Consider the following 144,179-nt stretch of genomic DNA (forward strand, 5'->3'; position numbering starts at 1 on the left):
CAAATCAGAATGTTTCTGTAACTTGGTAATACTATACACTTTGAAAACAGTCTGAAATATAGATCTAAGCTCATATCTGTTAGTTTCGACTTTTTTCTGGCCTATATTAACGGCTCATAGCTGGACTGTGCAAGGAATGTACTATAAACAGTTAGCCATGATATTCCGCTATATGCAGCGATGATGTATGCACAATTCTACAGAAGATTTGGTGCCTCTATTTTTGTAAAGGAATATATTTGGTTTTCTAGGATGATTATGATCAACGCCCATACATATGCTCGCATACATACCAGGCCAAGGTACAATCTGCTTCAGTGTTAGACACGAGTACACTTCATAAGCCTCAACTGCTGGCGATTGCAGTTGAGTTGCTGCATTATCTGGTACATATTGTGGAGTAGTTTTCTACTGTTTAGAAGATACCTTTGAGTCGATGCACAGGACATACAAGCTGTATTCAGTCAGCGAGATGAGGTAGTGATGAATTTAATAAATAAGATTACACAAATACTTCTTGTTGACCATTCCGTCTCAGATATGAAAGGTGTCAATAGCTAATACAGTTGGTGCACTAATCTGCTACAGAGGGGAAGCATACCAGAATTTTACTCATCGGTGAGAAAACGTTTAGAAGATCAAGAAATTCAAATCCTCCAATAAGCTTAAAAAGATTGTGCAATATGCCCTCTGCAGTGCAAGATGAACCGTGCGAGTCAGAAAGACTTTAAGGTTTTATAGCCTGATGATTAGTGTGATACATACGTAGCGTTATCAATATAGCAACTTGATGAAGTTAGTTATGTTTACAAAAGAAGCCTTGAAATTTTTTATAGACGCAAGTTAACTTTCTCCCTTGTCGGTTGTACTGCATGCAAACTGATATCTACGATTGTAATACCATTAATTCTGCGGAAAGCCACAGTCGGCAGCCTTGTAGATATGCCATATGAAAGTAATATTTCAACAGATATTAGTCTATTACGGAGTGTAAGTTGCAATTGAAAAATCCTATTCTGACTACGCTTCCTTTCATATATTACAATGATCGGTTAGTTGTAGTGCATGCTAACTACTTGCATTCGTTTTCAAAAGAGAACAACACGTATCTCGACATATTATTTTAGTAAAATATCTGTATGTTTTTGCAACATGGTAATACAATATTTTCTGAAAACAGTGTGAAGTATAGATCTAAGCTCATATCTGTATGTTTCGACTTTCTTCTGGCCAATATTAACGGCTCTTAGCTGGACTGTGAAAGGAATGTATGTACTCTAAGCAGTTTGCAATGCTATTCCGCTATATGCAGCGTTCATCTATGCAGAATTCTATAGACGATTTGGTGCCTCTATTTTTGTACAGGAATTTACTTGTAATTCTAGGATGGCTCTGGACAACGGCCATAGATATTCTCGCATACATACGAGCCCAGTGGACAGTCTGGTTCAATGTTAAAGATCAGTACACTTTTTGACCCTTAACTGTCGGCGAAATATCTGGTTCATTTTGTGGAGTAGCTTTCTGCTTTTGAAAAGATACCTCTGAGTCGATGGACAGGACACGCAAGATCTATTCAAGTCAGAGAGATAATAACTGTTAATTTAATAATTAAGATTAAAGAAATTCTTCTTGTTGATCATTCCGTCTCAGATATAAAAGGTGTCATAAAGCTAATTCAGTTGGTGCACTAATCTGGTCCAGAGAGGAACTTAGCAGAACTTTACTCTTCGGTGAGAAAATGTGTAGAAGATCGAGAAATTCAGTTCCTCCATTAAGCTCATTAAGATTGTGCGATATTCCCTCAGTAGTGCAAAATAAACCGTGCGAGTCAGAAAGACTTTAAGGTTCTATAGCCTGAAGATTAGTGTGATAGATACGTAGCCTTATAAATATAGCATCTTGATGAAGTGAGTTAAGTTTGCAAAAAACGCCTTGAAATTTTTTATAGACGCAAGTTAACTTTCAGGGTAATAGAAAGTTAATAGAAGTATCTATTACTTTATTTGGGCACCGACACTAGCAAGTACTCGAACACTATTACTAAGGGAGAATATTTAGGGCATCTGCTCCAAGATGTGGGAAGTGAGCCTAGGAAGATTTAAATATCTTAGGTGCTCTTAACTGAAAATCTGCTAACGTAACCTGAGTACAATAAATTTTGTCAATTGATAATTTTAGATGACTCTAATCTAAACCTGTTCTACCGGGCCTGTTTAACTATTTAGTATCGCAAAACAGTTTTTTAAACCGCTAGATTTACAAGTTCATCGGTCGGAACTGTCTCACAGGCCAAGAGAAGTGGGCCTGGTTCTACAAATAAACACGTTTCTAATTAACTAAATATCATGTATTAGAGTTTTAGGCAAATAACCTGCATTTGAATCCTTTACTAGTTTAGGACCATATGTGTAAAGGATTATTGTTAAGCTTCGTGGTTTTCTGAGTGAAAAGCAGTTCGGTACACTCGCAAAGGAACAAGGTGCTTAGGAGTAAGCATTGACTGTCCTTATGTCGTATAAGACCTAAAGCAATAACTTAAAACCAACAGGAATCGATGTCTAGTAGAGCTTATATTCCTTCGCCTCTCTTGGATAAAAATGTACATGGTGTCTTTCCATGTATCACTTATCGAAACATCGTTCTATATTACGAGAGTTAAACTTTGCTTTTTTTTAGGGGATTCGAAAAGTAAACGGTAGTTACACAATGATTAGTGTCCTTGCAGATGGCAGAATCCATGGAGTCTGTCATCTGCTGTTTAACATCTTAACATATAAACAATCAAACACTAATAAATTTTTTAAACGTACAATTAAATGAAATTCTAGTACACGAATGTTATATCTAAATGAATTGGTTTTTGATCGTTAACTTAAATAGGTCCAGCTACTGTTTCATTTTTTCTTCGGGTAACAAAGCAGCTCGTGTTAATTGATTCCGAAATATGTAAACAGAACATTAAACCACCTTCATGTTTTATACCTTGTCCATACATCTTCATTTAAAGTTTCATCGAGATCGTCTTCATGTTCATTTTGCTAGGTCTATAAGGATGGGACGGTATTACAAAATAATAATCATACGAGATTGGATCATTATTTAAGCCGTTGTAAAAGAAATATTGGTTTTCAACAGCTGTTGTTTGTCATCATCTAAATCAGATTGTCTTCCGATCTGCCATTTGTAAATGAACTCTCTTGGCACAATGCAGACTTCCTTGAATATTTCATAACGGCACTTTTACACTTACATTGGTCTCGAACACAATCCTACCTTGCAATCACTTTTTATCTATAGTTAAGTAAGCTTATCCGGCTGAAGGCAATGGTAGTAGTGCGGATGCTGGATTTCGCATATCCTCATAAGGCAGATTTGACTGGCCATTTTTAGTCCATACCATTGCGTGTAGAAGGATTCATCCTTCTACCTGTGGGTTATAAACACAAGACAAGAGAGAGACTGCCGTATTCAGCGCAGTGAAATTGACATTCTTGGGCATTGACACATTATAACACAAGGAAGGTGGCATTATCTCATACTGTAGCTCTGATGATAAGATGATGTTCACAAAAGTACTGTAGAACTTTTTTTCATAGTAACAGTATTTAAATGAAGGATTAATTTTGCTAACGTTGTGTCTCATATTGAGTTAATCCTCCAGAAAAATTGTGGCTATCGTTAAGCAGTTCGATTATTATATCACTTGGAACTTTGCTCAAAAACTCGTCTTTTTCTGCTATACGTGAGTATTCCTTGTGTTCTTAATTTCTTATAATCTTCACATACCTTTCAGTCAAAATTAACGGTTCTAAAAATGTCACTGTCCTAATTTTGATATTTCCTAATATGGTTTTTGTCATGCAGTTTCATTTGGGTGTAAATGTTGCATAGAGATTTCCTCATCCATTCGTTGCTGAATAAGATCGCAGATCCTAGATTTTTTCAACTCCTCCGACGGTTTTAAGTGTCTTCATAACACTATGTAGAGGTCCCGGAGCAAAGTCTAGATAGAGTTCTCAATGATCTTGATATGGCATGGCTATTCATCATTTTTCTAATGTTGTCATAGTTTACAAAATACCCCAAATTTCTCCTATGCCATTTCCTGAGATAATGTATCCAATCCTGCCTAGAAATTACTTAACTGGAAGCCTCCTAAAGGCGGTACAACTTTGGACGGTTAAGAAATTTCATTAGCTGCAGGTCCGATTTGAACACCTTTCCAGTATAATGGCTGGTCTAATGTCATAACTCATCTGCTTTGTTCTCTTTTCTTGCACTTATTTACTGTATGCGGAAGAGTAGAATATATAGTATTGTACTTGATGTTGAAATATTGAAGAAATAAAGAGGCAATACACTGCTTATATAAAAAGGAGATGTGTGTATCTCAGCATTACACAATTGTTGTGGCGAAGCTTTCACAAGATGAATAGCTATACAAACGTTGTTTGAGAAAAGGAAATCAAGACGTGAGATGCGAGTGAGTATTTGATTAATCTTCCGAGTAAAACAGCATTGACTCGTCAAGAAAATGAGTGTATTCCATTAAAGGAAAAAGGATGTCAGAATGACGAAATGTGATACAATATTCTTATCAAGACAATCCTACCGTGATATCAGATCACCTTTTCAATCAAGAAATTGGATATGAAAGTTTTCAAGAGACTTTTAAAATAAATGACTTTTTGTGATCTATCACATGTGTTGCACTAAGTTAGTAATCAAAGCATACAGTGAGATTATATGGGAAGATTATTGGTTAGCCCACTGTTTGGTTGCTTCGTGATGATCAGTGTTACTAAGTTAGTGGCGAACACCGGGCTAAGTATACCGTAAATATTTTCCACCTAACCATCTAAGGGAAATTCTCAAAAAAAAAACCTAAAATCGATTCTATATTTGTCTCATCGATTAGATCACCGGTCGCAGACCCAAAGTAAGGCTGCTATGGAAGTTAGATATTGTTTGTTGGAAGTTAGATTTGTTGAAAGCAGTGTAGTCCCTCTGTATTTCTTCAATATTTCAACATCTTGTACTAATACTGTCTATTCTACTCTCTGCATACATTAAATAAGTGCATAAAAAGTGAATAAAGCATACGCGTTATGACATTAGATCAGCCATTATACTGGAAAGGTGTTCAAATCGTACCTCAGCTGAAGAAATTTGTGAACAGTCGAAAGTTGTATCGCCTTTAGGAGGTTAGCACTTAACTAATTTCTAGGCACGATTTCATACATTATGTCAGGAAATGGTATAGAAGAACTTTGGTGTATCCTCTACACTATGACAAATTTAGTGAAAATGCTGAATGGAAATGCCTAGTCAAGATCGTTTAGAACTCACTTCTAGACTTTGCTCGGGGACCTCTACATTTGGTAATGAAAACATTTGCAACCGTAGGAGGAGATGACAAAATCTAGGATATACGATCTTTTTAACAACGTCAAAATCACTATTCAACATTTAGAAGAAAATGTAATTGCATGACAAAAACCATATTAATTAAGACGGTGACATTTTGCGAACTGTTAACTTTGGCTGCAATATATAGAGAAGGTCATAACCGTATTGAATTCTTCCAAAAGGACTAAATTGAACAGGGGACTAGAACCTTCATTTGATGGTAATTAAAGTAATGCTTCCGTTTTCTCACGCAGCTGGTCTATTCTATGAAAAATTTGAACATCACTATACTCAACAGATGGAAGCCCTCAAGGAAAATAAGGTGTCAGACGATTACAAGAAATTAACAACTCAAGGAACTTTCTCAAGGAACAATTAGCAGAAAAACACGACTTCTTGAACGAAGTTCCAAATGATATTATTTTCGAACAGTTTTTAATGAAGGCCACGAAATTTTCTCGTTAGCAAGTGCAAAAAGAGAAAAAAGAGCTCTCGGGGTTTCTCTACACGATCCAATTTTATTCTGCCATTGAAGCCACGACTATTCAATCACAGTTCTTCAGAAATATTAGACAGCTTCAAATGATGCAAATAGAGACAAAAGATATAAGTAGCTCTGTATACACAAGAGTAATGGAAGAAACTTCAAAAGGGAAATCTGTAGCTGTTTATGGGACTGATTCAGATCTTTTAAGATTCCTACTAGAAAACTTCATAAGCAGTTGTGTACCTAGGTTTAAAAACAAAGTAGTAATGCTTTCAAAGCTGCTTTACTCATATTATGCAATGACGTACCATTTATAAACCGTGGATTTTCTACTTCCTATAATAAGACGAAGGTATCACAGTCATACAGCATTGAGATAATACAGCGGTTTTAGGTGGGCCCTTGAGATTAAAAATGTTGTGTACCAAATGTAATAATCATAAGTATTAATTTATCAATGATTATCAAGCAATTGCTATACTTCCTGTTTATATGCAACTACAATACTATTTGAGAGTTCTTTCTGCTGAAGAAATCTACCTAGCACGCATAACGCTCTCACCTTGTTCTTGATCGTTAGCCTAATAGAAACTCCAAACAGTTGTGTTCTTACGGATACAATATTTATAGAAATTCTCCCGTGTTAAAACTCGAGCCTATTAAGTATGCATTTAATTAGCGTCCTTGCTGCTTACTAGTTCTTACATACAGAATTGTGTAGTATTCACTAGGTTTCGGTCTTTCATTAATAATATTTTCACGATTGCATAATGATATAAACTTTATATAGAACCCATTATATTCTAACTTCCATAGCAGCCTTACTTTGGGTCTGAGACCGGTGATCTAATCGATGAGACAAATATAGAATCGATTTTAGGTTTTTTTTGAGAATTTCCCTTAGATGGTTAGGTGGAAAATATTTACTGTATAGTCAGTCCGGTGTTCGCCACTAACTTAGTAACACTGATCATCACGAAGCAACCAAAGAGAGGGCTAACCAATAATCTTCCCATATAATCTCACTGTATGCTTTGATTACTAACATAGTGCAACATATGTGATAGATCACAAAAAGTCATTTATTTTAAAAGTCTCTTGAAAACTTTCATATCCAATTTCTTGATTGAAAAGGTGATCTGATATCACGGTAGGATTGTCTTGATAAGAATATTGTATCACATTTCTTCATTCTGACATCCTTTTTCCTTTAATGGAATACACTCATTTTCTTGACGAGTCAATGCTGTTTTACTAGGAAGATTAATCAAATACTCACTCGCATCTCACGTCTTGATTTCCTTTTCTCAAACAACGTTTGTATAGCTATTCATCTTGTGAAAGCTTCGCCACAACAATTGTGTAATGCTGAGATACACACATTTCCTTTTCATATAAGCAGTGTATTGCCTCTTTATTTCTTCAATATTTCAACATCAAGTACAATACTATATATTCTACTCTTCCGCATACAGTAAATAAGTGCAAGAAAAGAGAACAAAGCAGATGAGTTATGACATTAGACCAGCCATTATACTGGAAAGGTGTTCAAATCGGACCTGCAGCTAATGAAATTTCTTAACCGTCCAAAGTTGAACCGCCTTTAGGGGGCTTCCAGTTAAGTAATTTCTAGGCAGGATTGGATACATTATCTCAGGAAATGGCATAGGAGAAATTTGGGGTATCCTGTAAACTATGACAACATTAGAAAAATGATGAATAGCCATGCCGTATCAAGATCATTGAGAACTCTATCTAGACTTTGCTCCGGGTCCCCTACAAGGGGTTATGCAGACACTTACAACCGTCGGAGGAGATGAAAAAATCTAAGATCTGCGATCTTATTCGGCAACGTCTGGATGAGGAAATCTCTATGCAACATTTACAACCAAATGAAACTGCATGAGAAAAACCATATTAGGAAATATCAAAATTAAGACAGACATTTTTAGAACTGCTGTATAAAGGTATTATTATAAGAAATTAAGAACACAAGGAACATTGATGTTTAGCAGAAAAAGAGGAGTTTTGGAGCAACGTTCCAAGTGATATAATAATCGAACTGCTTAACGATAGCCACAATTTTTCAATAATTGTAAATGTTTAAGTTCAGTAATTCACCATGAATAGAGTCAACTACAAGTGTTTTTGTAACGAAGAAAAAACATGAACTGTGGAATATCTTTCAACAAACTGTCGAGGGTTGATTACCTGTACCGCGGTAGCCAGAATTAGCCCAGGGTAGGGGACTTATATTAAGAAAATTAGAATATCAGGTAAATGCATAAGTTTTTTAGTCTTGTAGCTCTTAGTTCGTATGAAAGTACTAATAGAAATATGGCCAATGAATTATGACTATTTTGTAGAACATTCTATTTTAATATCATAGGAAATTCATCTTCCGGCTTGCTTGGTTGTGAAAAGTTATAGAGAGTATTGGTGTACTGTGTAAAGTATGTGTACTGTCGCTGATTTGTGATAACAATCACAAACAGAAGTAAAAGGTAAATTACAGTAATAGTTTTCTCTTAATAGTTTTGTAGTGAAGGGGAAACGGAAAACCTACTTTTATCTTAACATTTTCTTTCTTAAAATTTCTATTCCGGTTCACGTTTTTCCCCCTAAAGATTGAATACGGAAATGGCGCATTTATTTAGAATTTGATTGTTGTTTCAATATATTTCAAGCATCACTTCTCGGACATAGGCCTGTGTTATGTCGATAACGCTATCGTCGATATCTATATTATAATATATTAACATTCGTTATCGCAAATATATGGACATGAATATATCATTCTACATTTTCCATATCGATATTTGGGGGGGACGACGAGATATAAGGAGCCCCTAAGACTTGATGAAGGAGCCCCCAGGAAAAGAAATTAAAGATACTTTTTACAATCATTATATCTTTACTAGCACAAATTGCAATGTAAATACATCCACTTGGAAATTTACAATATTATATGATATATTTTCTTAGACGCTAGAACGTTTCTGTTCCCTGAAAAAAGAAACAAATCATCACGTCCAAGAGCAAGTACTACGAACTTTGAACTAGAATTTACCATAAAAAGTTTTTTATTTCTCTCTTATCTGCAGTTACCCACACTGATATATTTCTTACAAAATTGAGGTTTAGTTAAACGCTTTTCGAAGTTGCAACCAACCCAACCGCCGATTTGTTTCGGTTGCCTGCTATTTTAGGAAAAGCAGAATTGTAGGTGGTAATAAACACAAATTTCAAGAGCAGAAAAAGTAATTTATTTCACCTCTCTTTTTGAAAATTCTCCATATCCAAGAGCTTGAATAAAAAAGTAATCTTATTTCACAGTAGCATTGTCTTGACAAGAATATCGTACCTCATTTCTTCATTCTGTCATCCACTTTCTCTCTAATGCTATACACTCATTTTCTTAGTGTGTCAATGCTGTCCTCATCCTTACTCGCAACTCGCGTCTCGATTTCATACTCTCAAACAACGTTTGAATAGCTATTCATCTTGTGAGAGGTTCGCCAGAACGATTGTGTAATGCTGAGTTACACACCTCTCTTTTTCATATAAGCAGTGTATTGCCCCTTTATTTCTTCATTATTTCAACATCAAGTACTAATACTATATATTCTACTCTTCCGCATACAGCAAATAAGTGCAAGAAAAGTGAACAAAGCACTTGTGTAATCACAATAGATCAGCCATTGTAGTGGAAACGTCTCAAATCATACCTGCAGCTCAAGAAATTTCTTAACTGTCATAAGTTGTATGCTTAAGTAGTTTCTAGGCATGACTGGATTCATTATGTCAGGAAATGGTATAGATGAACTTTCTGGTATCCTGACCACTATGACAGCATTAGTGAAAATTTTGAATTTCCATGCCTACTCAAAATCATTGACAACTAACTTCTAGACTTTCCTCGCGAGCCTTACATGTGTTTGTGAAAACATTTACAACCGTCGGAGGAGATTACTAAATCTAGGATCTTGGATCCTATTGAACATTGTCTGGATGAGGAAATCAATATGCAACATTTACAAGAAAATGAAATTGCATGGCAAAAACGCTATTAGGAAATCTGAAGATCAAGACGGTGACCTTATCCCAACGGTAAACTTTGGCTGCAGTATATAGAGAAGGTCATAATCGTTTTGCAATTCGTCCAAAGGGGACTCACTAGATTGAACAGGGGACTCACAAGCCAAGAGAAGCGGGCCTGTGTCTACAAGGTAATCACGTACATAATATCCTAAAAATCTCTTAATAAAATATCAAACCAATAATCTGCCTCTTAATCCTTTACAATCTACGACCATAAGTGTAATATAAGTGTTACGGAAATTGTTAAGCTTTCTAGGCCTTCTGTATGAAAAGCAGCTCGGTACAGTCGCAAAGGAACAAGGTGCTTAGCAGTAAGCATTGATTGTCCTTATGTCGTATAAGACCTAGAACAATAACTTAAAACCAACAGGAATCGACGTCTAGTAGAGCTTACATTCCTTCGCCCCTCTTGGATAAAAATGTACATGGTGTCTTTCCATGTATCACTTATCGAAACATCGTTCTATATTACGAGAGTTAAACTTTGCTTCTTTTTAGGGAATTCGAAAAGTAAGCGGTAGTTACACAATGATTAGTGTCCTTGCAGATGGCAGAATCCATGGAGTCTGTCATCTGCTGTTGAACACCTTAACATATAAACAATCAAACAATAATAAATTTTATAAACGTACAATTAAATGATATTCTAGTACACGAATGTTATATTTAAATGAATTGGTTTTTGATCGTTAACTTAAATAAGTCCAGCTACTGTTTCATTTTTTCTTCGGGTTACAAAGCAGCTCGTGTTAATTGATTCCGAAATATGTAAACAGAACAATAAACCACCTTCATGTTTTATACCTTGTCCATACACCTTCATTTAAAGTTTCATCAAGATCGTCTTCATGTTCATTTTGCTAGGTCTATAAGGATGGGACGGTATTACAAAATAATAATCATACGAGATTGGATCATTATTTAAGCCGTTGTAAAAGAAATATTGGTTTTCTACAGCTGTTGTTTGTCATCATCTAAATCAGATTGTCTAACGATGTGCCATTTGTAAATGAACTCTCTTGGCACAATGCAGACTACCTTGAATATTTCATAACGGCACTTTTACACTTACATGGGTCTCGAACACAATCCTACCTTGCAATCACTTTTTATCTACAGTTAAGTAAGCTTATCCGGCTGAAGGCAATGGTAGTAGTGCGGATGCTGGATTTCGCATATCCTCTTAAGGCAGATTTGACTGGCCATTTTTAGTCCATACCATTGCGTGTAGAAGAATTCATTCTTCTACCTGTGGGTTATAAACACAAGACAAGAGAGAGACTGCAGTATTCAGCGCAGTGAAATTGACATTCTTGGGCATTGACACATTATAACACAAGGAAGGTGGCATTATCTCATACTGTAGCTCTGATGATAAGATGATGTTCACAAAAGTACTGTAGAACTTTTTTTCATAGTAACAGTATATAAATGAAGGATTAATTTTGCTAATGTTGTGTCTCATATTGAGTTAATCCTCCAGAAAAATTGTGGCTATCGTTAAGCAGTTCGATTATTATATCACTTGGAACTTTGCTCAAAAACGCGTCTTTTTCTGCTAAACGTGAATATTCCTTGTGTTCTTAATTTCTTATAATCTTCACATACCCTTATACAGCAGTCAAAATTAACGGTTCTAAAAATGTCACTGTCCTAATTTTGATATTTCCTAATATGGTTTTTGTCATGCAGTTTCATTTGGTTGTAAATGTTGCATAGAGATTTCCTCATCCAGACGTTGCTGAATAAGATCGCAGATCCTAGATTTTTTCAACTCCTCCGACGGTTTTAAGTGTCTTCATAACCCCATGTAGAGGTCCCGGAGCAAAGTCTAGATAGAGTTCTCAATGATCTTGATATGGCATGTCTATTCATCATTTTTCTAATGTTGTCATAGTTTACAGGATACCCCAAATTTCTCCTATGCCATTTCCTGAGATAATGTATCCAATCCTGCCTAGAAATTACTTAACTGGAAGCCCCCTAAAGGCGGTTCAACTTTGGACGGTTAAGAAATTTCATTAGCTGCAGGTCCGATTTGAACACCTTTCCAGTATAATGGCTGGTCTAATGTCATAACTCATCTGCTTTGTTCTCTTTTCTTGCACTTATTTACTGTATGCGGAAGAGTAGAATATATAGTATTGTACTTGATGTTGAAATATTGAAGAAATAAAGAGGCAATACACTGCTTATATGAAAAGGAAATGTGTGTATCTCAGCATTACACAATTGTTGTGGCGAAGCTTTCACAAGATGAATAGCTATACAAACGTTGTTTGAGAAAAGGAAATCAAGACGTGAGATGCGAGTGAGTATTTGATTAATCTTCCTAGTAAAACAGCATTGACTCGTCAAGAAAATGAGTGTATTCCATTAAAGGAAAAAGGATGTCAGAATGAAGAAATGTGATACAATATTCTTATCAAGACAATCCTACCGTGATATCAGATCACCTTTTCAATCAAGAAATTGGATATGAAAGTTTTCAAGAGACTTTTAAAATAAATGACTTTTTGTGATCTATCACATATGTTGCACTATGTTAGTAATCAAAGCATACAGTGAGATTATATGGGAAGATTATTGGTTAGCCCTCTCTTTGGTTGCTTCGTGATGATCAGTGTTACTAAGTTAGTGGCGAACACCGGACTGACTATACAGTAAATATTTTCCACCTAACCATCTAAGGGAAATTCTCAAAAAAAACCTAAAATCGATTCTATATTTGTCTCATCGATTAGATCACCGGTCTCAGACCCAAAGTAAGGCTGCTATGGAAGTTAGAATATAATGGGTTCTATATAAAGTTTATATCATTATGCAATCGTGAAAATATTATTAATGAAAGACCGAAACCTAGTGAATACTACACAATTCTGTATGTAAGAACTAGTAAGCAGCAAGGACGCTAATTAAATGCATACTTAATAGGCTCGAGTTTTAACACGGGAGAATTTCTATAAATATTGTATCCGTAAGAACACAACTGTTTGGAGTTTCTATTAGGCTAACGATCAAGAACAAGGTGAGAGCGTTATGCGTGCTAGGTAGATTTCTTCAGCAGAAAGAACTCTCAAATAGTATTGTAGTTGCATATAAACAGGAAGTATAGCAATTGCTTGATAATCATTGATAAATTAATACTTATGATTATTACATTTGGTACACAACATTTTTAATCTCAAGGGCCCACCTAAAACCGCTGTATTATCTCAATGCTGTATGACTGTGATACCTTCGTCTTATTATAGGAAGTAGAAAATCCACGGTTTATAAATGGTACGTCATTGCATAATATGAGTAAAGCAGCTTTGAAAGCATTACTACTTTGTTTTTAAACCTAGGTACACAACACAAAATACTGCGGCCTCCGATTAATTGTTGAATTTTTTTTACTAGCTCTAAACCCATAGGAATTAAGGAATACATGCCAATGTCCACTGATAATTTCTAAATTACACAGCATTGTAAAAAGGAGTTAATCCGGCATAAGCCGTTTAGCCTTACCAAACACCTCGAAATAGAACTCTCGAATTATTGGCACACCTGTTGCATTCTAAACCATAAATCAAAATCGAACTTCTCCGTCCATCCTCAAAATTATTTCTTTAATAACCGCATCACTTAAAGATCGAATAATATTTGTCTTCAGACATTGTAAAATCATATCATAATGAAGTCACGTATCATCTCTGATTCAATTTGTATCTCTGCTAATGTACATGTAATTTTAAGGGGATTTCTATTGTTGTGGATGCAGATTACAAAAAGCTTCACAATCTCGGGGATGCCTGTCCTTTCGCAAGTGACCTATCAACTTGTCCATCAAATAATGCGCTTTCTCTTTACTATACCTTATGAGCTCACCTCGATATTCATTCATTCTCGGCTAAATACTTCTTGTTCCGCACGTTTCAAGTTTAAACTCGAATATTTCCAATTTGCAAGTCCTAACGATTATATGACCTTCCATACTTTTCCCATTTCACCCGCCCGTTCTCGTCGGTTGTACAGCATGGAAACTGATTCGACCTTTGGACCGATTAGAAATTTCACCTTTCAAGTATAAACTTGAAACACCTTTCAAGTATAAACTTCTTTCTATAAAAAATTCCATGCGTCTTTTGCAACCTTGACTCACTTCATCAAGTTGCTATATTGATAACATATCTATCACACTAATCTTCAAGCTATAAAACCTTGATCTAACTAGTAGAAGTCTTTTTCACTAACTCGGTTCCTCTTGTACTACAGACTGCCATATCGCACAGTCATACTAAACTTATTGGAGCATTTGAAATTCTCAATATTCTCAACGTTTTCTCACCGGTAAGTAAAGTTCTAGTAAGCGTTCCCTCTGTAGCAGATTAGTGCACCAACTCTATTAGCTTTTAGACACCTTTCATATTCGAGACGGATTGATCAACAAGAAGAATATCTCTAGTCTTATTTATTAAATTAAACACTACCTTATCTCGCTGACGTGTCTTTCCACATACTCAAAGGTATCTTCTAAAGAGCAGAAAGCAACTACACAAAATGTACCCGATTAATCACCAGCAGTTGAGTCTTACGAAGTGTACTCATATCTAACACTGAACCTGACTGTAATTTAGCCTGGTATGTATGCGAGCATATCCATGGCCGTTGACCAGAGCCATCCTAGATCACCAAGTAAATTCATTTACGAAAATATAACCACCAAATCGTCTGTAGAATTCTGCATAGATGAACGCTGCATATAGCGGAATAACATGGCAAACTGCCTAGAGTACATTTCTTGCACAGTCCAGCTAAGAGCCGTTAACAGAGCAAGAAGAAAGTTGAAAAACCCTTATATGTGCTTATATCGAAACTTTAGACTGTTTTCACAAAATATTGCATTACCAAGTTACGGACAAATTCAGATATATTATTAAGAGATGTCGAGATAGGTGTTGTTCTCTTATCAGAACTAATGCAAGCAGTTAGCATGCACATAAACTTCGAAAGATTCCTTTCACTCTGCTCAATCTGATAACTTTTATTATTAAATATCAGACAATGGCAAGAAAACTAAAGTGACCAGAATATTGCTGATTTATTAGATGAAATTTATATTGATTCTTGATCAGAAGGGGAGTTGGAATTTGAGGATGGCCATGACGATGCAGAACTTGATCCTGACTTAGTACCTGATCCTGACTTTGAGCCTTGGTGTTCCTGGGAAAGGAACACAATGGCTGTTGGAACGTTTATGGCAAATAGAAAGGACGTGCGTAAAACTACAGTTATTCAAAAGAACTGAAAAAAGGTGATATAATGTTTCAGCTTAAAGATCATCTTTTTTGTGTTTGAAGTGGAAAGATACAAGGTACGTCTTGATGCTTTCAAATAAATATCAAGCTACATCCACTGAAATTACAGAGAAATCAAAGAACGGACCTGTAGGGATGACAAAACCGAACGTAGTGTTAGACTACGCTATATACAAAGTTGGTGTGGACAAAAGTGATCAATTAGTGGCGTATTACTCCTTCAATCAGAAGCAACTGAAGTAGTGGACACTTGTTCAATATGTCATGGATACTATACAAGAAAACTAGAAGTAGACAAGAGAAGAACAATGTGCATTTAGTTGACTTTCGGCAGCTTGAGTGAAAAAGCATCTATCGAAGCTCAAAACGTTCCTGAAACTTCAACTTGAACCTACAGATTGACCAAAAGACATTTTGCAAAGAAGGTTCCCGCTACTGAAAAGAAAGAGAGACGTACTAGACATTGTAAGGTCTGTTCTAATGTAGGAAAGGTATATGATGGTAAACGGAACCGAAAGAACACAACTTGGATGTGTCCTGATTGTGATCTGGGTCTATGCATGCCAGAATGTTTCCGTGTTTATCATACCAAGGCTAGGTACACTTAAGAACTCAAAGTATAGCCTTTTTCCTATATCGAAAATCATATCCAAGATAATCAATTATAGCTCCCCTTATGACGCATGTATGCTTGTAATGTTTGTTTGCGAATGTAGAGAAAGCACTGACCTTTCATGTGGTGTAATAAACACACATATTAACATATAGAATATTTTTTTAATTCTTTTTATAAAAACACCAAAAATGGCTGGTCCTCTGAGTATTTTTTAAAAACATCCACAACGGCTTTCAAACTGTTAAGGTTATTGGAGGATTTGAATTTCTCGATCTAAACGGTTTCTCACCGGTGAGTAAAGTTCTGGTAAGTTTCCCTCTGTAGCAGATTAGTTCAACTATACAAGCTTTCTGACACCTTTCATTTCTGAGACGGAATGATCAATAACAAAAATTTCTGTAATCTTATTTATTAAATTCTACACTACCTCATCTCGCTGACCTGAATAGAGCTTGCGTGTCCTCCCACCGAATGAAAGTTTTCTTCTCAAGAGCAGAATATTACTCCACAAAATGTACATGATTAATTGCCAGCATTTGAGGCTCACGAAGTGTATTCATCTCTAACACTGAACCAGACTGTCATTTGGCCTGGTGTGCATGCGAGCATTCCTTGGGCATTGACCAGATTCATCCTAGATCACCAAATAAATTCCTTTACAAAAATAGAAGTACCAAATCGTCTGTAGGTTTCTGCTTAGGTCTCTGCTGCATAAAGCCGAATACCATGGGAATCTGCCTAGAGTACATTCCTACGTAGAACTTTTAACATTGGCAAGAAGAAAGTCGAAATACACAGATATGTGCTTAGATCTATACTTCAGACTGTTTTTAGAAAAAATAGTAATTCTAAGATACCGAAACGTTTAGATAATATTTTCCAAAGAGGACTTGTCGAGATTCGTGTGTTCTCTTATCAAAACGCATGCAAGCAGTTAGCATGCACTACAACCAACCAGACAAAATAATATTTCATAAGAAGCGTAGTGAGATTAGGTTTTTTCAATTGCAACTCAACCGTTGTATCAGAATTATCTGTTGAATTATAACATTCATATGGCAGAAGAAATAAGATTTATCTACAAGGCTGCCGAACATGGCTTTCTGCAGAAATAATGGTAATACTAATTGTGGATATAAGGATACATTAGATAAAAAGATAATATCAGTAGATGTCGAGATCCGGCATGAAACTTGCATTAGAACGAGTGGAATCAGTTTGCCTACAGTACAACCGACGAGAGAGGGTGGGTTCAAATGGGAAAAGTACTTTAACACATTGTCCTTAGGACTTGCAAATTCGCAATAATGGATTTTAAAACCAGTGACGTGCGGAACAAGTAGTCTTTAGCTGAGAAACATTGAATATCACGGTGAGCTCATAAGGTATAGTAAAGAGAAAGTGCGTTATAATGATGGACAAGTTGATGGGTCACTTGCGATAGGGCAGGCATCTCCGAGCTTGTCAAGCTTTTTGTTATATGCATCTGCACCACCAGAAATCACCGTAAAATGAGAACATTAGCAGAGATGTCACGTGACTTCATTGTAATAGTATTCTACAATATATTAAAAAAGAAAAAAATAAAAGATTAAAACGATCTTTAAATGATCCGGTGATTACAGAAAAATTTAGAAGATAGTCGGGGATTTTGGATTTTTAATTAGTGGTTTAGGGTGCTAATGGCGTGCCAATAATTCAGGGTTCCATTTCAAGGTGTCCGCAAGAGCTAAAGGGCTTATGGCGGCTTATGTCTATATAAAAATTGTGTGAAATTTAGAAATCAGCGGTGGACGTCGCCATGTATTCTTTAATTTCCATTGGGTTAGAGCTAGTATAGATATTCAACAATGAACCGGAGGCCGGAGTTTCTTGCTTTGTGTACCTAGGTCATAAGTACAAAGCAGTAGTGCTTTTATAACTACTTAACTCACATTATACATTGCGTACTATTTAAGAAAACGTGGATTTACTTTTCTTTTTACTAAGACGAGGGTTCACAGTCATATAGCTTTGGTAACGACCTGCTCTTTGTATTAGCTGAGCCCTTGGGATTGAAAATGTTGTGATACCAAATTTAAAAATTATAAGTAATAATTTATCAATGATAATCAAACAATTGATTTACTTCCCCTTTCTAAGCAACTACAATACTATTTGATAGTGGTTCCTGCTGAAGAAATCTACTTAACACCCATCACGTTCTCACCTTTTCTTGATCGTTTAATCCAAAGAGTTGTTTTCTTACGGATATATTATTTAAAGAAAGTCTCCTGTGTGTTAACACTCGAGACTATCAAATATGCATTTAATTAGCGTCCTTGCTGCTCACTAGTCCTTACATAGAGAGATGTGTAGGATTCACTAGGTTCCGGTCTATCATTAATAATATGGAACCTATTATATTCTAAGCACATTATATTCAAAACTCCGAAGCAGTTTTACTTTTGTTTTGAGACCGGTGATCTGATCCATTAGACAAATAAACAATCATATCATGTACTTTTATTATCTTCCCTTGGTTAGTTAGAAAATATATATGGTATAGTCAGTCCTGTGTTCACTACAAACTCAGTAAAACTGGTCATCACAAAGCAACCAAACTGAGGGCTAATTATAATTAAAGTTCCATATAAGTCACTGTATGCTTTAATTAGTAACTAAGTGCCACACATTTCATAGAGCAAAAAAGTCATTTTTTTTCAAATGTCTATTGATCAAAATACTCCATATCCAAGTAAATAAATGAAAAAGTAAACACATATCACGGTAGCCTTCTCTTGATAAGAATATCTTTTCACATTTCTTCATTCTGATATCCACTCTCCCTCTAATGTTTTTGGTTTGTCAATGCTGTCTTCCTCGGGAGTTTCAAACCTTCACTCGCATCACGCGTCTGGACTTCCTATTCTCAAACAACCTTTGGATAGATGTTCATATTGAGAAACCTTCGCCACAACGCTTCTGTAATGATAATATACAGACCTCTCCTTTTGTTGAAAGCAGTGTAGTCCCTCTGTATTTCTTCAATATTTCAACATCATGTACTAATACTGTCTATTCTACTCTCTGCATACATTAAATAAGTGCATAAAAAGGGAATAAAGCATACGCGTTATGACATTAGATCAGCCATTATACTGGAAAGGTGTTCAAATCGTACCTCAGCTGAAGAAATTTGTGAACAGTCGAAAGTTGTATCGCGTTTAGGAGGTTAGCACTTAACTAATTTCTAGGCACGATTTCATACATTATGTCAGGAAATGGTATAGAAGAACTTTGGTGTATCCTCTACACTATGACAAATTTAGTGAAAATGCTGAATGGCCATGACTACTCAAGATCATTGAGAACTCACTTCTAGACTTTGCTCGGGGACCTCTACATTTGGTTATGAAAACATTTGCAACCGTAGGAGGAGATGACAAAATCTAGGATATACGATCTTTTTAACAACGTCTGGATGAGGAAATCACTATTCAACATTTAGAAGAAAATGAAATTGCATGACAAAAACCATATTAATTAATCTGAAAATTAAGACGGTGACATTTTGCGAACTGTTAACTTTGGCTGCAATATATAGAGAAGGTCATAACCGCATTGAATTCTTCCAAAAGTACTAAATTGAACAGGGGACTAGAACCTTCATTTGATGGTAATTAAAGTAATGCTTCCGTTTTCTCACGCAGCTGGTCTATTCTATGAAAAATTTGAACATCACTATACTGAACAGATGGAAGCCCTCAAGGAAAATAAGGTGTCAGACGATTACAAGAAATTAACAACTCAAGGAACTTTCTCAAGGAACAATTAGCAGAAAAAATCGACTTCTTGAACGAAGTTCCAAATGATATTATTTTCGAACAATTTTTAATGAAGGCCACGAAATTTTCTCGTTAGCAAGTGCAAAAAGAGAAAAAAGAGCTCTCGGGGTTTCTCTACACGATCCAATTTTATTCTGCCATTGAAGCCACGACTATTCAATTACAGTTCTTGAGAAATATTAGACAGCTTCAAATGATGCAAATAGACACAAAAGATATAAGTAGCTCTGTATACACACAAAAGGGAAATCTGTAGCTGTTTATGGGACTGATTCAGATCTTTTAAGATTCCTACTAGAAAACTTCATAAGCAGTTGCTGATTCTTTTAAGGTTACTAGAAGCACTACTGAAAAGAAATGCTACGAAATTACTAAATTTAAAGAAACTTTGGCGTTATTAAATGATTGCTTTCACTTTTTTCATGATGCAACAGGCTGTGACACGACCTCAGCTATTGTCAGCAGTGAATACTTGGCAGCCTACAAGATCCTTCAAAAAGAAGAATTGTGAAACTTAAAATGTTCATGATTACACATTTCTTATTTGCCCGTATGGAGAAGGATACATGTCCTCGCTGTATAAAACATTTCAGGTATAACAAGGGAGGAATATTACATAGCTTCACTATGGCCACCTTTCCCCCTAATAACACAGCAGCTGTTCCGAATTCAATTCGGAAGTACCTCCAACTTCTCGAGCAAAGTTGTCTAATCATGTACCCAATCGAAAAAGTTTGGTGTGTGAAAGAGGATATGCGAATTCCAGGACCCACACAGTCACCATCGGCTCCAGCCGGATAAGCTTACCTATCTGTAGATAGAATGTGATTGCAAGATAGGTTTGTCATGAACCGCATGTTAGTGTAAAAGGGTCAATATGAAGTATTCAAGGTAGAATTGACAGATCGGAAGACAATCTGATATAGATGAAATCAAACAACAGCTGTAAAAAACGGATATGTCTTTGATAACGCCTTAATTGTTGATCCAATCAGTTATGATTAATATTTTGTTATATCGTTTCCGCCTTGTAGACCTAAAAAAAGTGACATGAAGACGATCTTTACTAAACGTTAATGAAGGTATAAAACATGAAGGTGGTTTAATGTTCTGTTATATATTTTGGAATCCTTTAACACGAACTGCTTTGGTACCCGTAGAGAAAACGAAACCGAAGCAGTACACGCTTAAGTTAACGAGCAAAACCAATTCATTTAGATATTACATTCGCGTGCTACAGTATCATTCAATCGTACGTTTATAAAAATTGTTTATTTTTTGATTGTTTATATATTAAGATGTTCAACAGGATATGATTGACTTCGAGGATTCTGCCATTATCAAGAACACTTAAAATTCTGTAACTGCCATTAAGATTTTGAACCTTTAACAAGGAAATAATGTTTAACACTGTTAATAAAGAACGATCATTGGATATTCCATACATGCAAAGACTCCATGTACATTTTTATCCAAACAAGGTAGCAAGAATGAAAGCTCTACTCACGTCCATCGCAGTTGGTTCCGACTTATTGCCCTAGGTGTTATACGACATAAAGATAATCATTGCTTATTGCTCAGTACCTTGTTCCTTTGCCACTTTTCCAAGCCACTCAATCGATTGGGTTCATGCTCAGACCATTTCGCTCCTTGACTTGGAGAGACTTCCGAAGTGAATGCTGAACATCTCTAAATTTAATAAATTCGTAGCATTTCCTTTCAGATCAACAACATCTAATGAAGTCATTTAGTAAGATTCTTTAAAGAGCCAACTAGACCCCATCAACAGCTACAGATCTCTAGTTTGTAGTTTCTTGCATAATTCCTCTCAATATACATCTACCTTTACTCCTTAGAAAACTGATTCCATCACTTGAAGCCGTCTTGTATTGATCTCCAAGTTTCTCAAGAAGTGTGATATAATTGTCGTGGCCTCAATAGCAGATCTATATTCGATCGTAGCCGATATTTCCCGAAAGACCTTCATCTCTTTCGGCACTTTTCCTGTCTAATTGTATTTTATATCCATAAAATATAAGGTGAAAATAGCGATTAACATATTTTATAAACGTACTTAATGTACTTAATTTCGAGGTTTTGTAATATGGTTTCTGTCATGCAATTTCGTTTTGTTTTAAAAGTTGCATATTGATTTCCTCATCCAGTCGTAGTTGAATAAGATCGCAGATCGTAGTTTTTGTCATCTCCTCCGACGGTTGTAAATGTCTTGATAAGCACATGTAGAGGTCCCCGAGCAAAGTCTAGAAGTGAGTTCCCAATGATCTTGAATAAGCATTTCCATTCAGCATTTTCACTAAAGTTTAAAAATTGTACAGGATACACCAAATATCTTCTATACCATTTCCTGACATAATATATACAATCGTGCCTCTTATCTCAAACTTCTAACCTCTTAAAAGCGGTACAACTTGGGCCGTTCAGAAATTTCTTCAGCTCCAGGTACGATTTGAACACCGTTGCAGTATATTGGCTGATCTAATGTCATGACGCTACAGCTTTGTTCACTTTTCTTGCACTCATTTACTGTATGCATACGAGTTGAATATTAGTATTTGATATTAATATACTGAAGAATTACAGAGTGACTACACTGCTTATTACGAAAGGGTAGGTGTGTAACTCACCATTACACAATCATTGTGGCGAAACTTTCACAAGATGAATAGCAATCCATGGTTGTTTGAGAAAAGGAAATCAAGACGCGAGACGTTATAGGAACGACTTGATTATATGTTTGGAGTAACACAGCATTGACACATCCTTAACATGAGTGTATAGTATTAGAGGGAAAGAGGATGTCACAATGAATAAATGGGATACGATGTTCTTATTAATACAATGCTACTGTAGTATCAAACAAAAACTTGGATATGAAGAATTTTCATCAACAGAATTCTGAAATAAATGACTTTTTTGTTATATGAAATGTGTGGCACTAAGTTATTAATCAAAGCATACAGTGAGCTCACTTGATCCCACACTTTGGTTGTATTGTGAAGACTCAGGACTGAGGATTTATTATACCGTATGTATTTTCCACACAACCGTGTAGGAAAAGATCTCAAAAAAAACTTGAAATCTGTTCTTTATTGTCTCATTTATCAGATCACCGCTCGCTGGTCCAAAGTTAGGCTGCTTTGGAGGTTAGAATATAATTGGTTTCATAGCAAGTTTTACAGTATACAAATGCGAAAATATTATTAATGATAGACCGGAACCTAGTGAATGCTACACAACTCTATATGTAAGTTTTAGTACGCAGCAAGTACACTAATGAAACGCATATTTCATAGGCTCGAGTGTTAATACACAGGATCCTTTCTTTAAATTATATATATCCGTAAGATCACAACTCTTTGGATTAAAAGGTTCAATCAGGCTAACAATTAAAAAAAATGTGATTGCGTTATGACTCTTAAATATATTTCTTCAGCAGGAAGCATTCTCAAATAATATTGTAGTTTCTTATAAAGGGGAAATACAGCAACTGCTTAATTATCATGGATAAATTAATACTTGAGTTTTTTACATTTGGTATCACAAAATTTTCAATCCCAAGGGCCCACCTAAAACAAACCGCGGTTAATTCCCGAAGCTATACGTCTGTGATAACCTCGTCTTATTAAAGGGAGAAGTAAATCCACGGTTGTTTAAATGGTACGACATTGTATAATGTGAGTTACGGAGCTCTAAAAGCACTACTGCTTCGTCTTTTTAGACCTAGGTACACAACAAAATATCCTACGGCATCGTAATCAATGTACAATTGCTTTACTAGCTCTAAGCCAATAGGAATTAAGAAATAGATGCTGATGTCCACTGCTGACTTCTAAATTTCACAGCATGTAAGAAGGACGTAAGCCGGCATGAACCATTTAACCTTAGCGGACATCTCGAATTAGCACCCTGGAATTATTGGCACACCTTTTGCAATCTAAACAAAAATTAAAAATCGAACATCTCTGTCATTCCTGAAAAACATTTCTTTAATTACCGCAACACTCAGTGATCTCTTATTAATATGTCTTTTCAGACAGTGTAGAATATTATTACATTAAAGTCAGTGAAATCTCTGGTAATGTTCTCATCTTAATGCGTTTTCTGTCGTCGTGGATGCATATTACATAAAGGTTAACAAGCTCGGTAATGCCTATCCTGTTGCAAATGACCCATCAACTTGTCCAACATTTTAATGCGCTTTTCTTTACTATACCGTATGAGCTCACCGCGATATACAATCTTTATCAGCTAAAGACTTCTTGTTCCGCATGTCACTGGGTTTAAACTCGAATAATTCGAATTTCAAAGTCCTAAGAACAATATGAGCTGCTTTACATTTCCCATTTCAAACCGCACGCTCAAGTAGGTTGTACTGCATTCAAACTAATTCCGCACGTTCTTATGCAAGTATCATGGCGGATCTCGACATCTGCTGTCATTATCTTTTTATCTAAATACATCCTGATATCTACAATTAGTAATACCATTATTTCTGCAGAACACCACATTCGGTAGCCTTGTAGGTAAATCTTAAATCTTTTGCAACTGAAAGTAATTTTTCAAAAGATTTTTGAGTATTATAGCGTGTGTTTCAATTGAAAAATCCTAATCTCACTATGCTTTTTATCATATATTATTTTTTCTGGTTGGTTGTATTGCATTATAACTGCCCGCATTCGTATTTGATAAGAAAACAACACGTATATGGAAATCTACTCTTAGATAATATCTGGATGTTTTTTTCAACTAGGTAATACAATGTTCTCTTAAAACAGTCTGAAGTATTGATCTAGGCACATATCTGTGTGTTTCGACTTTCTTCTTGCTAAAGTTAACGGCTCTTAGCTGGACTGTGTACGGAATGTACTCTAGGCAGTTTGCCATGATATTCCGCTATATGCAGCGATCATCTATGCAGAATTCTACATAAGATGTGCTGCTTCTATTTTTGTAAAGGTATTACTTATGTGTGTCCTGCTACGGTTTCATTTTCTATTCATGTTGAAAAGCAGTTAGTGTTAAAGGATTCCAAAATGTTTAACAGAACAATAAACCACCTACATGTTTTATACCTTTCCTTACATCTTCATATAAAGTTTCATCAAGATCGTCTTTATGTCCATTTTGTTAGGTCTATAAGGCGGGGACGATATCACAATATAATAATCATAACTGATTGGATCAACAATTAAGCCGTTGACAAAGTCATATCTGTTTTTGCAGCTGTTGTTCGTTAACATCTGTATCAGTTTGTCTTCCCTTCTGCCATTTCTACATGAACTCTTTGGCAGAATGCACAGATCCTTGAAAACTTCATATCAGCTTTTTTACACTATCATGTGGTTCGTTGACAATCCTATCTTGCAATCACTTTTTATTGACATGTAAGTAAGATTATGAGGAAGCTGTTGGTAGCTGTGTGGGTTCTCGTAATACGCATATCCTCTTTCACACACCAAATTCTTTCGATTGGGTACATGCTTCGATCTTTCGCTCGTGGAGTTGGAAGTACTTCCGTATTGAATGCTGAACAGCTGCCGTGTTAGTAGGGGCAAAAGTGGCCATTTTGAAGCTTTGTAATACTGCTCCCTTTTTTTACGTGATATGGCTTATACCAGGGAGGACATGTGACCTTCTCCATACGGACAATTAAGAAATGTGTAATCATGACCATTTTGTCAGGATTGAATTTTGCTTGGTTGAAGACTCTAACTTTCACAATTCTTTTTCTTTTTGTAGGATCTTCTAGTCTGCCAACTATTCACTGCTGACAATAGCTGAGGTCGTGTCAAAGCTTGTTGCATCATGAAAAAAGTGAAAGCATATTACGAAAAGCTTGACAAGCTCCGGGATGCCTGCCCTATCGCAAGTGAGTGACCCATCTACTTGTCCATCATTATAACGCGCTTTCTCTTTACTATACCTTATGAGCTCATCGTGATATTCAGTCTTTCTCAGCTAAAGACTTCTTGTTCCGCAAGTCACTGGTTTTAACCGAATATTTTGAATTTGCAAGTCCTAGGGACAATATGTGCTGAAGTACTTTTCCCATTTGAACCTACCGTCTTTGTTGGTTGTACTTGCGTGTAAAAAAAAATTCGAGGTTTATTTTGCATGCTTGACTCACTTCATCAAGATGCTATATTGATAACGCTACGTATCTATCACACTAATCTTCAGCCTATAGAACCATAAAGTCTTTCTGACTCGCACGGTTCATCCTGCACTACAGACTGCCATATTGCATATTCTTTTAATAAGGATGATTATAAGCTTATTGGAGGATTTGAGTTTCTTAATTTTGTAAACCTTTTCTCACCGGTTAGTAAAGTTCTGGTAAGCTTACTGTCTGTAGCAGATTAGTGCACCAACTGTATTAGCTCTTTGACACCTTTCGTATCTGAGACGGAATGATCAACAGGAAGAATTTCTGTAATCTTATTTATTAAATTCAAGACTACCTCATTTCGCTGACACTTGCGTGTAAGTAGTATTTGATAAGAAGCGTAGTGAGATTAGGATTTTTCAATTGCAACTCATACGTTGTAATAGACTAATATCAGTTGAATTACACGTATAACATTCATATGGCAGAAGAAATAAGATTTATCTACAAGGCTGCCGAATGTGGCTTTCTGCAGAAATAATGATTATACTAATTGTAGATATTAGAATGCTTTTAAATAAAAAGATAATATCAGTAGATGTCGAGATCCAGCTTGATAATTGCATTAGAACGAGTGGAATCAATTTGCATGTAGTACAACCAACAAAGACGATGGGTTCAATGGGAAAAGTACTTCAGCACATATTCACCTTAGGACTTGAAAATTCGAAATATTCGGTTAAAACCAGTGACGTGCGGGACAAGAAGTCTTTAGGTGAGAAAGACTGAATATCACGGTGAGCTCATAAGGTATAGTAATGAGAAAGCGCGATATAATGATGGACAAGTAGATGGGTCGCTTGCGATAGGGCAGGCATCCCAGAGCTTGTCAAACTTTTTGTAATATGGTTCCAATTTTTCCATGATGAACAGGCTGTGACTTGACCTCAGATTTTCTCAGGAGTGAATAGTTGGCAGACTACAAGATCCTTCAAAAAGAAGAAGAATAGTGAATGTTAGTTAGAGTCTTCAATTTGATCCTGAGAAAGTTGTCATAATTACACATTTCTTAATTGTCCATATGCAGAAAAATACATGTCCTCTCTGGTATAAGCCATATCACGTATCACAAGGGAGGAGTATTACTAAGCTTCAATATGGCAACTTTTCCCTCTAATACCACGGCAGCTGTTCAGCATTCAGTTCGGAAGTACCTCCAACTCCATGAGCGAAAGGTCGAACCCAATCGAAAGAATTTGATGTGCGAAAGAGGGTATGCTTATTACAAGAACCTACACAGCTACCAACAGCTACCTTATTTACCTGTCGATAAAAAGTCATTGAAGGTAGGATTGTCAACGAACCACATGATAGTGTAAAAAAGCTGATATGAAGGTTTCAAGGTTTTGTGCATTCTGTCAGAGAGTTCATGTAGAAATGGCAAATCGGAAGACAATCTGATATAGATGATAATGAACAACTGCTGTAAAAAACAGACATGTCTTTGACAACGGCTTAATTGATGATCCAATCAGTTATGATTATTATATTGTGATATCGTCCCCGCCTTATAGACCTAAAAAAATGGACATAAAGACGATCTTGATGAAACTTTATATGAAGGTGTATGGAAAAGGTATAAAACATGAAGATTGTTTATTGCTGTGTTATATTTTTGGAAGCCTTTAACACTAACTGCTTTTCTACCCGAAGATAAAACGAAACAGTAGCAGGACATACATAAGTTAGCTAGCAAAACCAATTGATTTAGATATCACATTCGCGGACCATTCAATTGTACGTTTAAAATAATTGTTTATTTTTTGATTGTTTATATGTTAAAATTTTCAACAGCATATGACTTCGAGGATTCTGCCATTTGGAAGGACACTTAAAATTGTGTAACTGCAATTTAGTTTTTTTCCCTTTAACAAGGAAGAAAAGTTTAACACTCATAATAAAGAACGATCTTTTGATATTCCATACGTGCCAAGACACCATGTACATTTTTATCCAAAACCGTGTTGAAAAAATGAACGTCCAACGCAGTTGGTTTCGACTTATTGCCCTAGGTTTTATAAGACATAAGGATAGTCAATGCTAATTGCTCAGCACCTTGTTCCTTTGCGACTTTTCCAAGCTACTTTTCAGATAGAATACCACTAAACTTAGATATTTTCTTTAAGAGTTATATTAGACTTATGTTCGTAATCTTGTAAAGGATTCACATTCAGGTTATTGGCCGGAATATCTATTAGGAGATCCTTAGGTAATTACGTACGTGTATACTTTGTAGAACCAGGCCCTCTTCTCTTGGCCTCTAACTGGTTCAATTGCCACATCTGGCTTAACAAAATTCATACCAAAAGAAAACACAGCAGAGCACGTACTCAGAGCGACACGAATCGGTAAGCAGTCACATATCCTCACTGGAAGATCTATTGTTGTGTTCAGTAGTATGATTAGCTGAAATGTATTATTGACACGTAGGAGGAATTTGTAACAATAGACGTATTTCTTCGGGAAGATGTTCACTGTGTTTGAGTGTGAATTTGCTAAGGTTTTTTATGTAGGGATCCGGCGTGCTTAACAACATGTGCATTAAATCTTTTATGTAGTCGCGACGAGAACTTTTTTTGGCATGATGTTCGCGGAACCGTCGAATATAATTACTCCGAGCTTCTTGTGCCTCTTCGGGAAGCTGTCCAATAGGAACCAGCGAAGAAACGACGATGTCCCATGTATCAATAATATATGCCCAGTTGCCGGCATGTAATATCAGTTATACTTGTCCACATATAATCGTGCAGTTTTCAGAGAATACATACCAAATATCTCACAGTTAATTGCACAACCACTAGCAATGGTATGTAAGAGAACTGCAAATCGTTTAATCAACTCTACATTGATAACAGTAATGGACGCTGATAATGATGGATTCAGAAAAACTTGCGGGCAATATTGCCTCATTGCTTGTTCCGTAGCCTCGATTCGGTACATATGTCAGGAAACCTATTTCTTCACGAAATCCCTTCTGTAGAAATTTCTTTCGTTGATCAACATTTGGTTGATCCCTCTTTCTCACTTGTCAGGTATGATGTCCAATCTATATACAATGTGCAGCAGGAATGCAGACTTGGCAACCCGAATTCAAACGTTGTTGTGTAAGGCGGTAGTGCTGTAGTTTTGTGTTGATCGGTCATTTGCTTTGATGTAGCACCGCAGATGTAAAATCGTTAATATTATTGTTTGTGATATCACTACAGACCTTCACATCTACAATTGTCAGCATTAATCTGTGTTTCACTACTATTCGATGATCATTGTAAGGGATAGTTGTTGGTGAGAGACCTTGTAGTTGCTGTTGTATCTTAGTTGCTTCTGAACGTCTTAAATCTGCTGTTTCTTTCATGAACAGTAGCCTGATTGGCGGACAATAGCGTATTGGCAATCGCCGTGGATTATGCCAGAGTGTCTCTCAACCATATTGTAATTTTAGACACAGGAACGAAATAGAAAACAAATATGTAAATTCATATATATCGTCTTCTGTATCTGAACTATACCATTGTTTGTAGGCGCTCTGACCTGACGCGCCATCACGAACACCATTTCAACTTCCTGATTGATCTCTCGCAGTATAGTACTGTTTCTGGTGATCAACCGCTCGATAGTATGATCAAGTAACGCTTGCCGCTGCACTTCCGCATATACATCTGTGATAATATCGGCTGGGTAGCAAGCTTTCTTTGCCTCTAACAGTTTATAGTATCTCGAATAGATATTTGCACTGTGTACTTTAGCCCGGTTACAAACTAACTAGTGTTGTTTCTTTGTCAATTTCTTGTCAACATATAATGCTAATGCCTCATCGTTTGTAATCTTAATTGGTACTGTCGTCACTGGACTCTTGTACGCCTTTTTGATTCGGGATGCCTCGTGGGTGTCACATCAATCTCTTTCACATTATAAGAAGCATCACGTTTTTCTTTTGCACGTAAACCCATGTGGGCTGCATACACTAACTCTTCAGTTGTCGATGTTGTACTAAAGACTGCAACCGTCTTCTCTTTCCTTTCTCACTTGCTTCTTAAAAAGTTCTCTTAGACGCCCTACAGGTGTTCTCGGTGTCACATCTATACTAAATGATCTTGGTCGTCGTAATGTCACTGCATTCCATACGTTTGCAGAAAACTCCACTGTACTGTCAAGCCACTTACCATATTTGATTACAAAGTTATTCATTGCACGATGACAATTTTGCCATTTCTCTTTGACATGTATACAAAAACTATCTGTAACCTTTCTGACGCACTCTGCTAGATCCTCATCACAGTTTTGTAACCTTTATTTGTCCATTACACAGGTATAAAAATATTGGTTCTCTTGCAGCTATTGGGTTCACCTCTCCAGGCGTCGAAGAAGACTCGTTGTGTCAGCGTATACTCCATTTTTGAAAGTACAAGAAGCAACAATTATGCAAACATTTGCACATCATAGTTATTATGCACACACTACAATCATTACTCTACACATCTATAGTCATTAGAACCTGGAAACTGGTGGAGTATTGCTTTTACGCGTCAGTTTATTATAACTATTCCTAAGTACAGTATACGTTCTTGTTCCCTAGTGTTTCCCATCCCGACATAGCTCAACCAAAAACCCACGTCACACCTCATTCATGTCAGATGCATGTCATACCTTCATCTAAAGATGTTACTCTATATTTCTGGCATTGACCAAAAGCTGTCTCTGTTATATGCTGCAGACGTAAGTTCTAGCACGAAAACTGTCGATCAGCTGATTCCACTTTGCGTACAATTAATCTCGTTCGTCGTATCCGGCATAGTTCCCCATTTGTAATTTGGCACCTTAGTGGTCTTTTTCCAGTACTTGGGAACTTGCCGCAAGAATTCCCATCGTTTGCTCACTACTTCTCACAACTCGGATTTTTACATTTTGTCCGGCTAGAGGTGGCAATCGGACCACTGCGGGGCTATGAGACAAGTCCGGCCGATGAATTACTATAGCTAGCGGTGTAAAGCACAGATTCGCGATAGAAAGATGTTATGCAAGTCTGGTAGAACAGAGACAGCAACAAAATAATTGACCGGTTTTTTTGTTTTTTTTTTACTTATTTTATATTGGGAAATTTTCAGTTAAGTACACCTGAAAGATATCTACCTAGATTCACTTCCCAAACTTGGACCAGAAGCCCTGAAATTCCCCACTTGCGAATAGTGTCCGAGAATTTGATCTTCTCGCTGCCCAAACAAAGTAATAGATTCTGCTGTTAACTTTCGCTTAGCCAGAAAGTTAAACTTGTGTCTATAAATAATTTCGAGGCGTCTTTTGCAACCTTGACTCACTTCATCATGATGCTATATTGATAACGCTACATATCTATCACACTAATCTTCAGGCTATAGATGACTCGCGCGGTTCATCTTGCAGTCCAGGCTGCCATATCGCACACTCTTTTAATAAGGAGGATTTGAGCTTATTGGAGGATTTGAGTTTCTCGAATTCTCCCCGGTGAGTAAAGTTCTGGTAAGCTTCCGCTCTGTAGCTGATTAGTGCACCAACTGTATTAGCTTTTTGACACCATTCTTATCTGAGACGGAATTATCAACAGTAAGTATTTCTGTAATCTCATTTATTAAATTCAACACTACCTCATTTTGCTGACGTGAATAGAGCTTGCGTGTAAGGTTTCTTCTCAAGAGCAGAAAGCTACTCCACAAAATATACCAGATTAATCGCCAGCAATTTACGCTTACAAAATGTACTCACCCTAACACTGAATCAGACTGTCATTTTTCCTGGTATGTTTGCGAGCAAATCCATGGCCGTTTACCAGAGCCCTCCTACATCACCAAGTAATACCTTTACAAAAATAGAAGCAGCACATCTTATGTAGAATTCTGCATAGATGATCGCTGCATATAGCGGAATATCATGGCAAACTGCCTAGAGTACATTCCGTACACAGTCCAGCTAAGAGCCGTTAACTTTAGCAAGAAGAAAGTCGAAACACACAGATATGTGCCTAGATCAATACTTCAGACTGTTTTAAGAGAACATTGTATTACCTAGTTGAAAAAAACATCCAGATATTATCTAAGAGTAGATTTCCATATACGTGTTGTTTTCTTATCAAATACGAATGCGGGCAGTTATAATGCAATACAACCAACCAGAAAAAATAATATATGATAAAAAGCATAGTGAGATTAGGATTTTTCAATTGAAACACACGCTATAATACTCAAAAATCTTTTGAAAAATTACTTTCAGTTGCAAAAGATTTAAGATTTACCTACAAGGCTACCGAATGTGGTGTTCTGCAGAAATAATGGTATTACTAATTGTAGATATCAGGATGTATTTAGATAAAAAGATAATGACAGCAGATGTCGAGATCCGCCATGATACTTGCATAAGAACGTGCGGAATTAGTTTGAATGCAGTACAACCTACTTGAGCGTGCGGTTTGAAATGGGAAATGTAAAGCAGCTCATATTGTTCTTAGGACTTTGAAATTCGAATTATTCGAGTTTAAACCCAGTGACATGCGGAACAAGAAGTCTTTAGCTGATAAAGATTGTATATCGCGGTGAGCTCATACGGTATAGTAAAGAAAAGCGCATTAAAATGTTGGACAAGTTGATGGGTCATTTGCAACAGGATAGGCATTACCGAGCTTGTTAACCTTTATGTAATATGCATCCACGACGACAGAAAACGCATTAAGATGAGAACATTACCAGAGATTTCACTGACTTTAATGTAATAATATTCTACACTGTCTGAAAAGACATATTAATAAGAGATCACTGAGTGTTGCGGTAATTAAAGAAATGTTTTTCAGGAATGACAGAGATGTTCGATTTTTAATTTTTGTTTAGATTGCAAAAGGTGTGCCAATAATTCCAGGGTGCTAATTCGAGATGTCCGCTAAGGTTAAATGGTTCATGCCGGCTTACGTCCTTCTTACATGCTGTGAAATTTAGAAGTCAGCAGTGGACATCAGCATCTATTTCTTAATTCCTATTGGCTTAGAGCTAGTAAAGCAATTGTACATTGATTACGATGCCGTAGGATATTTTGTTGTGTACCTAGGTCTAAAAAGACGAAGCAGTAGTGCTTTTAGAGCTCCGTAACTCACATTATACAATGTCGTACCATTTAAACAACCGTGGATTTACTTCTCCCTTTAATAAGACGAGGTTATCACAGACGTATAGCTTCGGGAATTAACCGCGGTTTGTTTTAGGTGGGCCCTTGGGATTGAAAATTTTGTGATACCAAATGTAAAAAACTCAAGTATTAATTTATCCATGATAATTAAGCAGTTGCTGTATTTCCCCTTTATAAGAAACTACAATATTATTTGAGAATGCTTCCTGCTGAAGAAATATATTTAAGAGTCATAACGCAATCACATTTTTTTTAATTGTTAGCCTGATTGAACCTTTTAATCCAAAGAGTTGTGATCTTACGGATATATATAATTTAAAGAAAGGATCCTGTGTATTAACACTCGAGCCTATGAAATATGCGTTTCATTAGTGTACTTGCTGCGTACTAAAACTTACATATAGAGTTGTGTAGCATTCACTAGGTTCCGGTCTATCATTAATAATATTTTCGCATTTGTATACTGTAAAACTTGCTATGAAACCAATTATATTCTAACCTCCAAAGCAGCCTAACTTTGGACCAGCGAGCGGTGATCTGATAAATGAGACAATAAAGAACAGATTTCAAGTTTTTTTTGAGATCTTTTCCTACACGGTTGTGTGGAAAATACATACGGTATAATAAATCCTCAGTCCTGAGTCTTCACAATACAACCAAAGTGTGGGATCAAGTGAGCTCACTGTATGCTTTGATTAATAACTTAGTGCCACACATTTCATATAACAAAAAAGTCATTTATTTCAGAATTCTGTTGATGAAAATTCTTCATATCCAAGTTTTTGTTTGATACTACAGTAGCATTGTATTAATAAGAACATCGTATCCCATTTATTCATTGTGACATCCTCTTTCCCTCTAATACTATACACTCATGTTAAGGATGTGTCAATGCTGTGTTACTCCAAACATATAATCAAGTCGTTCCTATAACGTCTCGCGTCTTGATTTCCTTTTCTCAAACAACCATGGATTGCTATTCATCTTGTGAAAGTTTCGCCACAATGATTGTGTAATGGTGAGTTACACACCTACCCTTTCGTAATAAGCAGTGTAGTCACTCTGTAATTCTTCAGTATATTAATATCAAATACTAATATTCAACTCGTATGCATACAGTAAATGAGTGCAAGAAAAGTGAACAAAGCTGTAGCGTCATGACATTAGATCAGCCAATATACTGCAACGGTGTTCAAATCGTACCTGGAGCTGAAGAAATTTCTGAACGGCCCAAGTTGTACCGCTTTTAAGAGGTTAGAAGTTTGAGATAAGAGGCACGATTGTATATATTATGTCAGGAAATGGTATAGAAGATATTTGGTGTATCCTGTACAATTTTTAAACTTTAGTGAAAATGCTGAATGGAAATGCTTATTCAAGATCATTGGGAACTCACTTCTAGACTTTGCTCGGGGACCTCTACATGTGCTTATCAAGACATTTACAACCGTCGGAGGAGATGACAAAAACTACGATCTGCGATCTTATTCAACTACGACTGGATGAGGAAATCAATATGCAACTTTTAAAACAAAACGAAATTGCATGACAGAAACCATATTACAAAACCTCGAAATTAAGTACATTAAGTACGTTTATAAAATATGTTAATCGCTATTTTCACCTTATATTTTATGGATATAAAATACAATTAGACAGGAAAAGTGCCGAAAGAGATGAAGGTCTTTCGGGAAATATCGGCTACGATCGAATATAGATCTGCTATTGAGGCCACGACAATTATATCACACTTCTTGAGAAACTTGGAGATCAATACAAGACGGCTTCAAGTGATGGAATCAGTTTTCTAAGGAGTAAAGGTAGATGTATATTGAGAGGAATTATGCAAGAAACTACAAACTAGAGATCTGTAGCTGTTGATGGGGTCTAGTTGGCTCTTTAAAGAATCTTACTAAATGACTTCATTAGATGTTGTTGATCTGAAAGGAAATGCTACGAATTTATTAAATTTAGAGATGTTCAGCATTCACTTCGGAAGTCTCTCCAAGTCAAGGAGCGAAATGGTCTGAGCATGAACCCAATCGATTGAGTGGCTTGGAAAAGTGGCAAAGGAACAAGGTACTGAGCAATAAGCAATGATTATCTTTATGTCGTATAACACCTAGGGCAATAAGTCGGAACCAACTGCGATGGACGTGAGTAGAGCTTTCATTCTTGCTACCTTGTTTGGATAAAAATGTACATGGAGTCTTTGCATGTATGGAATATCCAATGATCGTTCTTTATTAACAGTGTTAAACATTATTTCCTTGTTAAAGGTTCAAAATCTTAATGGCAGTTACAGAATTTTAAGTGTTCTTGATAATGGCAGAATCCTCGAAGTCAATCATATCCTGTTGAACATCTTAATATATAAACAATCAAAAAATAAACAATTTTTATAAACGTACGATTGAATGATACTGTAGCACGCGAATGTAATATCTAAATGAATTGGTTTTGCTCGTTAACTTAAGCGTGTACTGCTTCGGTTTCGTTTTCTCTACGGGTACCAAAGCAGTTCGTGTTAAAGGATTCCAAAATATATAACAGAACATTAAACCACCTTCATGTTTTATACCTTCATTAACGTTTAGTAAAGATCGTCTTCATGTCACTTTTTTTAGGTCTACAAGGCGGAAACGATATAACAAAATATTAATCATAACTGATTGGATCAACAATTAAGGCGTTATCAAAGACATATCCGTTTTTTACAGCTGTTGTTTGATTTCATCTATATCAGATTGTCTTCCGATCTGTCAATTCTACCTTGAATACTTCATATTGACCCTTTTACACTAACATGCGGTTCATGACAAACCTATCTTGCAATCACATTCTATCTACAGATAGGTAAGCTTATCCGGCTGGAGCCGATGGTGACTGTGTGGGTCCTGGAATTCGCATATCCTCTTTCACACACCAAACTTTTTCGATTGGGTACATGATTAGACAACTTTGCTCGAGAAGTTGGAGGTACTTCCGAATTGAATTCGGAACAGCTGCTGTGTTATTAGGGGGAAAGGTGGCCATAGTGAAGCTATGTAATATTCCTCCCTTGTTATACCTGAAATGTTTTATACAGCGAGGACATGTATCCTTCTCCATACGGGCAAATAAGAAATGTGTAATCATGAACATTTTAAGTTTCACAATTCTTCTTTTTGAAGGATCTTGTAGGCTGCCAAGTATTCACTGCTGACAATAGCTGAGGTCGTGTCACAGCCTGTTGCATCATGAAAAAAGTGAAAGCAATCATTTAATAACGCCAAAGTTTCTTTAAATTTAGTAATTTCGTAGCATTTCTTTTCAGTAGTGCTTCTAGTAACCTTAAAAGAATCAGCAACTGCTTATGAAGTTTTCTAGTAGGAATCTTAAAAGATCTGAATCAGTCCCATAAACAGCTACAGATTTCCCTTTTGTTGTTTCTTCCATTACTCTTGTGTATACAGAGCTACTTATATCTTTTGTCTCTATTTGCATCATTTGGAGCTGTCTAATATTTCTCAAGAATTGTGATTGAATAGTCGTGGCTTCAAAGGCAGAATAAAATTGGATCGTGTAGAGAAACCCCGAGAACTCTTTTTTCTCTTTTTGCACTTGCTAACGAGAAATTTCGTGGCTTTCACTAAAAACTGTTCGAAAATAATATCATTTGGAGCTTCGTTCAAGAAGTCGTGTTTTTCTGCTAACTGTTCCTTGAGAAAGTTCCTTGAGTTGTTAATTTTTTGTAATCGTCTGACACCTTATTTTCCTTGAGGGCTTCCATTTGTTGAGTATAGTGATGTTCAAATTTTTCATAGAAAAGACCAGCTGCGTGAAAAAACGGAAGCATTACTTTAATTACCATCAAATGAAGGTTCTAGTCCCCTGTTCAATTTAGTCCTTTTGGAAGAATTCAATACGGTTATGACCTTCTCTATATATTGCAGCCAAAGTTAACAGTTCGCAAAATGTCACCGTCTTAATTTTCAGATTAATTAATATGTTTTTTGTCATGCAATTTCATTTTCTTCTAAATGTTGAATAGTGATTTCCTCATCCAGACGTTGTTAAAAAGATCGTATATCCTAGATTTTGTCATCTCCTCCTACGGTTGCAAATGTTTTCATAACCAAATGTAGAGGTCCCCGAGCAAAGTCTAGAAGTGAGTTCTCAATGATCTTGAGTAGGCATGGCCATTCAGCATTTTCACTAAAGTTGTCATAGTTAGAGGATACACCAAAGTTCTTCTATACCATTTCCTGACATAATGTATGAATTCGTGCCTAGAAATTAGTTAAGTGCTAACCTCCTAAACGCGATACAACTATCGACTGTTCACAAATTTCTTCATCTGAGGTACGATTTGAACACCTTTCCATTATAATGGCTGATCTAATGTCATAAAGCGTATGCTTTATTCCCTTTTTATGCACTTATTTAATGTATGCAGAGAGTAGAATAGACAGTATTAGTACATGATGTTGAAATATTGAAGAAATACAGAGGGACTACACTGCTTTCAACAAAAGGAGAAGTCTCTATATTATCATTACAGAAGCGTTGTGGCGAAGGTTTCTCAAGATGAACATCTATCCAAAGGTTGTTTGAGAATAGGAAATCCAGACGCGAGATGCGAGTGAAGTTTTGAAACTCCAGAGGAAGACAGCATTGACAAACCAAAAACATTAGAGGGAGAGTGGATATCAGAGTGAAGAAATGTGAAAAGATATTCTTATCAAGACAAGGCTATCGTGATATGTGTTTACTTTTTCATTTATTTACTTGGATATGGAGTATTTTGATCAATAGACATCTGAAAAAAAATGACTTTTTTGCTCTATGAAATGTGTGGCACTTAGTTACTAATTAAAGCATACAGTGAGCTTATATGGAAACTGTAATTATAATTAGCCCTCAGTTTGGTTGCTTTGTGATGACCAGTTTAACTGAGTTTGTAGTGAACACAGGACTGACTATACCATAAATATTTTCTAACTAACCAAGGGAAGATAATAAAAGAACCTGATATGATTGTTTATTTGTCTAATGGATCAGATCACCGGTCTCAGAACAAAAGTAAAACTGCTTCGGAGTTTTGAATATAATGTGCTTAGAATATAATAGGTTCCATATTATTAATAATAGACCGGAACCTAGTGAATCCTACACATCTCTCTATGTAAGCACTAGTGAGCAGCAAGGACGCTAATTAAATGCATATTTGATAGTCTCGAGTGTTAACACATAGGAGACTTTCTTTAAATAATATATCCGTAAGAAAACAACTCTTTGGATTAAACGATCAAGAAAAGGTGAGAACGTGATGGGTGTTAAGTAGATTTCTTCAGCAGGAACCACTCTCAAATAGTATTGTAGTTGCTTAGAAACGGGAAGTAAATCAATTGTTTGATTATCATTGATAAATTATTACTTATGTTTTTAAATTTGGTATCACAACATTTTTCAATCCCAAGGGCTCACCTAATACAAAGAGCAGGTCGTTACCAAAGCTATATGACTGTGAACCCTCGTCTTAGTAAAAAGAAAAGTAAATCCACGTTTTCTTACATAGTACGCAATGTATAATGTGAGTTAAGTAGCTATAAAAGCACTACTGCTTCGTACTTAAGACCTAGGTACACAACGCAAGAAACTCCGGCCTCCGGTTCATTGTTGAATTTCTATACTAGCTCTAACCCAATAGAAATTAAATAATACATGGCGACGTCCACTGCTGATTTCTAAATTTCACACAATTTTTAAATAGACATAAGCCGCCATAAGCTCTTTAGCTCTTGCGGAGACCTTGAAATGGAACCCTGAATTATTGGCACGCCATTAGCACCCTAAACCACTAATTAAAAATCCAAAATCCCCGTCTATCTTCTAAATTTTTCTGTAATCACCGGATCATTTAAAGATCGTTTTAATCTTTTATTTTTTTCTTTTTTAATATATTGTAGAATACTATTACAATGAAGTCACGTGACATCTCTGCTAATGTTCTCATTTTACGGTGATTTCTGGTGGTGCAGATGCATATAACAAAAAGCTTGACAAGCTCGGAGATGCCTGCCCTATCGCAAGTGACCCATCAACTTGTCCATCATTATAACGCACTTTCTCTTTACTATACCTTATGAGCTCACCGTGATATTCAGTCTTTCTCAGCTAAAGACTACTTGTTCCGCACGTCACTGGTTTTAAAATCCATTATTTCGAATTTGCAAGTCCTAAGGACAATGTGTTAAAGTACTTTTCCCATTTGAACCCACCCTCTCTCGTCGGTTGTACTGTAGGCAAACTGATTCCACTCGTTCTAATGCAAGTTTCATGCCGGATCTCGACATCTACTGATATTATCTTTTTATCTAAATGCATCCTTATATCCACAATTAGTATTATCATTATTTCTGCAGAAAGCCATGTTCGGCAGCCTTGTAGATAAATCTTATTTCTTCTGCCATATGAATGTTATAATTCAACAGATAATTCTGATACAACGGTTGAGTTGCAATTGAAAAAACCTAATCTCACTACGCTTCTTATGAAATATTATTTTGTCTGGTTGGTTGTAGTTCAGGCTAACTGCTTGCATGCGTTTTGATAAGAGAACACGCGAATCTCGACAAGTCCTCTTGGGAAAATGTTATCTAAACGTTTCGGTATCTTAGAATTACTATTTTTTCTGAAAACAGTCTGAAGTAATGATCTAAGCACATATCTGTGTATTTCGACTTTCTTCTTGCCAATGTTAACAGTTCTACGTAGGAATGTACTCTAGGCAGATTCCCATGGTATTCGGCTTTATGCAGCGAAGACTTAAGCAGAAACCTACAGACGATTTGGTACTTCTATTTTTGTAAAGGAATTTATTTGGTGATCTAGGATGACTGGTCAACGCCCAAGGAATGCTCGCATACACACCAGGCCAAATGACAGTCTGGTTCAGTGTTAGAGATGAATACACTTCGTGAGCCTCAAATGCTGGCAATTAATCATGTACATTTTGTGGAGTAACTTTCTGCTCTTGAGAAGAAAACTTTCATTCGGTGGGAGGACACGCAAACTCTATTCAGGTCAGCGAGATGAGGTAGTGTAGAATTTAATAAATAAGATTACAGAAATTCTTGTTATTGATCATTCCGTCTCAGAAATGAAAGGTGTCAAAAAGCTTGTATAGTTGGTGAACTAATCTGCTACAGAGGGAAACTTACCAGAACTTTACTCACCGGTGAGAAACCTTTAGATCGAGAAATTCAAATCCTCCAATAACCTTAACAGTTTGAAAACCGTCGTGGATGTTTTTAAAAAATACTCAGAAGACCAGCCATTTTTGGTGTTTTTATAAAAAGAATTAAAAAATATTCTATATGTTAATATGTGTGTTTATTACACCACATGAAAGGTCAGTGCTTTCTCTACATTCGCAAACAAACATTACAAGCATACATGCGTCATAAGGGGAGCTATAATTGATTATCTTGGATATGATTTTCGGTATAGGAAAAAGGCTATACATTCTGGCATGCATAGACCCACATCACAATCAGGACACATCCAAGTTATCAAGACAATGCTACCGTGATATATTATTACTTATTCATTCAAAAAGTTGGATATGAAGAATTTTCATTAAGGGACATCTGAAATAAATGACTTTTTCTTTTCTATGAAATGTGTAACATTTTTTAACTAATCAAAGCATACAGTGTGATTATATGAAAAGATTAATTTATTAACCCACAGTTTGGTTCCTTTGTGATGACCAGTGTTACCAAGTTGGGTATCGAATGAGGTTGGTGTGTGAAAGAGGATATGCGAAATCCAGGACCCTCACAGCTACCATGGGCTCCAGCCGGATAAGCTTACTCATCTGTAGATGAAAAGTGATTGCTAGATAGGATTGTGAACGAGCGACGTGTAAGTGTAAGGTTACACATCTTTAGATAAAAAGTATTCAAGGTTTTTCACAGCTAAGGGTCTTCAATTACAAATGGAAGATCGGAAGACAATCTGATTTAGATGATGACGAACTAGAGCTGTAGAAAACCAATATGTCATTGACAACGGCTTAATTGTGGGTCCAATCAATTATGTTTATTAGTTTGTAATAACGTTCCAGCTTTATAGATCTAATAAAATGGTAATGAAGACGATCTGGATGAAACTTTAAAAGAAGGTGTAAGGACAAGGTATATAACATGAAGGTGGTTTATTGTTGTAGTTACATATTTTGGAATCATTTAACACTAGCTGCTAAGGAACCCGAAGAGAAATGAAACCGTAGCAGGACACATTTTAGATAACGACCAAAAAAAAAATCATTTAGATATCACATTCGCGTACTACAGTATCATTCAATTTTACGTTTATAACAATTGTTTATTGTTTGATTGTTTATATGTTAAGATATTCAACAGCAGATGATTCACTCCAAGGATTCTGCCATCTACCACGACACTTATGATTATGTAACTGCCGTTTAATTTACGACTCTCCTGAAGGGAAGTAAAGTTTAACTCTCTTAAAAAAGAACGATGTTTCGATATGCGGTACATGCAAAGACTCCATGTACATTTTTATCCAAGAGAGGGCGTAAAAATGAAATTTCTACTACACGTCGATCCCTGTTTGTTTCAACTTATTTCCCAAGGTTTTATACTACATAAGGACAATCAATGCTTACTGCTCAGCAGGGACTGTACCAAGCTGCTTTTCTGACTCGCACGGTTCATCTTGCACTACAGTCTGCCATATGGCACACTCTTATAGCACGAGCACGGCATTTTGGCTAAGCAGGCCATGCACTTGCTATGGTCTTGCAAGCAAATATTATTATATAGGATTCCTTTATGCATGCCAGAGACGTGCAAGATGATTTTGAAGAATCTGTAAGGATACCTATGGATGCTGTTACACCATGGTGGGCAAAAAATGGAGTCTGTTGTAGAGAGGGAGGGAGAACAATAAGTAGTCGCATTTGAGCTCGTAGCATGTTGCAGAGAGATATTTGAAGGTGTTCTTCCGTCAGTTTTTTTCCCCTTTCAAACTGAATGAACACGAATGGCAAGAAAACTAAGTGACCAGAATATTGCTGATTTATTAGATGAAATTTATATTGATTCTTGATCAGAAGGGGAGTTGGAATTTAAGAACTCAAAGTATAGCCTTTTTCCTATATCGAAAATCATATCCAAGATAATCAATTATAGCTCCCCTTATGACGCATGTATGCTTGTAATGTTTGTTTGCGAATGTAGAGAAAGCACTGACCTTTCATGTGGTGTAATAAACACACATATTAACATATAGAATATTTTTTAATTCTTTTTATAAAAACACCAAAATAGTCCAGGCAATTTACAGTTGGACCTGGGCAAAATTGCAATAGAAGCTTTTTAAACAGTTTTTGATTCAGGAATCATTACTGAATAACATATTCATAATCCGACAAAATCGGACCACGGGAACACCCCCAAAAACGTTTTTCAAAATGGCGGACCATGGTTAAAGAATCTTGCGTCTATCTTGCAATTTTCTTCTGTATCTCGGGTTCATCTTATCCGATTTTTACGGTTTTGTTTATCATGACGTCTGAAGATGGTTCCTACAGTTTAATGTGGGATCGGAACCTCATGACCCCACCGGGAATCGAACCCGGGACCTCCTCACCACAAGGCGACGAGCGTAACCACTCATCCATCGGGGACATTATATAACTACATAAGGTTTCCTAAATCATAAGGGGAAAAATATAACCCTCCCAAAAATAGTATAAATTTATTCCAAATGTTCTAATATACAGGGTGACCCAAAAGTAGGCATACAGTTCTGTACTGATCTCCTGTATTTCATATCATTTCTTATTGTTATCACCTAGCTTCTTTATTATTTGTACTTAATGTATTTGTACTTATACCTTAAGCCCGGAACAGCCGCAGCAAATAAACCCATAAGCTAGAATGTTATACTTGATCAATGCAGGGGTGTATACCTACGTTTGGGCCACCTTGTATTTCTAAATAATGTTTAATTTGTGTATGTTAGTTACCTGTTTTCTTAATTTGTTTTCATTATTATTTTTTTTTTTTTTACGGTTTTAATATTTTAAAAAGTAACTATTTATAATTTGCTTTTTTTCTGTTTTGTTTTCAAATTAAATTACACATTTGAAAATGGAGATGTCTGAATATTGTGTGATATGTAAGGAAAAATTGGATAGTAGGCAAGAGGTAGTTAAAATTAAACAGAAAGGAGCAGAAGGCATAAATGAAGCAAGCCACAGGCGTGGAAGTGATGTTGTTGCTTTTCCTGGTATTACTGTCCATGTTTCATGTCGGAAGCCATTTACAGATTCAAAGGATATTGGTGTCAATAAACGGCATACTAGTGATGAACAAAACCAAGAAAAAGTGCACGTTTAAATGAAGACCCAATTCGTAGTGCCACTCATTGCTTGTTTTGCGATACATTTGTGGAATTTTCTTCGAAGCATAAACCGTCATCGGAGCATGTAAAAGTACGTATGTCAGAATTTGTTGAAAGTATTTTAAAAAAATGTTGTGAAAATCGTTGTGATGAATGGTCTCTTAAGGTACGAGGACGTTTAGAAAACTATCCTGGTGACCTTCATGCAGCGGACTGCGTCTACCATAACACTTGTAGTGTCAATTTTGGAACTGGTAAGAACATTCCCGTGAATACTCTTCCTCCAATAAAGTACATAAAGAGAGGTCGGCTAAGTAATGAAAAATAGTATCTTGCATTCCTTCAGATATGTTCGTACTTGGAAAATAATGATGAAGAACAGCTGCTGATGGGAGACCTGATTTCAAAAATGGAAGAATATCTTGAAGGGAGTCGAAGTTGTGCCTATGATCGCAGATATATGAAGAGGAAACTTTTGAAGTATTATGGGGAGAAAATTATTATTTCTGGTGGAAGTGGAAAGGCAGATGTAGTCACTTTACTTGATACAGCCACTGAAATTCTTCAAAGTTATCACCAAAAGTCAAAAGAAGTGATATTGAATTACAGAAGATATACTTAATAGAAGCAGCAGCCAAAATAACCAGAACTGAGGTGAAATCCCTCAACGTTTCTAATGTGGATGTGTACCCATCTCCAAGTGACCTTACTGAAGAAAGTACTTTGCAATACGTACCTAAGAGTTCGAAATTACTGTTGTCAAATCTATTTGTGGGAAAGGATCCATCTATAAAAATTGGTTCAGTTGGTCAGAGCATTATGCAAGGTATACGTCCTGGAGTATTACTATATCCATTGCAGATTGGTTTAGCTATCCAGCTGCACCACAACTTTAGATCAAGGTACCTTGTTGATTTGCTTCACAGTCTTGGTTATTGTTCAACATATTCCGAAGTAATTAGATTTGAAAGAAATGCTGCAGTATCAGGTAGCCATATCTCGTTAAATACTGCCAACAACACTGCAATTCTTCTAGCAGCTGATAATGTACTTTGGATGGAAAGAACACCTTTCATGGGATGGGTATGATTGCAGCTACAATCCCAAAGAACAGGATCCATCCAATTATTCAATGCTGTAAGATTGCTGAAAATAACATTAAAAATGTTGCAACAGTTGATATTGTGGAATACAGACATTCAAGAATCATGCTCAGGGAGATTTCATTCAGCAAACTTCCAATATTGCCCATTTCCTCTATAAGTAGGTTAAATCTTCTGTGGCAAATATGTGCAGCCGAAAGATCAGGTCCAAGTTGGTCAGGAGTTTTGTAAACAATTCATTCTGGAACAAATGTTTCACATCCTGGTGTGGCATCAATCACATTTCTTCCTATCATTGATATGGCAGCTAGTGACATGACGTGTATACTCTCAACATTGCAATACCTGAACAAGTTAGCACATGATCAAGTATCCCTTGTATCCATTACTTTTGATCAACCTTCATTTTGGAAAGCTTCCCAAATTATCCAAGAGCAACAAGATCTCAAAGATATTGTTTTAATGATGGGAACATTTCATACTCTGATCAACTTTTTGGGTTCAATTGACACTTTGATGAATGGTTCAGGATTATCCGAAGTACTTCAAGAAATCTATGGACCAAATGCTGTGCTGCATATGATGTCTGGAAAAGCTGTTTCTCGAGCAATGTGAAGGCATATGATAGTAGATGTAGCTCTTAGTACCTTATTGCTTTCAGATGTTTTCCCTCGCAATGAAGATGGATCCCCTCATCATCTAGTTAAATAAGCTTGTAACTTACTTGATAACGTCATAAATGGCAAACAACATGTTGAGGACATGGAGCTGTCTGGAGCATTATCTCAAATCAGTACCTCAAATCATTATTGGGTTATGATATATGCGAGTTCTTGGTATTTGTGCATGCTTTCACAGGCTGTGACAACGTCCCGAATTTTTTTAATTGGAAAGTCCTCAGCATTTAACAAGCTGCTCAAGAATAGTGACCTTAGTTCAGTTGCAAATCTATTTTGTTCTGACTCCTGTCAACAGTCTGAAATCGAGGCTGCTGGAAGAAAAGCAATACTTCTGTTATATGACTTCAGGTCATTGGAATACACAAATGTACTACGCCATCGAATGTTACTTGAGAAGGTAGTTGCAGCTACATCATTTGTTACACCTGAACGTTTACCACCTACTGATTCGTCTACAAAGTACCATAGCTTTCGTACATACTTTCAAATAAGAATCTGGAAATCTACAGAAGTGGCAATTACGGCTGAAGAGTGGGGTTGGTATATAAAGGATAATTTCTAATATCCCATACTTTGTGATATGCCACCAGCTCCAGAGCATATATTTAACATGATACGGTGTTCTTGTAGAAGTAGATGCGCAAATTTTCGATGTGGATGCAGGCATAAAGGATTGCCATGTTCAGCTGCTTGTGGAGACTGCCAAGTCACTGGTTGTGATAATATTGAAACTCGTGCTGATAATGAATATTACAATCAAGAGGATGATTCACATGAAAGTGTTTGTATTTTACGAACTTCAATTTTTTAACGCAAACATACATAATTGGAAGTAAATTTATTTAATTTTAAATTTGATATGTGAACTCTGTTAATCATTGTTACCTGAAACGCAGTTGCTGTAGAATAGTGTTGATATATGTAGTTTTATTTAAAATACTATTGGGTATAAACGAAACCTGGATTAAGTTTAAAAGTTTTACTTTATGCATACAAAAGGATAAGCACAAACGAGTTACACGATCTTTTAAATTAATTACAATGTTAGCATTCTCACATATAAAACACAGTGAAGTGGCAATAATGTTTTAATTTATTGAGCTTTATCAAATGATTAAATAAATAAATAAAAAATACGTTGATTGTAAATTAATAGTTTTTTTTACACGAAACGGTGTAAGATAAGAGAAAAGTGTTGTTATTAAAAACTTTAGCATTTATATGTAGCTTTTATTTAAAAAATGTTTCATGTAAATCCAATTGCAGATTCCCGAGATATAGACAATTATTTAAGGTGTATATGTAAGATATTATGATTTTTGAAATTAAATGTTGTTTTTCACAAGAAACTGTACGAGATAGGATATCAATGCTCCTAATAAAAAATATAGTACTTAAAACGACCTTTGATTTAATAAAATAATCGTCAAAATCGGATTACAGGAAACTGAGATACAGAAAAAAATTGCAAGATAGACGAAAGGTTTTTGAATCATGGTCCGCCATTTTGAAAACCGTTTTTGGGAGTGTTCCCGTGGTCCGATTTTGTCGGATTTTGAATATGTTATTCAGTAATGATTCCTGAATCAAAAACTGTTTTAAAAGCTTCTAATGCAATTTTGCCCAGGTTAAGGGTATAATTGCTCTAGATTTCCTGGACTAAAAATGGCTGGTCTTCTGAGTATTTTTTAAAAACAACCACGACGGCTTTCAAACTGTTAAGGTTATTGGAGGATTTGAATTTCTCGATCTAAACGGTTTCTCAAAGGTGAGTAAAGTTCTGGTAAGTTTCCCTCTGTAGCAGATTAGTTCACCAACTATACAAGCTTTTTGACACCTTTCATTTCTGAGACGGAATGATCAATAACAAGAATTTCTGTAATCTTATTTATTAAATTCTACACTACCTCATCTCGCTGACCTGAATAGAGCTTGCGTGTCCTCCCACCGAATGAAAGTTTTCTTCTCAAGAGCAGAAAGTTACTCCACAAAATGTACATGATTAATTGCCAGCATTTGAGGCTCACGAAGTGTATTCATCTCTAACACTGAACCAGACTGTCATTTGGCCTGGTGTGTATGCGAGCATTCCTTGGGCGTTGACCAGAGTCATCCTAGATCACCAAATAAATTCCTTTACAAAAATAGAAGTACCAAATCGTCTGTAGATTTCTGCTTAGGTCTCCGCTGCATAAAGCCGAATACCATGGGAATCTACCTAGAGTACATTCCTACGTAGAACTGTTAACATTGGCAAGAAGAAAGTCGAAATACACAGATATGTGCTTGGATCTATACTTCAGACTGTTTTCAGAAAAAATAGTAATTCTAAGATACCGAAACGTTTAGATAATATTTTCCCAAGAGGACTTGTCGAGATTCGCGTGTTCTCTTATCAAAACGCATGCAAGCAGTTAGCATGCACTACAACCAACCAGACAAAATAATATTTCATAAGAAGCGTAGTGAGATTAGGTTTTTTCAATTGCAACTCAACCGTTGTATCAGAATTATCTGTTGAATTATAACATACATATGGCAGGATAAATAAGATTTATCTACAAGGCTGCCGAACATGGCTTTCTGCAGAAATAATGATAATACTAATTGTGGATAAAAGGATGCATTTAGATAAAAAGATAATATCAGTAGATGTCGAGATCCGGCATGAAACTTGCATTAGAACGAGTGGAATCAGTTTGCCTACAGTACAACCGACGAGAGAGGGTGGGTTCAAATGGGAAAAGTACTTTAACACATTGTCCTTAGGACTTGCAAATTCGAAATAATGGATTTTAAAGCCAGTGACGTGCGGAACAAATAGTCTTTAGCTGAGAAAGACTGAATATCACGGTGAGCTCATAAGGTATAGTAAAGAGAAAGTGCGTTATAATGATGGACAAGTTGATGGGTCACTTGCGATAGGGCAGGCATCTCCGAGCTTGTCAAGCTTTTTGTTATATGCATCTGCACCACCAGAAATCACCGTAAAATGAGAACATTAGCAGAGATGTCACGTGACTTCATTGGAATAGTATTCTACAATATATTAAAAAAGATAAAAATAAAAGATTAAAACGATCTTTAAATGATCCGGTGATTACAGAAAAATTTAGAAGATAGACGGGGATTTTGGATTTTTAATTAGTGGTTTAGGGTGCTAATGGTGTGCCAATAATTCAGGGTTCCATTTCAAGGTGTCTGCGAGAGCTAAAGGGCTTATGGCGGCTTATGTCTATTTAAAAATTGTGTGAAATTTAGAAATCAGCAGTGGACGTCGCCATGTATTATTTAATTTCTATTGGGTTAGAGCTAGTATAGATATTCAACAATGAACCGGAGACCGGAATTTCTTGCGTTGTGTACCTAGGTCTTAAGTACGAAGCAGTAGTGCTTTTATAGCTACTTAACTCACATTATACATTGCGTACTATTTAAGAAAAGGTGGATTTACTTTTCTTTTTACTAAGACGAGGGTTCACAGTCATATAGCTTTGGTAACGACCTGCTCTTTGTATTAGGTGAGCCCTTGGGATTGAAAAATGTTGTGATACCAAATTTAAAAACATAAGTAATAATTTATCAATGATAATCAAACAATTGATTTACTTCCCGTTTCTAAGCAACTACAATACTATTAGATATTGTCCTTAGGACTTGCAAATTCGAAATATTCGAGTTTAAACAATGTGACGTGCGGAACAAGAAATCTTTAGCTGAGAAAGAATGAATATCAAGGTGAGCATAAGGTATAGTAAAGAGAAAGCGCGTTAAATGATGGACAAGTTGATGGGTATTTGCGATAGAATAAGCATCCCCGAGCTTGTGAAGCATTTTGTAATATCCATCCACTACGTGAGAAATCGTCTTATAATGACAACATTAGCTGAGACGTCACTTGACTTCATTGTAATAGTATTCTACATTGTCTGAAAAGAGATATTAATAAAAGATTTTATCAATATCGAAGTGATGCGGTGATTAAAGAAATAATTTTGAAGATGCAAGGGGATGTTCGATTTTTAATTAGTGGTTTAGAGTGCAACAAGTGCGCCAATAATTCAAGGGTTACCGGTAAGGCTAAACGGACCTTACAACGCTGTGAAATTTAGAGGTCAGCAGTGGACATCGGAATCTATTCCTTAATTCCTAATGGCTTAAAGCTAGTAAAGGAACAACAATGAAACCGAAGCCGTAAGATCTTGTTCTGTACCTAGGTCTTAAGATAATGCAAGAGTGATTTTATAGTTATTTAATTCACATTATACAATGGCGTAACCTTCGAAGGAGCCTTACTTTGGGTCTGAGACCGCTCATCTGATCGATGAAACAAGTAAAGAATCGATTTTAGAATATTTTGAGGTCTTAATATAATAATCTTTCCATATAAGCTCAGTGGGCTAATATAATAATCTTTCCATATAAGCTCACAGTATGCTTTGATTAGTAACTAAGTACAACTAATTTCATAGAGCAGAAAAAGTCATTTATTTCACATGTCTCTTTTAGAAAATTATCCATATCCAAGTTCTTGAATGAAAAAGTAATCTTATTTCACGGTAGCTTTGTCTTGATAAGAATATCGTATCTCGTTTCTTCATTCTGACATCCACTTTCCCTCTAATGCTATACATTCATTTTCTTGGTGTGTCAATGCTGTCCTCATCCTCACTCGTATCTCGCGTCTTGATCTCCTATTCTCAAACAACGTTTGGATAGCTATTCATCTTGTGAGAGCTTCGACACAACGATTGTGTAATGCTGAGATACACACCTCTCCTTTTCATACAAGCAGTGTATTGCCCCTTTATTTCTTCATTATTTCAACACCAAGTACTAATACTATATATTCTACTCTTCCGCATACAGCAAATAAGTGCAAGAAAGGTGAACAAAGCACTTGTGTAATCACAATAGATCAGCCATTGTACTGGAAAGGTCTCAAATCGTACCTGCAGCTCAAGAAATTTCTGAACTGTCCAAAGTTGTACCTTTAGGAGGTGTCTACTTAAGTAATTTCCAGGCATCATTGGATATATTACGTCAGGAAATGGTATAGAAGAACTTTCGGGTATCCTGTACACTATTTCAACATTAGTGAAAAAATTGAATTTCCATGCCTACTCAACATCATTGAAAACTAACTTCTAGACTTTGCTCGAGACCCTTACAAACGATTATGAAAACATTTACAACCCTCGGAGGTGATGACTAAATCTAGGATCTTGGATCTTATTGAATTCCCGACAAATTCAAAACAGCTAATGATATCTTTAATACAATCGTTAGTGCTTCGTGAGTTTTTCCTAAAGCAGTGACACTTAACACTAGTGTTGCAATAGTTTGAACACTAGAAGCAAATAAAAACTTTGAATACAAGCGTGAAGATAGGTCCCCAGGAAGCACTAACAATCAAACCTAGTGCAATTGATAGTACATTGTTGGTGGTCCTAGATAACACTAAGAGTGGAAGAGAATTTGATAATTAGTTTTTATTCACACATACTCTCTCTTCCACTCTTCTCCAAAACCCATTAACGAGTTTGGAGCTCTTAAAAGTAGCTCTAAGTCGGAGTATTAATAACCACCGAGCCCCAAGAAGTCCATCGTAGATCCGCCTCTTGAGAAGAGAATGTGTGAATAAACACTTATTATTCACATTCAGTTTGCACATCTCAACAAACATTATTTTCATTAACTTCCTACTACTACTGCATTCTACTGAACTGTAACGCCTTTTTATGTTTAAAAATAATTATTCATTTTTCAATAATTGTAAATGTTTAAGTTCAGTAATTCACCATGAATAGAGTCAACTACTAGTGTTTTTGTAACGAAGAAAAAACATGAACTGTGGAATATCTTTCAACAAACTGTCGAGGGTTGATTACCTGTACCGCGGTAGCCATAATTAGCCCAGGGTAAGGGACTTATATTAAGAAAATTAGAATATCAGGTAAATGCATAAGTTTTTTAGTCTTGTAGCTCTTAGTTCGTATGAAAGTACTAATAGAAATATGGCCAATGAATTATGACTATTTTGTAGAACATTCTATTTTAATATCATAGGAAATTCATCTTCCGGCTTGCTTAGTTGTGAAAAGTTATAAAGTGTATTGGTGTACTGTGTAAAGTATGTGTACTGTCGCTGATTTGTGATAACAATCACAAACAGAAGTAAAAGGTAAATTACAGTAATAGTTTTCTCTTAATAGTTTTGTATGGAAAACCTTCTTTTATCTGAACATTTATTTTCTTAAAATTTCTATTCGGGTTCACGTTTTTCCCCCTCAAGATTGAATACGGAAATGGCGCACTTATTTAGAATTTGATTGTTGTTTATAATATATTTCAAGCATCACTTCTCGGACATAGGCCTGTGTTATGTCGATAACGCTATCGTCGATATCTATATTATCATATATTAACATTCGATATCGCAAATATATGGACATGAATATATCATTCTACGTTTTCCATATCGATATTTGGGGGAGACGACGAGATATAAGGAGCCCCTAAGACTTGATGAAGGTGCCCCCAGGAAAAGAAATTAAAGATACTTTTTACAATCATTATATCTTTACTAGCACAAGTTGCAATGTAAATACATCCACTTGGAAATTTGCAATATTATACGATATATTTTCTTAGACGCCAGAACGTTTCTGTTCCCTGAGAAAAGAAACAAATCATCACGTCCAAGAGCAAGTGCTACGAACTTTGAACTAGAATTTACCATAAAAACTTTATTATTTCTCTCTTATTTGCAGTTACCCACACTGATATATTTCTGACAAAATTGAGGTTTAGTTAAACGCCTTTCGAAGTTGCAACCAACCCAACCGCCGACTTGTTTCGGTTGCCTGCTATTTTAGGAAAAGGAGAATTGCAGGTGGTACTATACGCAAATTTCAAGAGCAGAAAAAGTAATTTATTTCACATCTCTCTTTTTGAAAATTCTCCATATCCAATTGCTTGAATGAAAAAGTAATCTTATTTCACGGTAGCTTTGTCTTGATAAGAATATCGTACCTCATTTCTTCATTCTGTCATCCACTTTCTCTCTAATGCTATACACTCATTTTCTTAGTGTGTCAATGCTGTCCTCATCCTTACTCGCATCTCGCGTCTCGATTTCATACTCTCAAACAGCGTTTGAATAGCTATTCATCTTCTGAGAGGTTCGCCAGAACGATTGTGTAATGCTGAGTTACACACCTCTCTTTTTCATATAAGCAGTGTTTTGCCCCTTTATTTCTTCATTATTTCAACATCAAGTACTAATACTATATATTCTACTCTTCCGCATACAGCAAATAAGTGCAAGAAAAGTGAACAAAGCACTTGTGTAATCACAATAGATCAGCCATTGTAGTGGAAAGGTCTCAAATCATACCTGCAGCTCAAGAAATTTTTTAACTGTCATATGTTGTACGCTTAAGTAGTTTCTAGGCATGACTGGATTCATTGTCAGGAAATGGTATAGAAGAACTTTCTGGTATCCTGAACACTATGACAACATTAGTGAAAATTTTGAATTTCCATGCCTACTCAAAATCATTGAGAACTAACTTCTAGACTTTGCTCGCGAGGCTTACATGTGTTTGTGTAAACATTTACAACCGTCGGAGGAGATTACTAAATCTAAGATCTTGGATCCTATTGAACATTGTCTGGATGAGGAAATCAATATGCAACATTTACAAGAAAATGAAATTGCATGACAAAAACGCTATTAGGAAATCTGAAGATTAAGACGGTGACCTTATCCCAACGGTAAACTTTGGCTGCAGTATATAGAGAAGGTCATAATCGTTTTGCAATTCATCCAAAGGGGACTCTCTAGATTGAACAGGGGACTCATAAGCCAAGAGAAGCGGGCCTGTGTCTACAAGGTAATCACGTACATAATATCCTAAAAATCTCCTAATAGAGTATCAAACCAATAATCTGCCTCTTAGTCCTTTACAATCTACGACCATAAGTGTAATATAAGTGTTACGGAAATTGTTAAGCTTTCTAGGCCTTCTGTATGAAAAGCAGCTTGGAATAGTCGCAAATGAACAAGGTGCTGTGCAGTAAGGATTGTTTGTCCTTATGTCGTATAAAACCTAGGTCAATATGTTGAAACCAACTGGAATCGACGTGTAGTAGAGCTTTAATTCTTACGCCCTCTTGGATGAAAATGTAGCTGAGGTCGTGTTCTACATTATTATTTCACATCTCTCTTTTTGAAAATTCTCCATATCCAATTGCTTGAATGAAAAAGTAATCTTATTTCACGGTAGCTTTGTCTTGATAAGAATATCGTACCTCATTTCTTCATTCTGATATCCACCTTCCCTCTAATGCAATACACTCATGTTCTTGGTGTGTCAATGCTGTCTTACTTGGAAGATTTAGTCAAATCTTCAATCGTATCTCGCGTCTCCATTTCTTATTTTCAATCTTTTTTTGGATAGCTACTCATCTTTCGAAGCTTCGCCACAAAAATTGTGTAATGGTGGGTACACACCTCTCCTTTTGATATAAGCAGTATAGCCCTTATGTATTTTTTCAAAATTTCAACATCAATTACTAATACTAGTCGTCTGTAACAATGAACCAGACTGTCATTTTGCCTGGTATGTATGCGACCGTATCCATCTCCGTTACCAGAGCCATCCTGGATCACCATGTAAATTCTTTACAAGAATAAAAGACTCAAATCGTCTGTAGAATTCTGCATAGATACCACTGGATATAGTAGATTTACATGGCAAACTGCCTAGAACATTTTTTGGCAGTCCAGCTAAGAGCCGTTAACTTTGGTAAGAAGAAAGTCGAAGCACATAGATCTTTACTTCAGCCTTTTTTCAGGGAACATTGTATTACCAAATTGGAGAAACAATCAAATATTCTATTAAGAGGAGATGTAGAGATACGTGTTGTACTCTTATCAAAACGTATGCAATCAGTTAGCATGCAGTACAATCAACCAGACATACAAGCGTAGTGAGATTAGGATATTTCAATTGTAACTTACACGCTGTAATTGACTAAAATCTGATGAAAATTTACTTTCATATAGCAGAAGATTTTATGGTTTATCTACAAGGCTGTCGACTGTGGCTTTCTGCAGAAATGATGGTATTACTAATTGTAGATATCATAATGCATTTAAATAAAAAGATAATAAGAGTACGTGTCGAGATCCGCCATGATACTTGCATTAGGACGATTGGAAACGTTTTGCATGCATTACAACCAAAGTAAGCTTGCGTGTTAAAATTGGGAAAGTGCAGCAACTTATTATTTACAAATTCGAAATATTCGAGTTTAAACCCTGTGACGAGTGGAACAAGAATCTTTAGCTGAGGAAGAATGAATATCAAGGTGAGCATAAAGTATAGTAAAGAGAAAGCGCGTTTAATGTTCGATAAGTTGATGGGTAACTTGCGATAGGATAAGCATCCCCGAGCTTGTGTAGCTTTTTGTAATATGCATCCAGTACGTCGGAAAACATCCTCAAATAAGAACGATAAAGCTACCATTGGCTCCAGCCTGATAAGCTTATTTATCTGTATATAAAAATGATTGCATGGTAGGATTGTGAACGAGACACATGTAAATGTAAAAGATCCGATATGAAGTATTCAAAGTAGTCTGCATTCTGCCAAGGGAGTTTATTTACAAATGGCAAATCAGTAGACAATCTGATTTAAATGATGACGAACATCAGCTGTAAAAAACCAATATTTCTTTTACAACGGCTTAAATGATGATCCAATCTCTTATGATTATTATTTTGTAAAGCCGTCCCAGCCTTATAAACCTAACAAAATGAACTTGAAGACGATCTTAATGTAACTCTAAATAAAGGTGTGTGGACAAGGTGTAAAACATGAAGGTGGTTTATTGTTCAGTTTACATATTTCGGAATCCTTTAACACGAGCTGCTTTGTTACCCGAAAAAAAATGAAACTGTAGCTTGACTTATTTAAGTTAACGATCAAAAACCAATTCATTTAGATATCACATTCGTGTACTACAGTACCATTTAATTGTACGTCTATAAAATTTTTTATTGTTTGATTGTTTAAATGTTAAGATGTTCAACAGCAGATGACAAACTCCATATACTCTGCCATCTGCAAGAACACTAAACATTGTGTAACTACCGTTTAGTTTTCGAATCTCCTAAAAAGAAGCAAAGTTTAACTCTCTTAAAAACAGCAGATTTTCAGTTAAGTGCATCTAGAATATATAAAACTTTTTTGGCTCACTTCCCACTTCTTGGAGCGGAAGCCCTAAATTTTCTCCCTTAGTAATAATGTTCGAGTACTTACTAGTGTCGGTGTCCAAAGAAAGTAATAGATACTTCTATTAACTTTCGATTAGCCTGAAAGTTAACTTGCGTGCATAAAAAATTTCAAGGCGTCTTTTGCAACCATAACTCACTTCATCAAGATGCTATATTTATAACGCTACGTATCTATCACACTAATCTTCAGGCTATAGAACCTTAAAGTCTTTCTGACTCGCACGGTTTATTTTGCACTACAGAGGGAAAATCTCACAATCTTCATAAGCTTATTGGTGGCTTTGAATTTCTCGATCTTCTACACATTTTCTCACCGAAGAGTAAAGTTTTGCTTAGTTCCCCTCTGTAGCAGATTAGTGCACCAACTGAATTAGCTTTTTGACACCTTTAATATCTGAGACGGAATGATCAACAAGAAGTATTTCAGTAATCTTAATTATTTAATTAACACTAATTATCTCGCTGACTTGAATTGAGATTGCTTTGCTGTCCATCGACTCAAAGGTATCTTCTCACATGCAGAAAGCTACTCCACAAAATAAACCCGATTAATCGCCAGCAGTTGAGGCTTATGAAGTGTACTCGTCTCTAACACTGAAGCAAACTGTACATTGGCCTGGTTTGTATGCGAGAATATCTATGGCCGTTGACCAGAATCATCTTTAGAAAACCAAATATATTCCTTTACAAAAATAGAAGCACCAAATCTTCTATAGAATTCTGCATTCATGATCGATGCATATAGCGGAATAGCATGGCAAACTGTTTAGAGTACTTTCCTTGCACAGTCTAGCTAAGAGCCGATATTATTGCCCAGAAGAAAGTCGAAACACACAGATATGAGCTTAGATCTATACTACAGACTGTTTACAGAGAACATTGTATTACCAAGTTACAAAAACATTAAGATATTTTACTAAGAGATTATGTCGAGATATGTGTTCATCTATTTCAAACGAACGCAAGCAATTAGCATGCACTACAACTAACCAGTTATTGTAATATTTGAAAAGAAGAGTAGTCAGAATAGGATTTTTCAATTGCAACTTAAACTCTGTTGAAAAATTACTTTCATATGGCATATCTACAAGGCTGCCGACTGTGGGTTTCCGCAGAAATAATGGTATTACTAGTCGTAGACATCAGTTTGCATGCACTACAACCGACAAGAGAGTGTGAGTTGAAGTTGGAAAAATACGACAGCATATAGTTTCCTTAGGACTTGCAAATTGAAATATTCGAGTTTAAAACCAGTGACGTGCTGAACGGGAAGTCTTTAACTGAGAAAGACTGTATATCACGGTGAGCTCCTAAGGTATAGTGAAGAGAAAGCGAGTTAGGATGATGGACAAGTTGATGGGACACTTGCGATAGAACAAGCAACGACGAGCTTGTGAAGCTTTTTGTAATATGCATCCACTAGGTGAGAAATCGCCTTAAAAAGATAAGATTAGCAGAGATGTCATTTGACTTATTGTAATAGTATCCCACAATGTATGAAAAAACATAATAATATGAGATTAAATCGACCACTAATTGTTGCGCTGATTAAAGAAATGATTTTGAAGATGGAGGGGTATGTTTGACTTTTAATTAGCAGTTTAGGGTGCAACAGGTGTGCCAATAATTCGAGGTTTCTCTTTTGAGGCGTTCGGTAAAACTAAATTGCTTGTGACGGCTTATGTCTTTCTAAAATTATTTTGAAATTTAGAAAGCAGCGGACGTCGCCATGTATTCCATAAATCCTATTGGCTAACAGCTAGTAAGGAAATTCAATAATGAATTGGAAGCCGCAGTATCTTGTGTTGTATACCTAGGACTTAAAAACGAAGCAGTAGTGCTCTTAAAGGTACTTAACTCACATAATACAATTGCGAACCACTTAAAAAACCTTGGACTTCCTTCTCCCTTTAATGAGACGAGGATATCAATGTCATATATAGATTTGGGAACGTACAGCTTTTTTTTTTTTTTTTTTTTTTTGGCGCTTGGGACTGAATTATGTGTTGATTCCAAATGTAAAAAAAAATTATTAATTTTTCAATGATATTCAAACAATTGCTATACTTCGCTTTTATATGCAACTACAATACTATCTGAGATTGCTTCCTACTGAAAAATCTACTTAGCACCCATAACGCCACAGCTTGTTCTTTTTCGTTAGCTTGATAGTAATTGTTTACTGTAAGGAGTTGTGTTCTTACGGATATATTGTTTAAAGAAAGTATCCTGTGTGTTAACACTCGAGGCTATCAAATATGCATTTAATTATAGTCCTTGTTGCTCACTAAGGCGTACATACAGAGTAGTATAGTATTCACTAGGTTCGGGTGTATCATTACTAATATTTACACGATTGCATTCTGAAAAAATTTGTTATGGAAGCCATAACGTTCCAACCTCCGAAGGAGCGTTACTTTTAATCTGAGACTGGTGATCTGATCGTTGAGACAAATAAAGAATCGATTTTAGGTTCCTTTGAGATCTTCCCTAAGTCGGTCAGTTGGAAAACATTTACGGTATAGTCAGTCCTGGCTCTGGTCAACGGAGATGGATATGCTCGCATACATACCAGGCCAAATGACAGTCTGTTTCAGTGTTAGAGATGAGCACACTTCGTAAGCCTTAACTGCTGGCGATTAATCGGGTACATTTTGTGGTGTAGCTCTCTGCTCTTGAAAAGATTCCTTTCAGTCGATGCACAGGACACGCAAACTCTATTAAAGTCAGCTAAATGAGATAGTGTTGAATTTAATAGATGATAGAATTTTTTCTTGTTAATCATCCCGTCTCATATATGAAAGGTGTCAAAAAGCTAATACAATTGGTGAACTAATCTGATACAGAGGGGAAGCATAGCAGAACTTTGCTTCTTTTTAGGAGATTCTAAATCTAAACGGTTGCTATACAATTTTTAGTGTCCTTGCAGATGTCAAATTACTTGGAATCATCGTTTGCTGTACAACATCTTGACACATAAACAATCAACCAATAAACGATTGTTATAAACATCAATTGAATGGTACTGTAGTATCCGATTGTTATCTTCTATATATATAAAAGAGAACGTACAAATCCTTTGTTAGCTCATCACGCTAATACGGCTGAACCAATTTCTTTCATTTTTGGGGGGTTATTAATATTTGGACCCTAGATGGTTTTTATCATATCACTTTAATTTTCAATTACCAGTGTCTTGAGATAATTGACCATTCAAGTGTCCATAACGTACAAATCCTTTGTTAGCTCATCATAGCTAAATCTAACCGTATTTATATGCAACCCACATGACCGTGTCACTCGGCGGGTTAACATAAATGACAGGCGATATAATGTTAACATTTACTCCATTCTTCTATGGTTTTTATCATATCACTTGAAAGCGAAAAAGTAAAAATTAAATAGTAACAAAGTTTATTGCGTTCCGGGGTGACCCCAGCGAAGCGGGGTGAACGCTGCTAGTATCTAAATGAATTGGTTTAGCTCGTTAAATTGTGTTTGCCCTGTTACGGATTTATTTCCTCCTCGGGTACCAAAGCCGCTCGTGTTAATTGATCCCAAAATATGTTACCTTCTTGTTATATACCTTGTTTATTTACGCTCTTTTAGATTTACATTAAGATCGTCTTCACGTCCATTATTTTAGGTCTATAAGGCGAGGGCGATATAACAAAATAATAAACATAATTGATTGGATCAACAATAAAGCTGTTGTCAATTACATATTGTTTTTTACAGCTGTTGTTCGTTATCATCTATATCAGATTGATAACCCTTGGCAGAATGCACAAAACCTTTAATACACTAAGGCTCAGCATAGATCAGAATCGATCAGAATAGATCAGAATCACACCCATCAACAGCTACAGTTTTCCTGTTACTAGTTTCTTCCATTTTTCTTGTCCATATACAGCTACCTTAAGTATGATAAACTGTTTGCATCATTTGAAGCCGTCTAGTATAGATCTCCAATTATCTCAAGAAGTGTGATTGAATTGTCGTGGCTTCAATGGCAGCATTAAATTCGATCATGGCAGATATTTGCACAAACCTCTTTTTTCTCCTTCGGCACTTTCCATGTTTAATTGTAATTTATATCCACAACATATCCATAAGGTGAAAATAGAGTTTAACATGATTTATTTCATAAACGCAGAGTTGAGTTGTTATTTTTAGTCCACACCATTGCGTGTAGAAGGCCTCTTCCTTCTACGTGTGGGTTTTAAAACACATAACAATAGAGACTACAATATTCACCGCATTCAAAATGACATTCTTGCGCATTGAGATATTATCACACAAGGAAGGTGGCATTAGCTCAACTTGTCTCTCTAATGATAAACTGATGCCCACAAAAGTCCTGTAGAACTTCTGTTATCGTAACAGTATTTGGGAATGAATAATTAATCTTGCTAACGTTGTGTTTGACGTTCAGTTAATCCCCGAGAAATTTTCGTGGCCTACTTTAAGCATTGTTCGATAACACTAGTTAACAAATTTAAACTTTTTGTTTCTTACATGAGAAAAATCACCTGATCTTAAAGGAACTTTTTGCACTGAATTCGAATATGCACTCAGTTTCTCTCCATCACATACAGTTTTCCCGTAACAGAGGGATTTTCGGGAAATTCCCTCAAAAATTTCCCTTTATCAGATATTTTATTCCCCTAGCTCCTGTCCCCTTACATATAGTAACATAGAAATTATACCTAAGCATACCTTGATTTATATTTAATAAACCCTAAAAGTTTCGTAAAAATCGCTTTGTTCTTTCTAGAGAAATAAATATATATATATGTATGTATACTGTGTGCACTGTTTATTGCACCCGATAGTAATGCTTTCAGATCTCCTGAGTTGGGGTAAAAACGATTTGCTTTATTAATACAAACACACACATAAAAATGAATATATACAATAGTCAACATCACACTTGTATTGCTCTCTGTAAATTAGAAACGTGTATAAAAATAGAATGTACTTCCAACGTATATTTTTTTTAAAACGTACAGTATATGTATATCTTAATACATATATATACAATTCTACAAGTTTTTTCGTTTTGTTCATGAAATGGTTATCAATATTTGTTATCAAATGTTATGTTATGTTATCAAACATAATTTGTGTTTCGTGCTACGTCACTTTACTTGCATGGGCCAAAGGGAAACGGAGGTTCATGATATTTGCTGTACAAATGGTGTGGAGAGAACCCACCAACCATCTGGATGATTGTTATATTTGTGTCACAGTAGTTAAGGGAGATTCTAAAAAAAAGCAAATACACAATAAGTTATCCCAACGTTAAATCCGCAATTAGACCTATTCCGCACGGGGATGAACTTCAACTTCCCGAGCCCCCTACCAACTGGGAAGAGATATGGCCAAAAGACTCTGATGATGATCATGACCTTGATGAACCATCGACATCAACATGTACATCCAAGGATCCAACGTTCATCCCTGACTGTGTTCGCGTACACCACATTTCATCCGGCAATGTGAACTTAATGACCTAGTCCGTGATTTGCACCTGACAAAACAAGAGGCGGAACTTCTGGGATCAAGGCTCCAGCAGTGGAACTTATTGGATGCAGAAACGAACATATCAGTGTACAGGAAAAGGCATGTTCAATTTTCAAGCTATTTCTCAATGCAAGATAAAGTGTGCGTATGTACGGATATAAATGGGTTGATGGCGGAGCTAGGAATTCCTTACGTTCCAGAAGAATGGAGGTTATTTATCGACGCGTCAAAGGTCAGCCTTAAAGCTGTCCTTTTACATAATGCAAATAAAAAACCTTCTATACCACTTGCGCACTCAGTGAAGATTAAGGAATCCTATGACACCATGTCAACTTTGCTATATCTTATAAATTACAAGGACCATTGTTGGCATATATGTTGTGATCTCAAGGTAGTTGGTATTTTATTAGGACTGCAGTGCGGTTACACGAAGTACCAATGTTTTTTAAGTTTATGGGATAGCCGAGCTGATGACAAACATTATGAAGTGAAGGAATGGGAACCTAGAGTGAATTATGTACCTGGAGAATGCAATGTCAAATACGCTCCTTTGGTAGATCCTAATAAGATAATACTACCGCCACTTCATATCAAGTTAGGACTTATGAAAAACTTTGTCAAAGCCATGGACACATCTGGTGAAGGTTTTAAGTATTTGCGAGATAAGTTCCCTAACCTGAGTGATGCTAAGATTTCAGCGGGAGTGCTTATTGGTCCCCAAATTAGGAAATTAATGCTTGATGATAGCTTTGACAGCAAGTTAAACAGTGCTGAGCTAGCTGCCTGGACAGCATATAAGTGTGTTGTGCGCAACTTTCTGTGCAATAACAAAGCTGAGAGTTACACAGAAATCGTACAGGACATGATACAAAAATACAAAGAGTTGGGTTGTAGGATGTCTTTAAAAATCCACTTTTTGCACTCCTACCTCACTTCTTTCCTGCTAACCCAGGTGCTCTCAGCGACGAACAGGGGGAAAGATTCCACTAAGATATAATGGCAATGGAGAAAAGGTACCAGAGACGATGGGATCCTTCAATGATGAGGGACTATTGTTGGAGTCTTGTTAGAGAATACAACATTTCTTACAAAAGAAGGAAGTAGTGTACGTTTTTGTAACCCAATGGAAGTTCCATATATTGTGATAGTTTTGATTCTTTTCATGACCTTTTGGTTCATTTGTACTAATGTTTATTGTAAATTGTCACTCTTGTAAATTATATTGTATTATATTTTATATATGTGTTTGTGGTAATAAAGCAAAACGTTTTACCTCAACTTAAGAGATCTGAAAGCATTACTATAAGGTGCAATAAACAGTACACACAGTATACATACAAACATATTTATTTCTCTAGAAAGAATTAAGCGATTATTACGAAACTTGGAGGGTTTGTTAAATATGATTCAAAGTTACTTGGGTATAATTTCTATGTTAGTATATGCAAGGAGACAAGATCTTGGGGTGTAAAATAAACGAAAAGGGAAATTTTTGAGGGATATTCCCGAAAATCCCTCTGTTACGGGAAAATCGTACGTGATGGAGAAAAACCGAGTGCATATTCGAATTCAGCGCAAGAAGTTCCTTTAAGAAGAGGTATTTCTTTTTATGTAACAAAACCTTTGTTAACTAGTGTAATCATATCACTTGGATCTTCGCTCAAGAAGGCCTCTTTTTGTGTGAATTGTGAATGTTCCATGAGTTGTTAATTTCTTGTAATCCTCTGATACCGTATAAGCCTCCAGGGCTTGCATCTGCAGAGTATAGTGATGTGCAAATTTTTCATATGAAAGATGACCAGCTGCGTGAGAAAACGGAAGCAATAATTTAATTAAATACAAATGATGTTTCTAGTCCCCTGTTCAATCTAGTTCCTTTGGAACGTCCGAGATCCTGCCTCCCCCCCCCCCCATTGAATCAGTAATGATTACTTCTAGTGCAATCGTTAGTGCTTAGTGATTCTTAGAACACCAACTCCCAACATTAGTGTTTTAATAGTTTGGACGCTAGAAGCAAAAAAATTTGGGGCGGGGCAACTTCACGATAGCACCCCCAGGAAGCACTAACTATTAAGACTATTGCAATCGATAGTGCATCGTTAGTACTTGCTTAAAACACTAATAGTGCTTCACAATTATTTTGACTACGACCAGTTATATATCAGGAAATTCCCGTAAGCACTACATGGTGAATTTTTAATTGGCTCAAATTCCCGCCAAATTCAAAAGCGCTTATGCTCTCTTCTAGTGCAATCGTTAGCGCTTCTTATGTTAGACAATAGATGAAAAAAAATTTGGGGGCCAACTTCACGTTAGCCCCCCCCCCAAGAAACCACTGATGATTAAACCTAGTGCAATCGTTAGTGCATCGTTAGTGCTATTAGAAAACGCCAATAGTTTCATTGGTGGTTCACAATTAGTGTGGCTATGGCCAGTTATATGTCTCGATATTCCAATAAGGAATACATGGGGTATTTTTAATTGGCTAAATTCCAGCAAAATTGAAAAGCGCTAATGACCCTTTTACTGTAATTGTTAGTGCTTTGTTTGTGCTTCTCAGAATACCAAGTCGAAACATTATTGCTGCAATAGTTTGGACGCTAGAAGCAAAAAACTTTTGGAGTGCAACTTCACGTTAGACTCCCAGGAAACACTAACGTTAAATCCTGGTGGAATCGTTAGTGCATCGTTAGTGCTTCCAGGAAACATTAATGGTTTGGTATTGATTTACTATTATTGTATATGTGCGCACTTATATGTCACACAGATGTCCAAACTCACGAGATCGTCGCTCAAGAGTTCGAAACTCACTCGACCTCAGCCTCACGAAGTGAGCGTGAGATAGATAAGGCTGGTGATGTGAGCGTGTGGTTGAGTGAACGTGAGGTCAGACTAGTGATGCGAACGTGAGGTTGAGTGAGCGTGAGTTCAAGATGGTTATTTGAGCATGAGGTCCGACAAGTGATGTAAGCGTGAGGTTGAGTGATCGTGATGTCAGACTGGTGATGCGAACGTGAGGTCGAGTGAGCGTGAGGTCAGGCTGGTTATTTGAGCGTGAGGTCAGACTGGTGATGTGAGCGTGAGGTTGTGTGAGCGTGAAGTCGAAATGAATATCATATCGAAGTGAGTTTTTCAGCGTGAGGTTAAGTGAGGTTAGGTCAAAGTGTCACCTCTGGTTACGAAACTCCCATAAATACATCGAAAATATATCACTGGGACAAATTCTCGACAAATTCAAAACAGCTAATGATATCTTTAATACAATCGTTAGTGCTTCGTTAGTGCTTCCTAGAGCAGTGACTCTTAACACTAGTGCTGCAATAGTTTGGACACTAGAAGCAAATAAAAGCTTTGAAGGACAAACGTGAAGTTAGCCTCCCAGGAAGCACTAATAATCAAACCTAGTGCAATTGATAGTACATTGTTGGTGGTCCTAGATAACACTAAGAGTGGAAGAGAATGTAAATAATGAGTTCTTATTCACACATACTCACTCTTCCACTCTTCTCCAAAACCCATTCCAGAGGTTGGAGCTCTTAAAAGTAGGTCGAAGTAGGAGTATTAATAACCACGGAGCCCCCAGAAGTCCATCGTAGATCCGCCTCTCGAAAGAGAATGCGTGAATAAACACTTATTATTCACGTTGTTTGCACATCTCAACAAACAATTATTATTTTCATTGGATTCAATCTACTACTGCATTCTACTCAACTACTGGAATATCTTTCAACAAACTGTCGAGAGTTGATTACCTGAAACCGCGGTAGCCAGAATTAGCCCAGGGCAGGGGACTTATATTATGAAAATGAAAATACAGGTAAATGCACAAGTATTAATTTATAAATGATATTAAAGAAATTGCTATACTTCACGTTTGTATGCAACTACAATACTATTTGAGAGTGCTTACTGCTGAAGAAATCTACTTAGCACCCATTACGCTCTCACCTTATTCTTGATCTTTTGCCTAATAGAAACTGTTTAATCCAAAGAGTTGTGTTCAAACATATATATTTTTTAATGCAATTATCCTGTTTGTTAGCAGCCGAGGCTGACAAATATGCATTTAATTAACGTCCCAGCTGCTTACTATGCTTTACATACAGAGTTGTGTAGGATTCACTAGGTTCCGGTCTATCATTAATATTATTTTCTTGATTGCATAATGAAAAATTTTGCTATGTAACCCATTCTTGCTATGTACCCGAAGCAGACTTAATATGGATCTGAGACCGGTGATCAGATCGATGAGACAATTATAGAATCGATTTTAGGTTCTTTTGAGATCTTCCCGTTGACGGTTGGGTGGAAAACATTTACGGTATAGTCAGTCCTGTGTTAGGTACCAACTTAATAACACTGGTCATCACAAAGCAACCAAACTGTGGGCTAATCAAAGAATCTTTTCATATAAGATCGCTGTACGCGTTGATTAGTAACTAAGTGAGACAACTTTATACAGCAGAAAAAGTCATTGATTTTTGATGTCCCTTGATGAAAATTCTTCATATTCAAGTTATTGAATGAAAAAGTAATCCTATAACACGGTAGCATTGTCTTGATAAGAATAACGTATCACATTTCTTCATTCTGACATCCACTTTCCCTCTAATGCAATACACTCATGCTCTTGGTGTGTCAATGCAGTCTTACTCGGAAGATTTAATCAAATCTTCAATCGTATCTCACGTCTCGTATTCCTATTCTCAAACAACTTTTGGATAGCTGTTTATCTTTCGAAGGTTCGCTATAACGATTGTGTAATGCTGGGAGACACACATTTCCTTTGATATAAGCACTGTAGTCCCTCTGTATTTTTTCAAAATTTCAACTTCAAGTACTAATACTATATATTCCACTCTTCTGCATACAGTAAATAACTTCAAGAAAAGTGAACAAAGCACATGCGTTATGATATTACATCAGATATTATACTGGAAAGGTGTTCAAATAGTACTTCAGCTGAAGAAATTTCTGAACTGTCCAAAGTTGTACCGCCTTTAGGTGGTTTTCGTGTTAAGTAATTTCTACTCACGAAAGAATACATTGTGAGGAAATGATATAGAAGAACTTTGGTGTATCCTGTACACTATGACAAAATTAGTGAAAATGCTGAATGGCCATGCTTACTCAAGATCATTGAGAACTCACTTCTGGACTTTGCTCGGGGATCTTTACATGTGGTAATGAAGAAACTTACAATCCTCGCAGGAAATGACAAAATCTGCGCTCTGGTATTTTATTTAACAATGTCTGGATGACAAAATCAATGTGCAACATTTACAAGAAAATGAAAGTGCATGTGACAAAACATATTAGAAAATCTTAAAATTAAGATGGTGACATTTTCCGAACCGTTAACATTGGCTGCAGAATATAGAAGTCATAATCGTAATGAAATTCATTCAAAGGGACTAGATTAAACAGGGGACTAGAAACATCATTAGTATTCCATTAAACTAATGCATCCGTTTTTTCACGCAGCTGGTCATCTTTTTTTTAAAAAAATTTCACATCACTATACTCAACCCTGGAGGCAAATACGGTATCAGAGGATTACAAGAAATTAACAACTCAAGGAACATTCACAATTAGCAGAAAAAGACGCCTTCTTGACCGAAGATCCAAGTGATATAATTATCGAACAATGCTTAATGAAGGCCAAGAAATTTTCTCGGGGTTTAACTGAACGGCAGACACAATGTTACCAAGATTAATTTTTCATTCCAAAATACTGTTCAGAAGATTTAAAGGACTTTTGTGGGTATCAGTTTATCATCAGAACGACATGTTAATCAAATGCCACCTTCTTTGTGTAATAATATCTCAAATCACAAGAATGTCAATTCGACTGAGGTGAATATGCAGAGTCTGTATTGTCTTGGGTTTTAAAACCCACACGTAGAAGGAACAGTCCTTCTACACGCAATGGTGTGGACTAAAAATGGTAACTCAAATCTGCGTTAAGTACGAATTAATTCATGTTAAACTCTATTTTCACCTTATATGATATGGATATAAATTACAATTAAACATGGAAAGTGCCGAAAGAGAAAAAATAACTTTCTGGAAATATCTGCCACAATCGAATTTAATTCTGCCATTGAAGCCACGACAAATCTAGCTTATATGGACAAGAGTATTAGAAGGAACTAGTAACAGGAAATCTGTAGCAGTTGATGGTTGTGATTCTGATCTATTAAGAATTTTGGTAGAAGACTTCATGAGCAGTTGCTAATTTTCACATAGCCATTTTCACATTTTCACATAGCTAATTATCAGATAGCCTTTCACATTTTCACAATCACAGAACTGAAAGGGTACGCTTCGAATGTATTAAATTTAAAGAGACTAAAAGATACAGAAACCTTATTGCTTTTAATGTTTAATGATGCAACAGGCTGTCTCACCACCTAGCTATACTCAAAAGTGAATAGTGTGCAGCCTTCAAGTTCCTTCAAATTGAAGAATTGTGAAAGTTAGACAGAGTCTTCAACCAACCAAATGTGAATCTGACATAGTGGTAACGTTAGAAATTTCTTATTCGCCTGTATCGAGATGGAAAAATGCCGTCCCTGGAATAGATATGGAATGCCGTCCATATCAAATATAAGAAGGAAGTAGGTACAAAGCTTCAATATGGCCACTTTTTTCATTACTAACACAGCAGCTGTCCAGCAATCAATCCAGTTCCAGGAACGAAATGGTCTAAGCATGAACTCAATCGAAACAGGTTGTGTGTGAAAGAGGGTATGGGAATTGCAGGGACCCACATAGCTACCATCAGCTCCAACCGTAAAATCTTAATTACCTGTAGATAAAAAGTGACTGCAAAATAGGATTGTGAACGAACCACATGAAGTATTCAATATTTTATGCATTCTTGCAAGGGAGTCCATGTAGAAATGGGAGATCGTAAGGCAATCTGATATAGATGATAACGAACAACAGCTGTAAAAAACCAAAATGTCATTGACAACGGCTTAATTGTTGATCCAATGAGTTATGATTATTATTTTGTGATATCGTCCCCGCCGTATAGACCTAACATAATGGAGATGAAGACGATCTTGATGTAAATCTAAAAGAATGTATAAAAACAAGGAATAAAACATGAACCTTTACATATTTTGGGATCCTATAACACGAGCCCCTTTGGTACCCGAGCAGGAAATAAAAGCTTAGCAGGACAAATCTAACGAGTTAAACCAATTCATTTGTATATAACATTCGCATACCACAGTACATTTTTATCCAAGAGGGGGCGTAATAATGAAAGCAGTAGTACACGTCAATCCCTGTTGCTTTCAACTTGTTGCCCTAGGTTTTATACGACTTAAGGACAATCAATGCGTACTGCTCAGCAGCTTGTTCATTTGCGACTTTATCATCCTGGATTTAAGTCAAAAGGCCACGAAGCTAAATTGTTTTCCATAACATTCCGTAAAAGCCGTAACATTGGAAAAAAGTAATTCGAAGAACACAGATATGTGCATAGATCTATACTTCAGCCTATTTTCAGATATCATTGTGTTACCAAGATACAGAAACATTCATATATTATAGAAAGAAGAAATGTCAAATTACAAGTTGTTCTCTTATCAAATAGAATGCAATCAGTTAGCATGCACTACAATCAACGAGATATAGTAATATTTGATAAGTAGCGCAGTGAGATTAGGATTTTCAATTGTGACTTACACGCTGTAATTGACTAAAATCAGATGAAAAATTACTTTCAAATGGCAAAAGTTTTACGGTTCATCTACAAGGCTGCCGACTGTGGCTTTCTGCAGAATTAATGGTATTACTAATTATAGATATCAGGATGCATTAGATTAAAAGATAATAACAGTACATATTGAGATCCGCCATGATACTTGCATTAGAACGAGTGGAATGAGTTTGCATGCAGTACAACCGATGTGAGCGGGCGGGTTGAAAAGGGAAAGTACAGCAGCTCATATATTTCTTAGGATTTGCTAATTCGAATTATTCGAGTTTAAACCCTGTGACGTGCGGAACAAGAAATCTTTAACTGAGAAAGAATGTATATCACAGTGAGCTCATAAGGTATAGTGCAGATAAAGCGCGTTGAAAAGATGGGTCACTTGCGATAGGATAAGCATCCCCGAGCTTGTGAAGCTTTTTGTAATATGCATCCACTACGTCAGAAATCGCCTTAAAATTGGAACATTAGCAAATATGTCACTTGACTTCATTGTAATACTATTATACAACGTCTGAAAAGAGATATTAATAAGAGATTATATCGATCTCTAAGTGATGCTGTGATTAAAGAAATAATTTTGAGGACGAGCGGGGATGTTCGATATTTAATTAGAGGTTTAGAGTGCAAGAAGCTCGCCAATTATTCGAGGTTTCCGTATGGAGGTTAACGGTAAGTCTAAACGGATTATGCCGGGTTACGTCCTTCTTACAATGCTGTGAAATTTAGAAGTCAGCAGTGGACATCGTCATCTATTCCCTAATTTTTAATGGCTTACAGCTAGTAAAGGAAGTCAACAATGAATCCGAAGCCGTAAAATCTTCTGTTGTGTTCCTAGATGTTAAGACGAAGCCATAGTGCTTTTAGAGCTCTCTAACTCAAATTATACAATGGCATATCATGTAAAAAACCGTGGATTTACTTCTCCCTTTTTAAGACGAGGGTATCACAGACGTATAGCTTTGGGAACAAACAGCGGTTTGTTTAAAGTGGGTCCTTGGAATTGAAAACTATTGGGATACCAATTGTAAAAAAACGAAAAAATTTATCAATGATATTCATGCAATAGCTATACTTCACCTCGATATTTAACTACAAAATTATTTGAGAGTGCTTCTGCTGAAAAATCCACTTAGGACTCATATCGCTCTTACATATTTCTTAATTGTTATTCTGACACCGATAACGCTTTAATCAGGTTCTTGATCTTTAGCCTGATGAAAACTGTTTAATCCAAAAAATTGTGTTCTTACGGATATATTATTTATAGAAAGCCTCCTGTGTGTTAACAACCCGAAGCTATTAAATAGGTGTTTAATTAGCGTCCTTGATTCTCACTATGGTTGGCATACAAATTTGTGTAGGATTCACTAAGTTCGGGTCTATCTTAATTATATTTTCCCGATTGTATCCAGTAAGACATGCTATGGAACCCATTATATTCACCTCCACTAACCTGAAAGGAGCAGTCTTACTTTGGGTCTGAGACCGGTTATCTGATCGATGAGCGAAAAAAAGAGTGGATTTTAGGTTCTTTTGAGATCTTCTCTTACGCGGTTAGGTAGAAAATATTTACGGTATAGTCAGTCGTGTGTTCGCTACCAACTTAGTAACACGGGTGATCACAAAGCAACCTTTTCATAAAGCTCACTGTATGCTTTGTTTAGTAACTAAATGCCACATATTTCATAGAGCAGAAAAAGTTATTAATTTCAGGTCTCCTGAAAATTCTTCATATCCAAGTTCTTGAATGATATCACCGTAGCATTGTCTTGATAAGAATATCGTATCACATATATTCATTTCGACATCCTCATTCCTTAGATCAGCCATTATACTAGAAGGTTTCAAATCGTACCTGCAGCTGAAGAAATTTTTGAACTGTCCAAAGTTTTACCGCCCTTAGGAGGTTTCCACTTCGTTAATTTCTAGGCATGATTGGATACATTATGTCAGGAAATGGTATAGAGGAACTTTCGGGTATGCTGTACACTATTACAACATTAGTGAAATTTCTGAATGTCCATGCCTACTCAACATCATTGAGAACTCACTTCTAGACTTAGCTCGGCGACGCTTGCATGTGTTTATGGAAACATTTACAATCCTCGGAGGAGATACTTAAATCTAGGATCTAGGATCTTATAGAACAATGTTTGGATGAGGAAATCAAATTGCAACATACAATATAGAAGAAAAAGAAACTGCATGACAAAAACCATATTAGGGAACCTAAAAATTATGACGGTGACCTTATCCGAACCGGCAAACTTTGGCTAATGTATATAGAGAAAGTCATAATCGTATTGCAAATCATCAAAGCTTCTAGACTGAACAGGAAAGTAGAAAATTTATTTGAAGGCTACTAAATGAATGCTTCCGTTTCTCAAGCAGCTGGTTATCTTTTCTATGAAAAATTTGCACATCACTATACTCAACAGATGGAAGCCCTAAGGCAAATACGGTATCAGATGATTGCAAAAAATAAACATCTCAAGAAACCTCTTAATTCGCAGAAAAAGATGTCTTTTTGAGCGAAGTTCCAATTGATATTATAATCGATCATTGCTTAATAAGGGCCACAAATTTTCTGGAGTATTCACTCAACGTCAGGCATAACTTTAGTAAGATTAATAAATCATTCCAAGATACTGTTACGATAACAAAAGTTCTAAAGTACTTTTGAGGAGACACTTTGTCATCTCAGAGGCACGTTGAGCTAATGCCACCTTCCGTGTGTGATAATATCTCATTGCACAAGAATGTCAATTCGACTCCGCTCAATGTAAAGGACTCTTTGTTGTAATGAGAATTAAAATTCACACGTAGAAGAAAGAGTTCTTCTACACGCTGTGGTGTAGAGGGAAAATGGCAAATAAAATCTGCTTTAAGTACAGTAAGTATATAAATAATGTTAAGCGCTATTTTCAACTTATATCTGAAGGATATATATTACAATAAGACACGGACAGTGACGAAAGATTAAAAAAGACATTCGCGAAGTATTTCAACGATTGTATTTAAGTCTGCCATTGAATCAGCGACAATTCAATCACGGTTCTTGAGAAACTTGAAGATTAATACTAGACAGCTTCAAATGATGGAAGAAGTTTTCGAAGGATAAAGGTAGCTGTATATGGACAGGAATAATGGAAGAAATTACAGACGGGATATAGATCATTAGTATGATATAGAAAGATTATTTGATTAGCCCAGAGTTTGGTTGCCTTGTGATGAACAGTGTTATTAAGTTGGTAGCGAACTTAGGACAGACCATACCGTAAATATTTTCCAACTAACCGTCTAAGGGAAGATCTCAAAAGAACCTAAAATCGATTCTCTATTTGTCTCAACGATCAGATCACCAGTCTCAGACCAAAAGTAACGCTCCTTAGGAGGTTGGAATGTAATGGGTTCCATAACAATTTTTTTCAGGATGCAATCGTGAAAATATTATTAATGATAGACTCGAAACTACTGAATACTCTACTACTCTGTATGTACACCTTAGTGAGCAGCAAGGACTATAATTAAATGCATATTTGATAGCCTCGAGTGTTAACACACAGGAGACTTTCTTTAAACAATATATCCGTAAGAACACAACTCCTTGGAGAAAACAGTTACTATCAAGGTAACTATCAAAAACAAGGTGAGGCGTTATGGGTGCTAAGTGGATTTTTCAAAAGGAAGCAATGTCAAAAAGTATTGAAGTTGCATATAAAAGCGAAGTAAAGCAATAGCTCGAATATCATTGATAAATTAATAAGTATGTTTTTTACATTTCGAATCACAACATAATTCAGTCCCAAGCGCCCACCTAAAAAAAAAGCGCTGTACGTTCCCATAACTATATGACATTGATATCCTCGTCTCATTAAAGGGAGATGGAAGTCCAAGGGTTTTTAGGTGCTTCGCCATTGTATATTGTGAGTTAAGAAACTCTAAAAGCATTACTGCTTCGTTTTTAAGACCTTGGTATACAACACAAGATACTGCGGCTTCCGTTTCATTGTTGAATTTCCTTAGTAGCTGTTAACCACTAGGAATTTTGGAATACATGGCGACGTCCACTGCTTACTAAATATCAAATTATTTTTAGAAAGACATAAGCCACCATAAGCCCTTTAGTTTTACCGAACACCTCGAAATAAAACCTTGAATTATTGGCACAACTGTTGCACCCTAAACGGATAGTTAAAAATCAAACATACCCCTCCATCTTCAAAATTATTTCTTTAGTCACCGTATCACTTAGTGATCGATTTAATCTCTTATTATTATCTTTTTCATACACTGTGGAATACTATTACAATGAAGTCAGGTGACATCTCTGCTAATGTTATCTTTTTAAGGCGATTTCTGACGTAGTGGATGCATATTACAAAAAGCTTCACAAGCTCGGGGTTGCTTGTTCTATCGCAGGTGATCCATCAACTGGTCCATCATTTTAACGCGCTTTCTCTTTGCTATACCTTATGAGCTCACCGTGATATACAGTCTTTCTCCGTTAAGGATTTCCTGTTCTGCACGTCACTGGTTTTAAACTCGAATATTTTCAATTTGCAAGTTCTAAGGACAATATATGTTGCCGTATTTTTCCCACTTCAACTCACACTCTCTTGTCGGTTGTAAACTGATATATACGATTAGTAATACCATTATTTCTGCGGAAAGCCAAAGTCGGCAGCCTTGTAGATATGCCATATGAAAGTAATATTTCAACAGATATTAGTCTATTACAGAGTGTAAGTTGCAATTGAAAAATCCTATTCTGACTACGCTTCTTTTCGTATATTACAATGATCGGTTAGTTGTAGTGCATGCTAACTACTTGCATTCGTTTTGAAAAGAGAACAATACGTATCTCGACATATTATTTTAGTAAAATATCTGTGTTTTTGCCACATGGTAATACAATGTTTTCTGAAAACAGAGTGAAGTATAGATCTAAGCTCATATCTGTATGTTTCGACTTTCTTCTGGCCAATATTAACGGCTCTTAGCTGGACTGTGAAAGGAATGTATGTTCTTTAAGCAGTTTGCAATGCTATTCCGCTATATGCAGCGTTCATCTATGCAGAATTCTATAGACGATTTGGTGCCTCTATTTTTGTACAGGAATTTACTTGTAATTCTAGGATGGCTCTGGACAACGGCCATAGATATTCTCGCATACATACGAGCCCAGTGGACAGTCTGGTTAATTGTTAAAGATCAGTACACTTTTTGACCCTTAACTGCCGGCGAAATATCTGGTTCATTTTGTGGAGTAGCTTTCTGCTTTTGAGAAGATACCTCTGAGTCGATGGACAGGACACGCAAGATCTAATCAAGTCAGCGAGATAATTAGTGTTAATTTAATTATTAAGATTAAAGAAATTCTTCTTGTTGATCATTCCGTCTCAGATATAAAAGGTGTCATAAAGCTAATTCAGTTGGTGCACTAATCTGGTACAGAGAGGAACTTGGCAGAACTTTACTCTTCGGTGAGAAAATCGGTAGAAGATCGAGAAATTCAGTTCCTCCAATAAGCTCATTAAGATTGTGCGATATTCCCTCAATAGTGCAAGATAAACCGTGCGAGTCATAAAGACTTTAAGGTTCTATAGCCTGAAGATTAGTGTGATAGATACGTAGCCTTATAAATATAGAATCTTGATGAAGTGAGTTAAGTTTGCAAAAAACGCCTTAAATTTTTTATAGACGCAAGTTAACTTTCAGGCTAATCGAAAGTTAGTAGAAGTATCTATTATTTTATTTGGGCACCCACACTAGCAAGTACTCGAACACTATTACTAAGGGAGAATATTTAGGGCATCTGCTCCAAGATGTGGGAAGTGAGCCTAGGAAGATTTAAATATCTTAGGTGCTCTTAACTGAAAATCTGCTAACGTAACCTGAGTACAAAAAAATTTTGTCAATTGATAATTTTAAATGTCTCTGTTCTAAACCTGTTCTACCGGGCCTTTTTAACTACTTAGTATAGCAAAACAGTTTTTTAAACCGCTAGATTTACAAGTTCATCGGTCGGAACTGTCTCACAGACCAAGAGAAGTGGGCCTCGTTCTACAAATCAACACGTTTCTAATTAAGTAAATATCATGTATTAGAGTTTCAGGCAAAAAACCTGCATTTGAATCCTTTACTAGTTTAGGACCATATGTGTAAAGGATTATTGTTAGGCTTCGTGGTTTTCTGTGTGAAAAGCAGCTCGGTACAGTCGCAAAGGAACAAAGTGCTTAGCAGTAAGCATTGATTGTCCTTATGTCGTATAAGACCTAGAGCAATAACTTAAAACCAACAGGGATCGACGTCTAGTAGAGCTTACATTCCTTCGCCCCTCTTGGATAAAAATGTACATGGAGTCTTTCCATGTATCACTTATCGAAACATCGTTCTATATTAAGAGAGTTAAACTTTGATTCGTTTTAGGGGATTCGAAAACTAAACGGTAGTTATACAATGTTTAGTGTCCTTGCAGATGGCAGAATCCATGGAGTCTGTCATCTGCTGTTGAACATCTTAACATATAAACAATCAAACAATAATAAATTTTATAAACGTAAAATTCAATGAAACTGTAGTACACGAATGTTATATCTAAATGAATTGGTTTTTGATCGTTAACTTAAATAAATCCAGCTACGGTTTCATTTCTTTTCGCGTAACAAAGCAGCTCGTGTTAAAGGATTCCGAAATATGTAAATAGAACAATAAACCACCTTCATGTTTTAAACGTTGTCCATACACCTTCATTTAAAGTTTCATCAAGATCGTCTTCATGTTCATTTTGCTAGGTCTATAAGGCTGGGACGGTATTACAAAATAATAATCATAAGAGATTGGATCATTATTTAAATCGTTGTAAGAGAAATATTGGTTTTCTACAGCTGTTGTTTGTCATCATCTAAATCAGATTGTCTTCCAATCTGCCATTTGTAAATGAACTCTCTTGGCACAATGCAGACTACCTTGAATACTTCATATCGGCTCTTTTACACTTACATGGGTCTCGATCACAATCCTACCTGTCAATGACTTTTTATCTACAGTTAAGTAAGCTTATCCGGCTGGAGGTAATGGTAGCTGTGCGGATGCTGGATTTCACATATCCTCTTTCACACACCAACCTCCATCGACTGGGTTCATGCTTAGACCATTCGCCACCTGGATTTGGAGCTACCTCCGAATTGAATGGTGCACACCTGCAGTGTTAGTAGGGGAAGATGTGGCCATATTGAAGCTTTGTAACTACTTCCTTGTTATACCTGATAGGCTTATACTATGAAAGACGATTCCTTCTCCATACAGGGAAAAAGGAATGTGTAATATTGAACATTTTGTTACGATTGAGATTTGACTACTAACTCCGTTGAAGACTTTGAGTAACATGCACAATCCTTTTTCTTTTTGAAGGATCTTTAAGGCTTGCAACTATTGTATCCTGAGGTCGTCCAAAAGCCTGTTGTATCATAAAATAAAAATGAAAGCAGTCTTTTAAAAACGCTAAAGTTGCTTGAAATTTCGTAGTATTTCCTTTCGGTTTTATTGTATATGGCACTAAAACAATCAGCAACTGCTCATGAAGTCTTCTACCAAGATTCTTAAAAGATCTGAATCACACCTATCAACAGCTATAGATTCCCAGTTTCTACTCTATTCTATTACTGTTGTCCATATACCTTTGCTCCTTCGAAAACTCTTTGCATCATTCGAAACAGCTTCGTATTTATCTCCAAGATTCTCAAGAACCGTGATTAAATTGTCATATCTTCAAAAGCGTAATTAAGTTCCATCGTTCAGATATTCCCCGAAAGCTATTTTTTGACTTTCCCCACTTTTCGTATCTAATTGTAATTTATGACCATAAAATAATAGGTAAAAATAGCGCTCAACATAATTTATAAACGTACTTAAGGCAGATTTGACTGGCCATTTTTAGTCCACACCATTGCGTGTAGAAGGAATCATCCTTCTACGTGTGGGTTTTAAAACACAAGACAAGAGAGACTCTGCAATATTCACCGCAGTGGAATTGACATTCTTGCGCATTGACACATTATCACACAAGGAAGGTGGCATTATCTCAACCTGTAGCTCTGATGATAAGCTGATGTCCACAAATGTACTGTAGAACTTTTTTCATCGTAACAGTATTTAAATGAAGGATTAGTTTTGCTAACGTTGTGTCTCATATTGAGTTAATCCTCCAGAAAAATTGTGGCTATCGTTAAGCAGTTCGATTATTATATCACTTGGAACTTTGCTCAAAAACGCGTCTTTTTCTGCTAAACGTGAATATTCCTTGTGTTCTTAATTTTGATATTTCCTAATATGGTTTTTGTGATGCAGTTTCATTTGGTTGTAAATGTTGCATAGAGATTTCCTCATCCAGACGTTGCTGAATAAGATCGCAGATCCTAGATTTTTTCAACTCCTCCGACGGTTTTAAGTGTCTTCATAACACTATGTAGAGGTCCCGGAGCAAAGTCTAGATAGAGTTCTCAATGATCTTGATATGGCATGGCTTTCAACATTTTTACTAATGTTGTCATAGTGTACAGGATACCCCAAAGTTCTCTTATGCCATTTCCTGAGATAATGTATCCAATCCTGCCTAGAAATTAAACTGGAAGCCTCCTAACCTCGGTACAACTTTGGACCGTTAAGAAATTTCATTAGCTGCAGGTGCGATTTGAACACCTTTCCAGTATAATGGCTGATCTAATGTCGAAACTCATGTGCTTTGTTCTTTTTTCTTGCACTTATTTACTGTATGCGGAAGAGTAGAATAGATAGTATTAGCACTTGATGTTGAAATATTCAAGAAATAGAGGCAATACACTACTTATATGAAAAGGAGAGGTGTGTATCTCAGTATTACACAATTGTTGTGGCGAAGCTTTCACAAGATGAATAGCTATTCAAACGTTGTTTGAGAAAAGGAAATCAAGACGTGAGATGCGAGTGAGGATTTGATTAATCTTCCGAGTAAAACAGCATTGACTCATCAAGAAAATGAGTGTAATTCCATTAAATTAAATAGGATGTCAGAATGACGAAATCTGATACAATATTCTTAACAAGACAATGATACCGTGATATCAGATCACCTTTTCAATCAAGAAATTGGATATGAAAGTTTTCAAGAAACTTTTAAAATAAATGACTTTTTCTGATCTATCAGATGTGTTGCACTAAGTTACTAATCAAAGCATACAGTGAGATTATATGGAAAGATAAAATGTTGGCCCACTGCTTGGTTGCTTCGTGATGATCAGTGTTACTAAGTTAGTGGCGAACACCGGACTGACTATACCGTAAATATTTTCCACCTAACCATCTAAGGGAAGATCTCAAAAGAACCTAAAATCGATTTTTTATTTGTCTTATCGATTAGATCACCGGTCTCAGACCCAAAGTAAGGCTGCTTCGATGGTTAAAATATAATGGGTTTCATAGAAAGTTTGTCATAATGCATTTGGGAAAATAATGTTAATGATAGACCGGAACCTAGTGAATCCTACAGAACTCTGTGTGTAAGCCGTAGTGCGCAGCAAGGACGCTAAGTGACCATGGAAAGTGCCGAAAGAGAAAAAACAGCTTTGGGGTAATATCTGCAACGATCAAATTTAATTCTGCCATTGAAGCCACTACAATTCAATAAGAATCCTTGAAGAACTTAGAGATCAAACTAGAGGGACCAAAATTTACAAATAGTTTTCGATGGAATATAGGAAGCTGTATATGGACAACATTAATACAAGAAACTAGAAACTAGAACCCTCGAATTATTGGCAAACCTGTTGCACTCTAAACCACTAATTAAAGATCGAACATCCCCGTCCTTCTTCAAAATTATTTCTTTAATCACCCCATCACTTAGAGATCGAATAATATTTGTCTTCAGACATTGTAAAATACTATTATAATTAAGTCAAGTGTCATCTCTGTTTCAATTATCATCTCTGCTAATGTTATTTTAAAGCGATTTCTATTGTTGTGGTTGCAGATTACAAAAAGCTTTACAATCTCGGAGATGCCTGTCCTTTCGGAAGTGACCTATCAACTTGTCCATCAAATAGAGCGCTTCCCTTTACTTGACCTTAAGAGCTCACCTCGATATTCATTCTTTCTCAGCTAAATACTTCTTGTTCCGCACGTCACAGGGTTTAAACTCGATTATTTCGAATTTGCAAGGCCTAACGAAAATATGACCTCCCGTACTTTTCCCATTTCTTCCCGGCCGCTCTCGTCGGTTGTACTGCATGCAAACTGATTCCACCTTTGGACCGATTAGAAATTTCTTTACTTGAGGTACGATTTTAACACCTTCAACTATAAACTTCCATCTATAAAAAAATTCCATGCGTCTTTTGCAACCTTGACTGATTTCATCAAGTTGCTATATTCATAACGTATGTATCACATTAATCTTCAAGCTATAAAACCTTAAGGTCTTTTTGACTCGCATGGTTGCTTTTGTACTACAGACTTTCATATCGCACAGTCATATTAAACTTATTGCAGAATTTGAATTTCTCAATATTCTCAACATTTCCCAACGGGAAGTAAAGTTTTAGTAAGCTCCCCCTTTGTAGCAGAATACTGCACCAACTGCATTAGCTTTTAGACACCTTTCATATCTGAGACGGATTGATCAACAAGAAGAATATCTCTAATCTTATTTATTAAATTAAACACTACCTTATCTCGCTGACGTGAATAGAGTTTGCGTGTCTTTCCACATACTGAAAGGCATCTTTTAAAGAGCAGAAAGCTTCTCCACGAAATGTACCAGATTAATCGCCTGAAGTTGAGTCTTACGAAGTGTACTCAATCTAACACTGAACCTGACTGTGATTTGGCCTGGTATGTATGCGAGCATATCCATGGCCATTGACCAGAGCCATCCTAGATCACCAAGTAAGTTCATTTACGAAAATATAAGCACCAAATCTTCTGTTGCATTCTGCATAGATGAACGCTGCATAAAGCGGAATATCATGGCAAGCTGCCTAAATTGCGTTCCTTGCACAGTCCAGCTAAGAGCCGTTAAGATTAGCAAAAAAAAGTCGAAAACACATATATGTGCTTAGATATGTTTGATATAAGCAGTGTGGTTTCTCTGAATTTCTTCAATATTTCAACATCAAGTACTAATACCAAATATTCTAGTGTTCTGCATACAGTAAAAAATTACTAGAAAATAGAAAGAAAGCACATGCATTATGACATTAGATCAGCCATTATACCAAATCGTAGCACAGGTAAAGAAATTTCTGAACGGTCCATAGTTGTAACGCTTTGAGGAGGTTTGCAGTTAAGTAATTTCTAAGCACGATTGGATACATTAAGTCAGGGTATGTTGGAGAACTTTGGGGTATCTTGTACATTATGACAACTTTACTGAAAATGCTGAATGACCATGCCAACTCAAGATCATGAGAACTCACTTCTAGACTTTGCTCGGGGACCTCTATATGGGGTTATGAAGACACTTTCAACCGTCGAAGGAATTGAAAAAATCTAGGATCTGAGATCTTATTCAGCTACGTCACGATGAGGAAATCTATAAGCAACAAACTGCATCACAGAAACCATATTAGGAAATCTCAAAATTAACATGGTGACATTTTCCTAACCGTTAATTTTGCCTGCTGTGTAAAGCTATGAGAAGATTACAAGAAATTAACAACACAAGGAACATTCATATTTAGCAGAAAAAGAGGCGTTTTTGAGCAAAGTTCCAAGTGAAATGATAATCGAATAGTGCTTAACGATAGCCACAAATTTTTATGGAGGATTAACTCTTATATGAAACAGAACGTTAGCAAAATTAATCCTTCATTCCCTAATATCGTTACGATAAAAAAAAGTTCTACAGTACTTTCGTGGACATCAGCTTATCATCAGAGGGATTTGTATTTCTCAATATTCTAGACCTTTTCTCTCCAGTGAGTAAAGTTCTGCTAAGCTTCCTCTCTAAAGCAGATTAGTTCACCAATTGTATTAGCTGTTTGACACCATTCATGTATTAGACTGATTGATTAACAAGAAGAATTACTGTAAATTTAGCTATTAAATTGAATACTACTTCATTGAGCTGACTTGAATAAAGTTTGCGTGTCCTGTCCATCGACTCAAAGGTATCTTTTCAAGAGCAGATAGCTACACCACAAAATGTACCCGTTTAATCGTCAGCAGTTGAGGCTTACGAAGTGTAATCATCTCTAACACTGAACCAGACTATCATTTGGCCGGGTATGTATGCGAGCATATCCATCTCCGTTGACCAGAGCTATAGAAGCATAGAGAAAATAGAAGCATCAAATCGTCTGTAGAATTCTGGATAGAAGATCGCTGCATATAGCGGAATATCACGGCAAACTGCCTACAGTAGATTCGTTGCACAGTCCAGCTAAGAGCCGTTAACATTGGTAAGAACAAAGTCGAAGCACAGTGATGTGTACATAGATCGTTACTTCAACCATTTTTTAGAGAACTTTGTATTACCAAATTACACAAACATTCAAATATTCTATTAATAGGAGATTTCGAGATACGTGTTTTCTGTTATCAAAAAGAATGTAATCAGTTAGAATGCACTACAATCAACCAGACATAGAAACGTAGTGATATTAGGAATTTTCAATTGCAACTTACAAGCTGTAACTGACTAAAATCTGTTGAAAAATTATTTTCATATTCCAAAATATTTAAGGTTTACCTACAAGACTGCCGAATGTGGATTTCTGCAGAAATAATCGTATTACTAATTGCAGATAACAGGTTGCCTTTAGATAAAAAGACAATAAAAATAGATGGCTAGATTCGCCATGATACTTGCATTAGAACGAGTGGACTCACTTTGCATTCAGTTAACCGATGTGAGAGCGTGCGTTAAAATGGGAAAAATACGACATCAGATATTGTCCTTAGTACTTGCAAATTCGAAATATTCGAGATTAAGCCCTGTGACGTGGGAACAGGAAATCTTTACTGAGAAAGAATGAATATCACGGTGAGCATAAGGTATAGTAAAGAGAACGCGCGTTAAATGATGGACAAGTTGATGGGTATTTGCGATTGAATAAGCTTCCCTGAGCTTGTGAAGCTTTTTTTAATATGCATCCACTACGTCAGAAATCATCTTAAAAGGAAAACAATAACAGAGATGTCACTTGAATACATTGTAATAGTATTTTACAGTGTTTGAAAAGAGATATTAATAAGAGATTATATCGATCTCTAAGTGATGTAGTGATTAAAGAAATAATTTTGAGGATGCAAGGTGATGTTCGATTTTTAATTTTTGGTTTAGAGTGCAACAAGCGCGCCAATAATTCGAGGGTTACCGGTAAGGCTAAACGGATTATGACGGGTAATGTCCTTCTTACAACGCTCTGAAATTTAGAAGTCAGCAGTGGACATCGGCATCTATTCCTTAATTCCTAATGGCTTAAAGCTAATAAAGGAAGTCAACAATGAATCCGAAACCACAAGATTTTGTGTTGTGTACCTAGGTCTTAAGACGATGCAATAGTGCTTTTATAGCTACTTAACTCACATTATACAATTGCGTACCATTTAAAAAACTGTGGATATAAGTCTCTTTTTAATAAGAAGAAGGTGTCACAGGTGTATTGAGATTATACAGCGGTTTTAGGGGGGCCCGTGGGGATAAAAAATGTTGTGATACCAAAAGTAAAAAACATAAGAAATAATTTATCAATGATAATCAAGATATTGCTATACTTCCCATTTATAAACACTATAATACTATCTGAGAGTGCTACCTGCTGAAGAAATCTACTTAACACTCATAAGGCTCTCACCTTGTTATTGATCGATAGTTTGATAGAAACGGTTTAATCCAAAAAGTTGTGTTCTTACTAATTTATTAACATAGTTTCCTGTGAGTTAACACACGAGACTATGAAACATGCATTTAAATAGCGTCATTGCTGCTCACTAGAACATACATGGAGTTGTGTAGGATTCACTAGGTTCCGGCCTATCATTACTAATATTTTCCCGATTGTATATTGAAAAAACTTGCTATGAATCCCATTATATCTAACCTACGAAGGAACCTTACTTTAGGTCTGAGACCAGTGATCTGATCGATGAAACAAATAAAGAATCAATTTTAGGTTATTTTGAGGTCTTCCCTTAGACGGTTAGGTGGAAAATATTAAGGTATAGTCTGTCCAGTGTTCGCTAACAAATTAGTAACACTCGACATCACAAAGCAATCAAACAGTGTGCTAATCAAATAATCTTTCCATATAAGCTCACTGTATGCTTTGATTAGTAATTAAGTTCCACAAATTTCATAGAGGAGAAAAGGTCGTTTATTTCACATGTCTCTTTTTCAAAATTCTCCATATCCAAGTCCTTGAAAGAAAAAGTAATCTTATTTCACAGTTGCTTTCTCTTGATAAGAATAACGTATCTCGTTTCTTCATTCTGACATCGACTTTCCCTCTAAAGCTATACACTCATTTTCTTGGTGTGTCAATGTTGTCTTCATCCTCGCTCGCATCTCCCGTCTCGATTTCCTATTCTCAAACACTTTTTGGATAGCTAATCATCTGGAGAGAGTTTCGCCACAACGATTGTGTAATGCTGAAATACACACGTCTACTTTACATATAAGCAGTTATTGCCTCTTTATTTCTTCAACATTTCAACATCATGTACTAATACTATATATTCTACTCTTCCGCATACAGTAAATAAGTACAAGAAAACTGAACAAAATACTATTGAGGTGTTCAAATCGTTCCACAGCTGAAGAAATTTCTGAACGGTCCAGTGTTGTAACGCTCTTAGGACGTTTGCAGTTAAGTAATTATGAAGCACGATTTGATACATTAAGTCAGGAAATGGTATAGAAGAACTTTGATGTATCCTGTACACTATGACAACTTTACTGAAAATGCTGAATGGCCATGCCTACTCAAGATCATTGAGAACTTACTTCTAGACTTTGCTCGGGGACCTCTACTTGGGGTTATGAAGATATTTACAACCGTCAGAGAATATATCAAAATCTAGGATCTGCGATCTTATACAACGTCTGGATGAGGAAATCTTAACTACAAAATGAAACTGCATGACAAAAACCTAATTAGGAATTCTCAAAATTAAAACGGTTAAATTTTCCGAACTGTTAACTTTACCTGCAGTATACGCTATCAGAAGATTACAAGATATTAACAACAGAAGGAACATTCATTCTGGGGCATTAACTCAACGTCAGACACAACGTTAGCAAGATTAATCCTTTATTCCCAAATGCTGTTACGATAACAGAAGTTCTACAGGACTTTTGCTGGCATGAGTTTATCCTCAGGTCTACAAGATAAGCTAATGCCACCTTCCTTATATGATGATATCTCAATGTGCAAGAATGTCAATTTGACAACGGTGGATATTGCAGAGACTGTTGTGTTGTGTATTAAAACACACACATAGAAGGAATTGCACTTATACACGCAATGGTGTGGACTAAAAATGGCCAGTCAAATCTGCGTTAAGTACGCATATAAATTATGTTAAACGCTATTTTCAGCTAATATTTTATATGCATAAATTACAATTAGACACGGAAAAAGCCGAAAGACAAACATAGGTTTTGGGGAATATCTCAACGATCGAAATTAATTGCGCCTTTGAAGCTGTGACAATTCACTCACGGTCCTTGAGAATCTTGGAGATCAATACTAGACTGCTTCAAATGATAAAAAGAATTTTCGAAGGAGCAAAGGTAACTATATTGACAACAGTAATAGGAGAAACTAGAAACGGGGTATCTGTAGCTGTTGATGGGTGTGGTTAAGATCTTTTAAGAATCTTGGTAGAAGACTTCATGAGCAGTTGCCGTTTCTTTTAATGCCACATACAAGCAGAACCGAAAGGAAATGCTACGAAATCACTAAATTTCAAAAAACTTAGCGTCATTAATTGTTTGCTTTCACTTTTTTATGATGCAACAGGCTGTGACACGAGCTCAGCTACACTCAGGAGACAATAGTTGCAAGCCTTCAGGATCCTTAAAAAGAAAAAGAACTGTAAAAGTTAGTCACAGTCTTAAACGGAGTTAGGAGTCAAATCTCAATCCTAACAAAATGTTCAAGATTACACATTTCTTATTCCCCTGTATAGAGAAGAAAACATGTCCTTCCTGGTGTAAGCCTACAGGTATAACAAGGAAGTAGTTCCAAAGCTTCAATATGACCACTTTTTTCCCTACTAACACGGCAGGTTTACACCATTTCATTCGGAAGTAGCCCCAAGTCCAGGTGGGAAATGGTCTAAGGAAAAACCCAATCGATTGAGGTTGGTGTGTGGAAGAGGTTATGCGAAGTCAAGCATCCACACAGCTACCATCGGCTCCGGCCGGATAAGCTTACTTACCTGTAGATAAAGAGTGTTTGCAAGATAGGAATGTGAACGAGACACATGTAAGTGTAAAGGAGGGGATATGTATTACTATAGGTATTCTGCATTCTGCCAAAGGAGTTCATTTTCAATGGCAGATCAGAAGACAATATGATTTAGATGATGACGAACAACAGCTGTAGAAAACCAATATGTCATTTACAACGGCTTAAATGGTGATCCAATTTATTATGATTATTACTTTGTAATACCGTCCACGCCTTATAGCCCTACCAAATCGACTTAAACACGATTTTGATGAAATTTTTAATGAAGGTGTAAGGACAAGGTATGAAAAAAAATGGTGGTGGTTTATTGTTATGTCTACATATTTTGGAAACGTTAAAAGAGCAGCTATGTTATTCGAAGACAAAATGAAACTGTAGCAGGACACTCACAAGTTAACGAGCTAAACCAATTCATTTAGATATAATATTCGCATACTACAGAATCTCTCAATTGACGTTTATAACAATTGTTTATTGTTTGATTGTTTTTAAGTTAAGATGTTCAAAAGCAGATGATAGACTCCAAGGATTCCGCCATTTGCAAGGACACTAAAAATTGTGTAATCACCGTTTAGTTTTCGAATCTCCTAAAAAGAAGCAAAGTTTAACTCTCTTAATATAGAACAATGTTTCTATATACGGTAATGGAAAGATTCCATGTACATTTTTCTCCAAGAGGGGGAGTAAGAATGAAAGCTCTACTACACGTCGATCCATGTTGGTTTCAACTTATTCCTCAAGGTTTTATACGACATAAGGACAATCAATTCTTAGCACCTAAGCTAGGCACCTTCTTCTTTTGCGATGTACCAAGCTGCTTTTCAGTCAGAAGGCCACGAAGCTTAACAATAATCCGTAACAGTTATGTTACACTTATGGTCGTAAGCTAGTAAAGGATTCACATGCAGGTTATTGGCCTGAAACTCTAATAGGAGTTTTTTAGATAATTAGACCCAGGCCCGCTTCTCTTGGCCTGTGAGACAAGTCCGGCCGATGAATATATAAAGCTAGCGGTTTAAAGAACGCTACGTAGTATCACACTAATCATCAGGCTATAAAACCTTAAAGTCTTTCTGACTCGCACGGTTCATCTTGCACTGCAGAGGGCATATCGCACAATCTTTTTAAGCTTATTGGAGGATTTGAATTTCTTGATCTTCTAAACGTTTTCTCACCGATGAGTAAAATTCTGGTATGCTTCCCCTCTGTAGCAGATTAGTGCACCAACTGTATTAGCTATTGACACCTTTCATATCTGAGACGGAATGGTCAACAAGTAGTATTTGTGTAATCTTATTTATAAAATTCATCACTACCTCATCTCGCTGTCTGAATACAGCTTGTATGTCCTGTCCATCGACTCAAAGGTATCTTCTAAAAAGTAGAAAACTACTCCACAATATGTACCCGATAATGCAGCAACTCAACTGCAATCGCCAGCAGTTGAGGCTTATGAAGTGTACTCGTGTCTAAAACTGAAGCAGATTGTACCTTGGCCTGGTATGTATGCGAGCATATGTATGGGCGTTGACCATAATCATCCTAGAAAACCAAATATATTCCTTTACAAAAATAGAGGCACCAAATCGTCTGTAGAATTGTGCATACATCATCGCTTCATATAGCGGAATATCATGGCAAACTGCCTATAGTACATTCCTTGCACAGTCCAGCTATGAGCCGTTAATATAGGCCAGAAAAAAGTCGAAACTGACAGATATGAGCTTAGATCTATATTTCAGACTGTTTTCAAAGAGCATAGTATTACCAAGTTACAGAAACATTCTGATATTTTACTAAGAGGATATGTCGAGATACGTATTGTTCGCTTTTCATAACGAATGCAAGCAGTTAGCATTCACTACAACTAACCAGAAATTGTAATATTTGATAAGAAGCGTAGTAAGATTAGGATTTTTCAATTACAACTTACACCCTGTAATAAACTACAATCTCTTGAAAAATTACTTTCATGTGGCATATCTACAAGGCTGCCGACTGTGGCTTTCTGCAGAAATAATGGTATTACTACTTGTAGATATCAGTTTGCATGCAGTACAACCGACAGGAGCGTGGGTTGAAATGGGAAAACTACGCCAGCACATATTGGCATTAGGACTTGCTAATTCGAAATATTCGAGTTTAAAACCAGTGACGTGCGGACAGGAAGTATTTAGCTAACGAAGAATGATTATCACGGTGAGGATAAGGTATAGTAAAGAGAAAGCGCGTTAAATGATCGATAAGTTGATGGGTAATTTGCGATATGATAACCAGCTTGTGAAGCATTTTGTAATATCCATCCACTACGTGAGAAATCGTCTTAAAATGAGAAAATTAGCTGAGACGTCACTTGACTTCATTGTAATAGTATTCTACATTGTCTGAAAAGAGATATTATTAAAAGATTTAATCGATTTCTAAGTGATGCGGTGATAAAAGAAATAATTTTGAGGATGCAAGGTAATGTTCGACTTTTTATTAGTGGTTTAGAGTACAACAGCGCCAATAATTCGGTTTCATATGGAGGTTAGCGCAGGGCTAAACGGATTATGCCGGGCTAGGTCCTTCTTACAACGGTGTGAAATTCGAAGCCAGCAGTGGACATCGGCATCTATTCCTTAATTCCTAATGGCTTAAAGCTAGTAAAGGAAGTCAACAATGAATCTGAAGCCGTAAGATCTTGTGTTGTGTACCTTGGTCTTAAGACGATGCAATAGTGCTTTTAGAGCTCTTTAACTCACATTATAGAATGGCGTACTATGTAAAAAACCGTGGATTTACTTCACCCTTTAATAAGACGGGGGTATCAGACACGTATAGCTTTCGGAATTACAGCGTTTTTTTTGTTGTTTTTTTTTAAGGTGGGCCCTAGCAGTTGAATAATGTTGGGATACCAAATGTAAAAAACAAGTATTAATTTACCAATGATAATCAAGCAATTTCTATACTTCCCGTTTATATACAACTACAATATTATTTGAAAGTAATACCTGCTGAAAAAATCTACTTAGCACCCATAACGGTCTCACCTGGTTTTACTAATCAATGAATACAGTGAGATTACTAATCAAAGCATACAATGAGATTACTAATCAAATCATACAAAGAGATTATATGAAATGATTATTTGATTCGCCCACAGTTTGGTTGCTTTGTGATGACCAGTGTTACCAATTTGGTAGCGGACACAGAACTACCGTTAATATTTTCCACCTAACCGTCTAAGGTAAATTCTCAAAAAAAACCTAAAATCGATTCTATATTTGTCTCATCGATTAGATCACCGGTCTCAGACCCAAAGTAAGGCTGCTATGGAAGTTAGAATATAATGGGTTCTATATCAAGTTTATATCATTATGCAATCGTGAAAATATTATTAATGATAGACCGAAACCTAGTGAATACTACACAATTCTGTATGTAAGAACTAGTAAGCAGCAAGGACGCTAATTAAATGCTTACTTGATAGGCTCGAGTTTTAACACACGGGAGAATTTCTATAAATATTGTATCCGTAAGAACACAACTCTTTGGATTAAACAGATTCTATTAGGCTAACGATCAAGAACAAGGTGAGAGCGTTATGCGTGCTAGGTAGATTTCATCAGCAGGAAGAACTCTCAAATAGTATTGTAGTTGCATATAAACAGGAAGTATAGCAATTGCTTGATAATCATTGATAAATTAATACTTATGATTATTACATTTGGTACACAACATTTTTAATCTCAAAGGCCCACCTAAAACCGCTGTATTATCTCAAAGCTATATGACTGTGATAACTTCGTCTTATTATAGGAAGAAAAAAAACCACGGTTTATAAATGGTACACCATTGCATAATATGAGTAAAGCAGCTTTGAAAGCATTACTACTTTGTTTTTAAACCTAGGTACACAACACAAAATACTGCGGCCTCCGATTAATTGTCGAATTTTTTTTACTAGCTCTAAACCCATAGGAATTAAGGAATACATGCCAATGTCCACTGATAATTCCTAAATTACACAGCATTGTAAGAAAGAATTAATCCGGCATAAGCCGTTTAGCCTTACCAAACACCTCGAAATAGAACCTTCGAATTATTGGCAAACCTGTTGCATTCTAAACCATAAATCAAAATCGAACTTCTCCGTCCATCCTCAAAATTATTTCTTTAATAACCGCATCACTTAAAGATCGAATAATATTTGTCTTCAGGCATTGTAAAATCATATTATAATGAAGTCACGTATCATCTCTGCTTCAATTTGTATCTCTGCTAATGTACATGTAGTTTTAAGGGGATTTCTATTGTTGTGGATGCAGATTACAAAAGGCTTCAGAATCTCGGGTATGCCTGTCCTTTCGCAAGTGACCTATCAACTTGTCCATCAAATAATGCGCTTTCTCTTTACTATACCTTATGAGCTCACCTCGATATTCATTCATTCTCGGCTAAATACTTCTTGTTCCGCACGTTTCAAGTTTAAACTCGAATATTTCCAACTTGCAAGTCCTAACGATTATATGACCTTCCGTACTTTTCCCATTTCACCCGCCCGTTCTCGTCGGTTGTACTGCATGGAAATTGATTCGACCTTTGGACCGATTAGAAATTTCACCTTTCAAGTATAATCTTGAAACACCTTTCAAGTATAATCTTGAAACACCTTTCAAGTATAAACTTCCATCTATAAAAAATTCCATGCGTCTTTTGCAACCTTGACTCATTTCATCAAGTTGCTATATTGATAACATATCTAGCACACTAATCTTCAAGCTATAAAACCTTGATCTAACTTCACTAACTCGGTTCCTCTTGTACTACAGACTGCCATATCGCACAGTCATACTAAACTTATTGGAGGATTTGAATTTCTCAATATTCTCAACGTTTTCTCACCGGTAAGTAAAGTTCTAGTAAGCTTTCCCTCTGTAGCAGATTAGTGCACCAACTCTATTAGCTTTTAGACACCTTTCATATTCGAGACGGATTGATCAACAAGAAGAATATCTCTAATCTTATTTATTAAATTAAACACTACCTTATCTCGCTGACGTGTCTTTCCACATACTCAAAGGTATCTTCTAAAGAGCAGAAAGCAACTACACAAAATGTACCCGATTAATCACCAGCAGTTGAGTCTTACGAAGTGTACTCATATCTAACACTGAACCTAACTGTAATTTGGCCTGGTATGTATGCGAGCATATCCATGGCCGTTGACCAGAGCCATCCTAGATCACCAAGTAAATTCATTTACGAAAATATAACCACCAAATCGTCTGTAGAATTCTGCATAGATGAACGCTGCATATAGCGGAATAACATGGCAAACTGCCTAGAGTACATTTCTTGCACTGTCCAGCTAAGAGCCGTTAACAGAGCAAGAAGAAAGTTGAAAAACCCATATATGTGCTTATATCGAAACTTTAGACTGTTTTCAGAGAATATTGCATTACCAAGTTACGGACAAATTCAGATATATTATTAAGAGATGTCGAGATAGGTGTTGTTCTCTTATCAGAACTAATGCAAGCAGTTAGCATGCACATTAACTTCGAAAGATTCCTTTCACTCTGCTGAATGAGATAACGTTTATTATTAAATATCAGATAATTTAAAACAGTTCCTTTCTCTCATTTTTAAATATGTCAGTAGCTAACGAATTTACAGCTTGCCACATAGTTCAAACACTCGTTTCCTCCTACTGGATCAACTCCAGTTTCAGTTATAATTTTTTTACATTTTAAAAAAGGTATGTGGTTTCTTTATATTATCAAATATGTCTGCAAGAGTTTAGCAAGTGTCGATTTCACATTCCCTTGTTCCTCAAGCCTTTCAATGCCCTCAACCCTCAACACCTTTTACTTGTAAATATCACAATTCACTACAATTCCGATCTTCCATTTTATTCTTAAAGATGTCAGTAACTAACGAACGTGACAAACTCGCGTTTCGCTTTATCGGATATTCTCCATTTACATTTGCAATTATATTAGAAACAATAGAATTTCATTCTTAAATGTGTCTGTAGATATCGATCACTAGTAATCTGCTTCATCTTCCAACATTCCTTTCGCCCTACTAAGTAGAGTCCGTTTTCAATTCTAGTAACAATTTCAGTCAATTCCGTTCTATCAGATTATTCTTAAATCCGTGAGTACATATTGATCACAGAGTCTGCATCATTTTCCAAACACACTCTACGCCTAATTGATAATTTCTGACAAATTATGCCGATTCGATTTTTCATTTTGTGCTTCAATATGTCAGTAACTAACGATCTGCGAAAGTCTGCGTGAGGTTTTACAGTCGTTTCGAGATGTTGAGTGGACTCAAGTTACAGTTGTAATTATCTCAAATTTACCCTATTCCGTTGTTTTTCTTGTACGAATATAAGTCAGTAAAACGACAATGAGTGTCACTTTCATATCCGCAGATGAAATGTTCCTTTTGCCCAAATGAAATGGAGCAAGTTTTCAATTGTAACACGCTAACAATGAACGACAACAAACGAAAGCAATGTTCTTTTTTTTTTTTTTTTTTTAAATATATATTTCAGTGGTTAACCATCAAGAAGAGTCTGTTACATGTTCCAAGCTCAACGTTCACCCAACTCAACGAACTCAATTTCATTAATTATATCACACAATTTAGTACAATTAACTCTTTTAACAATTGTAAATATCTGACAATGTCGGACAATCCCGCTTTTTCGTTTGTTTTTTTAAATATGTGGATAACCGTCAGCAAGAGTTTACTTCTACTTCCAACCACTAGTTTCGACCTATTGAATGGAAAAATTTTCATATTTAAAATCTCTGAAAATTTACGACGCTTGCTTTCTTTTATTTTATACTTAATAAATTCACTAACTAATGGTTAGCAAGAGTCTGGTTCATTTTTGATATAGTCTCTTCGCAATAAAATATCACCTCACTTTTCAATTATAAATATCGAACATTTTAAGACAATTCTTTTTTCAATTTAAGACAATACCGACCTCCCATTTTGTTCACAAATATGTTAACGAACGATCAGCAAGAGTGTGCTTCATCTTCTTAACTCTTATTACGCTCTACTAAAACGAGCCCCCTTACAATATTACATATCTTTGAAATAACGACAATACCGTTTTTTTCTCAATTTTTAATTGTACCTGGCATTTCACGACACCTCCATTCTTTCAGTTTATTCTAAAATATAACAGTAACTAACGATCAGCAAGAGTTAATTCGGCTTGGAAACAATACTTTCATCATACAGAATAGAATCACTTTTCACTTGATAATGTCTTAATATTTACGACTATTCCGATCTTTCTTTTTCTACTATATATGTCAGTAACTAACGATTAGCAGGAGTCTACCTTAGCTTAAAAACACATCTTTACTATACTACATAGAATCGGTTTTAATAGTAAATATCTGAGAATCTACGACAGTTATATTATTTCATTTAACTTCAAGGTTTCAGTGACTATCATGAAAAGTTGTTTTTACATACCAAAACACAGCTCACGCCCTATCAGTGAAGAAACTTTTCAATCTTAAATATTCGTCAATTTACCTCATCCTTTCTCTTATGTTATTTTTAAATATGTCAGTAACTAAACGATCAGCAAGAAACTACTTCAGCTTCTAAATACTCGTTTGGAGGTATTGAATAAACTCACATTTCTATTTTAAATAACTGTGTATTGTGTTATTATTACTTTATTCTTAATTAAGCCTTCAGCTAGCGATCGCCATATTTCTGTATCAGAATTCAAACACACCATTCACTTTAGAGAATGAACTAATTTTTAATACTACATATCCGATAATTTACGTGAATTCTCTAATTTATTTTATTGTAAAACAGTTGATTTAACAAAGGATCATCAAGAGTCTGCTTTATACACCAAAACACACCTTTCCCATACGCAAAGGACTCCCTTTTCTAATGTAATTATATGCCAATTTATGAGTGCTTCGTTGTTTCGTTTTATTTTTAAGTATCCCAGATCAGCAAAATTCGATTTCATATTCTGATCACTTGTTTCGAACTACTGAAATATCTAGTATTTCAATTATAAATACATGACAGTTTACGACAATTGCGATCTATCGTTTTATCTAAAATTTGTTACTAACTAACGATAAGCATGATTTGGTGTTATATAACATACACACCTTTCGCAGTACTCGCCCCTCTTCATTTATAAATATTTGATAATTTACGACTGATTCTTTTATTTTATTCTAACATACATGATTAAGTAATGATCTTCAGAAGTGTGCTTCGTCTTCCAAACAGCTCCTTTGGCCATACTAAATAGACCCACTTTCTATTGTAAATATGAAAAGAGAATGAATGACAATTCCGTTCTTTTAACTCTCTTATTCATCTCGGTAAGTAACCATCAGCAAGGTTCTACCCTAGTTTCGAAACACTCCATTCTGCTTAGTGAATGCACTCACTTTTAAATTCCAAAACTTTTAAGAATAAATATATTAACTGAATTGCCATAACTTCTTAGATATTTACGGTTGAAAAGGTGCTGTATTTTATAGGGCGAAACAAGAGTTTGAAACTGGTAATAGACTAAAATCAACATTACCTTCTCACACATTTAATTACAAGTGAGAAAACGCAATTATGGTAATGTTTCTATCATTTACAACTGAAAAGGCATCTTGTTTGTCATCGGTTAGTATAAAATGTAAGAACGGAATTGTATCAAAAAGTCAGATAATAATTCAAAAGTGAGGCTATTCAATAAGCCCAACGGAGTCTTTGAAAGATGTACATTCTTCCTAATCGTTAGTTCCTGACAAACTTAAAATTGAAAGTAAGGAGCGTTTGTAAATTACATATCGACTAGCTGAACTTATTCATTGCGCAAAACACTCCAAAAAGAACTAATGTCTTAACGCATGTGCTTTGTTGACATTTCTTTCATTTATTTACTGTATGCAAAAATGTAGAATATGTATTAGTATTAGTAGAAATCTTCCGAGTAAGACAGCATTGACACACCAAGAACATTAGTGTGTAGCATAAGAGGAGAAGAGGATGTAAGAATGACGAAATGTGATACGATATTCTTATAAAGACAATTCTACTGTGTTATCATTCTATAACTTGGATATGGAGAATTTTCACCAAGAGACTTCTGAATAAATGAGTTTTTCTGCTTTTTGAAATGTGTATCACTTAGTTACTTATCAATCAAATCAATCACTTAGAAATCAAAGCATACAGTGAGTTTATATGAGAAGCTTATTTCCTTGCCCACAATTTCGTTGCTTTCTGATGACCAGTGTTACTAAGTTGGTAGAGAACACAGGACTGACTATACCGTAAATATTTTCCTCCTGACCGTGTACGAAAAGATCTCAAAAGAACTTATAAACGATTCTTTATTTGGCTAGACAATCAGTTCACCGGTCTCAGAACGAAAATAAGGCTGCTTTGGAGGCTAGAATATAATTGGTTCCATACAAGATTTACAGATTACAATTGGGAAAATATTATTAACGATAGACCGGAACCTAGTGAATCCACACAACTCTGTAAGCCCTAGTGAGCAGCAAGGACGCTAATTAAAAGCTTATTTGATAGCCTCGAGTGTTAACTCATAGGAGACTTTCTTTAAATAATATATCCTTAAGAAAACAATTCTTTGGATTAAGCAGTTACTATGAGGCTATCGATCAAAACCCAGGTGAGAACGTTTTAGTTGCTAAGTAGATTTCCTCAGCAGGTAGCACTCTGGAATAGTATTATGGTTGCATTTTAATGGGAAGTTATTATAATTCTTTGATTATAATTCTTAAATTAATATTAACTTTTTTTACATTTGGTATCGTATCATTTTTCAATCCCAAGGGCACACCTAAAAGAAAACCGATGATTCTTCTCAAAGCTATACGTCTGTCATACCCTGGTCTTATTAAAGGGCGAAGTAAATCCACGATTTTTTAAATGCTACGCCATTGTATAATGAGAGTTAAGGAACTCTAAAAGCACAATTGCAAGGACCCACCTAAAACAAACCGCTGTTTGTTCCCAAAGCTATACGTCTGTAATACCCTCGTCTTAAAAAGGGCGAAATAAATCCACGGATTTTTACATGGTGTGCAATCGTATAATCTGAGTTAGAGAGCTCTAAAAGCACTATTGCTTCGTCTTAACACCTAGGTACACAACACAAGATTTTACGGCTTCGGATTCATTGTTGACTCCCTTTACTAGCTGTAAGCCATTAAAAGTTAAGGACTAGATACCGATTTCAACTGCTGACTTCTAAATTTCACAGCATTGTAAGAAGGACGTAACCCGGCATAATCCGTTTAGACTTACCGATAACCTCCATCCGGAAACATTGAATAATTGGCGAGCTTCTCGCACTCTAAACCTCTAATTAAATATCGAACATCCCCGCTCGTCCACAAAATTACTTCTTTAATCACCGCATCACTTAGAGATCGATATAATCTCTTATTAATATATCTTTTGTAGAATAGTATTACAATGAAGTCAAGTCACATATCTGCTAATGTTCCCTTTTTAAGGCGATTTCTGACGTAGTGGATGCATATTACAAAAAGCTTCACAAGCTCGGGGATGCTTATCCTATCGCAAGTGACCCATCAATTGTGCATCTTTTCAACGCGCTTTCTCTGCACTATACCTTATAAGCTCACCGTGTTATACATTTTTTCTCAGTTAAAGATTTCTTGTCCCGCACGTGACAGGGTTTAAACTCGAATATTTCGAATTAACAAATCCTAAGAACAGTATGATCTGCTGTACTTTTCCCTTTTCAATCCGCCCGCTCACATCGGTTATACTACATACAAACTCATTCCACTCGTTCTAATGCAAGTATCATGGCGGATCTCGATATGTACTGTTATTATCTTTTAATCTAATGCATCCTGATATCTACAATTAGTAATACCATTTTCTCTGCAGAAAGCCACAGTCGGTAGCCTTGTTGATGAACCGTAAAACTTTTGCCATTTGAAAGAAATTTTTCATCAGATTTTAGTCAATTACAGCGTGTAAGTTGCAATTGAAAATCCTAATCTCACTGCACTTCTTCTCAAATATTACAATGTCTCGTTTATTGTAGTGCATGCTAACTGATTGCATTCTATTTGATAAGAGAACTACTCGTAATTCGACATTTCTTCTTTCTATAATATATAAATGTTTCTGTATCTTCGTAACACAATGATCTATGCACATATCTGTGTGCTTCGACTTTCTTCTTTCCAATGTTACGGCTTTTAATAGGACTGTGCAACGAATGTACTCTAGGTAGTTTGCAATGATATTCCGCTATATGCACAATTCTACAGACGATTTGGTGCCTCTATTTTTGTAAAAATAAATTTACTTGAAGATCTTGGATGGCTCTGGTCAACGGCCATGGATATGCTCGCATACATACCAGACCAAATGACAGTCAGGTTCAGTGTTAGAGATGACTACACTTCGTAAGCCTCAAATGCTGCGATTAATCGGGTACATTTTGTGGTGTAGGTTTCTGCTCATATCCATGCTACCTTTGAGTCCATGGACAGGACACGCAAACTCTATTCACGTCAGATAAATGAGGTAGTGAAGAATTTAATAAATATGATTACAGAAATTCTTCTTCTTGATCATTCCGTCTCAGTTATGAAATGAGTCAAAAACCTTATACAGTTGGTGAACTCTTCTGCTACAGAGGGGATGGTTAGCAGAACTTTACTCAACGAAGAGAAGACGTAAAGAAGATCGAGAAATTCAAATCCTCCATTAAGCTCATTAAAGTTGTGCGATATGGCACTTTGTACTGCAAACTGAAGCGTGCGAGTCTCAAAGACATTGTGGTTCTATAGATTAGTGTGATGGATACGTTGCGTTCTCAATATAGACACTTAAGGAAGTGTCAAAGTTGCAAAAGACGATCCGACATTTTTTATACACGCAAGTTAAACTTTCAGGATAAGCGAAAGTTAATAGCAGTATCTCTTACATTCTCTGGGCACCGGGACGACCAAGTACCCGAACATTATTAGTATGGGAGAAAATTGAAGGCAACTGCTCTAAGTTGTGGAAAGTGAACCCAGGAAGTTTAACTGAAAATCTCCCAATGTGACCTACATATCAAAACAAATTCTGTCAATTGATAATTCTGTTGATGTCTGTGTTCTACACCTGTTCTACCAAGCCTGTATAACTACTTTGTAACGCGAATCAGTTCTTTGAACAGCTAGCTTTAATCACTCTTCGCCCGGGCTTGTCTCACAGCCAAGAGAAGCGTGCCTGGCTCTACAAGGTAATCTTGTACTTAATTGAGCGGACGGGTTGAAAAGGGAAAAGTACAGCAGCTCATATTGTTCTTAGGATTTGCTAATTCGAAATATTCGAGTTTAAACCCTGTCACGTGCGGGACAAGAAATCTTTAACTGAGAAAGAATGTATATCACAGTGAGCTCATAAGGTATAGTGCAGAGAAAGCGCGTTGAAAAGATGCACAATTGATGGGTCACTTGCGATAGGACAAGCATCCCCGAGCTTTTGAAGCTTTTTGTAATATGCATCCACTACGTCAGAAATCGCCTTAAAAAGGGAACATTAGCAGATATGTCACTTGACTTCATTGTAATACTATTCTACAAAAGATATATTAATAAGAGATTATATCGATCTCTAAGTGATGCGGTGATTAAAGAAGTAATTTTGTGGACGAGCGGGGATGTTCGATATTTAATTTTTTTCAGGATGCAATCGAGAAAATATTATTAATGATAGACTCGAAAATACTGAATACTATACTACACTGTATGTACACCTTAATGAGCAGCAAGGACTATAATTAAATGCATATTTGATAGCCTCAAGTGTTAACACACAGGAGACTTTCTTTAAACAATATATCTGTAAGAACACAACTCCTTGGAGTAAACAGTTACTATCAAGCTAACGATCAAGAACAAGGTGGGAGCTAAGTAGATTTATCAACAGGAAGCAAACTCAAATAGTATTGAAGTTGCATATAAAAGCGAAGTATAGCAATAGCTTCAATATCATGTTTTTTAATTATGTTTTTTACATTTGGAATCACAACATAATTCAGTCCCAAGCGCCCACCTAAAAAAAAACCGCTGTACTTTCCTATAACTATATGACCTCCTCGATATATGATATCCTCGTCTTATTAATGGGAGATTTAAGTCCAAGGTTTTTTAAGTGCTTCGACATTGTATAATGTGAGTTAAGTACCTCTAAATACATTACTGCTTCGTTTTTAAGATCTTGGTATACAACACAAGATACTGCGGCTTCCGATTCATTGTTGAATTTTCTTAGTAGCTGTTAACCTATAGCAATTTTGGAGTACATGGCGACGTCCACTGCTTTCTAAATTTCAAAATATTTTTAGAAAGACATTAGCCACCATAAGCCCTTTAGTTTAACTGAACACATCGAAATAAAACCCTCGAATTATTGGCACAACTGTTGCACCCTAAACGGATAGTTAAAAATCAAACATACCCCTCCATCTTCAAAATTTTTTCTTTAGTCACCGTATCACTTAGTGATCGATTTAATCTCTTATTATTATCTTTTTCATACATTGTGGAATACTATTACAATGAAGTCATTTGACATCTCTGCTAATGTTATCTTTTTAAGGCGATTTCTGACGTAGGGGATGCATATTACAAAAAGCTTTACAAGCTCGGGGTTGCTTGTTCTATCGCAAGTGATCCATCAACTGGTCCATCATTTTAACGCGCTTTCTCTTTACTATACCTTATGAGCTAACCGTGATATACAGTCTTTCTCTGTTAAGGACTTCCTGTTCTGCACGTCACTGGTTTTAAACTCGAATATTTTCAATTTCCAAGTCCTAAGGACAATATTTGCAGCCGTATTTTTCCCACTTCAACTCACACTCTCTCGTTAGTTCTACTGCGTGCAAACTGATATCTACGATTTTAATACCATTATATCTGCAGAAAGCCACAGTCGGCAGCCTTGTAGATATGCCATATGAATGTAATTTTTCAACAGATTTTAGTCCATTAGAGAGTGTAAGTTGATATTGAAAAATCCTATTCTGACTAAGCTTCTTTTCAAATATTACAATGATTGGTTAGTTGTAGTACATGCTAACTCCTTGCATTCGTTTTGAAAAGAAAACAAAAAAGTATCTCGACATATTATTTTAGTAAAATATCTGTATGTTTTTGACATGGTATACAATGTTTTCTGAAAACAGTGTGAAGTATAGATCTAAACTCATATCTGTATGTTTCGACTTTCTTCTGGCCAATATTAACGGCTCTTAGCTGAACTGTGAAAGGAATGTATGTACTCTAAGCAGTTTGCAATGCTATTCCGTTATATGCAGCGATCATCTATGCAGAATTCTATAGACGATTTGGTGCCTCTATTTTTGTAAAGGAATTTACTTGTAATTCTAGGATGGCTCTGGTCAACGGCCATAGATATTCTCGCATACATACGAGCCCAATGGACAGTCTGGTTCAATGTTAAAGATCAGTACACTTCATTTTGTGGAGTAGCTTTCTGCTGAGTCGATGAACAGGACACGCAAGATCTATTCAAGTCAGCGAGATAATTACTGTAAATTTAATCAATACTTCTTGTTGATCATTCCGTCTCAGATATTAAAGGTGTCATAAAGCTAATTCAGTTGGTGCACTAATCTGCTACAGAGGGAAACTTAGCAGAACTTTAGTCATCGGTGAGAAAATGTGTAGAAGATCGAGAAATTCAGTTCCTCCAATAAGCTCATTAAGTTTGTGCGATATTCCCTCAGTATTGCAAGATAAACCGTGCGAGTCAGAAAGACTTTAAGGTTCTATAGCCTGAAGATTAGTGTGATATATACGTTGCGTTATAAATATAACATCTTGATGAAGTGAGTTAAGTTTGCAAAAAACGCCTTAAATTTTTTTATAGACGCAAGTTAACTTTCAGGCTAATCGAAAGTTAATAGAAGTATCTATTACTTTATTTGGGCACCGACACTAGCAAGTACTCGAACACTATTACTAAGAAAGAAAATTTAGGGCTTCTGCTCCAAGATGTGGGAAGTGAACCTAGGAAGATTTAAATATTTTAGGTGCTCTTATCTGAAAAACTGCTAACGTAACCTGAGTACAAAAAAATTATGTCAATTGATAATTTGTTGATGTCTCTTTTCTACACCTGTTCTACCGAGCCTGTTTAACTACTTAGTATCGCGAAACAGTTTTGTAAACCGCTAGCTTTACAAATTCATCGGTCGGAACTGTCTCACAGGCCAAGAGAAGTGGGCCCGGGTCTACAAATAAACACGTTTCTAATTAACTATATATCATGTATTAGAGTTTCAGGCAAATAACCTGCATGTGAAATCTTTACTAGTTTAGGACCATATGTGTAAAGGATTATTGTTAAGCTTCGTGGTTTTCTGAGTGAAAAGCAGCTCGGTACAGTCGCAAAGGAACAAGGTGCTTAGCAGTAAGCATTGATTGTCCTTATGTCGTATAAGACCTAGAGCAATAACTTAAAACCAACAGGGATCGACGTCTAGTAGAGCTTACATTTCTTCGCCCCTCTTGATTTAAAATGTACATGGAGTCTTTCCATGTATCACTTATCGAAACATCATTCTATATTAAGAGAGTTAAACTTCTTTTTAGGGAATTCGAAAAGTAAACGGTAGTTACACAATGTTTAGTGTCCTTGCAGATGGCAGAATCCATGGAGTCTGTCATCTGCTGTTAAACATCTTAACATATAAACAATCAAACAATAATAAATTTTATAAACGTAAAATTCAATGAAACTGTAGTACACGAATGTTATATCTAAATGAATTGGTTTTTGATCGTTAACTTAAATAAGTCCAGCTACTGATTCATTTTTTCTTCGGGTAACAAAGCAGCTAGTGTTAAATGATTCCGAAATATGTAATCAGTACAATAAACCACCTTCATGTTTTATACCTTGTCCATACACCTTCATTTAAAGTTTCATCAAGATCGTCTTCATGTTCATTTTGCTAGGTCTATAAGGATGTGACGGTAATACAAAATAATAATCATACGAGATTGGATCATTAGTTAAGCCGTTGTAAAAGAAATATTGGTTTTCTACAGCTGTTGTTTGTCATCATCTAAATCAGATTGTCTTCCAATCTGCCATTTGTAAATGAACTCTCTTGGCACAATGCCGACTACCTTGAATACTTCATATCGGCACTTTTACACTTACATGGGTCTCGATCACAATCCTACCTTGCAATCACTTTTTATCTACAGTTAAGTAAGCTTATCCGGCTGAAGGCAATGGTAGCAGTGCGGATGCTGGATTTCGCATATCCTCTTAAGGCAGATTTGACTGGCCATTTTTAGTCCACACCATTGCGTGTAGAAGCATTCATCTTTCTACGTGTGGGTTTTAAAACACAAGACAAGAGAGAGACTGCAGTATTCAGCGCAGTGAAATTGACATTCTTGGGCATTGACACATTATAACACAAGGAAAGTGGCTATCGTTAAGCAGTTCGATTATTATATCACTTGCAACTTTGCTCAAAAACGCGTCTTTTTCTGCTAAACGTGAATATTCCTTGAGTTCTTAATTTCTTATAATCTTCACATACCTTTATACAGCAGTCAAAATTAACGGTTCTAAAAATGTCCGTCTTAATTTTGATATTTCCTAATATGGTTTTTCTCAAGCAGTTTCATTTGGTTGTAAATGTTGCATAGAGATTTCCTCATCCAGACGTTGCCGAATAAGATCGCAGATCCTAGATTTTTCATCTCCTCCGACGGTTGTAAATGTCTTCATAACCCCATGTAGGGGACCCGGAGCAAAGTCTAGATAGTGTTCTCAATGATCTTGATATGGCAAGGCTATTCATCATTTTTCTAATGTTGTCATAGTTTACAGGATACCCAAAATTTCTCCTATGCCATTTCCTGAGATAATGTATCCAATCCTGCCTAGAAATTACTTAACTGGAAGCATCCTAAAGGCGGTACAACTTGTGACGGTTAAGAAATTTCATTAGCTGCAGGTCCGATTTGAACACCTTTCCAGTATAATGGCTGATCTAATGTCATAACTCATCTGCTTTGTTCTCTTTTCTTGCACTTATTTACTGTATGCGGAAGAGTAGAATATATAGTATGGTACTTGATGTTGAATTATTGAAGAAATAAAGAGGCAATACACTGCTTATATGAAAAGGAGATGTGTGTATCTCAGCATTACACAATTGTCGTGGCGAAGCTTTCACAAGATGAATAGCTATACAAACGTTGTTTGAGAAAAGGAAATCAAGACGTGAGATGCGAGTGAGTATTTGATTAATCTTCCGAGTAAAACAGCATTCACTCATCAAGAAAATGAGTGTATTCCATTAAATTAAATAGGATGTCAGAATGACGAAATGTGATACAATATTCTTATGAAGACAATGCTACCGTGATATCAGATCACCTTTTTAATCAAGAAATTGGATCTGAAAGTTTTCAAGAGACTTTTAAAATAAATGACTTTTTCTGATCTATCACATGTGTTCACTAAGTTACTAATCAAGGCATACAGTGAGATTATATGGGAAGATTATTGGTTAGCCCACTGTTTGGTTGCTTCGTGATGATCAATGTTACTAAGTTAGTGGCGAACACCGGACTGACTATACCGTAAATATTTTCCACCTCACAATCTAAGGGAAGATCTCAAAAGAACCTAAAATCGATTTTTTATTTGTCTTATCGATCAGATCACCGGTCTCGGACCCAAAGTAAGGCTGCTTTGAAGGTTAAAATATAATGGGTTTCATAGAAAGTATGTCATAATGCAATCGGTAAAATAATGTTAATGATAGACCGGAACCTATTGAATCTTACAGAACTCTGTGTGTAAGCCCTAGTGCGCAGCAAGGACGCTAATTGACCATGGAAAGTGCCGAAAGAGTAAAAACAGCTTTGGGGTAATATCTGCAACGATCAAACTTAATTCTGCCATTGAAGCCACGACAATTCAATCACAGTCCTTGAGGAACTTGGAGATCAAACTAGAGGGACCAAAATTTACAAACAGTTTTCGATGGAATAAAGGAAGCTGTATATGGACAACAGTAATACAAGAAACTAGAAACGGGAAAATTGTTGCTGTACTTCAGTTTGATTCAGATCTTTTAAGCAACATGGTAGAAAACTTGATGAGCAGTTGCTGATTTTCTTGTAGCCACATACAAGCACAACTGAAAGAAAATGCTACAAAATTAGTTAATTTAAAGAAATTTTAGCGTCATTAAAAGATTGCTTTCACTTTTTTCATGATGCAACAGGCTGTGACACGTACTCAGCTATACTGAGGACTGAATAGGTTGCAGCCTAAAAGTTCTTTCAAAAAGAAGAGTTCTGAAAGTTAGAGTCTTCAACCAACCAAATGTGAATCCTGACAAAGTAGTACCGTTAGAAAATTCTTATTCGCCGGTATGGAGATGGAAAAATGTCCTCCCTGGTATAAGCCATATCAAATATAACAAGAAAGTAGTAACAAACCTTCAGCATGGCCACTTTTCCCATTACTAACACAGCAGCTGTGCAGCATTCAATTCGGAAGTACCTCCAATTTAATGAGCGAAATTGTCTTAGTGGTTTGTGAAAGAGGTTGTTTGTGAAGGAGGCTAGCATCAGCTCCAACCAGATAATCTTACTTACCTGTAGATAAAAAGTAACTGCAAGATAGGATTGTGAACGAGCCACACGTTAGTGTAAAATAGCCGATATGAAGTATTCAAGCGAACTCTGCATTCTGCCAAGAGAGTTCGTATACTAATGGCCGGTCGGAAGACAATCTGATATAGATGATAACGTACAACAGCTGTAAAAAATAAATATGTCATTGACAACGGTTAATTGTTGATCCAATCAGTTATGATTATTATTTTGTGATATCATCCCAGCCTTATAGACCTAAAAAACCGGAGATGATATCGATCTTGATAAAACTTTAAATGAAGGTGTAAGGACAAGGTAAAAAAATGATGAGGGTGGTTTATTTTTTAGTTTATTCACGGCCGTTGACCAGAGCCATCCTAGATCACCAAGTATATTCCTCTACAAAAATACAAGCACAAAATCGTCTGTAGAACTCTGATTAGGTGTTCGCTGCATATAGCGGTATATCATGGCTAGCCTAGTGTGCATTTTTAGTAGAGCCGTTAACATTGGCAAGAAAGTCGATATACACAGATATGTGCCTAGATCTATATTTCAGACTGTTTTCAGAAAACATAGTATTACTAAGATACCGAAACGTTCAGATAACATTTTACTAAAAGGAGATGTGGAGATACTTGTTGTTTTATCATAACGAATGCAAGCTGTTAGCATTCACAACTACTAACCATACATAGTAATATTTGATAAGAAGCGTAGAGAGCAAGCAAGCGCCCACAAATCTTCGGTAGAATTCTGCATAGATGATCGCTGCATATAGCGGAATATCATGGCAAACGGCCTAGAGTACATTCCTCGCACAGTCCAGCTAAGAGCCGTTAACATTGCTAAGAAGTTAGATGAAAGACTGAGATAGATCATCTAACTTCTTGATGTATACTTCAGACTGTTTTCAGAGAACATTGTATGGCGAAGGTAAAGAAACAGTCAGATATTTTACTAAGAGCGTAGTGTGGTTAGGATTTTTCAATTGCTACTTACACGCTAAATTTTAAATTTGTTGAAAAATTATTTTCATTTGCCAAAAGATTTAAGATTTATCTACAGGGCTGCCGACTGTGGTTTTCTGCAGATATAATGTATTACTTATTGTTGATAAAATAATAAGAGTAGGTGTCGAGATCCGCCATGATACTTTCATTAGAACGAGTGGAATCAGTTTGCATGCAGGACAACCGACGAGAGCTGGCGTATTGAGATGGGATAAGTGCGGTAGCTCATATTGTTCTTAGGACTTGCAAATTCGAAACATTCGCATTTAAACCCAGTGACGTGCGGAACAAGAAGCCTTTGGCTGAGAAAGAATGAATACCACGGTGAGCTCATAAGGTGTAGTAAACATAAAGCGCGTTAAATGATGGACAAGTTGGTGGGTCTCTTGTGTTAGGACAAGCTACGCCGAGCTTGTAAAGCTTTTTGTAAAATGGATCCACTAGGTCAGAATTAGTCTTAAAACGAGTACATTAGCAGAGATGTAACTTGTCTTCAGTATTCTAAAATTTCTGAGAACAGATATTAATAAGAGATTACATCGATCTCTAAGTGATGCGGTGATTAAAGAAATAATTATGAGGATGGACGGGGATGTTCTATTTTTAATTAGTGGGTCAGAATGCAACAGGCACGCCAATAATTCGAGGGGTTATTTCGAGAGGTCCGGTAAGGCTAAACGGCTTATGCCGGCTAATGTTCTTCTTACAATGCTGTGAAATTTAGTAGTCAGTAGTGGACATCGGCATCTATTACCTGATTCGTATTGGCTTACAGCTAGTAAAGGAATCCAAAATGAATCCAAAGCCGTAAGATGCCTAGGTGTGTTGTGTACCTAGGTCTTAAATCGAAGCAGTAGTGCTTTTAGAGCTCCTTGACTCTCATTATACAATGGCGTAGCATTTAAAAAATCGTGGATTTACTTCGCCCTTTAATAAGACCAGGGTATGACAGACGTATAGCTTTGAGAAGAATCATCGGTTTTTTTAGGTGTGCCCTTGGGATTGAAAAATGATACGATACCAAATGTAAAAAAAATTAATATTAATTTAAGAATTATAATCAAAGAATTATAATAACTTCCCATTAAAATGCAACCATAATACTATTCCAGAGTGCTACCTGCTGAGGAAATCTACTTAGCAACCATAACGCTCTCACCTGGGTTTTGATCGATAGCCTCATAGTAACCGCTTAATCCAAAGAATTGTTTTCTTAAGGATATATTATTTAAAGAAAGTCTCCTGTGAGTTAACACTCGAGGTTATGAAATATGCATTTAATTAGCGTCTTTGCTGCTCACTAGGGCTTACAGAGTTGTGTAGGATTCAGTAGGTTCCGGTCTATCGTTAATAATATTTTCGCGATTGTAATCTGTAAATCTTGCTATGGAACCAATTATATTCTAGCTCCAAAGCAGCCTTATTTTCGGTCTGAGACCGGTGAACTGATTGTCTAGCCAAATAAAGAATCGTTAATAAGTTCTTTTGAGAACTTTTCGTACACGGTCAGGAGGAAAATATTTACGGTATAGTCAGTCCTGTGTTCTCTACCAACTTAGTAACACTGGTCATCAGAAAGTAACGAAACTGTGGGCAAGGAAATAAGCTTCTCATATAAACTCACTGTATGCTTTGATTTCTAAGTGATTGATTTGATTGATAAGTAACTAAGTGATACACATTTCAAAAAGCAGAAAAACTCATTTATTCAGAAGTCTCTTGGTGAAAATTCTCCATATCCAAGTTATAGAATGATAACACAGTAGAATTGTCTTTATAAGAATATCGTATCACATTTCGTCATTCTTACATCCTCTTCCCCCTTATGCTACACACTAATGTTCTTGGTGTGTCAATGCTGTCTTACTCGGAAGATTTATACTAATACTAATACATATTCTACATTTTTGCATACGGTAAATAAATGAAAGAAAAGTCAACAAAGCACATGTGATAAGAGGTGTGTCTTTTTGGTGTGTTTTGAGCAATGAATAAGTTCAGCTAGTCGATATGTAATTTACAAACGCTCCTTACTTTCAATTTTAAGTTTGTCAGTAACTAACGATTGGGAAGAATGTGGTACATCTTTCAAAGACTCCGTTGGGCTTATTGAATAGCCTCACTTTTGAATTATTATCTGACTTTTTGATACAATTCCGTTCTTACATTTTATACTAACCGATGAGAAACAAGAGGCCTTTTTATGTTCTAAACACTCCTTTGGTATTACTTAATGAGCCCTTTTCAGTGGTAAATGATAGAAACATTACCATAATTGCGTTTTCTCACTTGTAATTAAATGTGTGAGAAGGTAATGTTGATTTTAGTCTATTACCAGTTTCAAACTCTTGTTTCGCCCTATAAAATACAGCACCTTTTCAACCGTAAATATCTAAGAAGTTATGGCAATTCAGTTAATATATTTATTCTTAAAAATTTTGGAATTTAAAAGTGAGTGCATTCACTAAGCAGAATGGAGTGTTTCGAAACTTGGGTAGAACCTTGCTGATGGTTACTTACCGAGATGAATAAGAGAGTTAAAAGAACGGAATTGTCATTCATTCTCTTTTCATATTTACAATAGAAAGTGGGTCTATTTAGTATGGCCAAAGGAGCTGTTTGGAAGATGAAGCACACTTCTGAAGATCATTACTTAATCATGTATGTTAGAATAAAATAAAAGAATCAGTCGTAAATTATCAAATATTTATAAATGAAGAGGGGCGAGTACTGCGAAAGGTGTGTATGTTATATAACACCAAATCATGCTTATCGTTAGTTAGTAACAAATTTTAGATAAAACGATAAATCGCAATTGTCGTAAACTGTCATGTATTTATAATTGAAATACTAGATAATTCAGTGGTGCGAAACAAGTGATCAGAATATGAAATAGAATTTTGCTGATCTGGGATACTTAAAAATAAAACGAAACAACGAAGCACTCATAAATTGTCATATAATTACATGGGAAAGGTGTGTTTTGGTGTATAAAGCAGACTCTTGATGATCCTTTGTTAAATCAACTGTTTTAGAATAAAATAAATTAGAGAATTCACGTAAAAATTAGTTCATTCTCTAAAGTGAATGGTGTGTTTGAATTCTGATACAGAAATTTGGCGTTCGCTAGCTGAAGGCTTAATTAAGAATAAAGTAATAATAACACAATACTCAGTTATTTAAAATAGAAATGTGAGTTTATTCAATACCTCCAAACGAGTATTTAGAAACAGAAGTAGTTTCTTGCTGATCGTTTAGTTACTGACATATTTAAAAATAACATAAGAGAAAGGATGAGGTAAATTGACGAATATTTAAGATTGAAAAGTTTCTTCACTGATAGGGCGTGAGCTGTGTTTTGGTATGTAAAAACAACTTTTCATTATAGTCACTGAAACCTTGAAGTTAAATGAAATAATATAACTGTCGTAGATTCTCAGATATTTACTATTAAAGCCGATTCTATGTAGTATATTAAAGATGTGTTTTTAAGCTGAGGTAGACTCCTGCTAATCGTTAGTTACTGACATATTTAGTAGAAAAAGAAAGATCGGAATAGTCGTAAATATTAAGACATTATCAAGTGAAAAGTGATTCTATTCTGTATGATGAAAGTATTGTTTCCAAGCCGAATTAACTCTTGCTGAACGTTAGTTACTGTTATATTTTAGAATAAACTGAAAGAATGGAGTTGTCGTGAAATGCCAGGTACAATTAAAAATTGAGAAAAAAACGGTATTGTCGTTATTTCAAAGATATGTAATATTGTAAGGGGGCTCGTTTTAGTAGAGCGTAATAAGAGTTAAGAAGATGAAGCACACTCTTGCTGATCGTTCGTTAACATATTTGTGAACAAAATGGGAGGTCGGTATTGTCTTAAATTGAAAAAAGAATTGTCTTAAAATGTTCGATATTTATAATTGAAAAGTGAGGTGATATTTTATTGCGAAGAGACTATATCAAAAATGAACCAGACTCTTGCTAACCATTAGTTAGTGAAATAATTAAGTATAAAATAAAAGAAAGCAAGCGTCGTAAATTTTCAGAGATTTTAAATATGAAAATTTTTCCATTCAATAGGTCGAAACTAGTGGTTGGAAGTAGAAGTAAACTCTTGCTGACGGTTATCCACATATTTAAAAAATCAAACGAAAAAGCGGGATTGTCCGACATTGTCAGATATTTACAATTGTTAAAAGAGTTAATTGTACTAAATTGTGTGATATAATTAATGAAATTGTGTCCGTTGAGTTGGGTGAACGTTGAGCTTGGAACATGTAGCAGACTCTTCTTGATGGTTAACCACTGAAATATATATTTAAAAAAAAAAGAAAGAAAAAGAAAAAGAATAAGATCATTATTTTCGTTTGTTGTCGTTCATTGTTAGCGTGATACAATTGAAAACTTGTTCCATTTCATTTGGGCAAAAGGAACATTTCATCTGTGGATATTTCATTGTCGTTTTACTGACATATTCGTACAAGAAAAACAACGGAATAGGGTAAATTTCAGATAATTACAACTGAAACTTGAGTCCATTCGACTGTAAAACCTCACGCAGACTTTCGGAGATCGTTAGTTACTGACATATTGAAGCACAAAATGAAAAAACGAATCGGCATAATTTGTCAGAAATTAACAATTAGGCGTAGAGAGTGTTTGGAAAATGATGCAGACTCTGTAAACTATATGTACTCACGGATTTAAGAATAATCTGATAGAACGGAATTGACTGAAATTGTTACTAGAATTGAAAACGGACTCTACTTAGTAGGGAGAAAGGAATGTTGGAAGATGAAGCAGATTACTAGTGATCGAAATCTGCAGACACATTTAAGAATGGAATTGTATTGTTTCTAATATACTTGCAAATGTAAATGGAGAATATCCGATAAAGCGAAACGCGAGTTTGTCACGTTCGTTAGTTACTGACATCTTTAAGAATAAAATGGAAGATCGGAATTGTCGTGAATTGTGATATTTACAAGTAAAAGGTGTTGAGGGTTGAGGGCATTGAAAGGCTTGAGGAACAAGGGAATGTGAAATCGAACTTTCTAAACTCTTGCAGACATATATGATAATATAAAGAAACCACATACGTTTTTTAAAATGTAAAAAAATTATAACTGAAACTGGAGTTGATTCAGTAGGAGGAAACGAGTGTTTGAACTATGTGCCAAGCTGTAAATTCGTTAGCTACTGACATATTTAAAAATGAGAGAAAGGAACTGTTTTAAATTGTCTGATATTTAATAATAAAAGTTATCTCATTCAGCAGAGTGAAAGGAATCTTTCGAAGTTTATGTGCATGCTAACTGCTTGCATTAGTTCTGATAAGAGAACAACACCTATCTCGACATCTCTTAATAATATATCTGAATTTGTCCGTAACTTGGTAATGCAATATTTTCTGAAAACAGTCTAAAGTTTTGATATAAGCACATATATGGGTTTTTCAACTTTCTTCTTGCTCTGTTAACGGCTCTTAGCTGGACTGTGCAAGAAATGTACTCTAGGCAGTTTGCCATGTTATTCCGCTATATGCAGCGTTCATCTATGCAGAATTCTACAGACGATTTGGTGGTTATATTTTCGTAAATGAATTTACTTGGTGATCTAGGATGGCTCTGGTCAACGGCCATGGATATGCTCGCATACATACCAGGCCAGATTACAGTCAGGTCAGTGTTAGATATGAGTACACTTCGTAAGACTCAACTGCTGGTGATTAATCGGGTACATTTTGTGTAGTTGCTTTCTGCTCTTTAGAAGATACCTTTGAGTATGTGGAAAGACACGTCAGCGAGATAAGGTAGTGTTTAATTTAATAAATAAGATTAGAGATATTCTTCTTGTTGATCAATCCGTCTCGAATATGAAAGGTGTCTAAAAGCTAATAGAGTTGGTGCACTAATCTGCTACAGAGGGAAAGCTTACTAGAACTTTACTTACCGGTGAGAAAACGTTGAGAATATTGAGAAATTCAAATCCTCCAATAAGTTTAGTATGACTGTGCGATATGGCAGTCTGTAGTACAAGAGGAACCGAGTTAGTAAAAAAGACTTCTACTAGTTAGATCAAGGTTTTATAGCTTGAAGATTAGTGTGATAGATATGTTATCAATATAGCAACTTGATGAAATGAGTCAAGGTTGCAAAAGACGCATGGAATTTTTTTTAGATGGAAGTTTATACTTGTAAGGTGTTTCAAGTTTATACTTGAAAGGTGAAATTTCTAATCGGTCCAAAGGTCGAATCAGTTTCCATGCAGTACAACCGAGGAGAACGGGCGGGTGAAATGGGAAGTACGGAAGGTCATATAATCGTTAGGACTTGCAAATTGGAAATATTCGAGTTTAAACTTGAAACGTGCGGAACAAGAAGTATTTAGCCGAGAATGAATGAATATCGAGGTGAGCTCATAAGGTATAGTAAAGAGAAAGCGCATTATTTGATGGACAAGTTGATAGGTCACTTGCGAAAGGACAGGCATCCCCGAGATTGTGAAGCTTTTTGTAATCTGCATCCACAACAATAGAAATCCCCTTAAAATTACATGTACATTAGCAGAGATACAAATTGAAGCATAGAAGATACGTGACTTCATTATAATATGATTTTACAATGTCTGAAGACAAATATTATTCGATCTTTAAGTGATGCGGTTATTAAAGAAATAATTTTGAGGATGGACGGAGAAGTTCGATTTTGATTCATGGTTTAGAATGCAACAGGTGTGCCAATAATTCGAGGGTTCTGTTTCGAGGTGTTTGGTAAGGCTAAATAGCTTATGCCGGATTAACTCCTTTTTACAATGCTGTGTAATTTAGAAATTATCAGTGGACATTGGCATATATTCCTTAATTCCTATGGGTTTAGAGCTAGTAAATAAAATTCAACAATTAATCGGAGGCCGCAGTATTTTGTGTTGTGTACCTAGGTTTAAAAACAAAGTAGTAATGTTTCAAAGCTGCTTTACTCAAATTATGCAATGGCGTACCATTTATAAACCGTGGATTCTCTTCTTCCTATAATAAGACGAAGGTATCACACTCATATAGCATTGAGAAAATACAGCGGTTTTAGGTGGGCCCTTGAGATTAAAATTGTTCTTTGTTCTTACCAATGTTAGCGGCTCTTAGCTGGACTGTGCAACGAATCTACTGTAGGCAGTTTGCCGTGATATTCCGCTATATGCAGCGATCTTCTATCCAGAATTCTACAGACGATTTGATGCTTCTATTTTTGTGAAGGAGTTTACTTGGTGATCTAGGATAGCTCTTGTCAACGGAGATGGATATGCTCGAATACATACCCGTCCAAATGATAGTCTGGTTCAGTGTTAGAGATGATTACACTTCGTAAGCCTCAACTGCTGACGATTAAACGGGTACATTTTGTGGTGTAGCTATCTGCTCTTGAAAAGATACCTTTGAGTCGATGCACGCAAACTCTATTCAAGTCAGCTCAATGAAGTAGTATTCAATTTAATAGATAAGATTACAGAAATTCTTCTTGTTAATCAATTTGTCTAATACATGAATGGTGTCAAACAGCTAATACAATTGGTGAACTAATCTGCTTTAGAGAGGAAGCTTAGCAGAACTTTACTCACTGGTGAGAAAAGATTGAGAATATTGAGAAATTCAAATCCCTCTGATAATAAGCTGATGTCCACGAAAGTACTGTAGAACTTTTTTTATCGTAACGATATTAGGGAATGAAGGATTAATTTTGCTAACGTTGTGTTTCATATAAGAGTTAATCCTCCATAAAAATTTGTGGCTATCGTTAAGCACTATTCGATTATCATTTCACTTGGAACTTTGCTTAAAAACGCCTCTTTTTCTGCTAAATGTGAATGTTCCTTGTGTTGTTAATTTCTTGTAATCTTCTCATACCTTTATACAGCAGCCAAAATTAACGGTTAGGAAAATGTCACCGTCTTAATATTGAAATTTCCTAATATGGTTTGTGTGATGCAGTTTGTTGCTTATAGATTTCCTCATCGTGACGTAGCTGAATAAGATCTCAGATCCTAGATTTTTTCAATTCCTTCGACGGTTGAAAGTGTCTTCATAACCCCATGTAGAGGTCCCTGAGCAAAGTCTAGAAGTGAGTTCTCATGATCTTGAGTTGGCATGGTCATTCAGCATTTTCAGTAAAGTTGTCATAGTGTACAAAATACCCCAAAGTTCTCCAACATACCCTGACTTAATGTATCCAATCGTGCTTAGAAATTACTTAACTGCAAACCTCCTCAAAGCGTTACAACTATGGACCGTTCAGAAATTTCTTCACCTGTGCTACGTTTTGGTATAATGGCTGATCTAATGTCATAATGCATGTGCTTTTTTTCTATTTTCTTGTAATTTTTTACTGTATGCAGAACACTAGAATATTTGGTATTAGTACTTGATGTTGAAATATTGAAGAAATTCAGAGAAACCACAATGCTTATATCAAACATATCTAAGCACATATATGTGTTTTCGACTTTTTCTTGCTAATCTTAACGGCTCTTAGCTGGACTGTGCAAGGAACGTAATTTAGCCAGTTTGCCATGATATTCGGCTGTATGCAGCGTTCATCTATGCAGAATTCTACAGAAAATTTGGTGCTTATATTTTCGTAAATGAACTTACTAGGTGATCTAGGATGGCTCTGGTCAACGGCCATGGATATGCTCGCATACATACCAGGCCAAATGACAGTCAGGTTCAGTGTTAGATTGAGTACACTTCGTAAGACTCAACTACTGGCGATATATCTGGTACATTTAGTGGAATAGCTTTCTGCTCTTTAAAAGATGCCTTTCAGTATGTGGAAAGACACGCAAACTCTATTCACGTCAGCGAGATAAGGTAGTGTTTAATTTAATAAATAAGATTAGAGATATTCTTCTTGTTGATCAATCCGTCTCAGATATGAAAGGTGTCTAAAAGCTAATGCAGTTGGTGCAGTAATCTGCTACAAACGGGAAGCTTACTAAAACTTTACTTCCCGTTGGGAAATGTTGAGAATATTGAGAAATTCAAATTCTGCAATAAGTTTTATATGACTGTGCGATATGGCAGTCTGTAGTACAAAAGCAACCGTGCGAGTCAAAAAGACTTGAAGCTTGAAGATTAATGTGATACATACGTTATCAATATAGCAACTTGATGAAATCAGTCAAGGTTGCAAAAGACGCATGGAATTTTTTTTATAGATGGAAGTTTATAGTTGAAGGTGTTAAAATCGTACCTCAACTCAAGAAATTTCTAATCGGTCCAAAGGTGGAATCAGTTTGCATGCAGTACAACCGACGAGAGCGACCGGGATGAAATGGGAAAAGTACGGGAGGTCATATTTTCGTTAGGCCTTGCAAATTCGAAATAATCGAGTTTAACCCTGTGACGTGCGGAACAAGAATTATTTAGCTGAGAAAAAATGAATATCGAGGTGAGCTCGTAAGGTATAGTAAAGGAAAGCGCATTATTTGATGGACAAGTTGATAGGTCACTTCCGAAAGGACAGGCATCTCCGAGATTGTAAAGCTTTTTTGTAATCTGCAACCACAACAATAGAAATCGCTTTAAAATAACATTAGCAGAGATGCAAATTGAAACAGAGATGACACTTGACTTAATTATAATAGTATTTTACAATGTCTGAAGACAAATATTATTCGATCTCTAAGTGATGGGGTGATTAAAGAAATAATTTTGAGGAAGGACGGGGATGTTCGATCTTTAATTAGTGGTTTAGAGTGCAACAGGTTTGCCAATAATTCGAGGGGTCTAGTTTCTAGTTTCTTGTATTACTTTTGTCCATATACAGCTTCCTTTATTCCATCGAAAACTGTTTGTAAATTTTGGTCCCTCTAGTTTGATCTCCAAGTTCTTCAAGGTTTTTTATTGAATTGTCGTGGCTTCAATGTCAGAATTAAATTTGATCGTTGCAGATATTACCCCAAAGCTGTTTTTTCTCTTTCGGCACTTTCCATGGTCACTTAGCGTCCTTGCTGCGCACTAGGGCTTACACACAGAGTTCTGTAGGATTCACTAGGTTCCGGTCTATCATTAACATTATTTTCCCGATTGCATTATGACAAACTTTCTATGAAACCCATTAAAATTTAGCCATCGAAGCAGCCATATGAAATATAGAAGGAAGTAGTTACAAAGCTTCAACTAGAACGTTTTTCCCGTTACTAACACAGCATCTGTGCAGCATTGAATTCGGAAGTACCTCCAATTGCAGGTGTGAAATGGTTTAAAGAAGAAACCAATCAAAAGAGGTTGGAGTGTGGACCCACACAGCTACCGTCAGCTCCAGCCGGATAATCTTATTTACCTGTGGATAAAAAGATACTGCAAGATAGGATTGAGAACGAACCACATTTTAGTGTAAAAGAGCCGATATGAATTATTCAAGATTTTGTGAATTCTACCAATGGACTTCATGTAGAAATGGTACATCAGAAGACAATCTGATATAGATTTTAACGAAAAACATATAATAATAGCCAATATGTCATTCACAACGGCTTAATAGTTGATCCAATCAGTTATTCTTATTATTTTGAGATATCGTCCCCGACTTATAGACTTAATGCACATAAAGACGATCTTGATGAAACTTTAAAATGAAGGTATAAGGAAAAGGTATAAAACGTGAAGGTAATTTATTATTCTGTTTACATATTTTGGAATCTTTTAACAAGAGCTGCTTTCCTCCCCGAAAAGAAAACTAAACCGTAGCAGGACAGACAGCGAGCAGAACCAATTCATTTAGGTATCACATTCGCGTACCAAAGAATTATTCAATTTTACGTTTATAACAATTATTTATTGTTTGATTGTTTTATATGCCAAGATGTTGAACAGCAGGTGATTGACTCCGTAGATTCTGCCATCAGCAGGGAAACTTAAAATTGTGTAACTGCCGTTTACTTTTCGACTCTCGTAAAAAGAAGTCAAGTTTAACACTCTTAAAAAAGGAACGAAGTTTAGATATTCCGTAAATGCAAAGACTCCATGTACATTTTTATCCAGACCGTGTCGTAAGAATGAAATGTCTACTACACGTCTTTCGCAATTGGTTTAGACTTATTGCCCTACGTTTTATACGACATAAGGATAATCAATGCTTACTGCTCAGCACCTTGTTCCTTTGCGACTGTACCAACCTACTTTTCAGACAGAAGCCCACGAAGCTTAACATTTTTCTGTAACAGTTATACTAGACTTATGGTCGCAAGCTTGTAAAGGATACAAACACAGGTTATTGGCCGGAAAATCTAATAGGAGATCCTTAGGTAATTAGGTACGTGATTACCTTGTAGAAGCATACCCGCTTCTCTTGGCCTGTGAAACAAGTCCGGCCGATGAATTTCTAAAGCTAGCGGTGTAAATCACTGATTCGAGATACAAAGATGTTATACTGGTAAAGTAGGAAAGGTGTATAACAGAGACATCAAGAAAGTAATCAGTTGACAATATATATATATATATATATTTTTTACTTAGGTTACATTGGGAGATTTTCAGTTGTCACCTGAAAGATATAAAACTTGCTAGGCTCACTTGCCACATCTTCCACCAGTAGCTCTGAAATTGCCCTCTTGGGAATAGTGTCCGATAACTTGTTCGTCCCGCTGCAATAGGAAGATAGAAGAGACTGCGATAATTTTTCTATTAGCCAGAAAGTTAAACTGGAGTTTATAATAAATATCGAGGCGTCTTTTTAAGGATGACTCATTTAATCAAGATTCTATATTTATAACTACCGTTTAGTTTTCGAATCTCCTAAGAAGAAGCAAAGTTTAACTCTCATCAAAGAACGAAGTTTCGATATGCGATACATGCGAAGACCTCATGTACACTTTCATCCAAGAATGAAACTTCTACTACACTTGGATCCTACTTTTTTTCAACTTATTTCCCTAGGCTTTTTAGGCTATAAGGATAATCATGGATATTTCTCACACCTTGATCCTTTGCGACTGTACCAAGCTGCTTTTGAGGCAGAAGGTCACGAAGCTTAACAATATTCCGTAACAGTTTTATTACACATTTGGTCGTAAGCTTGTAAACGATTGACATGGATGTTATTGGCTTTAAACTTTAATAGGAGATTTTTTTAGGTAATTAATAACGTGATTAAATTGTAGACCCAGGGCCGCTTCTTGGCGGGCCGATAAATTTATAAACTTGATGAACTGATAAACAGATGTAGAACTTCTGTTACCGTAACAGGATTTGGGAATGAAGGATTAATCCTGCTAACGTTGTGTATATTGTTCAAATAATCCCCGACCCTTTCGTACCCTTAAAAAGCACTCTTCGATAATCATGATTCGGAACTTCCCTCAAGAAGGCCTCTTTTCCTGCGAATTGTGAATGTTCCTTGAGTTGTTAATTTCTTTTATTCTCTGATAGAGTATTTGCCTCCAGGCCTTCCATCTGTTCAGTATACTGATGGGCAAATTTTTCATAGAAAAGATGACCAGCTGCGTGAAAAAACGAAAACATTAATTTAATTGCCATCAAATCAAGGTTGTAGATCCCTGTTCAATCTAGTCCCTTTGGATGAATTGCAATACGATTATGACCTTCTTTATATAGTCCAGCTAAAGTCAAAGGTTCGGAAAATGTAACCGTCTTAAATTTGAGATTTCCTATTTTTTAAAGCAGTTTCAAATTTCTTGAAAATGACGCATATTGATTGCGTTATCCAGGCATAGTTGAAAAGATCGCATCTCATAGATTTTGTCATCTCATCCGACGGTTGTAAATGTCTTCCTAACCATATGTAGAGGTCCCCGTATAATGTCTAGAAGTGAGTTCTCAATGATCTTGAGTAAGCATGGCCATTCAGCATTTTCACTAAAGTTTACATAGTATACAGGATACACAAAGTACATCTCTACCATTTCCTGAAATAATGTATCCATTCGTGCCTTGAAATAACTTAACTGCTAACTTTAGACCGTTCAGAGATTTTTTCAGCTGATCTACAATTTGAACACCTTTCCTGTATAATGGCTGATCTAATGTCATAACGCATGTGCTTTGTTTACTTTTCTTGCAGTCATTTACTGTATGCAGAAATGTAGAATATATAGTATTAGTTTTTGATGTTGAAATATCGAAGAAATAGAGAGGTACTACACTTCTTATACAAAAAGGTCTGTATCTCACCATTACACAACCGTTGTGGCGAAGCTTTTACAGGATGAAAAGCAATAGAAAGATTGCTTGAAAATAGGAAATCGAGACGAAGGTGAAGACGATTAAATCTTGCGAGTAAGAAAGAATTGACACACCAAGAACAGGAGTGTATAGCATTAGAGGGGAGCAGAATGTCAGAATGACGAAATGTGATACGATATTCTTATTAAGACAATGCTACCGCGATATCATTCTGGAACTTGGATATGGACAATTTTCACCAACAGACTATGAAATTTATGACTTTTTTTGCTTTATGAAATGTGTGGCACTTAGGTACTAATCAAAGCATACAGTGAGCTTATATGAAAAGCTAAATTGATAGCCAAAAGTTTGGTTGCTTTGTACCAGTGTTACTAAGTAGGTAGCGAACACAGGACTTACTGTACGGTTAATATTTTCCAACTAACCGTCTAAGAGAAGATCTCAAAAGAACCTAAAATCAATTCTTCATATTTCTCATTGATCAAATTACCGGTCTCAGACCCAAAGTAAGGCTGCTTTGGAGGTTAAAATATAATTGGTTCCATAGCAAGTCTTACAGCATACAAACGAGAAAATATTATTAATGATAGACCTGAACCTAGTGAATCCTGCACAAGTCTGGATGTAAGCCCTAGTGAGCAGCAAGAACGCTAATTAAACGCATATTTGAAAGCCTCGAGTGTTAATACACTGGAGACTTTCTTTAAATATTATATTCGTAATAACACAATTCTTTAGATTATTAAACAGTTTTTATCAGGTTAACGATCAAGTACCAGGCGTGAGCGTTATGACTGCTACGTAGATTTTTTCAACAGGAAGCACTCTCAAATAGTTTTGTAGTTGCAAATAAATTGGAAATATAGAAATTGGTTGATTATCATTGAGAAATTAATAGTAATTATTTTAAGATTTGGTATCCCAACATTTTTCAATCACAAGGGCCAACTAAAACAAGCAACTTTTCGTTCCCAAAGCTATAAGTCTGTGATACCCTCTCTTATTAAAGTGAGATATAAATCCACGGTTTATTAAATGGTACGCCATTGGTTATCGTCAGTTAAAAAACTCTAAAAGCACTACTGCTTCGTTTTTAAGACCTAGGTACACTACACAAGGTCCTACGGCGTCGGATTCATTGTTGAATTTCTTTTCTAGCTGTAAGCCAACAGGAATCAAGTAATAGATGCCGATGTCCACTGCTGACTTCTAAATTTCGCAGCATTGTACGACTAGCATAAGATGGCATAAGCCTCACCAGACACCTCAAAATGGAAGCCTTGAATTAATGGCGCACGTGTTGCACTCTAAACTACAAATTAAAAATCGAACATCCCCGTCCAACCCCAATATTATTACTTTTATCACCGCTTAAATTAGAGATAGATTTCATCTTTCATTTTATCTTTTTTAAAAGTTGTAGAATACTATTACAATGAAGTCTAGTGACATCTTCTAATGTTCTGATTTTTAAGCGATTTCTGACTTAGTGCAAGTATTTTAGAGAAAGCTTCAGAAGCTCCAGGTGCTTGTCTTTCGCAAGTGACCCAGCAACTTGTCCATCATTTAAGACGCTTTCTCCTTACTATACCTTATGAGCTGACCATTATATTCCGCACTTGTTCCGCACGTCACAGGGTTTGATCTCGAAAATTTCGAATTTGCAAGTCCTAAGATCAATATGAGCTGCCGTACTTTTCCCATTTCAAACCGCCCGCTCTCGCCGGTTGTACTGCATGCAAACTGATTCCACTCGTTCTAATCTGACTACACCCCTTATAAAATATTACTATGTATGGTTGGTTGCATTGCATGCTAACTGCTTCCATTCGTTTTGACAAGGGAAGAACATGTATCTCGACATCTCTTCTCAGTAAAATTTCTAAATGTTTCTCTAAGTCGGTAATACAATGATCTATAAAATCAGTCTAAAGTATAGTTTTAAGCACATATCAGTGTGTTTCGACTTTCTTCGTGCCAATGTTAACGGCTCTTGGCTGGACTACACAAGGAATGTACTCGAGGCACTTTCCCATGATATTTCGTTATAAGATGCGATCATCTTTGCAGAATTCTACAGCATTCTACAGGTGCTTCTATTTTAGTAAAGCAGTTTCTTGGAGCTCTAGAATGACTCTGGTCAACGGCCATGAATATGCTCGCATACATACCAGGGCAAATGACAGTCTGGTTCAGTGTTAGAGAAAAGTACATTTCGTGATCCTCAACTGTTGTAAGGTAGATTGTGTGGATTAACTTTCTGCTCTTGAGAAGAAAACCTAGAGTCGATGGACAGGACACGCAAGGTCTATTCACATCACCAGAAATACATCTTGTTGATCCTTCTGTCTCAGGTATGAAAGGTGTCAAAAAGCTAATAAAATTGTTGCACTTATTTTGCTATAGACGGGAAGTTTATCAGATCTTTGCTCACCGGTGAGAAAACGGTTAACAAGATCGGGAAATTCAAATTCTCCAATAAGCTTATTAAGAGTGTGCGATACGGCACTCTGTAGTGCAAGATGAACTGTGCGTGCCAGAAAGACTTTGAGGTTTTATAGCCTGTATACGTCTATAGAAACGTAGCGTTATCAATATAGCATCTTGATGAAAGGTGTCAAAAGACGCCTCGAAATTTTTTATTGACGCAATTTTAACTTTCAGGCTAAGCGAAAGTAATTGCAACATCTATTACTTAATTTGGGCAGCGAGGGGATCAAATTCTCGGACACTATTCACAAGAGGGGAATTTCAGAGCTTCTGGTCCAAGATGAAGGAAGTGAGCTTAGGAAGTTTTAGATCTTTCAGGTGTACTTAACTGAAAATCTCCAAATCTAACATAAGAAAAAAAAGTCAATCAATTATTTTGTTGCTGTCTCTGTTCTACCAGACTTGTATAACATCTTTCTATCGCGAATCTGTGCTTTACACCGCTAGCTTTAGTAATTCATCGGCCGCACTCACAGGCTCGCTGTGGATCAATTCCCACATCTAGCTGGACAAAATGTAAAAAACCGTGTGCTGAGAATTAGTGAGAAAATGATGGGAATTCTTGGGGCAAGTTCCCAAGTGGTGGGAAAAGATCACTAAAGTACCAAATTACAAATGCGGAAGTATGTTGAATCCGACGAACAAGATTAATTGTATGCAATGTAGAATCAGCTGATCGACAGTTTCCGTGCTAGATGTTACGTCTGCAGCATATAACACAGACAGCTTTTGGTTAATGCCAGGAATATAGAGTAACAAATTTAGATGAAGGTATGACGTGCATGTGACAAGAATGAGGTGTGCCGTGGGTTTTTGGTTGAGCTATGTGATGTGAAAAACTTGCGAATAAGAACGTATACTGTACTTAGGAATAGGTATAATAAACTGACGCGTAAAAACAATTTTCCATCCGTCTCCAGGTTCTAATGACTATAGATATGTAGAGTAATGATTGTAGTTTGTGCATAATAAATATGACTTGTCAATATTTGCATAATTGTTGCTTCATGACTTTCAAAAGTGCAGTGTACGCTGACACAACGAGTCTTCTTCGACACCTTCAGAGGTGAGCCCAATAGCTGCAAAAGAACCAATAGCGTTTACTCCTGTGTAATGGACGAATGAAAGTTACAAAACTGTGATGAGGATTTAGCAGAGTGCGTCAGAAAGGTTACAAATAGTTCTTGTATACTTCTCAAAGAGAATTTTCAAAAATGTCATAGTGCAATGAATAACTTTGTAATCAAATCTGGTAAGTGGTTTGACAGTACAGTGGAGTTTTCTGCAAACGTATGTATTGCAGCGACATTACGACGACTAGTATCATTTAGTATAGGTGTGACACCGAGAACACCTGTAGGGCGTCTAAGAGAACTGTTTGAAGAAGCAAGTGAGAAAGCAAAGAGAAGACGGTTGCAGTCGTTAGTACGACATAGACAACTGAAAGTTTGTGTATGCAGCCCACATAGGTTTTACGTGCAAAAGAAAAACGTGATGCTTCTTATAATGTGAAAGAGATTGATGTGTCACCCAGGAGGGATCTCGAATCAAAAAAGCGTACAAGAGTCCAGAGATGACAGTACCAATTAAGATTACAAACGATGAAGCATTAGCCTTAAATGTTGACGCGAAATTTACAAAGGAACAATACCAGTTAGTTCGTAACTGGGCAAAAGTTCACAATGCAAACATCTATTCGAGATACTATAAACTGTTAGAGGCAAAGAAAGCTTGCTACCCAGCCGATAGTATTACAGACGTATTTGCTGAATTGCAGCTGCAAGCGTTACTTGATCTTACTATCGAGCGGTTGAATACCAGAAACAGTACTATACTGCGAGAGATCAATCAGCAAGTTGAAATGACCATCTTCTTCAAATGGTGTTAGTGATGGTGCGTAAGGTCAGAGCGCATACAAACGATGGTATAGTTCAGTAACAGAAGACAATATACATGAATATACATATTTGTTGTTTTGTTAGTTTCTCTAATATTACAATAGGTTAAGAGACACTCGGACATAATCCACGGCGAATGCCAATACGCTATTGTCGGCCAATCAAGCTACTGTTCATGAAAGATAAAGCAGATTTAAGACGTTCAGAAGCTACTAAGATACAGCAGCAAATACAAGCTCTCTCACCAACAACTATCACTTTCAATGATCATCGAGTAGTGAAACATAGATTAATGCTGACAATGGTAGATGTGAAGGTCTGTAGTGATAACACATACAATCATATTACCGATGTTACATCTGCGGTGCATCTTTAAAGCAAATGAACGATCCAACGTTTGAATTCGGGTGTCAAAACTGCATTCCTGGATAAGGTGCTTTGAGTGTCTGTTGCACATTGTATATAGACTTGAGGCGCAAGTTTTTCTGAATGCATCATTAACAGCGTCCATTACTGTCTTCAATGAAGAGTTGATTAAACATTTTGCAGTTCTCTTACTTACCATTGCTAGTGGTTGTGGAATTAACTGTGAGGCATTTGGCATGTATTCTCTCAAAAGTGCACGATTATATGTGGACCAGTATAACTGGTATTACAATCCGGCAACTGGGCATATATTTTCGATACATGGGACATCGTCGATTCTGCGCTGGTTCCTATTGGACAGCTTTCCGAAGAGGCACAAGAAGCTCGGAGAAAAGATATTCGAAGGTTCCGCGAGCATCATGCCAAAAAAAGGTCTCTTCGCGACAACATAGAAGTTATAATGCACATGTTGTTCAGCACGCCGAACCCTGCATAGAAAACCTTAGCAAATTCACACTCAAACACAGTGAACATCTTCCCGAAGAAATACGTCTATTTTTACAAATTCCTCCTACGTGTTAAAAATACATTTCACCTGATCATACTACTGAACACAACAATAGTTTTTCCAGTGAGGATATGTGACTGCTTACCGATTCGTTTCTCTCTGTGTACGTGCTCTGCTGTGTTTTCTTTTGTTTTGAATTTTGTTAAGCTAGATGTGGAAATCAAACCAGTTAGAGGCCAAGAGAAGCGGGCCTGGTTCTACAAGGTATACACGTACCTAATTACCTAAGGATCTCCTAATAGATTTTCCGGCGAATAACCTGAATGTGAATACTTTACAAGATTACGACCATAAGTCTAATATAATTGTTAAAGAAAATATCTAAGTTTCGTGGGATTCTATCTGAAAAGTAGCTTGGAAAAGTCGCAAAGGAACAAGGTGCTGAGCAATTAGCATTGATTATCCTTATGTCGAATAAAACCTAGGGCAATAAATCGAAACCAACTGCGATGGACGTTCATTTTTACAACACGGTCTTGGATAAAAATGTACATGGAGTCTTGGCACGTATGGAATATCATAAGATCGTTCTTTATTAAGAGTGTTAAACATTTCTTCCTTGTTAAAGGGTCAAAAACTAAATTGCAGTTACACAATTTTAAGTGTCCTTGCAAATGGCAGAATCCTCGAAGTCATATGCTGTTGAAAATTTTAACATATAAACAAACAAAAAATAAACAATTGTTATAAACATACAATTGAATGGTTCTATAGTAAACGAATGTGATATCCTAATCAATTGGTTTTTGCTCGTTAACTTATGTGTGTCCTGCTACGGTTTCATTTTCTATTCGGGTTGAAAAGCAGTTAGTGTTAAAGGATTCCAAAATGTTTAACAGAACAATAAACCACCTACATGTTTTATACCTTTCCTTACACCTTCATATAAAGTTTCATCAAGATCGTCTTTATGTCCATTTTGTTAGGTCTATAAGGCGGGGACGATATCACAATATAATAATCATAACTGATTGGATCAACAATTAAGCCGTTGACAAAGTCATATCTGTTTTTGCAGCTGTTGTTCGTTAACATCTGTATCAGTTTGTCTTCCCTTCTGCCATTTCTACATGAACTCTTTGGCAGAATGCACAAAACCTTGAAAACTTCATATCAGCTTTTTTACACCATCATGTGGTTCGTTGACAATCCTATCTTGCAATCACTTTTTATTGACATGTAAGTAAGATTATGAGGAAGCTGTTGGTAGCTGTGTGGGTTCTCGTAATACGCATATCCTCTTTCACACACCAAATTCTTTCGATTGGGTACATGCTTCGATCTTTCGCTCGTGGAGTTGGAAGTACCTCCGAATTGAATGCTGAACAGCTGCCGTGTTAGTAGGGGCAAAAGTGGCCATTTTGAAGCTTTGTAAAACTGCTCCCTTTTTTTACATGATATGGCTTATACCAGGGAGGACATGTGACCTTCTCCATACGGACAATTAAGAAATGTGTAATCATGACCATTTTGTCAGTTTTGAATTTTGCTTGGTTGAAGACTCTAACTTTCACAATTCATTTTCTTTTTGTAGGATCTTCTAGTCTGCCAACTATTCACTGCTTACAATAGCTGAGGTCGTGTCAAAGCTTGTTACATCATGAAAAAAGTGAAAGCATATTACAAAAAGCTTGACAAGCTCCGGGATGCCTGCCCTATCGCAAGTGAGTGACCCATCTACTTTTAATAAGGATGATTATAAGCTTATTGGAGGATTTGAGTTTCTCGATTTTGTAAACCTTTTTTCACCGGTTAGTAAAGTTCTGGTAAGCTTCCTGTCTGTAGCAGATTAGTTCACCAACTGTATTAGCTCTTTGACACCTTTCGTATCTGAGACGGAATGATCAACAGGAAGAATTTCTGTAATCTTATTTATTAAATTCAAGACTACCTCATTTCGCTGACGCTTGCGTGTAAGTAGTATTTGATAAGAAGCGTAGTGAGATTAGGATTTTTCAATTGGAACTCATACGTTGTAATAGACTAATATCAGTTGAATTACACGTATAACATTCATATGGCAGAAGAAATAAGATTTATCTACAAGGCTGCCGAATGTGGCTTTCTGCAGAAATAATGATTATACTAATTGTAGATATTAGAATGCATTTAAATAAAAAGATAATATCAGTAGATGTCGAGATCCAGCTTGATAATTGCATTAGAACGAGTGGAATCAATTTGCATGTAGTACAACCAACAAAGACGATGGGTTCAATGGGAAAAGTACTTCAGCACATATTCACCTTAGGACTTGAAAATTCGAAATATTCGGTTAAAACCAGTGACGTGCGGGACAAGAAGTCTTTAGGTGAGAGACTGAATATCACGGTGAGCTCATAAGGTATAGTAAAGAGAAAGCGCGATATAATGATGGACAAGTAGATGGGTCGCTTGCGATAGGGCAGGCATCCCGGAGCTTGTCAAACTTTTTGTAATATGGTTCCAATTTTTCCATGATGAACAGGCTGTGACATGACCTCAGCTTTTCTCAGCAGTGAATAGTTGGCAGACTACAAGATCCTTCAAAAAGAAGAAGAATAGTGAATGTTAGAGTCTTCAATTTGATCCTGAGAAAGTTGTCATAATTACACATTTCTTAATTGTCCATATGGAGAAAAATACATGTCCTCTCTGGTATAAGCCATATCACGTATCACAAGGGAGGAGTATTACTAAGCTTCACTATGGCAACTTTTCCCTCTAATACCACGGCAGCTGTTCAGCATTCAGTTCGGAAGTACCTCCAACTCCATGAGCGAAAGGTCGAACCCAATCGAAAGAATTTGATGTGCGAAAGAGGGTATGCTTATTACAAGAACCTACACAGCTACCAACAGCTACCTGATAATCTTATTTACCTGTCGATAAAAAGTCATTGAAGGTAGGATTGTCAACGAACCACATGATGGTGTAAAAAAGCTGATATGAAGTTTTCAAGGTTTTGTGCATTCTGTCAGAGAGTTCATGTAGAAATGGCAAATCGGAAGACAATCTGATATAGATGATAATGAACAACTGCTGTAAAAAACAGACATGTCTTTGACAACGGCTTAATTGATGATCCAATCAGTTATGATTATTATATTGTGATATCGTCCCCGCCTTATAGACCTAAAAAAATGGACATAAAGACGATCTTGATGAAACTTTATATGAAGGTGTATGGAAAAGGTATAAAACATGAAGATTGTTTATTGCTGTGTTATATTTTTGGAAGCCTTTAACACTAACTGCTTTTCTACCCGAAGATAAAACGAAACAGTAGCAGGACATACATAAGTTAGCGAGCAAAACCAATTGATTTAGATATCACATTCGCGGACCATTCAATTGTACGTTTAAAATAATTGTTTATTTTTTGATTGTTTATATGTTAAAATTTTCAACAGCATATGACTTCGAGGATTCTTCCATTTGGAAGGACACTTAAAATTGTGTAACTGCAATTTAGTTTTTTTCCCTTTAACAAGGAAGAAAAGTTTAACACTCATAATAAAGAACGATCTTTTGATATTCCATACGTGCCAAGACACCATGTACATTTTTATCCAAAACCGTGTTGAAAAAATGAACGTCCAACGCAGTTGGTTTCGACTTATTGCCCTAGGTTTTATTCGACATAAGGATAGTCAATGCTAATTGCTCAGCACCTTGTTCCTTTGCGTCTTTTCCAAGCTACTTTTCAGATAGAATACCACGAAACTTAGATATTTTCTTTAACAGTTATATTAGACTTATGTTCGTAATCTTGTAAAGGATTCACATTCAGGTTATTGGCCGGAATATCTATTAGGAGATCCTTAGGTAATTACGTACGTGTATACTTTGTAGAACCAGGCCCGCTTCTCTTGGCCTCTAGCTGGTTCAATTGCCACATCTGGCTTAACAAAATTCATACCAAAAGAAAACACAGCAGAGCACGTACTCAGAGCGACACGAATCGGTAAGCAGTCACATATCCTCACTGGAAGATCTATTGTTGTGTTCAGTAGTATGATCAGCTGAAATGTATTATTGACACGTAGGAGGAATTTGTAACAATAGACGTATTTCTTCGGGAAGATGTTCACTGTGTTTGAGTGTGAATTTGCTAAGGTTTTTTATGTAGGGATCCGGCGTGCTTAACAACATGTGCATTAAATCTTTTATGTAGTCGCGACGAGAACTTTTTTTGGCATGATGTTCGCGGAACCGTCGAATATAATTACTCCGAGCTTCTTGTGCCTCTTCGGGAAGCTGTCCAATAGGAACCAGCGAAGAAACGACGATGTCCCATGTATCAATAATATATGCCCAGTTGCCGGCATGTAATATCAGTTATACTTGTCCACATATAATCGTGCAGTTTTCAGAGAATACATACCAAATACCTCACAGTTAATTGCACAACCACTAGCAATGGTATGTAAGAGAACTGCAAATCGTTTAATCAACTCTACATTGATAACAGTAATGGACGCTGATAATGATGGATTCAGAAAAACTTGCGGGCAATATTGCCTCATTGCTTGTTCCGTAGCCTCGATTCGGTACATCTGTCAGGAAACCTATTTCTTCACGAAATCCCTTCTGTAGAAATTTCTTTCGTTGATCAACATTTGGTTGATCCGTCTTTCTCACTTGTCAGGTATGATGTCCAATCTATATACAATGTGCAGCAGGAATGCAGACTTGGCAACCCGAATTCAAACGTTGTTGTGTAAGGCGGTAGTGCTGTAGTTTTGTGTTGATCGGTCATTTGCTTTGATGTAGCACCGCAGATGTAAAATCGTTAATATTATTGTTTGTGATATCACTACAGACCTTCAAATCTACAATTGTCAGCATTAATCTGTGTTTCACTACTATTCGATGATCATTGTAAGTGATAGTTGTTGGTGAGAGACCTTGTAGTTGCTGTTGTATCTTAGTTGCTTCTGAACGTCTTAAATCTGCTGTTTCTTTCATGAACAGTAGCCTGATTGGCGGACAATAGCGTATTGGCAATCGCCGTGGATTATGCCAGAGTGTCTCTCAACCATATTGTAATTTTAGACACAGGAACGAAATAGAAAACAAATATGTAAATTCATATATATCGTCTTCTGTATCTGAACTATACCATTGTTTGTAGGCGCTCTGACCTGACGCGCCATCACGAACACCATTTCAACTTCCTGATTGATCTCTCGCAGTATAGTACTGTTTCTGGTGATCAACCGCTCGATAGTATGATCAAGTAACGCTTGCCGCTGCACTTCCGCATATACATCTGTGATAATATCGGCTGGGTAGCAAGCTTTCTTTGCCTCTAACAGTTTATAGTATCTCGAATAGATATTTGCACTGTGTACTTTAGCCCGGTTACAAACTAACTAGTGTTGTTTCTTTGTCAATTTCTTGTCAACATATAATGCTAATGCCTCATCGTTTGTAATCTTAATTGGTACTGTCGTCACTGGACTCTTGTACGCCTTTTTGATTCGGGATGCCTCGTGGGTGTCACATCAATCTCTTTCACATTATAAGAAGCATCACGTTTTTCTTTTGCACGTAAACCCATGTGGGCTGCATACACTAACTCTTCAGTTGTCGATGTTGTACTAAAGACTGCAACCGTCTTCTCTTTCCTTTCTCACTTGCTTCTTAAAAAGTTCTCTTAGACGCCCTACAGGTGTTCTCGGTGTCACATCTATACTAAATGATCTTGGTCGTCGTAATGTCACTGCATTCCATACGTTTGCAGAAAACTCCACTGTACTGTCAAGCCACTTACCATATTTGATTACGAAGTTATTCATTGCACGATGACAATTTTGCCATTTCTCTTTGACATGTATACAAAAACTATCAGTAACATTTCTGACGCACTCTGCTAAATCCTCATCACAGTTTTGTAACCTTAATTTGTCCATTACACAGGTATAAAACTATTGGTTCTCTTGCAGCTATTGGGTTCACCTCTCCAGGCGTCGAAGAAGACTCGTTGTGTCAGCGTATACTCCATTTTTGAAAGTACAAGAAGCAACAATTATGCAAACATTTGCACATCATAGTTATTATGCACACACTACAATCATTACTCTACACATCTATAGTCATTAGAACCTGGAAACTGGTGGAGTATTGCTTTTACGCGTCAGTTTATTATAACTATTCCTAAGTACAGTATACGTTCTTGTTCCCTAGTGTTTCCCATCCCGACATAGCTCAACCAAAAACCCACGTCACACCTCATTCATGTCAGATGCATGTCATACCTTCATCTAAAGATGTTACTCTATATTTCTGGCATTGACCAAAAGCTGTCTCTGTTATATGCTGCAGACGTAAGTTCTAGCACGAAAACTGTCGATCAGCTGATTCCACTTTGCGTACAATTAATCTCGTTCGTCGTATCCGGCATAGTTCCCCATTTGTAATTTGGCACCTTAGTGGTCTTTTCCAAGTACTTGGGAACTTGCCGCAAGAATTCCCATCGTTTTCTCACTACTTCTCACAACTCGGATTTTTACATTTTGTCCGGCTAAAGGTGGCAATCGGACCACTGCGGGGCTATGAGACAAGTCCGGCCGATGAATTACTATAGCTAGCGGTGTGAAGCACAGATTCGCGATAGAAAGATGTTATGCAAGTCTGGTAGAACAGAGACAGCAACAAAATAATTGACCGGTTTTTTTTTTTTTTTTTACTTATTTTATATTGGGAAATTTTCAGTTAAGTACACCTGAAAGATATCTACCTAGATTCACTTCCTAAACTTGGACCAGAAGCCCTGAAATTCCCCACTTGCGAATAGTGTCCGAGAATTTGATCTTCTCGCTGCCCAAACAAAGTAATAGATTCTGCTGTTAACTTTCGCTTAGCCAGAAAGTTAAACTTGTGTCTATAAATAATTTCGAGGCGTCTTTTGCAACCTTGACTCACTTCATCATGATGCTATATTGATAACGCTACGTATCTATCAACTAATCTTCAGGCTATAGATGACTCGCGCGGTTCATCTTGCAGTCCAGGCTGCCATATCGCACACTCTTTTAATAAGGAGGATTTGAGCTTATTGGAGGATTTGAGTTTCTCGAATTCTCCCCGGTGAGTAAAGTTCTGGTAAGCTTCCGCTCTGTAGCTGATTAGTGCACCAACTGTATTAGCTTTTTGACACCATTCTTATCTGAGACGGAATTATTAACAGTAAGTATTTCTGTAATCTCATTTATTAAATTCAACACTACCTCATTTTGCTGACGTGAATAGAGCTTGCGTGTAAGGTTTCTTCTCAAGAGCAGAAAGCTACTCCACAAAATATACCAGATTAATCGCCAGCAATTTACGCTTACAAAATGTACTCACCCTAACACTGAATCAGACTGTCATTTTTCCTGGTATGTTTGCGAGCAAATCCATGGCCGTTTACCAGAGCCCTCCTACATCACCAAGTAATACCTTTACAAAAATAGAAGCAGCACATCTTATGTAGAATTCTGCATAGATGATCGCTGCATATAGCGGAATATCATGGCAAACTGCCTAGAGTACAATCCGTGCACAGTCCAGCTAAGAGCCGTTAAGTTTAGCAAGAAGAAAGTCGAAACACACAGATATGTGCCTAGATCAATAGTTCAGACTGTTTTAAGAGAACATTGTATTACCTAGTTGAAAAAAACATCCAGGTATTATCTAAGAGTAGATATCCAGATACATGTTGTTTTCTTATCAAAACGAATGCGGGCAGTTATAATGCAATACAACCAACCAGACAAAATAATATATGATAAAAAGCATAGTGAGATTAGGATTTTTCAATTGAAACACGCTATAATACTCAAAAATCTTTTGAAAAATTACTTTCGATTGCAAAAGATTTAAGATTTACCTACAAGGTTACCGAATGTGGTGTTCTGCAGAAATAATGGTATTACTAATTGTAGATATCAGGATGTATTTAGATAAAAAGATAATGACAGCAGATGTCGAGATCCGCCATGATACTTGCATAAGAACGTGCGGAATCAGTTTGAATGCAGTACAACCGACTTGAGCGTGCGGTTTGAAATGGGAAATGTAAAGCAGCTCATATTGTTCTTAGGACTTTGAAATTCGAATTATTCGAGTTTAAACCCAGTGACATGCGGAACAAGAAGTCTTTAGCTGATAAAGATTGTATATCGCGGTGAGCTCATACGGTATAGTAAAGAAAAGCGCGTTAAAATGTTGGACAAGTTGATGGGTCATTTGCAACAGGATAGGCATTACCGAGCTTGTTAACCTTTATGTAATATGCATCCACGACGACAAAAAACGCATTAAGATGAGAACATTACCAGAGATTTCACTTGACTTTAATGTAATAATATTCTACACTGTCTGAAAAGACATATTAATAAGAGATCACTGAGTGTTGCGGTAATTAAAGAAATGATTTTCAGGAATGACAGAGATGTTCGATTTTTAATTTTTGTTTAGATTGCAAAAGGTGTGCCAATAATTCCAGGGTTCTAATTCGAGATGTCCGCTAAGGTTAAATGGTTCATGCCGGCTTATGTCCTTCTTACATGCTGTGAAATTTAGAAGTGGACATCAGCATCTATTTCTTAATTCCTATTGGCTTAGAGCTAGTAAAGCAATTGTACATTGATTACGATGCCGTAGGATATTTTGTTGTGTACCTAGGTCTAAAAAGACGAAGCAGTAGTGCTTTTAGAGCTCCGTAACTCACATTATACAATGTCGTACCATTTAAACAACCGTGGATTAACTTCTCCCTTTAATAAGACGAGGTTATCACAGACGTATAGCTTCGGGAATTAACCGCGGTTTGTTTTAGGTGGGCCCTTGGGATTGAAAATTTTGTGATACCAAATGTAAAAAACTCAAGTATTAATTTATCCATGATAATTAAGCAGTTGCTGTATTTCCCCTTTATAAGAAACTACAATATTATTTGAGAATGCTTCCTGCTGAAGAAATATATTTAAGAGTAATAACGCAATCACATTTTTTTTTAATTGTTAGCCTGATTGAACCTTTTAATCCAAAGAGTTGTGATCTTACGGATATATATAATTTAAAGAAAGAATCCTGTGTGTTAACACTCGAGCCTATGAAATATGCGTTTCATTAGTGTCCTTGCTGCGTACTAAAACTTACATATAGAGTTGTGTAGCATTCACTAGGTTCCGGTCTATCATTAATAATATTTTCGCATTTGTATACTGTAAAACTTGCTATGAAACCAATTATATTCTAACCTCCAAAGCAGCCTAACTTTGGACCAGCGAGCGGTGATCTGATAAATGAGACAATAAAGAACAGATTTCAAGTTTTTTTTGAGATCTTTTCCTACACGGTTGTGTGGAAAATATATACGGTATAATAAATCCTCAGTCCTGAGTCTTCACAATACAACCAAAGTGTGGGATCAAGTGAGCTCACTGTATGCTTTGATTAATAACTTAGTGCCACACATTTCATATAACAAAAAAGTCATTTATTTCAGAATTCTGTTGATGAAAATTCTTCATATCCGAGTTTTTCTTTGATACTACAGTAGCATTGTATTAATAAGAACATCGTATCCCATTTATTCATTGTGACATCCTCTTTCCCTCTAATACTATACACTCATGTTAAGGATGTGTCAATGCTGTGTTACTCCAAACATATAATCAAGTCGTTGCTATAACGTCTCGCGTCTTGATTTCCTTTTCTCAAACAACCATGGATTGCTATTCATCTTGTGAAAGTTTCGCCACAATGATTGTGTAATGGTGAGTTACACACCTACCCTTTCGTAATAAGCAGTGTAGTCACTCTGTAATTCTTCAGTATATTAATATCAAATACTAATATTCAACTCGTATGCATACAGTAAATGAGTGCAAGAAAAGTGAACAAAGCTGTAGCGTCATGACATTAGATCAGCCAATATACTGCAACGGTGTTCAAATCGTACCTGGAGCTGAAGAAATTTCTGAACGGCCCAAGTTGTACCGCTTTTAAGAGGTTAGAAGTTTGAGATAAGAGGCACGATTGTATATATTATGTCAGGAAATTGTATAGAAGATATTTGGTGTATCCTGTACAATTTTTAAACTTTAGTGAAAATGCTGAATGGAAATGCTTATTCAAGATCATTGGGAACTCACTTCTAGACTTTGCTCGGGGACCTCTACATGTGCTTATCAAGACATTTACAACCGTCGGAGGAGATGACAAAAACTACGATCTGCGATCTTATTCAACTACGACTGGATGAGGAAATCAATATGCAACTTTTAAAACAAAACGAAATTGCATGACAGAAACCATATTACAAAACCTCGAAATTAAGTACATTAAGTACGTTTATAAAATATGTTAATCGCTATTTTCACCTTATATTTTATGGATATAAAATACAATTAGACAGGAAAAGTGCCGAAAGAGATGAAGGTCTTTCGGGAAATATCGGCTACGATCGAATATAGATCTGCTATTGAGGCCACGACAAATATATCACACTTCTTGAGAAACTTGGAGATCAATACAAGACGGCTTCAAGTGATGCAATCAGTTTTCTAAGGAGTAAAGGTAGATGTATATTGAGAGGAATTATGCAAGAAACTACAAACTAGAGATCTGTAGCTGTTGATGGGGTCTACTTGGCTCTCTAAAGAATCTTACTAAATGACTTCATTAGATGTTGTTGATCTGAAAGGAAATGCTACGAATTTATTAAATTTAAGGATGTTCAGCATTCACTTCGGAAGTCTCTCCAAGTCAAGGAGCGAAATGGTCTGAGCATGAACCCAATCGATTGAGTGGCTTGGAAAAGTGGCAAAGGAACAAGGTACTGACCAATAAGCAATGATTATCTTTATGTCGTATAACACCTAGGGCAATAAGTCGGAACCAACTGCGATGGACGTGAGTAGAGCTTTCATTCTTGCTACCTTGTTTGAATAAAAATGTACATGGAGTCTTTGCATGTATGGAATATCCAATGATCGTTCTTTATTAACAGTGTTAAACATTATTTCCTTGTTAAAGGTTCGAAATCTTAATGGCAGTTACAGAATTTTAAGTGTCCTTGATAATGGCAGAATCCTCGAAGTCAATCATATCCTGTTGAACATCTTAATATATAAACAATCAAAAAATAAACAATTTTTATAAACGTACGATTGAATGATACTGTAGCACGCGAATGTAATATCTAAATGAATTGGTTTTGCTCGTTAACTTAAGCGTGTACTGCTACGGTTTCGTTTTCTCTACGGGTACCAAAGCAGTTCGTGTTAAAGGATTCCAAAATATATAACAGAACATTAAACCACCTTCATGTTTTATACCTTCATTAACGTTTAGTAAAGATCGTCTTCATGTCACTTTTTTTAGGTCTACAAGGCGGAAACAATATAACAAAATATTAATCATAACTGATTGGATCAACAATTAAGCCGTTATCAAAGACATATCCGTTTTTTACAGCTGTTGTTTGATATCATCTATATCAGATTGTCTTCCGATCTGTCAATTCTAACTTGAATACTTCATATTGACCCTTTTACACTAACATGCGGTTCATGACAAACCTATCTTGCAATCACTTTCTATCTACAGATAGGTAAGCTTATCCGGCTGGAGCCGATGGTGACTGTGTGGGTCCTGGAATTCGCATATCCTCTTTCACACACCAAACTTTTTCGATTGGGTACATGATTAGACAACTTTGCTCGAGAACTTGGAGGTACTTCCGAATTGAATTCGGAACAGCTGCTGTGTTATTAGGGGGAAAGGTGGCCATATTGAAGCTTTGTAATATTCCTCCCTTGTTATACCTGAAATGTTTTATACAGCGAGGACATGTATCCTTCTCCATACGGGCAAATAAGAAATGTGTAATCATGAACATTTTAAGTTTCACAATTCTTCTTTTTGAAGGATCATGTAGGCTGCCAAGTATTCACTGCTGACAATAGCTGAGGTCGTGTCACAGCCTGTTGCATCATGAAAAAAGTGAAAGCAATCATTTAATAACGCCAAAGTTTCTTTAAATTTAGTAATTTCGTAGCATTTCTTTTCAGTAGTGCTTCTAGTAACCTTAAAGGAATCAGCAACTGCTTATGAAGTTTTCTAGTAGGAATCTTAAAAGATCTGAATCAGTCCCATAAACAGCTACAGATTTCCGTTTTGTAGTTTCTTCCATTACTCTTGTGTATACAGAGCTACTTATATCTTTTGTGTCTATTTGTATCATTTGAAGCTGTCTAATATTTCTCAAGAACTGTGATTGAATAGTCGTGGCTTCAATGGCAGAATAAAATTGGATCGTGTAGAGAAACCCCGAGAGCTCTTTTTTCTCTTTTTGCACTTGCTAACGAGAAAATTGCGTGGCCTTCATTAAAAACTGTTCGAAAATAATATCATTTGGAACTTCGTTCAAGAAGTCGTGTTTTTCTGCTAATTGTTCCTTGAGAAAGTTCCTTGAGTTGTTAATTTCTTGTAATCGTCTGACACCTTATTTTCCTTGAGGGCTTCCATCTGTTGAGTATAGTGATGTTCAAATTTTTCATAGAATAGACCAGCTGCGTGAGAAAACGGAAGCATCACTTTAATTGCCATCAAATGAAGGTTCTAGTCCCCTGTTCAATTTAGTACTTTTGGAAGAATTCAATGCGGTTATGACCTTCTCTATATATTGCAGCCAAAGTTAACAGTTCGCAAAATGTCACCGTCTTAATTTTCAGATTAATTAATATGGTTTTTGTCATGCAATTTCATTTTCTTCTAAATGTTGAATAGTGATTTCCTCATCCAGACGTTGTTAAAAAGATCGTATATCCTAGATTTTGTCATCTCCTCCTACGGTTGCAAATGTTTTCATAACCAAATGTAGAGGTCCCCGAGCAAAGTCTAGAAGTGAGTTCTCAATGATCTTGAGTAGGCATGGCCATTCAGCATTTTCACTAAATTTGTCATAGTGTAGAGGATACACCAAAGTTCTTCTATACCATTTCCTGACATAATGTATGAAATCGTGCCTAGAAATTAGTTAAGTGCTAACCTCCTAAACACGATACAACTTTCGACGGTTCACAAATTTCTTCAGCTGAGGTACGATTTGAACACCTTTCCAGTATAATGGCTGATCTAATGTCATAACGCGTATGCTTTATTCACTTTTTATGCACTTCTTTAATGTATGCAGAGAGTAGAATAGACAGTATTAGTACATGATGTTGAAATATTGAAGAAATACAGAGGGACTACACTGCTTTCAACAAAAGGAGAGGTCTGTATATTATCATTACAGAAGCGTTGTGGCGAAGGTTTCTCAAAATGAACATCTATCCAAAGGTTGTTTGAGAATAGGAAGTCCAGACGCGTGATGCGAGTGAAGGTTTGAAACTCCCGAGGAAGACAGCATTGACAAACCAAAAACATTAGAGGGAGAGTGGATATCAGAATGAAGAAATGTGAAAAGATATTCTTATCAAGACAAGGCTACCGTGATATGTGTTTACTTTTTCATTTATTTACTTGGATATGGAGTATTTTGATCAATAGACATCTGAAAAAAAATGACTTTTTTGCTCTATGAAATGTGTGGCACTTAGTTACTAATTAAAGCATACAGTGAACTTATATGGAACTTTAATTATAATTAGCCCTCAGTTTGGTTGCTTTGTGATGACCAGTTTTACTGAGTTTGTAGTGAACACAGGACTGACTATACCATAAATATTTTCTAACTAACCAAGGGAAGATAATAAAAGTACCTGATATGATTGTTTATTTGTCTAATGGATCAGATCACCGGTCTCAGAACAAAAGTAAAACTGCTTCGGAGTTTTGAATATAATGTGCTTAGAATATAATAGGTTCCATATTATTAATGATAGACCGGAACCTAGTGAATCGTACACATCTCTCTATGTAAGCACTAGTGAGCAGCAAGGACGCTAATTAAATGCATATTTGATAGTCTCGAGTGTTAACACACAGGAGACTTTCTTTAAATAATATATCCGTAAGAAAACAACTCTTTGGATTAAACGATCAAGAAAAGGTGAGAACGTGATGGGTGTTAAGTAGATTTCTTCAGCAGGAACCACTATCAAATAGTATTGTAGTTGCTTAGAAACGCGAAGTAAATCAATTGTTTGATTATCATTGATAAATTATTACTTATAATTTTTAAATTTGGTATCACAACATTTTTCAATCCCAAGGGCTCAGCTAATACAAAGAGCAGGTCGTTACCAAAGCTATATGACTGTGAACCCTCGTCTTAGTAAAAAGAAAAGTAAATCCACGTTTTCTTAAATAGTACGCAATGTATAATGTGACTTAAGTAGTTATAAAAGCACTACTGCTTCGTACTTATGACCTAGGTACACAAAGCAAGAAACTCCGGCCTCCGGTTCATTGTTGAATATCTATACTAGCTCTAACCCAATAGAAATTAAAGAATACATGGTGACGTCCACTGCTGATTTCTAAATTTCACACAATTTTTATATAGACATAAGCCGCCATAAGCCCTTTAGCTCTTGCGGACACCTTGAAATGGAACCCTGAATTATTGGCACGCCATTAGCACCCTAAACCACTAATTAAAAATCCAAAATCCCCGTCTATCTTCTAAATTTTTCTGTAATCACCGGATCATTTAAAGATCGTTTTAATCTTTTATTTTTATCTTTTTTAATATATTGTAGAATACTATTACAATGAAGTCACGTGACATCTCTGCTAATGTTCTCATTTTCCGGTGATTTCTGGTGGTGCAGATGCATATAACAAAAAGCTTGACAAGCTCGGAGATGCCTGCCCTATCGCAAGTGACCCATCAACTTGTCCATCATTATAACGCACTTTCTCTTTACTATACCTTATGAGCTCACCGTGATATTCAGTCTTTCTCAGCTAAAGACTACTCGTTCCGCACGTCACTGGTTTTTTACAATCCATTATTTCGAATTTGCAAGTCCTAAGGACAATGTGTTAAAGTACTTTTCCCATTCGAACCCACCCTCTCTCGTCGGTTGTACTGTAGGCAAACTGATTCCACTCGTTCTAATGCAAGTTTCATGCCGGATCTCGACATCTACTGATATTATCTTTTTATCTAAATGTATCCTTATATCCACAATTAGTATTACCATTATTTCTGCAGAAAGCCATGTTCGGCAGCCTTGTAGATAAATCTTATTTCTTCTGCCATATGAATGTTATAATTCAACAGATAATTCTGATACAACGGTTGAGTTGCAATTGAAAAAACCTAATCTCACTACGCTTCTTATGAAATATTATTTTGTCTGGTTGGTTGTAGTGCATGCTAACTGCTTGCATGCGTTTTGATAAGAGAACACGCGAATCTCGACAAGTCCTCTTGGGAAAATATTATCTAAACTTTTCGGTATCTTAGAATTACTATTTTTTCTAAAAACAGTCTGAAGTATAGATCTAAGCACATATCTGTGTATTTCGACTTTCTTCTTGCCAGTGTTAAAAGTTCTACGTAGGAATGTACTCTAGGCAGATTCCCATGGTATTCGGCTTTATGCAGGAGAGACCTAAGCAGAAACCTACAGACGATTTGTTACTTCTATTTTTGTAAAGGAATTTATTTGGTGATCTAGGATGAATCTGGTCAACGCCCAAGGAATGCTCGCATACACACCAGGCCAAATGACAGTCTGGTTCAGTGTTAGAGATGAATACACTTCGTGAGCCTCAAATGCTGGCAATTAATCATGTACATTTTGTGGAGTAACTTTCTGCTCTTGAGAAGAAAACTTTCATTCGATGGGAGGACACGCAAGCTCTATTCAGGTCAGCGAGATGAGGTAGTGTAGAATTTAATAAATAAGATTACAGAAATTTTTGTTATTGATCATTCCGTCTTAGAAATGAAAGGTGTCAGAAAGCTTGTATAGTTGAACTAATCTGCTACAGAGGGAAACTTACCAGAACTTTACTCACCGGTGAGAAACCGTTTAGGTCGAGAAATTCAAATCCTCCAATAACCTTAACAGTTTGAAAGCCGGCGTGGATGTTTTTAAAAAGCTCAGAAGACCAGCCATTTTTGGTGTTTTTATAAAAAGAATTAAAAAATATTCTATATGTTAATATGTGTGTTTATTACACCACATGAAAGGTCAGTGCTTTCTCTACATTCGCAAACAAACATTACAAGCATACATGCGTCATAAGGGGAGCTATAATTGATTATCTTGGATATGATTTTCGATATAGGAAAAAGGCTATACTTTGAGTTCTTAAGTGTACCTAGCCTTGGTATGATAAACACGGAAACATTCTGGCATGCATAGACCCACATCACAATCAGGACACATCCAAGTTGTGTTCTTTCGGTTCCGTTTGCCATCATATACCTTTCCTACATTAGAACAGACCTTACAATGTCTAGTACGTCTCTCTTTCTTTTCAGTAGCGGGAACCTTCTTTGCAAAATGTCTTTTGGTCAATCTGTAGGTTCAAGTTGAAGTTTCAGGAACGTTTTGAGCTTCGATAGATGCTTTTTCACTCAAGCTGCCGAAAGTCAACTAAATGCACATTGTTCTTCTCTTGTCTACTTCTAGTTTTCTTGTATAGTATCCATGACATATTGAACAAGTGTCCACTACTTCAGTTGCTTCTGATTGAAGGAGTAATACGCCACTAATTGATCACTTTTGTCCACACCAACTTTGTATATACTGTAGTCTAACACTACGTTCGGTTTTGTCATCCCTACAGGTCCGTTCTTTGATTTCTCTGTAATTTCAGTGGATGTAGCTTGATATTTATTTGAAAGCATCAAGACGTACCTTGTATCTTTCCACTTCAAACACAAAAAAGATGATCTTTAAGCTGAAACATTATATCACCTTTTTTAAGTTCTTTTGAATAACTGTAGTTTTACGCACGTCCTTTCTATTAGCCATAAACGTTCCAACAGCCATTGTGTTCCTTTCCCAGGAACACGAAGGCTCAAAGTCAGGATCAGGTACTAAGTCAGGATCAAGTTCTGCATCGTCATGGCCATCCTCAAATTCCAACTCCCCTTCTGATCAAGAATCAATATAAATTTCATCTAATAAATCAGCAATATTCTGGTCACTTAGTTTTCTTGCCATTGTCTGATATTTAATAATAAAAGTTATCAGATTCAGCAGAGTGAAAGGAATCTTTCGAAGTTTATGTGCATGCTAACTGCTTGCATTAGTTCTGATAAGAGAACAACACCTATCTCGACATCTCTTAATAATATATCTGAATTTGTCCGTAACTTGGTAATGCAATATTTTCTAAAAACAGTCTAAAGTTTCGATATAAGCACATATATGGGTTTTTCAACTTTCTTCTTGCTCTGTTAACGGCTCTTAGCTGGACTGTGCAAGAAATGTACTCTAGGCAGTTTGCCATGTTATTCCGCTATATGCAGCGTTCATCTATGCAGAATTCTACAGAAGATTTGGTGGTTATATTTTCGTAAATGAATTTACTTGGTGATCTAGGATGGCTCTGGTCAACGGCCATGGATATGCTCGCATACATACCAGGCTAAATTACAGTCAGGTTCAGTGTTAGATATGAGTACACTTCGTAAGACTCAACTGCTGGTGATTAATCGGGTACATTTTGTGTAGTTGCTTTCTGCTCTTTAGAAGATACCTTTGAGTATGTGCAAAGACACGTCAGCGAGATAAGGTAGTGTTTAATTTAATAAATAAGATTAGAGATATTCTTCTTGTTGATCAATCCGTCTCGAATATGAAAGGTGTCTAAAAGCTAATAGAGTTGGTGCACTAATCTGCTACAGAGGGAACGCTTACTGGAACTTTACTTATCGGTGAGAAAACGTTGAGAATATTGAGAATTTCAAATCCTCCAATAAGTTTAGTATGACTGTGCGATATGGCAGTCTGTAGTACAAGAGGAACCGAGTTAGTGAAAAAGACTTCTACTAGTTAGATCAAGGTTTTATAGCTTGAAGATTAGTGTGATAGATGTTATCAAGATAGCAACTTGATGAAATGAGTCAAGGTTGCAAAAGACGCATGGAATTTTTTATAGATGGAAGTTTATACTTGAAAGGTGTTTCAAGTTTATACTTGAAAGGTGAAATTTCTAATCGGTCCAAAGGTCGAAACAGTTTCCATGCTGTACAACCGACGAGAACGGGCGGGTGAAATGGGAAAAGTATGGAAGGTCATATAATCGTTAGGACTTGCAAATTGGAAATATTCGAGTTTAAACTTGAAACGTGCGGAACAAGAAGTATTTAGCTGAGAATGAATGAATATCGAGGTGAGCTCATAAGGTATAGTAAAGAGAAAGCGCATTATTTGATGGACAAGTTGATAGGTCACTTGCGAAAGGACAGGCATCCCCGAGATTGTGAAGCTTTTTGTAATCTGCATCCACAACAATAGAAATCCCCTTAAAATTACATGTACATTAGCAGAGATACAAATTGAATCAGAGATGATACGTGACTTCATTATGATATGATTTTACAATGTCTGAAGACAAATATTATTCGATCCTTAAGTGATGCGGTTATTAAAGAAATAATTTTGAGGATGGACGGAGAAGTTCGATTTTGATTTATGGTTTAGAATGCAACAGGTGTGCCAATAATTCGAGGGTTCTATATCGAGGTGTTTGGTAAGGCTAAACGGCTTATGCCGGATTAACTCCTTTTTACAATGCTGTGTAATTTAGAAATTATCAGTGGACATTGGCATGTATTCCTTAATTCCTATGGGTTTAGAGCTAGTAAAAAAAATTCAACAATTAATCGGAGGCCGCAGTATTTTGTGTTGTGTACCTAGGTTTAAAAACAAAGTAGTAATGCTTTCAAAGCTGCTTTACTCATATTATGCAATGGCGTATCATTTATAAACCGTGGATTTTCTACTTCCTATAATAAGACGAAGGTATCACAGTCATACAGCATTGAGATAATACAGCGGTTTTAGGTGGGCCCTTGAGATTAAAAATGTTGTGTACCAAATGTAATAATCATAAGTATTAATTTATGAATGATTATCAAGCAATTGCTATACTTCCTGTTTATATGCAACTACAATACTATTTGAGAGTTCTTTATGCTGAAGAAATCTAACTAGCACGCATAACGCTCTCACCTTGTTCATGATCGTTAGCCTAATAGAAACTCCAAACAGTTGTGTTCTTACGGATACAATATTTATAGAAATTCTCCCGTGTTAAAACTCGAGCCTATTAAGTATGCATTTAATTAGCGTCCTTGCTGCTTACTAGTTCTTACATACAGAATTGTGTAGTATTCACTAGGTTTCGGTCTTTCATTAATAATATTTTCACGATTGCATAATGATATAAACTTTATATAGAACCCATTATATTCTAACTTCCATAGCAGCCTTACTTTGGGTCTGAGACCGGTGATCTAATCGATGAGACAAATATAGAATCGATTTTAGGTTTTTTTTGAGAATTTCCCTTAGATGGTTAGGTGGAAAATATTTACGGTAGTCAGTCCGGTGTTCGCCACTAACTTAGTAACACTGATCATCACGAAGCAACCAAACAGTGGGCTAACCAATAATCTTCCCATATAATCTCACTGTATGCTTTGATTACTAACATAGTGCAACATATGTGATAGATCACAAAAAGTCATTTATTTTAAAAGTCTCTTGAAAACTTTCATATCCAATTTCTTGATTGAAAAGGTGATCTGATATCACGGTAGGATTGTCTTGATAAGAATATTGTATCACATTTCTTCATTCTGACATCCTTTTTCCTTTAATGGAATACACTTTTTTCTTGACGAGTCAATGCTGTTTTACTAGGAAGATTAATCAAATACTCACTCGCATCTCACGTCTTGATTTCCTTTTCTCAAACAACGTTTGTATAGCTATTCATCTTGTGAAAGCTTCGCCACAACAATTGTGTAATGCTGAGATACACACATTTCCTTTTCATATAAGCAGTGTATTGCCTCTTTATTTCTTCAATATTTCAACATCAAGTACAATACTATATATTCTACTCTTCCGCATACAGTAAATAAGTGCAAGAAAAGAGAACAAAGCAGATGAGTTATGACATTAGACCAGCCATTATACTGGAAAGGTGTTCAAATCGGACCTTCAGCTAATGAAATTTCTTAACCGTCCAAAGTTGAACCGCCTTTAGGAGGCTTCCAGTTAAGTAATTTCTAGGCAGGATTGGATACATTATCTCAGGAAATGGCATAGGAGAAATTTGGGGTATCCTGTAAACTATGACAACATTAGAAAAATGATGAATAGACATGCCATATCAAGATCATTGAGAACTCTATCTAGACTTTGCTCCGGGACCTCTACATAGTGTTATGAAGACACTTAAAACCGTCGGAGGAGTTGAAAAAATCTAGGATCTGCGATCTTATTCAGCAACGTCTGGATGAGGAAATCTCTATGCAACATTTACAACCAAATGAAACTGCATGACAAAAACCATATTAGAAATATCAAAATTAGGACAGTGACATTTTTAGAACCGTTAATTTTGACTGCTGAAAAGGGTATGTGAAGATTATAAGTAATTAAGAACACAAGGAATATTGACGTTTAGCAGAAAAAGAGGCGTTTTGGAGCAAAG

Source organism: Thermobia domestica, chromosome 15 (assembly GCF_964235325.1).
Source record: "Thermobia domestica chromosome 15, izTheDome1.hap1.1, whole genome shotgun sequence".
Lineage (NCBI taxonomy): Eukaryota > Metazoa > Arthropoda > Insecta > Zygentoma > Lepismatidae > Thermobia > Thermobia domestica.